Source organism: Protopterus annectens, chromosome 7.part0 (assembly GCF_019279795.1).
Source record: "Protopterus annectens isolate FY-2018-M chromosome 7.part0, PAN1.0, whole genome shotgun sequence".
Classification (NCBI taxonomy): Eukaryota; Metazoa; Chordata; order Ceratodontiformes; family Protopteridae; genus Protopterus; species Protopterus annectens.
The window spans coordinates 1,058,682,799-1,058,826,977 of record NC_056739.1 but is presented as its reverse complement, the minus strand read 5'-3'; the positions used below and the strand labels follow the sequence as shown (position 1 = coordinate 1,058,826,977).

General features: G+C 37.3%; 1 protein-coding gene across 1 annotated transcript; it reads left to right on the top strand.

The window, feature by feature from the left end:
- The first annotated feature begins 43,682 nt into the window (after positions 1 to 43,682).
- Positions 43,683 to 105,216, top strand: LOC122806133 (vomeronasal type-2 receptor 1-like). Its single transcript, XM_044076370.1, has 5 exons — positions 43,683 to 44,171; positions 74,930 to 75,772; positions 86,256 to 86,483; positions 93,463 to 93,586; positions 104,312 to 105,216. Exons 1-5 carry the CDS (start codon positions 43,683 to 43,685, stop codon positions 105,214 to 105,216), a joined length of 2,589 nt encoding a protein of 862 aa, XP_043932305.1.
- Positions 105,217 to 144,179: the final 38,963 nt, after the last annotated feature.

The window sequence follows — 144,179 nt, the reverse complement described above, 5'->3', positions numbered from 1 at the left end:
TGCTGTTATATGTTAGATTAGATCATGGAAAGTATTTGTTAGTTAGATTAGGAAAGCTTAGTTATTAAGACAGAGTTTTTCTAGAATAATGGACTCCTAGCCTACAGTTTGATTTTACATTTCTGGTGATTGAATTCTGGTGTTTACTGTAAGTTATTGATTTACATTTTTGTAATCATTTACTTATTATTAAATGTTTCTTATTACTTTATATTGTGGCTGGAAATTGTTTTTCTTTAGAGATTAAATCGTGCTCATACCTGCTTGATACTCCCCAGGTCCCCTTGAAGGCCTGCCTGCTCTGGAGATAGCTATCATCTTTTTAATATTTAATTTTCATAATTAGACACCCATTTAGAAGGACACAAAGACACTTTGATTGGTGGCAGCATTACCATATTATTTTGTGGAAGAGACACAGCTGGAAATCTGTGTCAGGCTTTCCCAGAAGTGTTTGGATGTGTGAGATTTAAATTTACTTTGAGTGTGAGTGTATCAGAGGTCTTAAACTGGGACACATTGCTCTGAAATGTGTAATAAGAAAATACATTTGAGGTGGACAGAGGCATATAGTCCAGTCCCAGAAAAAATAGAGTGTGCTCCTTTTGTGCTCTTAGGGGAAAATTGTGAAATATTATTTCTGTTTAAGTGACAGTCTCACATTGGAGTCAGTAGTGTGGATTGAAGCTCCTTAGTTACTGACCCAAGATAGTAAGGGATGTCATTTAATTTTTGGCAGGTCAGTGGGTATTGGCCAGATGTCACATTATTCTTGCTAGCGGTAGGATTTTTAATTGGATTCCAGTATCCTGCGGGTAGTTGTCATTAAGGTGTACACTCTTGATGGCCAAGACATAAACATTCAGAATTTCAATCCACCACAGTTTTACTTATTTTTTAGTTAGATAGTCAGGGATAGCAGGCAAGGATGTCAGCAGAAGATTTTAGAAAACTAACAAAAATCCAGTTGGCTAAGGAGTGTGACGTCATAGGATTGGTGCATGCCAACCTGACCAAGGAAGCAATGATTTCAGCCTTGGTTGCAGCCATAGCTCAGACCAGAATTTCAGAGGATATACAGTTGGATGTCAGTGATGTATAGCCTGCTGAGAAGGGACAGTCCAGATTTTCTTTGGAGGACCTGGGAATCTATCAGGAGTTGAAGAGATTGCGCCTGGAAGCCCGACATCTGGAGGTTGAGGAGTGAATGCACATCTAGAGACTGAGGAGAAACTGCACCTGGAAGCCCAACAACAGGAGCCCAAGGAGTAAATGCGACATCTAGAGTGTGAGAAAAACAGTGTCAATGTGAACTGGAGGCCAAACCTCTAGAGACTGAGGAGAGACTATACCTGGAAGCCCAGCAACATGAACTGGCGGTCAGACATTTAGAAGCCAAGAAAAACAAGAGACAGTGTGAGGAGAATAAGAGACAGGACCAGCAATGAAGTGAAGCTTCTTACCCTTCAAGAGGGTCATGCAGGTAATGGGGAAGGGAATAACTAGCCCCCAGAAGCTGTACAGGTCAGTAAACTTTTCCTCAGTACAGAGATGGGGACAACTCTTATTTGTATCTTTGAGATGGTATGTAGGCAATATGATGCTGACTGTGAGCTCTGGGTTTGGCTCCTGACTCCCTTACTCCATGATAAAGCTGTTCAAGCTGTAGAAAAGTTAAATGAGCAAAGTTAAATGATGTAGATTGTTTGAATTATAAAACAAAATGTCACTTACTTGACTGTTTCAGTGTTTGAATTATGATAAAAAGAAATGTTGCTTGTTTGACTGTTTCAAGCTTACACCAGAAGCTTATAGAAAAAAGTTTTGTGAACACAGATGCAAGCTAGATGAAACTGTATGTGATTATATTGCTGACTTAAATACTTACTTTCACAGATACAAATATTTTAAGCACAGGCTTAAATGCCCATCTAGCTTGCTAATATACCAAAGCACTTGTTCCCATAATAAGTGTCCAGGCTGTTCTTAAAAAAATATCTAAACTAGTACTTGCTTTAATGTAATTTGGTAGTCTGTTCCAAGCATCAGCTACTCTGTCAGAGAACCAATTAGTGCACTTCTCATTCCTATAGAATATTCTACGTAGGTTATCTGATGATTCTCTAGTACTTTTTGATAACCCCACACATTTCCAGAGGTAGTTGTCTGTCTCTAAATGCTATATATATATATATATATATATATATATATATATATATATATACATGAATAAGATCTCCTCTTAGATATCTTTAAGAGACACTGTACAACTTCAGATATTTTAGTCTTTTATAATAACGTAAATTTTCACATCCATGGATGCCCTTGGTATATTTCTGCTGTACTCTTTCCAGTTTACTCATGCTTGTTTTCTTATAGGGTATCCGTATTGTCATTCCTTACTCAGGTTTGGGTCTAATGTAACTAACAAGCAATAACTTCATAATTTTCATTTCTTAGACTTTATAAATCTTTTTATCCAACCTATAGTTTTATAAGTATCATTAAAGAATTGGTTGACATGATTAGAAAAACTTATAGCTGGATCTACCCATATACCCAGGTCCTTAAATGAGTCTATAGTTTCAATCATTGTGTGCCATATTAAATATTCACCTTTCAATTTATGTCTTCCAAATCTCATATGTTTAGTTTTTGATGTATTTATCAGCATATTATTCTCCTGTCCCCAAATGGTCAAGTTAGTCAAGTTATTTTGCAGACATGGCTTATTTGTAACACTTGTAATCAGTTTACCCAATTTCAGGTCGTCTGCATATACACTGTAGAATATCTCAGATGAAAAAGTTAGGTCTGAAAGATGCAATCTAAATAAGTAAGAGCCTAGGACAGAGCCCTGTGGGATACCCCGACTGTAACCAAGGATTTCACCTGTTCATTTGCTGTATGATACCTGCCATGTCCTATTTGTAAGCCATGCAGCTATCCATCTTATCAGCAGTACATCAATACCTAGTTGGTCTAATTTATTGATCAGTATTTTGTGTATGACACTGTCAAATGCTGATGTTAAATTACATCACAGCACAATTTTGCATTCATAGCTGTTATTATATTGTTATAGAACATCATGTTACAGGTGGTAATAGATCTATTTTCAACATACGCATGCTGGTGCAGCAGTAGCATTGTCGCCTCACAGCAAGAGGGTCTCCGGTTTGATTCTCGGCTGGAGTACCTTCTGTGTGGAGTCTGCATGTCTTCCCGACGTTCGTGTAGGTTTTCTCCGGGTACTCCAGTTTTCTCCCATATTACAAAGACATGCATCTGGAGCATTTCTCCCTTGGCCTCCGTTGAAAATTGGCTTTGTTTCAAGTCGGACTTTCCCAGTAAACAAATGTTAAATAAATATATGGGTTCATGTCCCAACTTATACATTTCTGACAATAACTTATCCAATATTACCATCTCCATTATTTTTCTACAACAAGTAGACTTAAGGGTCTATATGATTCTGGGTTTGTCCTACTCCCCTTTTCCTCAAAGACAGGTTTAATAAGCATATGTCTCCAATCTTGAGAAATCTCACCATATTTATATGACCTAGTGAATAACAGTATAATGGTACTGTAAGTTCTTGCTGAAGTGTTCTCACGTCATTGTTACTAATTCTGTCTCCTCCCTGTGCTTTGTTTGGATCCAGTTTGCACAGTTCTTGTTCAATATAATCTAATTTGACTCCAGTATCTGAGGTTATCTGGATGTCACTAGGACAACTTATCACCCTTTTTGTGGAGCCAAACTATTTTGCATAAGATTTTGTAAATATATTTATAATCTGTTCTGCCTGGGAATAAATTTTAGAATCTGCACACAGTGTATCAGTCTGTATGTCTTTACTCCTTCCACACCATGTATCTGTAAAAAGGTTTCCTTCAATGCTCAATATCTTTATATAAATTTTCTTCAAATTTATCTTGATCTTGTCTCACACTATGCTTAATCTATTTGTCCAGTTTGTTTATTTCAGTTTTCAAAGATGTAGTTCAATCTCTTTTCCATTTCTTATATTTTTGTCTCTCACCTTAATCAGCTATCTTGTTCTTATGGAAATATATCCCCCTGACATAGTGTACCTAGATTCTGATGAAAATATTTTTTTGATTTTTTGCACTCAAACAATTTCTCACTCAGACAATTTCTCTTTCAAAATTTTACATTCCATCTGCAGTTTTTCCACGAAACACCTCACTCCAGTTAGTTTTACGTAGTGACTGTTTTGCTTCCATATAATCTGTAAGATTTCAGTTTTGCAGAATTATCTAGCAACAAATTAACCTTTATAACCCCATGATCACTGCACATCGATGGTGGTAAAACTTGACTTGCAATAACAGTAATTTCTTTAGGAACACAAATGATGTCTAGTATGTTCCGTTCCCTGGTAGGTTTTTTAACAATCTGGAGCAATTGTTCCTGAATATACGTTGTGAATAATTTCCTTACTAATGTTGTTGAATCAGTATTATTCTAGTCTGTTTCTAGTAAATTTAAGTTCCCAGCTAATATTATTCTTCTCTCCTGTGTTTCATTCCAGAAATGTATGAATTCCTTTAGGTCATCTGCACTTGACTTTGGTGGTCTTTACATTTCAACAATTGTTATATGTTCCAGGGTTGTCTTTATTGTCACAGTTATACAGTCTATAGAATTGGTGTTATCACTGAACATGTAATAACCACAGGTCTCTTAACTATCTTTAATCCCTACCATAACACAGCCACCTGATTTTTTGTTAGAATATCTGTTACAGTAAAAATATTTATTCCCTGACAGAAATGGTTTCCAGTCATTGTTCTTTAACCATTTTCATAAATAATAACAACATCAGTCTTGTGGGAACATAGCAAATTTTCCAATAAAAAAACTTTATTATTAATGCTCCTAGCATTAACAACCATCAGAGATGCATCAAATGTAGCTGTTTGTGAAGGTTTACATTTTCAACCTGCTAAAAATCCTGCCTAGTGTTTGTCAAATATTCCAAAATATCTGCTGCAAAAATTCTCTTCCCTGATCTTGACAAATGCAGGCCATCCTGTCTGAACACGTCTGCCTAAAACTAGGCTTGAATGCTTTACACATTTCAACTTTTTAAAACAGGACATTTTTTCATTGTAGGTATTTACCCCAAAAATCTTTTTATTGACAGTGACCTGACTATCCTTTCTATAGGTGATTTGTGACAAATATGTCCTAATACCAGTACAAGCTATACTATGAAAGAGGGCTGTCAGTTCCCTACTAACAGTCAGAGAATCCTTGTGGATGAGATCATTTGTACCAACATGAATAAAAACAGATCCGTACTTCCTTACATCGAGGCATTCCAAGGATTGTCTCACATTGTCTGTTTTTGCTCCTGGCAAGTATAACACTATTTGATGTTCATTATCGTCTCTGCAAATATAAGTATCAGTTCCTCTAATAACCGAATCTCCAATTACAAGAATATCTTTGCTGACCAGCTGTGAAGAATCTTTAACTTTTAATACAATAATATCTGCTCTATCAATTGTTACAAAGGATAGATCTTCATCAACATTAGTTTTATTAATTCCACTGTTTTCATGGTTGAGTGGGTGTCAGGTCACCACTTTTAAGGGACAGGCAGACCTTTTGTCGAGGGAACAAGTCCTCAGTGTTTTGCCTGATGACATGAGAGTCTGGCTAGCAGACTGTGAGTGCAACTCTGCTGAGGAGTTGGGGAGAAAAAGGATCTCTACTTGGCAAACAGAGCACTACTGCATAGGAGAGTGATACCCAGTGCTGCACATGAACGTAAGGCAACCAATGGGGTGCAGACTAAACCACTCCAACAGAGTACACCAGTAACAGGGGGAACTACTAATCCGAGTGCACGGGTAGGGATTAGAGGTTTCAAGTGTAACCAGAGGAGCCGCATAGCAGTCAAATGTCCACTGAGGTGAGGTGAGAAACAAAAGGTGAGGGAGCCAGCAAGTGGTGATGACAAACTGCCAGTGGTAAGTTGTTTAGAAACAACTGGGGTGCCAAATGTTCACCAAAATATATATCCTATCTTAGTAGATGGTAAACAGGTAACTGCTAAAAGGGATACAGGTTCTGATATAACCATTGTGAGGCCTGCAGTGTTTAGAGAAGAGCAGTACTTGGTGGGCAGTCCACTCCAGTCAGAGCGTTGGGAAGGACCCTGTTCCAAATACCATTGGCAAGGGTTCATGTTGATTGGGGGGGTGAAAGAGGAAGCAAGCAAGTAGGTGTGTTTGAGGATATTCCTGCAGATGTCCTGATAGGGAACGACTTTGATGATGCAGCATCGTTTGTACATGCAGTGACATACAGTCAGGCTTGGAGAAAGGCATGTAGGTCCGGTAATCTGGGAGGAACCCAGAAAGATCTCATACCTGAAGCTGGGACTGGCATGGTGGCTGTTTCAGAGAAGGTGCTGTCTGATAGCAGTAAGTCTGAATGTGAGCCACAGCTGCTGGTGAGTGCTGATGTTCCCTTGGACATGGTGACTACAAGGATGGAGGTGAGTGGTGGTACCCAGAGTGACAGCGAGGTGCAGCTGTTGGCATTTACTAGGCTTCCTGTGGAAGGGGAGCTTATGTTTGAGGATATTCCTGTAGATGTCCTGATAGGGAATGACTGTGATGATGCAGTGCCTTGTGTGCATACAGTGACGCATAGTCAGGATGGGAGACAGGCACATAGGTCCAGTAGTCTGGGTGGGACCCAGAAAGATCTCATACCTAAAGCTGGGACTGGCAAGGTGGCTGTTTCAGAGAAGGTCCTATCTGATAACAGCAAGTCTGAATGTGAGCCACAGCTGCTGGAAGGTACTGATGTTCCCTTGGACATGGTGACTGCAAGGATGGAGGTGAGTGATAGCACTCAGACTGACAGTGAGGTACAGATGTTAGAAGTTACTAGGCTTCCTGCAGAAGAGGAGCTTGGGAGGATAGCAAATGTGAAGTTGAGACAGGCTCAACTTATGAACCCTACAATACAAAGCCTGAGGGAGATAGTTAAGGAAGCACCTGTGGTTCAAGAAAGAGGGGAGTCTGTATACAGGAACAAAGGTTTGTTGTATAAAAAGTGGACTCCTAAGGGAGGGTTGAAAGGTTAGGTAGTACGGCAGTTGGTAGAGCCTAGAGCTTACCATGTGCCACTTCTAGCTAAAGACAATAATATTCCTTTTGCAGGTGATGTTCATGTAGTGAAGGTGGCAAATGCTTTGTTAGGAATCTTCATCAGAGTAGGTTTTCCATGGGAAATACTGACTGACCAAGGTGCCAACTTCATGTCAGACCTGATGACTTGTATATGGAAGTGTTGTGGGGTGAAACATTTAAAGAACACAGCCTACTATCCCCAGACTTACAGTCTTGTGGAGAGGTTACATTCTACATTGAAGACTATGCTACAGGCATTTCCAGACCAACATTTGAGGGAGGTCTTGGATAGATTAAGCAGGGCAGGACTTACCATTAAACTCAATAAGTGTCAAGTGGGTATGGCAGAGGTCACTTACATAGGACACAGAGTGGGGAGTGTTAAAATTAGGCCAGAACCTGTTAAGGTGGAAGCTATTCAAGTGTGGCCAGTTCCTGTTACTAAGAAACAAGTGAGAGCATTTTTAAGGACAGTGGGATACTATACAAAATTTGTGCCCAATTACAGTACCATACCTGCACCCCATATGGAACTAACTTGGAAGTATAAACCGGACAAGGTAGTATGGACCACAGATTGTGAACAAGCATTCCAAAAACTAAAAGAGATTTTATGAGACCCCCTGTGTTAGCCAGCCCATAATAAAGAATTTACTGTACAGGTAGATGTTTCAAATTATGAAGTAGGGGGGCTGTACTCAGCCACGTTTCCTAGAAGGAGAGGAGCGGGTTGATATTCCCAGACAAACCCATTTTTCTCAAGCCTCGGTTTTCAAGGGTCACCTGAAAAACCATGCTTGAGTCATAAGAGGGGGAGAAATGTGAAGAAAATCAAAACACTGTCAACTGTGTTAGCATGTCTGGCAGGAAATTTGTGTATATTTTCAGATTAACTTGCATTGTATACCAGCATGTCTAATTGTGAAATGTAGATAAGATTTTTAAAATGTTGAGTGTTTCCCTGTGCATACAGAATGTTTAAAGAATATGTCACTGTTTTGATACATTTCTAATTGCACACATCTGAGAGGCACATTCTAAAGTACCGGGGAGAATTAGTTGAACAGTAAGTGATATCAGAATGTTCCTGATTGCTAAGTGATTATTTAAACAGCTGATTGACAGGAAAATAACTTTTCAAACATCTGACTGTTATTTTTAAAATTAGATAGTTGAGACTGCTGAAGACAGTTGAGCCTGCAGTTTCATCAAGTACTGTGCAGCCAGTGGACACCCATGAAAGAGAACTCACCAAAAAAACTGTAAGCCTGCCTTTTGCCTTGTTGTTATATGTTAGATTAGATCAGGGACAGTATTCTTTAGTTAGATTAAGAAATCTTAGTTATTAAGATAGCGTTTTTCTAGAATAACGGACTCCTATCCTACAGTTTGATTTTACATTTCTGGTGATTGAATTCTGATTTTTATTGAAAGTTATTGATTTACATTCTTGTAATCATTTTACTTATTATTAAATGTATTCCATTACTTTACAATGTGGCTGGAAATCAGTGTTTTTCTTTAGAAATTAGAGAGTGCTTATACCTGTTTGATATTCCCCAGGTCCCCTTGAAAGCCTGCTCTGGACATACAGTGGATATAAAAAGTGTACACACCCCTGCTAAAATGCCAGGTTTTTGTGATATAAAAAAATGAGACCACAATAAATCATTTCAAAACTTTTCCCACTTTTAATGTAACCTATAACCTGTACAATTCAATTGAAAAACAGAGAAATCTGTTAGGGGAAAAATATAAAAAATAAAAAATGTACAATAAGCTGGTTGCATAAATGTGCACACCCTTAAACTAATACTTTGTTGAAGCACCTTTTGATTTTTTGCATCCATCAGCAGGGGAGCCTGCAGGATTTTTTGCAGGGGAGTGCAAACCCAGATCCCCCCGATGCAGCACCCCCCCCCCCAGCCTTTCCAGTGTCCCATTACTTAACTATTTCTCTCCAGTTGCCATAACCACTGTTCAAAACTTTGTGTGCATACTGTTGTATGCTTTACTTCTACAATGATTACAGATATTTGGATTTAATTTACAACTTTTATTTCAAATTTTATAGCACAAACACTGATAGACATTTGCTAAACCTAAAGAAAGCAATAGTCTTACAATGAAAACAGACTTAGCATTAAAACTTCTCTACCTTTGAATCTCACATTCACTGAAACAGCATTGAAACCCACATTCAAAGAAAATGTATCTGGCCAGTGACAGGTTAAGTTTACCTTTGGGCAGTTTTCAAATCATAGGCCCCTTGCACACATTTTCAGAACCATGCAAAAATGCTTTGATTCACCTTCCTGATTGTATTAATTATAATACAGTAAACTCGCAGTTAACCAGAACATAAGCAACCAGCAAAAAAAGATCGAAGAAATACAATCCAATTTTCATGTGTTACACTTTCTGTTTTCCCCTCGCAGAAACATACCTTATGTTTTTAGAGTATGAGTTTTAAAAAGGAAGATAGGAATAAATTCCCTCTCTCCCCAACCTGAGAACAAGTCAAACCAAACAAATAGTATAGGGTACACTGTTAGTCAGACTTATTTTTAATAGTAACTTTCAAGCAACCAAAAACTACAGTTATCTGGAATCTACAATTCCCCATGAGTGCTGGTTAACTGAGAGTTTACCGTATATAATAACTGCATTATATCCCTTGTATAATACAGCACCACTTGTTAGAGTGTGTTTTATAGTTTAAAACATTTTCCCAGTAAGCAATGAAACAAAGCATATGAACCAATAATGACAAACTCCCCAATTCAGAACATTTCAACCATAAAAAGCCACTCAAGCTTCTGTCTATGTCCAACACATAGTAACATCTAATGAGAGGTATATCATCCAGGTCAAAAGAAGTTATCATTCCTTTACACCAAGCTCTGATCAAACCAATTATAGAATATAATACACCTATTAGTATGCAGCTATCCAGACATATCAAACAGCTAAAAAGACCTCAGAGGTTCCAAACTATAAAGATCACCAGAGTAAAGATGTTCAGGTACCAAGACAGGCTTGAAGCTATATCCCTGAACTCTTGTCAGTTACAGACTCCTATACAGTGATTTATGTATAGCATTCTATGCTGTTAAGGACCCACTCTCTTTGATATCCTACACCTCCACAGTAAATAAATAAATAAAAATAAAAATAAAAAAACAAATGGACTTACAAGATGGCTGCGCATTGAGTAACAGCTTAATTTATTATTTATTATTATTTTATTTTATATTTGTTGACCGGGCTAGTCTAGCTGGATACATGTCCATTTTCAGTAGAGGCCCGGGGAGATAAGCTCCAATACAGATAAATGAAAAACTTAGTACTCAATATACAAAATAAGACTAAATGAAATATTCATATTAAACAAGCAGATTACAGGTACATCAAGAGAAAAATAAAAGAAAAAAAATGACTAAATTGCAGCATTAGTTGTAAACAATGAATGTTACAGGTTACAACATAAAATACTGTGAGGAAAAAAAAACGTGTAGCGCAAGAATGCTTATACTATACAATATGCAGGTCTAAAATATAGATAAACAGAAAGACTAAGGTCAAAAGAGGAGACAGGTTAATTATATACAAGTATAATGTAAAGAAAAAAATATTCTTCAGTAGGAAGTGTATAGAGTGACTGGGCACAGTGTAGTTTAGGAGGAAATCTATATTTATAGGTAAAATAATATGTATTGGTTTATGAGTAGTGAGGGATAGGCAGAGCTAAGTTTAATTAGGTGGATAGAAGCCTAGTCAGGTTTAGTACAGGGGCACAACCAGTGTGTTGTAAGGTAGGGTTTCAGTCTATTTTTGAAGAGTGATAGAGAGGGAAGAGAGGAAAGGTCGCTGGGGAGAAGATTCCAGGTTTTTCCAACAGCATTAGAGAAGAGAGATTCACCAGCCTTGTTGTTAGGTTTAGAGGTATATAGGAGATTTTTGTGTGAGGAACGTAGTGATTTTAGATTTGTGTATGGAGTGATGAGGGTAGATAGAATAGGAGTACAGGAAGGTTTATAAAGAGTTTTATGGGAAATGGTTAGTTGATGGAATTTAATCACGTTTTGTAGTTCAAGCCATCCAAGCTGCTTTATATTTATGCAGTGGTGGGTTCTGTAAGGGTTTCTTGTTGCAAATCTAGCGATGTTATTGTAGGAAGTTTCCAGTTTGCTGAGGTTATTTTTAGAAAGGTTAGTAAAAATAGGTGAGGCATAGAGGAGGGTAGAGATTAGACGAGTATGAGCTATGGTTGTTCTAGCTGTGGGAGAAAGATAAGATTTAATTCTATAGAGGGAGCCAAGTTTTTTGTTGACAGTTTTTATTGTATTGTTGATATGGATGTCAAAGTTCAAATTGTTATCAATGGTGATACCCAATAGTTTGGTGGTTGTGTCGGGTGATATAATGGTGCCATTAGTGGATAAAATTGAGAAATCAAGTGGAGAGGACTTGTGAATTGGATTAAAGAGGAGGAGTTTAGCTTTTTTTAGGGTTCAAAAGAAGGCAACGCTGTGTAAACCATTGTTCAGCTGTGTTAAATGCCTTCTGGGTAAGAGAGAGAAGTTCAGTTGTGGATTTGGCTGAGCATATAAGTGTGGAGTCATCGGCATATTGTATGCATGTGGCTTGGGGGATGGCTAAACGAAGGTCATTAATAAATATTGAGAAGAGGAGAGGTCCTAGTATGGACCCTTGAGGGACATCTAGGGCAACTGGTTGGAGGGTAGAAATAGTCTTATTCCAAATTACTGCCTGTTGTCTTTTATCTAGGTAGGACTGGAACCATTTTATAGAAGGTGCATCTAATGATAGGGATTCTAGTATGTTGATGAGAATCTGATGATTGACCATGTCAAATGCTTTGGACAGGTCAATGAATAGTGCTGAAGAAAGGTTATTAAGGTTACGAGTTTTGTTTATGCAATCTGTAAAGGAAAGGAGGGCAGTGGTAGTGCTGTGTGAAGGTCTGAAACCATGTTGACAGCTGGAAAGTAAGTTATTTTGGGTTAAGTGGTCAAGTAATTGCCTATGGATACATTTCTCCATGATCTTTGCTAGGGGCGAGAGAAGGGCAATAGGGCGGTAGTTGGAGAGCTCATTTGAGTGTCCGCCTTTATGGAGGGGGATAATATGAGAGACTTTCCATAGGCTAGGTATGTGACCTTCGGTAATAGTCCTATTGAACAGAATGGAAATAGGATAAGCTATAGTTTTGCCTGATAGCTGTAGAAAATCAGCAGGTAGTTGATCTGCTGAGGGAGAGCATGGTTTTAGTTTTTGTATGAGGCTTATAATGCATGTAGTTGGGACAGGTTGTAAATGAAAAGGAGGGGGTGAGGTGGAGTTATAGGAAGGTATAGTGAAGTCATTAGGTGATAGCTGACTAGCCAGTGTTTGGATAGTATTAGTAAAGAAGGTATTGAATGTATTGGCTGCATTCATGGGATTAGTATGGTCAGTATTTTGAGGGTTAGGTGTGGTGGATTGATCTGGGTGGAGTAATTGGTTAATGCTAGACCAGAATTTTTGAGGGTTGTTTTGATTAGTTTGTTGAAGTTGTAGCTAGTAATTTCTTTTATCAGAGAGTATAGCTTTCTTAGTGTCATTTCTTAACTGTCTAAAGGTTTGTTGGTCAACAGGATTTTTAGTCATTCTCCATTTGGCCCAGTGTTTATTTCTAAGGTGCATTTTGCGTCTGGTTGCTTTTGAAAGCCATGGGACAGACTTGGTTTTAACTCTAATTAATCTGGTTGGAGCGTGCTGGTTGAGAATGGCAAGAGAGTTAGAGTTAAAGTAATTGATGGCTTCTTCTAAAGGGAGGTGTTTTAAGGGAGACCAATTGCAAGCTCTTAGTTCTTTTTCAAATAGTTCAGGGTTACAGTTCTTTTTGGATCTGATATTTTTGACAGATGTTGGATTAGGAGTATGGGTTTTGCGCCTGATAATATAGGTCAGGGAGTGGTCACTTATATCATCAGGGAGGGTTCCTGAATCATAGCTGTGAGGGAGATGGTTTATGAGAATCCAGTATAATATTCTAGCTTTGTGGTTAGTTTTATTGATCCTGGTGGGGGATGTAATAGTTTGAGTAAAACCATATAGGTTAATGTGGGTTGTAGGGAGGCTGCTGCAATAGCAGTTCCAGTCAATGTTTATATCTCCTAGGATTATGGTTTCTTGAGGCAAGTGTTGGGATAGCCAGCAAATAATATTTTCCATGGTGGTAATGTTATTACCAGGAGGAAGATACATACAGATGATATATATGGATTTGGCATTGTTAATATGAAGTTTGGAGATGAGAATTTCTGCATTAGAATCAAGAGGTAGTTTACAGTTGTAGGTGGTTAACTGTAAGCCTGATTTAAATAGAATAGCTACCCCTCCTCCTTTCTTGGCTACTTGGTCGAGTCTTAGTATGTTATATCCAGGTGGAAGGAATTCATTGTCTTTGATATCAGGTTTTAACCATGTTTCTGTTAAGCAGAGGATATCAAAGGAATATACTTCTACTAGAGCTTGGAGATGAGGTACTTTATTGTTTATGCTATGTATATTAAGATGGGCTACTTGGAGGGAGTTAGATGTATTACTAAGGGAATTGATAGGGTAGGGATTTTGGCTGTGGAGAGTACTAGGAATATTTGTTGGGCCTGGGTTAGGGTGGATATCTCTATCTTTAATTGAGAGTAGTAATACTATATAGCTTGGGTTAGGGAATGTGTTGTATAGAAATAGAGTTTTCCTGAGATTAAGGGTGTAATATTTAATATGTAGTATTCTATGATACTTTGCAAGTAGGTATTTGGGTGAAGTTGTTATATTAGCATGGTTAAAGAGGAGTGGAAGAGATAGAGCATTGGTTTCCTTGTTATGATAGAGATGGCCTAGATGTAATGGATATTCATAGGAAGTAAGTAAGTAGGCAAAGATTAGAGTAAGAAGTAGTATTAGTGTGAATAAAAGTAGGATAAGTAATGGGGTGGGAGGTTTATACATTGTGCAGATTTACTATTGGATATATATAGGTAAAATTTGGAAGTAAAAAGGGTGAGGTTGGAGAAATGTGAAGGTGGTGGTAAGATGGAAGAGAGTGGTAAGAGAAGGCAGATGTAAGAGAAGATGAAAAGTGGTAGAGTGTTCTGGGAGTACTAGGAGAAGGAAGATGTGTGGCTAGTAATTCCCAGAAGTAATTGGAGGAGGAAGAGGTGTGGTTAAGTAAGTATAAGAGTAGGACCCCTGGGGGTGGGTGAGATTTGGGGGTAGGGAGCGGGTTGAGACCGATACAAATGCAGTTGTAAAAAACAATCAGCAAGACTGACTCCAGAAGGTAAGTTAGAAAAGACAGGTGTGGGAGAAGGATAGTGAGAAGTAAGTCTAGAAGAGGTGGGTGTAGATAGTAGAAATAGAGGGTAAAGTGAGTGGACTAAATAGTAGTTAAGAAACAGCAGGAGAAAATAAATGTAAGTTCAGGGCATAAGAGACAAGAAAGAGGGAATAGCTGAGGTAAGGGAGCCCCCTAGTGGGCAGTTCTGATAATTACAAGGCTGATAAGAGAGGAAGTTAGAGTACAAACAAGGAAAAGGTTGCTGGACAAAGGGAGTTTTTTAAAAAGGGGATGGGAAGAGAGTGTATGAGATACAGGGGGGGGGGGGGTAGAGGCTGCTGGCTCTCCTAGCTCAGTACTTTCTCTAACCATGTAGTATAGGTACAATAGTGGACAGTCTTTCGGGCAGGAATTATTCCACAAACATACTTTGCTGGTGTCCTTTGGAGAGGGATTGCATGGTGGATTATTCAGTGAGGTGAGCCTCCGATAAGTTGGAGAGGGTCTTTTATGCTCCTAAAGACTAGTGCAGGTAACACAAGATGAGCAGGTAACTTGAGGAGGCAAGAGAGAGAAGGTAGCGATGAGAAACAGTAGATTTCACATAGCAAGGTAAGCTTACTCATACATTACACTAATCAATCAGCGACACATCCATTAATAACAAATTTCATTTGAAAAGTCCAAACTCTATAGAAAATGGGCTAAACATTCACAAAAATAGCATCAGTAGATAGCAAGTATGTCTATCCAAACACTTGTTGGCAACAATGTATTACTTTATATTGCTATAGCTCAGTACCCATTTTGAAGTAGCACTGAATTAAACAAAGCAATTAGACATTTTTAATTATTAAACTGCAGTATTAGTAAGTCATGTTAAACCATATCTATAGGTACTATGCTAGAACTGCAGTAGTAGTACATCATGTAAACATTTTCTTCAAATGCTGTGCTAACACTTACTCAGTACAAGGTTGGTCTGTGGGGAGGATTCGTACATCAGGGTAAAAAAACTATTTAGTGTTATACAAAAGCCTTTTACAGGCTTCGGGGAACCATATATTAGCAAATACACTCAGAAAAAGGTCCGCTTGAGTGGGAGTGAAGAAATATAGTTTAAATCAGTTTTTGTCGTACGCCAAAGCTTAATGTCGGCTTTCAGCTGCACAGAGGCAGTCAAAGCTTAATGCCGGCTTTCAGCTGCACAGAGTCAGTGCTGCAGGCTATTCAGGCCCACTGTGCAAGCAAGCACAACTAAACAAATATAGTGTAAAATTATACAAGTAATACACTCATACCCCAAAAAAAAAAAAAAAAAAAACACTATACTAATACACTAAATAAATTATTAGTGTAGGTCAAAAATGCCTTATACATGCTTCGGGGACTCATGTAAAAGCTTGTACATTCAGAGAAAGATCCAGTTGCAAGGGAGATTACCAAAATTAGTTAAAATTAGTCTCTGTAGTACACCGAAGCCAAATATCGGCTTTCAGCTGCACGGGCGGCAGCGCTAGTAACTGATCGGACCCACTGAGCGAGCAAACAAAACTAAGCAGTTTAGTGTAGGGATATACAATATTAGACCTTTCATTACATAAGTAAAAATACTTAAACTAAATAAACTAATTAGTGTAGCTCAAATCACAGTGTAAACTAAATAAACTAAATTAGTGTAGCTCAAATCACAGTATATAGGCTTCGAAGGTCTGTATGTAGGAAGGGACATTCAGTGAAAGGTCCGCTTAGGTAGAAGTTAAGGGAATTAGTTAAAACAGGTGTTGTTGTACACCAGAACCCAATGTCAGCTTTTAGCTACACGAGAAGCAGTGCTACGAACTATTTAGACCCAACTGTGCGAGCAATTACAGATGAACAGGACAAGTAGTAATTAAACACTTTCAAGAACTCCACGTGGAAGCCGGAGTTCAGGAAGCCGAGTCAGGGAAAACAGTCAAACACTTCCAGACAGCGTTCTTAGCTCTAGATAGAAAAGGAAGGGGAGATCGCTACTAATCCACTAATCTCAGCTAATAATAACATTTGCAAAGCCTTCACAAGCAGTCTCGTAGGGCTACAACAATAGGCGCAAAAAAGGTGCCAGCAGTGTAAATTCACAAGCACTCCACAATTTGAATATAACAAGTTAAAGATACACACTTTCAGTAATTCCTTTACAGCAGCTAGTGCAAACTGGTTATTTGGCACAAAAACATTACAAGCATTTAGCATGAACAGCGGCAACAATTTCATTACTTACATAATGCATGGGTTAGATGCTGGGAGCGGAGCAGACAGCAGCCAGGTGTTATCCTAATTCCTAAAGATGGTGCCCCCCTAGGCCCAGGGTATTTATGGGAGTTCAAGGATAAAGGTGGAGAGGGGAGGGTAGTAGGGGGAAAGAGTAGTTGTAGGTGGGAGGGGCAAGGGAGAGACAATTACAGAGAGGAAGAGAGAGACAACTTTAGAGAGGAGCATGGGATACTTTGTAGTGCAAGGTAGAGGTATAATCTGATAGAGGGGTAGAAATGGTATGGACTGAGAGAAAAAGTGGGTAGAAAGAGTAAGAGTCAATGGAGAGGTAAATCAGAAACTAAGGATTAGTACAGGAGACAGATACAAATGCAGTTGTAAAAAACAATCAGCAAGACTGACTCCAGAAGGTAAGTTAGAAAAGACAGGTGTGGGAAAAGGATAGTGAGAAGTAAGTCTAGAAGAGGTGGGTGTGGATAGTAGAAATAATGGGTAAAGTGAGTGGACTAAATAGTAGTTAAGGAACAGCAGGAAAAAATAAATGTAAGTTCAGGACATAAGAGACAAGAAAGAGAGAATAGCTGGGGTAAGGGAGCCCCCCTAGTGGACAGGTCTGATAATTACAAGGCTGATAAGAGAGGGAGCTAGAGTACAAACAAGGAAAAGGTTGCTGGACAAAGGGAGTTTTTTAAAAAGGGGATGGGAAGAGAGTGTATGAAGTACAGGGGGGGGAGGGGTAGAGGCTGCTGGCTGTCCTAGCTCAGATCTTTCTCTAACCGTGTAGTATAGGTACAATAGTGGAAAGTCTTTCAGGCAGGAATTATTCCACAAACATACTTTGCTGGTGTCCTTTGGAGAGGGATTGTAGGGTGGATTATTCAGTGAGGTGAGCCTCCGATAAGTTGGAGAGGGTCCTTTATGCTCCTAAAGACTAGTGCAGGTAGCACAAGATGAGCAGGTAATTTGCTGGTGTCCTTTGGAGAGGGAATGTCAGATGGATTATTCAGTGAGGTGAGCCTCCGATAAGTTGGAGAGGGTCCTTTATGCTCCTAAAGACTAGTGCAGGTAGCACAAGATGAGCAGGTAATTTGCTGGTGTCCTTTGGAGAGGGATTGTAGGGTGGATTATTCAGTGAGGTGAGCCTCCGATAAGTTGGAGAGGGTCCTTTATGCTCCTAAAGACTAGTGCAGGTAGCACAAGATGAGCAGGTAATTTGCTGGTGTCCTTTGGAGAGGGAATGTCAGATGGATTATTCAGTGAGGTGAGCCTCCGATAAGTTGGAGAGGGTCCTTTATGCTCCTAAAGACTAGTGCAGGTAGCACAAGATGAGCAGGTAATTTGCTGGTGTCCTTTGGAGAGGGATTGTAGGGTGGATTATTCAGTGAGGTGAGCCTCCGATAAGTTGGAGAGGGTCCTTTATGCTCCTAAAGACTAGTACAGGTAGCACAAGATGAGCAGGTAACGCATGGGTTAGATGCTGGGAGCGGAGCAGCCAGCAGCCAGGTGTTATCCTAATTCCCACTGTGTAAACAGAAGCTCAAAAGAGAGAGGCAATAGTAAACTCATATTTTGGGGTACATTTTAGCAACTGGCTAGTAAGCACACTGCCTGGACACCAGCAAAAAAGAAATTCAGAGAACTTGAAAGAAAATCAATCATAAAAGTTGAGGAAAAAACACTGACTGGGAGGAATTTTGCAGTTCAGCAAAAAGCAGTGCAAGCTTCAGCTTTGGTGCAAGACATGACTTCCAATAACCTAGAGGAAAAAAATAAGTCAAATGTACTCAGACCTGATTAAAATAAATGAAACATTGATAGAATGTATCAACTCAAATAAAAAAAGGCTGGAAAATGGAAAAAAGCTTTAAGCAGATATTCAGATGGGATGATAAAACTGCAAAAATCAGAGATCAAAATGAAGAAAAGGCTGGCTGACTTTGAGACTGCTTAAAAAGAGCTGTTCCAAAAATAATAGAATTAGAGGTCAGAGCATGTAGGGAAAACCTAAGATTTTCTGTTGTACCAGAGAAGCTGGAAGGAACAGACTATATTAATTTTATGGAAGCACAAATAAGCAACTGGACTGGTATTCCACAGCAGGAGTTGTTAATTGAAACAGCACATTGTGTGCATGCTCCAAACCTGGCCATGAGGCAGCAACCTAAACCTTTAATTGTAAAGATGGAATCCTACTGGTAGAAGGGGTTGATTCTGACAAAACTGTGGTAGAAGGAAAAATTATTAAAAGTGGGAGACAGTAGAATGTTCATGAAAAATGATTACTCACTGTACACAAGGCAAAAGAGGAGTACATTTATTCCATTAATCAGGTATTGTCGAGAAGCAGGCATGAGAGTCGAACTGCTGTACCCAGCTATCTTCAGAATAGTCTTTCCTAGAGGGACAAAATCATTTTTGATGTAGAACATGCAAAGGAGGGAATACAAAAGTTTGTCCAACAAAAGTGCGTCTGGATCTGGGAGATGGAGATAAACAGGAATGTGGGATTGCAAAGCATTATTTATAAAGAGACAGAAATAGGGGGATCCTAAGCAAAAGACCAGTGCTGGTATAGTTTTTAGTAGAATCTAGAATAGAAGCTACTGTAAAAAATGAATAATTAGTAAAACATACAAAATATTGTATGACAATTATGAGTCATCAGAGGATGTTAAAAAGGATTGGGAAGAGAGACTGGATAAGCAATTCACAAAGAAACAATGGGACAATATATGTATGTCTCCCAAATATACAACAAAGTCTGGAAGATTTAGGATTTTGGAAGAGTTTGCATAGGAATTTTATACCCAAAAGAATTTTTCCTCAGGTAGAAAGCAAATGCTGGAGGTGTGATGGGGAAGAAAGTGGTAATTGGAACATATTTTTGGGAGTGTAATAAGCTGGAAGACTTTAAAGATTCCCTGCAGACTATTCTGTCAGAGATACTGGGTGAGCAAATTGATGGAACTAAGGAAATTATTTCTTTGAGCTATGATACAGAATTGGAACTGCGTAGACATAGTAAGGCCTTGCTGAGACTAATTATGGTGACGGCCAATAAAGCAGTTACTAGAAAATGAAAATCAAAGTCTAAACCAACTGTACTAGAAGTAGTGAACATAACAAAGATAAAACAACTGGAACTGGGATCTTTAGAAAAGGCTAGGAGTAAATTACATAGAAAACAATGGGAATTGTGGTAACAATACTCACAGAGAAGGAATGAGGTTTAAAAGAATGCAGGATTTGAATGAGCTATGTAATGTTTGGGCTGACAATGACTGGATAGATTTTTAGTGATGTGTAATGCTTACAACTAAAATTATGTCAATATGGTTTGTTTTCATTTATATAAATGTATGATTGCCTACGTTGCACTTTAATAAAAGTGTTTATTGTTAAAAAAATAAAAAACACAAATGCCTTCTCAAATACTCAGCTTAAGGACTTGAAACTTCATCAACAAATAAATAACACGCCTTAGAGGGACAGATGTATTGCTCAGTTCTTCCCCTTATTTCTGGAATAATCTCTATGGAATAATCTTCCATTGCAAACAAAACAGTGTGATGCCCTCACTTCCTTTAAAGCAAACCTCAGCTGTCAAACTAGCTGTCAGACAAGGGGTGGGCATGTCTAGAAATGTAGTACTGTCAACATGCAGTGGAATTACACAACTGGAGACACACACACACACACACACACACACACACACACACACACACACACACACACACACACACACACACACACATGAATGCATGAGCACCTGAAAAGTTTGCATTGTTATCTAATGAGCTAGATTTTAAAATACATTTTTTTTCTATTACATTCCCAACACAAACCATGAAACACATACTTCACAAAACCAGTGTGCCATGCAATCACAGCCCTTAAGACAAAATAACATACCCAACATACTAGTAATAGGTGACTCTATAGTCAGGCACACTGACGTCCCACTCACTAAGCTGAATAAGGAGAAGATTACTGATAGCTGCCTGTCAGGCGCCAGGATCCGCCACATAACACAAGTACTCAGGTCACTACAGAACAAGTACAAATATGACTCTGTCATTGTCCATGTTGGTGTGAATGACCTGAGCCATACCTCTCTGGACTACATGAAAAGAGACATGAAAGAGCTCTCTGATCACGTAGCCCAGGCCGGTATGACCCTGACCCTGAGTAGCATCCTGCCCTCACCAAGAATGATACCACGATATAAAGAAAAAATTCTCAATTTCAAGAATTGGATAAGTTTCTGGTGTCATTCAAAGGGGATCCAGTGTCTGTCTGCCTGGGACAACATGCTCGACAAGCCACGCTGCTTCGCCAGAGACGGCTTGCACCTGTCACCCTTAGGCTTTCGAATACTGGCCAAGGCTCTTGCCCCCCCCCCCCCCCCATAGTGCCTTTTTTAGGCAAGGCTCAAAAGACAAACTCACCGCCGTAAATAGCACAAGTAACAAAAAACTGAGGGTAATGCTACTGAATGCCAGAAGTCTGAACCTCAAAATGCACGCACTCGAGGCACTCCTCAGTATGGAGAAAATCGATATATGTGCAGTAACAGAAACCTGGTTTAAGGCTCCAGAGAGCACCCCAGCACTACCAGGCTACAACTTATACCATACATTTCAGCCACAGAATCCAAACCGAAATACAAAAGGTGGGGGCGTATCCATATTCATCAAGGATACCCACACCTCCAGGTTAGTGGCACAGCACGATGCTTCAGAGATCATCCACGTGCAACTAACAATGGGCAAAAACTGCAATTCAAATTGTAGCTTGCTACAGATCACCCACCATGTCCCAGGACCCCCATTCCACATTTCTGGAAACACTGGGAAACATAAAGGTCCTACCAAACACCCTAATATTGGGTGATTTCAATTACCCAAACATTAACTGGGAGAACTACTCAAGTACTTACTTCCTTGCCCAACATTTCCTAGAATTTATAAACTCAAACACCCTGGTTCAACTGGTCAACACACCCACCAGAGGTGACAACATATTGGACCTGGTCATCACCAACATCGGCGACCGGTGTTCCACACCGGAGGTCAACCCCTTGCTGGTTAGATCTGACCATAAACAAATCACTTTGGATATCCACATTCTGCCCCCACCCCCGGACAAAAAAAACACTGTGAAAATTTTTCAAAAGCAAACTTCACGTTACTTAAGACCGAGGTGGAAAGTTTTAAAGCCCCCATGCTGAAGGATAACAATGTCCAAGCTGCAAAATCCTTCACTAATGCAGTCTACGGGCACCTACAAGAATGCATGAATCATGCCATCCCAAGCAAAACCAAGACTCACTCCTCCAAGAAAAGGAAACCAGTCTGGTGGACTCCTGCCATAAATAATCTACACAATAAAAGGAGGAAACTAGTACAGAAAAGAGTAAAATCCCAAGAAGGGAAGACATCCCTGATCAGTATCAGCAAGAAACTTCGATCCCTCATAAAATCATCCAAGGCGAGCTTTGAAAGAAAAATTGCCAAGGACTCCAAAGATAACCACAAGGCATTCTTTAGCTATGTCAAGAATCTAAGTGGCAATGCTCAGATCTGCTCAGAGTTAGTGCAGAATGGCATAAAATACACTGAACCGACCAATATCACCAATATCCTGGCAGACAGGTTCAGCGCAAACTTTACCCCCCTCTCACCCCCAAGAGGGCCCATAACCATACCAGAAGAATGTAGAGTCCCTGAAATCACAGACACTCAGATTAAAATAGCCCTCTCCAAAGTCAAAAACACAGCATCAATGGGACCGGACGGTGTCCCAGGCTGCATCCTACACGAGCTCAAAGACGACCTAACCCCTCACCTAAACACACTGTTCAAACTCAGCCTCTCCACAGGCTACGTACCCATAGAGTGGTGCACAGCAGCGGTTATTCTGCTTCACAAAGGTGGAGCCACAACAGACCCTGGGAACTATCGCCCTATAAGCCTGACTAGCTTAGTCTGCAAGGCTATGGAGCGCATCATCATGGAACTCATTAACAGAGACATTGGGAACCTCCAAACACTGGACCCTACCCAGTTCAGCTTTGTTAAGGGCAGAGCATGCCTCCTAAACCTGGTGGACTTCTTTGAGACAGTTACCAAGGCTATAGATGAGGGAAAAGTGGTACACACAGCCTACCTTGACCTCGCAAAGGCCTTCGACACCATTCCCCATTCTGGTATTATAGACAAGCTCAACAGCCTGAACATAAATCCCTACGTCACAAGATGGGTTGCCAACTGCCTCATGGACAGAACCCACATGGTGAGAGTTGCGGGAGATAGGTCCGACTCTAAATCAATTACAAGTGGAAGTTTCCCAGGGCTCAGTCCTAGGACCACTCCTGTTCGACATATACTTCTTAGAGGTACAGGCAAGCACAGGAGGACTATGGCTGACCAAGTTTGCAGACAACTGCAAACTAGGGGCTATAATTGACTCTCCGGCTGACACAGACATCCTCCAAAAGGGTCTCACGGAGATGGATACCTGGTGTCAAAATCATGGCCTCAAGCTAAATGCCAAAAAGTGCATAGTCATCCCCTTTGGAAAAAACAAAATACCCACAAACTACTACATAGGTGGTAGTCCCCTAAATATGGAAGACGTGATAAGGAATCTGGGGACCCAAGTAGACAGTAATCTCATCTTTGATCATCACATTGCCAAAGTGGTTAGAAAATCCTTCTATGTGGCCCACCTAATCACAAAAGGGTTCGCATCCAGATCAAAAGAGATCATTGTGCCCCTCTACTCATCACTCATCAGACCCATCATAGAGTACAATGCCCCATTTGGGATGTACCTTACAAGACACCTGCAACAGCTGAAAAGACCTCAGAAGTACCTCACCAAGAAGATCACTGGCCTCAAACAGATGCCCTATGCAGCTCGAATGAAGATATTACAGCTGTACTCAGTTGAATACCGCCTACTCAGAGGTGATCTCTGCCTGACATATAAGGCCATGTCCAACCCAGAATTAATGGACATGCTCCACCTAAAGAAAACCTTATCCCCATGAGCCACATGCTCTAGGGATCTCGACCTCACCACAACAATAAATAGGACGTGCTGGAGGGATAGATTCCTGTCCCAGAGACTTCCCATGCTTTGGAACAAGATCCCAATCTACATTAGGCAGAGCACCTCGCTAACACTCTTCAAAAGAAATCTTGACGAGTGGATGGGAAACAGAAAGTTTATCTCGGGGATCAATTCAGTGGCCCTGCTGGACAGAGGCACAGAGAACTAATCTAAGGGGGTGACGAAAGCCAACACATTCTGGCTAGGCTTATAAATACATTCGGGCAGATAGCCTAGTACCTACCTATGAACCTATGAACCTATTTATAAATAAATTATAACACTGCTTTCTACTCAACCTCTTCTCCTGGCATTCAAATAGTTAGTGAATAATAAATACCAGAAAACATATTACACTCACATAAATGCTACAAGGCTTTCCACAAAAGCAGTATGTTTTTATTATAAAAGCTGAGTCAAATTTCAAATTACTGATGAACTATAACAATAGAACCAGACAAAAATATCAATTTATAATAACTTTTGGTTTAATGAAATTAATTTCATGATGATGGAGCAACCTTTAATTTTCTCAGCTTTCACCAGGAAACTGTTATTCAGTTTTGGTTAATAGGTAAGCATGGCATTTCTCCTTATTTCCTGCCATGATAATTGTAGGTTTGTGCATGTAAAACATGAGCCTGGCTTGCCATCTAGTGGTATACATCTATGCATTACTTAATACTTCATAGTTGGAAAAAATCGATTCATATCCAGTCATTCATCCTCATTTATTTTACAGTTTAATAACTGGGTAAGTGAGCTGCATGGTCTACAAACCTTTTACAGTCACAACCTGAGTACAAAGTTACAGAATTTTTTTTCAAGTATCTAATATGTGGAGCTTTTCTCCCCGGGCCTCCACTGAAAATGGACATATATCCAGCTGGACTAGCCTGGTCAGCAGATGTTAAATAAATAAAAATAAATAATAATCATTTGTACAGTGCATAGAGAATATTATGTACATGCATATATTGCAAGTTTATTTACATTGATGTAGATAGAGAGAAATGCATATGTAGCAATATAATAAAGCAGTGTATTTACCAATGATTAGGAATTACATTATGTACAAGTATGTACAAGAGAACTATGCTTGAAGTACTTAAAAGCTTAAAGCACATATTATCAACAATCATCAGTATCAAAATCAACTAAGAGCAGGATTCGCTAGAAAATAAACAACAGCAATTACATCAGTTGGTATTTTAGATAACACAGTTCTAGTTTATTTGTAGCAGTAGGTGTGATGAAATTTATAACAGAACTTGTTATCCTGCTGACTTAAAATTCCATCAATACCATCTGCAGTAACATATTATCTTAGTAAAAATCTTAGTTGCCATGTAGTTTTATGTCAGATCTAAATGGAGTAATAGTATTTTAATTTACTGACGTCATAATTACAGTTCTGTGATTTCATTCTTTTTTATCCCATCAATTTCAGCATTCCATGCCCAAAAGCATGAGTAAATACTTTTAGTGCTATCCCATAAAATATTCCATTTGGAATTTTGCGTCACTAGGCCCAGATGTTTTGAATGCATAGCAAATCTGCACACTGAGCGCAAACTAAATTTAAAGCCTGAGCACGTTGATACAGAGACTCATACACAAAGCCACACTGATAATCTATTACATAAATATATTTAGCTGACATTTTACAAGGTAAGAACAGTAGGTAAATATCTTAACAGAGTGTATAGACTATTGTGGTTGATAAAGCAACTGTCTCCTTTACACTTCTCAACTGTCCAGAGTTTTGCTCATATTTTTGGTCTGTTTCTCATAAAATTTGTTGTTTTCTGGCAAACTACTGATGACTGAAGACATTAAATAATGACAGACATTTGAGTTTCAGACGTCATATCATTCAAAAATATATATTCTAGCAACTTTTGGAGTTTATAAGAACAATATTTAAAATCTGTCTCTATTTTCGGGCCTTTATTCCCCCATTATTTTTGGCCTAGTCTATATTTTTTTGCAGCGACAGGTTGAGAGGTATGATTCCATTTGGTAAAGCAACTGTAATCAGTAATTCAGTGATCAGAAGCAGAGACATTAGTCTCACCAGCTTAAATAAAGAATGAGTCAGACTGTCCTCTTAGGACAAAAATTAAGGATGTGTCAAGTAAAATAAACAGGTTGTAAGGAAATGGGAATGATTCTGAACTCACTATGATTCATATAGTGATGAACAACATAAGCCATTTCAATCTGAGTGAGATGAAATGCATAATGGTTCTACTCCCATCTGGAAGTTTTCCTATCTCTGGAAGATAGTGATGGTTTTCTTTATTTGTAGAACATGGCTTAAAGATCTAATGAAGTGCTCACTCCCCATATTCCAGAATTTAACACCTATTACTGAAATCAGGTAGAACTGGTGTAAAATTAACCATTTTCACTTATTAAAATATAAAAGCTAGAAAATGCTGAGGTGAGATGTGCTAGCTATTCTAGTGACAATAAATAATAATAATAATAATAATAATAATAATGAATGTCATGTAACTGCGTGTTACAGAACCCCTCTCATGACTCCAAAGGATCATGGAGATTGGCTTGTGAAATCTGACAAACCTAATAACCATATCTGGCACACAACACATTAATTGTGGAGCCCTTAATTGTTTAGAGCAATTATAATCCACACTAAGTAAATAGCATATTTATCTATTTATTTTAATGTGTTTGCTGGGGGTAGAGCACTGATCCATCTGGAGCCATTTCAGATTCAGCCCAGGTGTGACACACAAGCGTCTGTTGTAAATGGACATTATAAAAACAAGGCTGAACACAGCCTAACTAGCTATAGATAATAGAAGTGGCACACCAACAACTTTAATACAGCACCATGATGCAGTAAATATAATGTAAAGGAAGAGTCAAAATTATGTAAAAATTATACTCGACTACAGCAGTTGCTATTGCGATATTTGAGGTTATTAACGTAGGAAAGGTTCGCTGTTAGAGATGTTCAATTTATTCCACTATTTCTAAACCAGTGGTATTTTTTTTGGTGCTTACATGTTTTTTTAAGTCTTTTCCTAAATTCAGGATATTATTAGAGAATGGGAAAACTTTACATCAGCACCCTGACCAGAGAACGAACGTTCTCCGGCAGGGTATTAATATAGAAGTAATGCCCACTGAAAAATGAGTCTGCTGCTTCACAGCAGCATATTAAGCAGGCATAGAGCTCAGACTGAATAAACTAACGGCTGTCATTTTCTGCTTGCTAAGCAGCGCTTCTGCTGTTTCACAAGTGTAAAATATAAAAAAAAAGAAAATTGAAAAAAGTGTGTGTGTTTATGTCTGTATGTGTTTAAGTGTATACGTGCATGTTAGTGAAAGCCTGTGGTATCATAACACCCATGGGCAGACATTAATTACTCATTAACACACATCCTGTCGGGCATTATTGCTTGCATGTCTCTGATGGAAATGGTTGTCAACATGCCATTTGTTTTACCTTAATCATTTTGTCCTCTTTAGTCAAATCAGACCATAAGACACTCACATTAACCAACATAACCAGGATCAGCATTGTAAACAATGCATCCATATGCAGAGCTTCACAAATAGTAACTATCCAAAACTAAATTAAGTCCTTGTAAACACAGACTGGAATTAAATTACAATTCAATCAAGACTTAACCAGCAACAAGTAGCAGTTTTGAATTATCTCATGACACTGTTAATGGCTGCATTATAATTTTGTCTCCATATGATACAAATATGGGGTGAATTCAAGAAAACAAATGATGAAACTATGAAAAAAAGAATACACACACACACACACACACACACACACACACACACACACACACACACACACAAGCTACATTCCAAGTATAAAACATTTCCCTCAGCCACTAAAAACACAGTTTTAAATTAGCCAAAAGGGAAAGCTTTGAAAAACTGTCTGTGAAGCTAAGGCCTTCTACAAACTCCAAATTGCTAAAGACCAAAGGTAACTATAAAGCTTTTTATTTATTGTATGAATGTATGTATGTATGCATGCAGGTTTGCTGACCAGAAAAGAGCATTGATCCAAATGGACCATTTTCAGGCTCAGCCCAAGGTTTCAGAAAGATAATAGAAAAAGTTAGTTACACAGTAATTTATATTAAGAAAACAGTAATACAATGAAACATACAAAAGCTTTTCACAACCACGTATGAAAAATTAAGGGTAATTTCTAGAGGTATAGCGCCCTCAAGATCAGTCGGGCAGAACAGTCATCAAGACATCACGTATATTCTTGCAAATAAATTTAAATCAGTATCCCTGCTAGAACACCCAAATTTAGAGCTTCCACGTATCACAAATTGTGGCAGACCTATCAAAGGTTAAAAACACAAATTCCCAGGGTTGAAACAATGTAATTGGTTGTTTTCTTGTTGATACTAAACAAAACCACATAGAAACACTGTACATCTTATATCACAAATGTCTTACCCCTGATTTCATCCCTGTACCATAGCAACAGACCCCTGAGGTTCCTATACACAAGGCTAGATCCATAGCTGATGCAGAAAACAACAAGCCCATTAGCTTTAACAGCATCATCTGCAAGGTTATGGAAAAAATACTCCTGGAACTAATTCATAACAGTACCGGTAATTTACTACTCTTAGACATGTATGATTTGTTAAGTTGTTAAGGAAAGATCATAGGAATGTAAGAGCAGTTGCAGGAAAGTGATCACATGCAGAGTAAATGGACTAGCCATATACATCTTTAAATAGACACACTTAAATGTTCTTGACACCTTTTATGAGCATTTAGCACGCACCTCCATAATCAAGCAAAGCTGTACATGAACTCTGCTTAAATGATTCTCCATCACCTGTGCCTTACATTTTAAGCCATAAAGGACCCCTTCAACTTTGAAAGATTTTGTCCAGAGCATATTGTATACAAGGCCAACCCTAGAGCAAATACAATCAACTTTTAAATGCTATTAATCATACTAACAATTGGGACAGATGTGTTACTCAATGCCTTCCTTAACTTTTAGAATAAAATTATTTCTCCATGAAAAATTGTTAGTCACTGTCCAGTTTTAAGAAAGAAAGAGATAAATATATAGCCTATATATAAAGTTCTAAAGACCACTTTGATGTAAAATTGTTATGAATCTATAATGGAGTTCTTTGTATAAAAAATGAAATAAGTATTGACATTTTTGCAAGGTTCTTCCGAGGTAAATTTTGTTTAAACTTCTTGTTTAGATTTTACATTTGTAATATGAAGTCAAATTTCCAACCAGTATAATAATTATTCACAAAGTTTTAGTTTTTTAATCATCTTCCCTATCTATTTCCTTTTCTTCCAAATTTAGAATATTTAATAAAAGTATTTATCTGTTTACCAACATCATATTTAACAAAGTTATTTCTAAGGCATATTGGGCTTTACCTACATTAAATGAGGAAAAAGATAGGCATTGGACACAATAAAAAAGTCAATGAAAATGAGATGAAAAAAATTGGATAAACAGATTTGTGTGCTAAAGGAAGAAGCTTTTAAAGATCTGCAATTCCTAGAATATAAGGTATCTTTTCAGTGTGTATTTACCAATGTGGATAAGCACTGCAAGGTTGTTTTAATAGAAAGGAGAGGAAATTGAAAAGGGATGAGAAGGATTACAAAGCTAAAACAGCGAATCCAACTCTGGGTACAAGAAGGGTGAGTTATCATTGAACTGGAGTAGGTATTAACAATGATGGTGGTGAAGAAGTTGAGGCACCTGAAGAAAAGGAAGGAGTTTTTATAGATGCATAGATTCTACTCAGGTGATCCTCCAGACTGCAAGATGGAAATGTAAGAATTTCAGGAGACAACAACTATCTACCCATGAGTCATGTGACAGTGGCAAAGAAAGGGGGAAGGACAAGCGTAAGAATCACAACTACATACTTTTCTTATTGTTCCACCAAATATTTCAGGAACTGTACATGACTTTTTTTGATTTTAAGCTCTTTAACTATAGCTACCTTGACCTTACACCAGCATTTGGACAGTCATTTTCAAAAGGGTTTTAGTTTTGTTCCCACCAACAAAATCAATCTAGTGGATACTTTAAAAGAATTAAAAATCTATACTCAGGAATTAAAGCTGGCCTTATGGTTTAAAAGTAATGTTATGGCTATTGATGTCACATCTGAACATTTAAAGAGATCTAGTATCAATAATCACTCCCACTTGACACATCCCATTGCCCTCTATGAATGGCTGTGTGAGAGAGATTTGTGACCTCTCACAACTAGTAGAAAGGAGGTGCTTTTAATTTGTCTAAAGATTAACTCTCAGTGTTGAGAACCAGACAGAGTAGCAGGAGTATTAGGGTGATGAAGCCAGACAAGGAAAGAGGGGCTGTCCTTATACATGCATATATTTGTTTTCAAAAAATGCTAGAGTACTTAAATGGTGGTGTTTTCTTTATGATTGCTTCTGTTAATGAAATTAATGTAGCATATCAGTGTATGGATATGTTATTACAGGACTTAATAACTGAACACCATTTGAGTAACAAACTGGCTTATTCTTTGACAATTGATAAAGCAGTGATCCCTAGCATTTTTGGGATTCTAAAGACACATAAATCTGTATTGGACTTGCTCTGCAGGGAGTCTAAAACAGAACTTTTGGTCAAGTTCATTGACATCAAACTAAAAAGTTTTTTTATGATAAACCACATGTGCTGAAAGGCTCGTGACACTTTTTAAGTGTCCTGCCCAGGGTTGATTCTGTTGAAACCTCTTTGCTTGTGGTGGATGTGAAAGAACTATTTTTAGAGATCCCACACCAAATAGGGGTTGAGTGGTTCTATGAGGTACTTCTTGAAGGTAAATGACTTTAACAAAATGGCATTAATTTGTTAGTGTTTTTTGAGAATGAATATTATAAACAATTTATGGGGGTTGCTATGGGGGCAGCAGGACCTGTATTATTTTGTGTTAGTAGGAAAAAGCTTTGATATGTAATTCATGTTATTATGAATGTATAATCACCTATTTTGCATTTTTGGATGACATTATTCTAATTTGACAAGGTACAGACTGTTTTGGGAGAATTTTTGGAGCATATTAATACGACTACCTACTCCTTGTGATTCAAAATTAACCACTTCACTATTAATTTTGCCTTCTCTTTTTTCTCCTGTACCTACCTCCAACATAAAAAAACTCTTAACTAAACTTAAACCCACCAAATTAGCAGCAGACAACCTCCCAAGTGAATACCTACAAATCGCAGCTGATGCTCTGGCCTACCTAGTATCCATCTTGATTAACCGATCTCTGTCAGAAAGTTACGTTCCCACATTGTGGAAAGTCTCACATATAATTCCCCTCCACAAAGGCGGACCCTCTGCAGAACTAACCAATAGCTATTCTCTCTCCACTCTCCAAAATACTAGTGAGATGCATACACTCTCAGGTCTCAGACTACCTCCTTACTAACAACCTCCTTTCCAGTACTCAGCATGGTTTCTGACCAAACCATAGCACCACCACTGCCTTACTCTCCTTTACTAACACTATCCTTCAGCATAAAAACAATTGCTATCTCTCCTCTGCTACTTTCCTAGACCTATCTAAAGCATTTGACATGGTCCCACACAAACAACTTATCTCTGTCCTCACTAACCTATCCTTCTCACAATCAGTCACCAACTGGTTTCAGAGTTACCTGTCTGACCGCCAACAATCCGTTGTATGGCAGAATGACATATCTCCCCAACTACCTGTCTCCATAGGGGTTCCCAAGGATCCATCCTTGGACCCCTACTTTTCTCTGTTTACACCAGTAATCTAGCCTCTGCCACCAAACATGGCACACTCATCCAATACGCAGATGACTCAACCATCATCTGCTCAGCCCAGTCCCTACCCAAACTGCAAAAAGTCACACAGGAAGCCTTTTCCTCTGCTGAAACATGGTTATCCGATGCCCAATTAATACTCAACCCAAACAAAACTAAACTACTCATCTTCCAACCCACCAAACATACTCAAAACAACTCTCACTTTAACATCACAGCAAAAGACAACACCACTATATACCCAACTGAACACACCAAATTGCTAGGAGTGGAAATAAACTAAAATTTGACATTCACATATCCATGACCATAAAAAAGTCCACAAAAAACTAGGAGCATTATACAGAAATAAACAATTTCTCACCAAAGCAGCAAAGATTTCAATAGCAAATTCCCACCTTATCTCCACCCTACTTTATGCCTCTCCAGTATATACCAACCTAAGGCAATGTAATCTAAACAAGCTTGAGACCTACAACAAAGCCACAGGGGCATCCTACCGTAGTCACCACTGTCTCTCACTTGCTGAACTGGGCTGGCTTGAACTCCCTCACCTCCTTCAATGGTATCAACTCTCACTCGCCCACAAACTAGTAAACCATCCACTAAATGTCCCATCCCTCCAGAATCTACTCCAACCCTATCGCACAACCAGACCACTAAGATCCAGCAACAAAAATCACTTGCAGATCACTAAAGCCAATAACTCTGCTGGTAAAGCACTATTCTCTGCCATAGCCAAATTATGGAACTCTCTCCCACCCACAATTACCTCCACCATCATGCACCAACTTCAAAACTTTATTAAAAGCGCACCTAAAAACATGCTGGCTATGCCCTTGCAACTCCAACTCTAATATCATCCACCCCATCCAACTACTACTTTTCTTTCACCTCCACTAACTACCTTGATGATAGCAAGCTCAGATGCTCATAAGCCTAGTACTTATTATACAGCAGGAACTTCTCATTGTTACATTTGTTAATGCCTGTTATGTACTTCACAGATAAAGATTCTAGTTGTCTACTGATGTACTATGTTCTTCTGTAAATATGTTGTAAGTAATTTCTATGTTAAATTGTTAATCGCTATGTAATCCAATGTAACTACTGTCTGTTTATTTTACTGTGGAGCTTTTCTCCCCGGGCCTCCGCTGAAAATGGACCCACGTCCAGTCGGACACTCCCGGTCAACAAATTTAAATAAATAAATAAAAATAAATAAATACATTTTCTTCATGTTAATATAAGTAAAAACAGTGATGAATCAAGATATGTTTTAAACATTTATAGAAAGGAGGCCTACTCCAGTAGCATATTGCATTACAGGAGTTTCCACAAAACTAAGGCAAAAGAAAGAATGTTAAAGGGACAGATTATTCATTTATCTTGATTGGTTTCTGATTATAAAACATTTCTTGAAGAGTTAAATTTTCTTAGTAATATTATAAATACAATAACAGTTTGCACCACCAAGAAGTTAGTGTTCCTTAGCCAAATGCAAGCAAATAAATAAATCAAATAACCAGAAAGGCTTAGGAACAGCCCTGTGCAGATAGGAGTTTTCAGCATTCAAAGCGTCTATTCAGACCAAACACAATAGTTGTTTCCAGTTCAAAAATTCAGTTTACAAGCCACAGATTCTTAAGCAAGTCCATACTTTTATTTGAACACAAATAGCAGGTAAGCGCTTTTGCCAAAGAGGCTTCCTCAGTCCATATACAAACAATTAGTTCAACACACTCCATATATATATATATATATATATATATATATATATATATATATATATGTATGCAGCTTCAATTAAATGATGACATCATAATTAATAAATATATGTATAAATTAATAATCTAAGATGCTACATAGCTTAATAAAGAACATTTCTGAATAAATGCTTTGAATGCTGAAAACTACTATCTGCACAGGCTGTTCCTAAGCCTTTCTGGTTATTTGATTTATTTATGTTCTTAGTAATATATTGCTGTACAAAAGATATCCTGAAGATATGGTTACTAGATTTAAGGAAGAATTATTACAGATAGGGTGATAAGATTTAAAACCCTCAATAGATTCCCTGACAGTTTAGTTAAAAGTTGGGGGAGGAGAAAGGAACATTCTAAAGCCATGGTGTGTTATTTTAATTGTATGACACAAGACATTAGGGATGCTCTAAATAAAAGTTAAGAGAATGTTTTTGAGCCCATGGGCTTAAAGAGGTCTTTGGGTAATAAGCCCCCAGTTGTGTACCATATGGATAGAAACCTAAAACAAGATTTTTGAAAAACATATGGTTAACTATAACAATGGAAGAAATAGGGGAATGACTAAGTGAGGTAGTTTTGTCCAATGCAGATTTATTTATGAGGGTGCAAATATAACCGTTGCCAATCAGCCCAGGTCAATAAACCCCAATGACAAGTCTGATTATAACATAAAAGAGGTGGTTTATTGCGCTCAATGCCCATCTTGTTTATCATTTTATGTAGGTAAAACTGGAAACACTCTTAGAAAAGGGTACATCAACATAATTATGCCATGAAGAAGTGTGATACCACCAAAGCTCTGTATGGCCATATGGCCATTCCATCAAGTGCAAGAATTGTAAAATGTTTTTCTTCCTTATTTTGGAGATGTTAAATCCTTTACTGGGGGAGGTGGGTAACTGGGAAGCCTACCTGGTAGTTCGAAGACGGCACTGGCAATTATTTTTGGATGCACCTAACCTACCAGGAATAAATGACAAGACCTCTTTTAATAGTTTGTTATGACTGAAGAGTGCTAAATTGTAAGTTAGAACTTTTAGAGTAATGTAAGTAAAATAAATGGTTTAATTTTTTTTAACTACTAGATTAAGTATTCTAATTTTATAAACAGGATTTTTATACATGACATTTAATAAAAAATATATTTATTGGTAAGATGGTATGGAAGTGAATGTAAATACATTTTATTGGTTGGCTGATTATATGATTTATTTGTAATGCTATTTTTTTAAGTATGATTGGAGCACTTTTGTTCATCACATTACATTCTAGATAACACAAGGAATGAAAATGCTTAACTTTTAATAAACATATGTACCCATGACGTGCCTGGAATTGGAAAGCTTTTTTTGTATGTTTTTCTGGTTATCACTGTTTGTAGAGTTTGAAAAATTATTTTTTTGTATTTATTATCCCCAGACTTTTCTTATTTCTTAATAACACATTCTATTAACCCTATCACTTGTGTTACCTTTCTGAGTGATGGTTTTCATCTTTGTAAGATCTCTTCAACAACTTACTGCCAAAAAATCTAACTTGTTTGATATTTTTTCCATGACTTTGCCGGATGAAACAAAACAAAACAAAACAAAAAAAGCACTGTACAGTAAAATAGATTGATTTTCTAGAAAAAAATGTACAGATGAAGGCTATCTGACTTGCATTGCATTTCTGACATAGTACTCCCATCATGGCAATGTCTGGCAATTTAATGCAAATAGTTATTTCTTTTAGCTGTTAATGAGCATCATCCTGTTGTCCTGGGTTTGATTTTCTCAGCCTCCATTTGCTTATTGTGTGACTCTTAGCAAACCGCTTAACTAAACATTACCCTAGATTGCCTTGAAAAATAGACATTTCTGTCTTGTGGGTTTAGCCAGTTAACAAATAAAATGAAAGGGTTTATTTGAAAATTTGACATCCAGTTAAACAACTGATATTACAATATTTCACAAGGTATAGACAAAAAAATGTGTTAGAATTTAGCCAAACAAAAGTTACATTACAACATCACCGCTTGCCTTTCAAATTATTGCATCATTAATAAAGACCCAAAAAGTGCTTTATTCTTAGTGAAACCTTATACTTTGTCCCTACAGTGCTGTTATCTTTTAACTGCCATCTATCAGATTTAAAGACGTAGGTGGCAATATGATCTGCCTGGACTTCTCCCAGTTTTGAAAGAGCAAGCCATTCTCTAAAATAACGGAACTCTGGCAGCTGTGGTTATCAAGGAATTATTTAGCATCTTAACTGCCTATATATTATTTTGCAGAAAAAATGAGCAGCATCCAGTCAGGCATCAGTTTAAATTATTCTGTTATAGTAAGAAGATAAAGCTAATAGCTGGAGCTATAGAGCAATTTGCAGAATTGGGTACTAAAAGGTATGCAGGTTCTGCATGGAGCATACCAACAGAGGGATTAAGTAAAACTTAAACTGCCAGCTGTTTTAGGGTTTATAAGGAGCAAAAGAATGAATGACTATGTGTAGAATGAATATGTGAGTGTGTGAATTCAAAGAATGCATAAATTAATGAATTTAGAGACAAGACTTAAAGACATCTGAGGCTCCTTTGGATGACCAGGACATACTGGATAGTTTACTTTGTCAGTCATTATAGCCAGTAACTGTGGTATTTGTGTAACTTTGTACTAACATACACCAGCATACTGGTATTGTGCAAGAGAAAAGGAATAAATTAACAACTGTGCCACTAGTAAGAGGGAAGTGTTCAGTGAAGAAATGTAAAGAAGATCTTTCTTCACAGAACACTCCCCTCTCACTAGTACAGCAGCATGATTAACTTACTCCTTTCCTCCTGAACCATGGTGGCATACTAGTCTGTGTGTTTGGGGGATTGTTCCATGAAGAAACATAAAGAAGACAAGGGGAATAAGTGGGTTACATAACAGGTACAGCATGAGGTGGTTGGGCATTTTTATGTCATAGGAACAGAATGACACAAGCACTATGAAATGAATGACTTCACAGAGGGAAGGTATGGTGAGGGTGTGGCATGTGGAAGAAGTATAACAGGCGATACCCAAGTGATAACAGTTCAGAGAGTGATGAAGGAACAAAAAATGTGCTAGATCAGTGAGTTGGTGATAAAATCTTGCTGCTGCTCAATGGGATAATTAAATAATAGCACGAATGAGCACAGGTTACATTCAAAGCAAGCCTGTCTCCACAGTAGTGGGATGTATACTGCACCCCTAGAAATCATTATAAAAAATAATAACAAAGATCTAAAATACATCTGACACCCCTGCAATGACCCAGTAATCAAGGAGCCGCAATTCTCACCCTAACACCAATGAGGGACGTGAACATTGGGAGGATGACAAGTACACACATAGTAAAGGACAATTTCCCTTTAGAGCACACAGAGATCACAATTAGTCTGGGGCTGGTTTCTCTCTCTCTCTCTCCAGATCCCCAGTAAGACTCCCCACTGGCACAGCTATAGGGTTAAATCTCAGCCAAGTGGTTAAGCCAAACCCTCCAGCACCCTCTCTGTCCAACCAGTGCTTCATGTCCCTGCCCAAGTAGCTGACACACACACACACACACACACACACACAAACACACACACACACACACACACACACACACACACACACACACACACACACACACACACACACACACACACACACACACACACACACACACACTTTGAGATTTGATTTTCTTTGTTCCCACTGAAGAAAGCCTGCTGGCTGAAACAGGTCTGGGATGTACACTACTTCATGAATTAAATTAAATTAATGCATTAACCTCATTGATTTTTGTGCTTTTTCACTGTGTTTGATGCTGGTGTTTTTTGTTTATACTTATACAATACTTATACCAGAAGGAAATTACTGGAAATTAAACAGATTACTAGAACAAGCTGCTGGCTTGAATCTCTGTTGTCTGTGGAGTACTCAGGGCTTACTTCACTTTGAGAAATCCTGAATCTCTGCATTTTAAACAGGAATGCCATCAGAGCTCTGAAACTTCACAGGGATGGTTCTGGAATGCCCTGGAGCAGCTACAAAAGAAAAAGATGTGAAAGAACTAGAAAGAGAGGCTGCTGAGGCAGAGCTGCTGCTAAACTGAAGAGAACCCCCACTGGCCTGCATTACCTTCAGTATTACTTGCAAAAGTTTGCTCACTGGATAATAATATGGACTATCTGAGAATGGAACTCACAAAAAATAAGGTGAGGGACACTTGTTTGTTCATTTTCTCTGAAACTTGGCTGCATAGTAACATTAGTGACAATGCTGTGAAACTAGATGTGCTAACTCTCTTCAGAGCAGATAGATGTAAAGCACAGAGTGGTAAAACTAAAGGTGGTGGTGTATGCATCTATGTTAATAACATATGATGCAAAGACTGTAAGCTGGTTCAATCATACTTCTCCTAAGATGTGAAAATATTGACACTAAAATGCAGACCTTTCCATGTACCAAGGGAAATCAGTGGGATATATGTCACAGCAGTGTACATCCCAACAAGTGCTAACAGCACTGAAGCTCAAAATAAATGCCATGATATTATCTGTCGGCTACAAAGCAGAAACACAGAATTTGCACATGTGATAGTGGGTGATTTCAACAGAGCTGAGCTTAAGGAGGTGCTACCCCATTTTTATCAGTATGTAGATTTCCCCACCAGAGGGGAGAATACCTTAGACAAAGCTTACAGCAATACTAAAGGAACTTTTAAAGTGTTGAAACACCCCAACATAGGCAACTCTGATCACACTGTCATCCTACTTCTGCCTACCTATAAGATGGCTATGATCAGAGAAAAAATGACAACTAAACAGATCAGTGTCTGGCAGGAGGGTTCCATGGATTGTCTTCAGGACTGTTTCAATACCACCAGCTGGGAGGTCTTCAAAGAAACGGCTATGCACAACCTCCAGTTAGACATAGACATCTATACCGAATCAATTCTTGCCTATATAAATAAATGTGTGGAGTATGCAACCACCACTAAAGCCATTACTATAAGAGCTAATCAAAAGCCCTGGCTCACCAGGAATGTCTATGAGCTACTGAGGGAAGAAACATAGCCTTCAAGGCAAATGGCAAAGAAAGGTTGAAGGCGGCCAGGTCAAATCTGACAAAGGGCATCAAAGAGGCAAGGAGGGAGTATGGGAGGAAAATTCAGATCCACTTCCAAGACATGAGGGACACTAGAAGCCTATGGCAGGGGGATACTGTAGCTCACTGACTATAAGATCAAAACACCCCAATGTAATGACAGCTTGGAATTCCTAAATGAACTGAACTCCTTCTTTGGCAAATTTGAGGTGAAGAATGCCTCCATACCTTCTAAAACAAACACTGACAAAGAGGAGATAGTGCTCACCTTAAACTCCAAGGAGGTGAGACTTCAACTTAAGAAGGTGAATCCTAGGAAGGCTGCTGGACCAGATAACATACTTGGCAAGGTGTTGAAGGGGTGTGCTGATCAGTTATGTCTGGTACTGACAGATATCTTCAACTCATCCCTTGCTATGGAGAAAGTACCCTTGCATTTCAAGGAAACAAGTGTTGTCCCACTTCCAAAGAAACTCAACCATACCTGCCTCAATGACTTCAGACCGGTCGCCTTAACATCAAACATCATGAAGCACTTTGAGAGGATTTTGAAGAAACATCTATCTGCAGGTCTGCCTAAGTCCTTTGATCTGCTCCAGTTTGCATACCAGGCAAACAGATTGACTGTGGATGCGATATCAGTCACACTTCATTTTGCACTAGAAGGGAAGAACAACTAAGTAAGGCTGCTGTACACTCACTTCAGTTCTGTGTTCAACACTGTGATACCAATGCAACTGGTGGATAAGCTCATGAAACTTGGGATAAACAAGCACCTATTTAATTAGACTCTTGACTTTCTGATTGGTAGACCCCATTGGACATGCGCTGGAAACAACACCTCTCAACGCATAGTCCTGAATACAGGCATTCCCCAAGGCTGTGTGCTCAGCCCCTTGCTCTTCACCATCCTCACCCATGACTGTACGCAAAACACAACTCAAACCATATTATAAAATTTGCTGATGATACCACAGTCGTGGGTCTTATTGTGGTGGAGATGAAAATAACTACAGGGATGAGGTGAACACTTTGATTGCCTGGTGTGACAGGAACAATCTGGACCTGAATGTTAATAAGATGAAAGAAATTATTATGGACTTCAGGAGAAAGGCAATAGTTCACCAACCACTCACTATCAAAAGGGAGGCAGTAGAGAAAATCAAAACAACCAAGTTCATGGGCCTTAACATCTCAGAGGACCTCTCCTGGACCATTAATACCAACCATATAGTCAAGAAGACTGAACAGAGGCTTTGCCTCCTCAGAAAGCTCAAAAAGGCCAGGCTCTCACTGTCTACTCTTACCACTTTTTACAGGGGCACTATCAAGAGCATCCTCATTACCAGCTTCATAACATGGCTCAGTAACTGCACAGTTGCTGAGAAGAAGAAATTACAGAGGGTGGTAAAGTTGGCTGAGAAAATCTTGGGCAGAAACCTCCCTTCTATTCAGGAGCTTTTCTTTATAAGAGCAAGCAAGAGAACGTATACAATACTTGCTGATTCGACCCATCCGGCCCACAACTGGTTCTCACAACTTGTGTCTGGAAGGAGGTACCACATCTTCCGCTGTAGGACTGCCAGATTCAGGAACAGTTTGTATCCTGCAGCTGTGAGGCTTATTAACTCAGATACCAACCATAATACCTGATACATTGAAGCGACTTTTTTTCATTTAATTCTGCTGCACTGTGCATTTACCGCCAGTATTACTATTATGCAATATGATGACTATACTGAGTCACACCTAAGGTTAACAAGTGCAATACAGCAACTAAAAGCTGCTATTCACTAGCCTCTATTTATTCTCTAACTTAATGGCGAAGGGGTATTTATTTATTATTTATCATTGGATAATGGGTGAGTGTATTTTTGTAATGTGAGCTACCTCTTGCATGTCATATGTGCAGTTATTTTCTTTCTTATGTTATTCTCTGATACCTCTGTATCTATGTTATTTGCACTGCATTTCTCTCGTGAGCTGACATTTGTAATTTCATTTAGGTTGCAGTTATGTGGTCCTAAATGACAATAAAGTTTATTTGAAATCTTTGAAATCTAACCCCCCAATATATCTACAATTGACTATGACTTTAAGCCAACTACTGACTTGACAACACACTTTGAGAATGTAAAGATCAAGGCATAGAGAGCTTAGCCAACCTTCATCACTCCTCCATTAGTGTCTACAACTCCATTCAACCCTAATATTCTGTTAAGCATTCTCCTGTTTCACTCGTCCCTACAAATAAGTGGCTCAAAAACAGTAAGCCCAGGATGGATCTGGCTTCACTCAATTCTACCATAAATTCATGTATGTAAATAATGCATTTATCACTATTCCCACTGTACATATTGGTAACACTTCCCTACTATAGACACAGTCCCTGGCTTTCAAAAGGTTGGCAAGCACAAATTTTATAACCATTAATGTCCCATTTCCACTGTTTCTATCCTGTCCAAAATAGCATTTTCAATTAATTAAAAATCTACCCAGAAGAAATAATCTGCTTTGCCTTAAGCAGCACAGTTCCTGCAAAGGGCATATTACAACTTCCTTTCTTCTCACCTTTACCAACAAAATATATTAAAACATGGAGTAAAGCAACCTTACAGGACTGATGTTTGTTGACCTGGCTACAGCCTCATACTCAGAGCTAATTAACATCCTTGTACGATATGAACCCAGTGACTTCTTGACTGAGTGGTTTGGCAATGCTGCTATAAACATTCCAGAAGGTTTATTTAAAACACTTATATCCCCTCATACTACTGTCCCATGGGGTCCAACAGGGTTCCATATCAGAAACCCTGCTTTTATACCCCTTCGTAAATAATAGAGTCAAAATACTAACAGCAACAAACTTTGTATTGTATCAAATTCAGATGACACATGTTAATCTGCACACCAAAATCATAAAGAAATTATTAAATATGTACGCATATAGATAGCTCTCATCCTCACCTTCATGACACATGTAAACCAAAGAACCTATACATTCACTGGATAGATGAAAATACTAAACTAACCTCAACACAAACTACCTAAACTTCAATAAATGACTACTAAACTCAGATCTACCCAAGTCATTAATATGTCCTAGATATATAATCAGAAACTCCCCATCTAAGATTGCAGAACTGCAGACCTAGTGTACTTTCTTATACATTTGTGCCGCTCCTACAAATCAACACCAAAGTTGCTAAGGTAACAATCCCACCTGTTATAGTTCAGCATCAGTATCCCTTAGTAATGCTATTGTATAAATACTTAACAACTGTTTCCCCAGTAGTTACTTACCACAACTGATACTTTATTCATAGTTAGCCCATTGCTATTGAATAGAATCCCCTTCCACAAGATATAACAACTAAATCCACTGGGTCTTTCTTCAGTATGAGCTTCAAACATCATCTGTTTACACAAACAGATTGCATTTGCTTTTAATCAATTAACATTATTTTCTCTTCAACCAACCCAGCGCAATTTAACTTAAACAAAACTAGACTAGAACATACATTAGCTTAGTGAGTACACAAAACAACTTATACAGAGTCTCTAGTAATCAACAGCTTGTAATAGTATTCAAATAATCATTAAAACATCCAAACTGTATTCAGATTATACCTTGTACTCCTTAAAAATGGAAAAAAAGAAAACAGCTATAGAATGAACACCACCCTCTGTATAGTGTAGTACTATTTTGCAATTACTTTACTGGTGTTTTATTTCTTGCTCTTATTCTTTTTAATACAAACTTTCTAACTATCTTTGTTGTAGTTGGTAAGCTTGTGGTTTAAAATGGTCCCCTGTGAACCATTCCATTCAAATAATAACACAATTAAGCAAAGATATTCATGTTTACAGAATGTACTGCACAGGTTGTGGATGTACAGGTATGCATCTGCAGGATGTAATTTATTCCATCGTTGATATACACATCGTGTATCTCTTTCTGATGGCCACTTTTTCATGTTAGTATTTTAAGAATCAATTGTTGGATGTCTTGTTGCATAGAAAGTACTCTCACTGTTTGATCAGCAGTCTGTTGATGTGAGTACACTGTATGCTTCTGCCTGTTTATTTCTGACTGTTGATGTGAGTACACTATATGCTTCTGCCTGTTTATTTCTGACTGTTGATGTGAGTACACTGTATGCTTCTGCCTGTTTATTTCTGACTGTTGATGTGAGTACACTGTATGCTTCTGCCTGTTTATTTCTGACTGTTGATGTGAGTTCACTGTATGCTTCTGCCTGTTTATTTCTGACTGTTGATGTGAGTTCACTGTATGCTTCTGCCTGTTTATTTCTGACTGTTGATGTGAGTTCACTGTATGCTTCTGCCTGTTTATTTCTGACTGTTGATGTGAGTTCACTGCATGCTTTTATTTGATCATTACTGGCTGTTGATGTGATTGCACCACATGTCTTTGCCTATTTATTACTAGCTGCTGATGTGATTACACTGCATGGCTTTGCTTATTTATTATTGGGTCTATATTAGAAGACCGAAGATCCGTTTGAGCGAATCGGAATTGAGCGACACCTATAGCGTGAACTACGGTAACAGTGAATGTCCAAAACCGTGAAAAACGAAATGTTGAACTGTCATGTTTGGCCCGTCTGCAGTATAGCTCCGTAAGGTAAGTGTGCGATAGTTATGGACCTTAGGGTTAGGGTGCAGGTTAAGGTAAGTGCATAGATAGGTAATGTATGCAAGGTTTAGTGTAGGGTTAGAAGTAAGGTTTTGTTAAGTGTATGTGTGTGGATTATTTATTTTGTTTGGGTATATGTTTGTAGGGTAAGTGTGTGATAGTTATGAACCTTAGGGTTAGGGTGTGAGTTAAGGTAAGTGCACAGATATTAATGTATGTAAGGTTTAGTGTAGGGTCAGAAGTAGGGTTTGGTTAGTGTATGTATGTGTTTTATTTATTATGTTTGGGTACGTAGTATGTAGCGCATGGTGGTGTTGGCTGACTATGATGATTCGAGATTTTAAATTTCACGGTTTAGGGGGTTTGGCGTATTTGCGGTTCAGGCTATGTGTGTCAGTGTTGTGGTATTCGCTGTAATGGGTTTTCAGTTTCGTAATATATTGCCATTACTGGGTATTGGTGTGAGTACACATTATCCCCTTGCCTGGTCATTACTGGCTGTTGGTGTGATTGTATCTCATGTCTTTGTCTGTTCATTATTGCCTGTTGATGTACTTCATGCCTTTATTTCTTCATTAGTGGCTGTTGGTGTGATTGCACCTCATGCATCTGTCTGTTCATTATTTGCTATTGATGTGAGTTCATTGCATGCTTTTATCGGTTCATTACTAGCTGTTGATGTGAGTGCACAGCATGACTTTATCTGTGCATTACTGGTTGTTGATGTGAGTGCACAGCATGACTTTATCTGTGCATTACTAGCTGTTGATGTGAGTGCACAGCATGACTTTATCTGTGCATTACTGGTTGTTGATGTGAGTGCACAGCATGACTTTATCTGTGCATTACTAGCTGTTGATGTGAGTGCACAGCATGACTTTATCTGTGCATTACTGGTTGTTGATGTGAGTACACTGTATGCCTCTGCCTGTTCATTTCTGACTGTTGATGTGAGTGCACGACATGCTTTTGGGTGTTCATTTCTGACTGTTGATGAGAGTTCACTGCATGCCTTTGTCTGTTCATTACTAGCTGCTGATGTGATTGCACCACATGCCCTTGTCTGTTCATTATTGTCTATTGATGTACCTCATGTTTTTATCTGTTCATTAATGTTTGTTGATGTGAATGCACCACGTGCCCTTGTCTGTTCATTATTGTCTATTGATGTACCTCATGTTTTTATCTGTTCATTAATGTTTGTTGATGTGATTGCACAGCATGACTTTATCTGTTCATTATTGTCTATTGATGTACCTCATGTTTTATCTGTTCATTAATGTTTGTTGATGTGAGTGCACAGCATGACTTTATCTGTTCATTATTGTCTGTTGATGTGAGTGCACAGCATGTTTTTATCTGTTCATTAATGTTTGTTGATGTGAACGCACCACGTGCCCTTGTCTGTTCATTATTGTCTATTGATGTACCTCATGTTTTTATCTGTTCATTAATGTTTGTTGATGTGAGTACACTGTATGCCCTTGTCTGTTCATTATTGTCTATTGATGTACCTCATGTTTTTATCTGTTCATTAATGTTTGTTGATGAGAGTTCACTGCATGCCTTTGTCTGTTCATTATTGTCTATTGATGTACCTCATGTTTTTATCTGTTCATTAATGTTTGTTGATGTGATTGCACCACATGCCCTTGTCTGTTCGTTATTGCCATTCCTGACAACACTTCTTAAGAAGAAATATTTTACATGATGTCAGAATAAAACATAATCAAACGACACCAGCAGCTGCCTGACTTGAGCATTCATTCTATAATCTTCACAACTACACAGAGGATAAATAATTGATCATTTCCACTGTGAAATATTTCTGTTGTTTGTAAATCATTATGAGAAGCTCAGCAAGCATTTCATTTTTCACATTTTAATGCAAAAATGGCAAAAAGCTCTCATTTCTGTATTTCAGCTTAGAAGAGCCAAAATGGCTATTATCTACAGAATTACACAACGTCTTATAAATTATTTGTCTTACATTTCTTATCTCATGCACTGTATTCACATTTTCAGATTTTGCATAAGGAAAGACATTGATTCGACAAGCTGTTTCCTATTTTTGCCATCCTGCAATCTATATTTATATTTCCAAATTACCAAACTTTAACTACCAATGCCTCTGAAAGTACAAGCCAGCTTTAACAAAAAACTGCAAGTTTTGGACCCAGAATTTGAGGTATACATCAGTACAAGACAAATTGCACATAAACTAGGAAAAGTCCAATGTGTAACATTTCTACATTGTACAGGTGAGTAAACTATATAGTTATTTAACACTTTAGCCTCAAAGAAGAGGACAATGCAATTTAGTATTAATCATACAGAAATTTTAATTATATTTTAAGACAAAGAAAAATCATCCAGATGTAAGGTATTTATTTTTTTATCAGAGATAAATGGGGAAAAGAAATAGTAGACACTGATGCAACCGAGCTCAAAAACAGAGCTGGAGACAATGATGTGAGTTTGGTAACTTGCGTGATTCGTTGTCAAAAGACAGAAATATGTGTTTTATGGAAATGACCAAGTCAGAGGTAGACAGTTGAGAGAATCATGTCCAACATTAAACAAGAAACTGGATCTATGTAGAGAAAGTGAGATGGCAAAACATTCAATTAAAAGATTTCCCTGAAGAACTGGAAATATGCAAAACTAGGAGTGTCACTTAACATTGAGGAGAAACAAAACAGAGCATAAAAATGAAAAAAAAAACATGATGGGGATGCCTCATGACAGTCCAAGATTTTACATGGAAGCAGCTGTGCAGTTAGAAATAAAGCTGCTTGTACACTTACAGTTACATGTATACAAAAAGGAAATGTACAGTTTATTATTAAATGTAAATTCTGGGAGGTTAGAATCATTTCCCAAAGGTATATAGGTGACAAAACAAGCCCATTCACAGCATTTTCTTGTTACTGAATCTAAAGAGGAAACAGAAACTGAAATGTTTGGATGTAGAGTACAAATGGATTATTTAAAGTTCAGTGTAAGGGGTCTACCTGAAAACACCGACACGCAAAAACACCGACAATGAAATCACTGACACCACAAAACCGAAAGTTCAAAAACACGAAACTTCACATGCCCGACAAACCACAATTCCGACAGTCAACAAACAAATCAAATCCCCTGTCCAAAAAGCACAAGCACACCAAAAACCTTACAAACCTACACTAAACCTTACATACACAACTATCTATGCACTAACCTTAACCCAAACCCTAACCCTAAGGTCTGTCACTATCACACACTCACCTAACCCGCACCCTAACCTTAACTCACTTAACCCACCCCTAACCCTAAAGTCTGTCACTATCGCACACTCACCTGACCCGCTCCCTAACCCTAACTCACTTAATCTGCCCCTAACCCTACAGTCAGTCATTATCGCACACTTACCTTAACATGTTGGTGTTCTCAGAATCGTGATTTTCAACTGTCGATCATCTCCGTTGTCGATCTTCTGGTGTCGGTGTTCTCATCATTGGCGTTTAGGACTTTCAGTGTTTTCAGGTAGACCCAGTGTAAGACACAAGTAATGAGAGCACTGCATAGGCATAAAAGGTTAAAGGATTTTTAAGTGTATAATATATTAAGTATTGGAATCTATATTTAAAACACTGACATTGCTAGCTATATTGTATAAATCATTATTCATTCTGCTAACATGTTCTTTTCATTAACAGAAGCCAGTAGGGTCAGATTTAGTTTATGTGTGAATAATAGCACATGAAGTATAAACTGACATATCAAGCAATGTGTTGGAAAATAAAGAAAATGAAATATACTAGGTTGCACAGCTTACAATAAGCTACAATTACAGAAGCAGAGAGCAGTTCACATTTGTGAAGTAAGCATTCCAAATGCTTCCTCAATACAGATGCATAACGTGCCTGCTAGCAGTCTCAGGAATATCATTATCAGTATACCACTGAGAGTTAAATAGGCAAGAAATAATTGAAAAGAAGCTGAAAAGACTGATGAGTCCTGGTGGCAGAAGATTGAGGGGAGCTAACCATGTACTACCACAATATCAAAGAGTAGGAAATGTGGTGTTCCAAAGGATCTGCTTATGGTCAAGTGCTACGCTCACCTAGCCACCATCTGCTGGTGGCATTTGAAATGGATATACAAAAGTGTGCACTCACATGGGGAGGCATTGCCTATACTTCTGCAGTGGCATGGATCACACTTCATCCAGAGGGATGAGATCAACCTTTTTCAAACACCCCAACCTTAATGCCAGGATGCCAGCAAGGGGATAAAGCACCCTTGTCGCTAACTGAATGACAGCCCCCTCTAAACAGCTGTTGCTCTGATTTCAGGTGAAATTTCCAACCAAAGGGAATGAATGAGTCATGTCCAACTGAGGGTGGAGTGATAGCTAGCAGACATGGGAGTAAAAATCAAATAGAGAAAAAAAAGATCATGAATGCTCATTTATCACCTCTTGTGCTATTGTACCTAAGCATTATATCATTTATTAGGAAAATAATAATAATAACATCTTTTTTAGTATTAACTGGATACATTTTGGAAAAAGTAACTTGAAAAAACACTATGGCATTCCTGAAAAAAACAGGTGAAACTCAGGTAAACATTTTAATGATCTTGCTTAAACTGTTCATTGCTTTTTAATTGTAACTATAATAGCTGATTGTGGGTTTTATACTGTTATTAACAAAAATGGTTATTGACAAAATAATCACTGGTAGGGAGACAGTAAATCCATACTGAAAACTCTGGTAAACATGTTAATGATCTTACTACATCTGTTTTTTTTTTCTGAATAGAGGTATAGTTGGGGACTTTGAATTTTATACTGCTATTATCAAAAAATGGGTTATTAACAAGATAAACAATGGTTGGAAGGACAGCAAATCCAGATTCCTGTGCTTTGTATAGTTCTATTTCTCACTTTCATATATCATTTAGGTATAAAACTGCTCCTCTGGTTAACGGAAAATGAACTCCCTCTTCTCTTATGAACAAACTGCATTACATAATCTCCTCCCATATTAGAGGAAAATAAGCAGAATATGCTATAAAACAGTTTAGAAACTTTCTGTGTTCGGTGAAATCATTCCTTCTGAAGACTGCAGCCATTTAGGTCTTTTGCCAGTATAACTAAGTTGACCTTTCATGGAATCTATATCTCCAGAAAAAGCAACGTTTACTTTGAAATTGGTATTTTTTAATTTTCTTAATCTTGTAAACCCACTAGGCACAAATATCTCTTTTCAGGGAATGACCTAGAAACATTGATTGGTGAAGTAACTCACAAACTGTGTAAGCGTATACTGAGGGAGTTGAACCCATGACTAGAAAATGAAATTTGGTAGGGACTCTTTGCCTTAACTTTATATAGTGAACTATAAGGCACTGAAGTCTTGGACTTAACAGAAATTGGAGATGCCTGTTCCACATTTTCTTATTAGAGATGTAATTTAAGCTTTTTTATAGCTATTATTTTATAGTAATTAAATTATAACTGTAAGGGAATACACCAATGTGTCACACTGAGAAAATATGTTGACATACTTGGTATAAAAATCAAAACCATATCTAAACTGTTCTTTGATTTGAAGACAAATCCTCCTGACCAAGATTTCATCTACAGTCTCCCAGTCTGGCTTTCTCTTGCTTGTACTGACAGAGATGATGCTAAAAGTGATGATAGTTAAGTTTAGAACCCTACTGATCCTTATACTAAGTGTAGCTACCCACAATATTGCCAAACCAGGATGCCAGTTACAGAATCCAGCCATCCAAGGTTTTACAAGAGAGGGAGACCTGACTTTTGGAGCAATCATTCCTGTTCATTACAAAACTGTTTACAATGATTATACCTTTACAAGACCACCAGAGATGATACACTGTGAAAGGTAAGGCTATAATGTTCTGTCATCCTTTGTGCTGTCAGTATATTGAGTGTGAAAGAATGTAGAACACCTGCAGGCACTAATTACTTTAATACAGCAGTGATAGGCAGTGTGTATGATATACATGACAACCACTGTAGTATAAATGCAAAAGGTTTGCTTTGTGCACACAATTGCACACGCATACACACTGCTTTCAATGGTCTGCTAATGACTACATAAAAACGTGACATTTTTACTTTCCTAACTGAAAAGGTATGGACACAGTTTATAACTGTACAGAAGAAATATGAGAACTGTGGAATAACTTGGCACACAATTAGCAGAAAATGCCAATAATTGGAGCTGCACTACAGGAAATGTATTTATAAAACAGATACATGCCTTTGCTATTCCCTTAATATCATGTTGTGACATTAATGCACATAACAGATTGGGAGACAATATTGGGTTGCTCCAGACCAGCAGAATTACAAAACATTTTATAAACAAATTAGATGTGAAGGGGAAAAGGGATATGGCATGAGAAGGCAGTACAGGGAGTCCAAAAAGTCAGATGTAGATTATTTGTTAGGCATTATTTTGAAAGCTGGGGTAATTTATCTAGTCACACATCCATAAAACCATACACAGGACAGGAACACAGAGAAGGAATAAGTGTTAATACATGAGCAGAAAATTATATTTTATGAGTAGAGACTTATTTAATCAAAAATATAGTCTGGAGGAAGGAACAGGCAGAGCATGTTCGAAAGAAAAGACAATGGATTATGCTAAAAGTTATCAACCATATAAAATACTTAAGAAGAGCATATATAGTAGTGTAGTTCAGCAAAGGAAATGTTTGGAACCCCTGGTCACAGAATAAGGATGGAAAAGAGCACTGCAAGGGATGATGTCAGGAAACATATCTTCACACAAACAGTGATGGCTGCATAAGATAGACTAGCTTTAGAAATAATTGAGCAGTTACAGTTGTTGTTGAATATAAGAAGGCATAGCAGAGGAAGAGAAGGCCCCTAGGAATAAAAAAGAAACTGGGAACAGATTGAATGGGATCTGTGTTTTGCATTATGAAAAAATAATTATATGGACATAGTTTGTCTTATGAGATCTCTTGCTGTGGCTGCATTGAGAGATAGCTGTGAGGTATCAGCAAATCTAATTTAAAGACTAAGTTCTTTTTTTGGGTATTTCAAAATGAAATCCAAGGGAAGAGAGAGAGAGAGAGAGGAAGGTGCACAGAGAAATAACTGCAAATATGAATTGCTAAATGCATGCTGATGTGCTACAAGGTGGAATGCATCTGGAAATAAATGCAGAGAAAAGTGTGTGTGTGTGTGTGTGTGTGTGTGTGTGTGTGTGTGTGTGTGTGTGTGTGTGTGTGTGTGTGTGTGTGTGTGTGTGTGTGTGTGTGTGTGTGTGTGTGTGTGTGTGTGTGTGCGTGTGTGTATGCATGTGCATGTGTGCGTGTATGCCAGTGAGTGGATTTTTGTAGGGGGGGGCACACCTAATTAAAACACCTGTGCCTCAGGGAAATGTGAACTTCCCATTCACTTGCAGCCCAGGCTCAAGTAGCAGTAGTTTTTATCCTTAACATCCTATAACCTCTATAAAAATTTGCAAGTCGTTCAGGCATCTAAAAAATAAAAATTGTTAGCACATGAAGTCATCATTCATAATGTAACAAGGATGCATGATTAGTATTCACTGTTATTCAAAGAGATTTTTACAAACCTGTGACAGTTGTTTGAAACTTTACATTTGGATGCCCTTCTGGAAAAAGATACACTAAATAGTTAAATCATTTTGAATCTTATGTTACATTACAATAGGAGATGCATCTTGGACACTATAATGAATCTTTCAGTTCTCTCATCTTTTACAAATTTACAGTAGTTTTAGGCTATAGGCATGGCAATGGATTTTGCTTTTGGTAGTCAACAAACCACAAAAAGCATCAGCTGTACCAAGAGATTTAACATACATTAGCCTTAAAGGATAATCCTGGGGGGAATGCAGAGATGTGTCTTCTTTTTTTTAACACCTTTATTACAATATTACTTAAGACATAGGCACACATACATTAATAGGAAAGAAAACAAAACCATACTAACATTTTTTCATTTATGCACATTATGCCTTACATAGTTTCTTTCTTTATAACAACAACATCACATAAATCACTCAACTACTGCCTTCTCTTACACAACACTCTTCCTTCTGAGCATTAAACTACATGTATTGGTACCACAAATTCCATTTTTTTCTATATAATTTGCTCTTTCCTTTTTCTAAAGATCCCTCTTCCAGTACTTTTATCTCTTTTAAGATATTCAATAATTCAAATACCGTTGGTATAGGTTTTGACTTCCATTTTCTAGTAATTGCTTTTTTTGGCAGCCAATGGAATTAAACTTAATAAGGTCTTACTATGACTAGGGAATTCATATCATGTGTCCCAGCTCAAAAGAATAATTTCCTTTGTTACAGCCCCCCCCCAATATTTCTGACAGAGTACTCTGTAGGGATTTTTAAATCAGCCATCTCTTTGCACTCCCAAAAATACTTTCCCAGTTACCTCTTTCTTCCCCATTGTACCTCCAATATTTACTATCTATCCAAGGAAACATTTTCAAGCAAAATCCTAAACTTTTTACACTTTCTTGCATACATGGGAGCCATATGTATGTCTTCCCATTGTACTCTTGTAAATTCCTTTTCCAGTCTTTTTTCCCAATCTTTTCTAACCTCCCCTGACTGATTCTTGTGATAACCCTGGTATGAATTTATATCTACCCATCCATTCATCAAAACTAATCTTAAAGTTAGACAATGTAGTACTGTAGTGGTAACTTATTCCATAGGCAGGGAACATGTTGGGTTAGGGACGTATCATGCTAGTGAATCTTGTTTATTAGTTGGTATAAATTTATGTCCCACTATGAGTGTCTGTAGAGCCAACGGTTTTGTGAAAAAATGGGAAGTCAATTAGGACTGGGTCTTTCAAGGCTCAAAAAAAAACACGTAGGTCACTTTGGAGCAACTTGCAGACTGCTGAGTAAAAGTTGTGGTAATCTACTAGGCTAATTGAAGGATTTAAGATATTTTTTGTTAAAAATCACTGTGGACTTTCCAGTTGAGTGATATGTTTGGATTTGAAAATACCAAAGAGGGAGCTGTATTTGATGAGGAAGAGTATGGCAGGAAAATGACATTTAGATTTTAAAGATGTTTCTTTGGAAATTAACTGAGCCAGATAGAAGACAATGGTGGAAATATGATGATTGAATTAGAGAGAGAGGGAGACTGAGAGAGTTATCAACATAAGTAAACAGGTCTCCTATGACTGTATCTGTTTGTAGAGGAGTACCACTTAGAACATATGAGGTGGGAACAGCTTTTTTACTGAAGGCTATTAAAGTGCACTTTTGTGCACTTAGCTTGAGATAATTATCAGTACACTTTATGTGCATAACTTAGTCAGCCACAATTAAGGGATATTGGTTTGAATATCTGCAAAATAAATGCCAAATAAAATAAGGCCCAACTGTACACTACTATTTACAACTGTTTTACATTGAGAAGGTACCAGCTATTTTCACTAACTGAAATCTGTTGAATAGCCAGTTTGCAATCCAACAGACATTGCAGATGCTTTTATTATGTTCATTTGGCTTTTCAGTAATATCTTTATGAGAGAGTGTCAACAGCCCTAGTGAGGTCAAGAAAAGTAACATACACATATTGACCACTATCCACAGCCTCTGTAAACTTTTCAGAGACATTTGTTAAGTTCAGGAGTCTGGACCTGTCTTTCAAAATACCAAACAAGGGGGTCCAGATGAGATAAATTGCCTATGTCTGTCTAAATGAGTTCTGCTATAATACATTCCATGTCTGGTGAGGCTATTAGGCCTACCATGATGTGGCTATGTAGTGGAACCACTCTTTTGTAGAGTAGTCACAGTGGCTGTTCTCCAAATATCAGAGACAAACCCTATGGATAGCTTTGAGGTTGAAGATCTGAAGTAGAGGCATGGATTATGCAAATCCTGCACTGATGAGAATACAGCCTGTTATGCTATTTGGTCCAAAAGAAACATAATTTCTAGCTATTGACAGGGATTTCATGACTTTTTGGAAGGTTACTGTAGTGAAAAATAAACTGTCAGGGATAATGGGTGTAACAATGTGGATGGGGTAAAGTAAACACTAAATCTTCCTGCTAATGCATTAGCTGTATTCTTGGGACTGGAATGTTTGATATTGTTATGAAAGAGTTCAGTGCACTCATGAACACTATTCCTTAATTTCCTGACATAACGGAAGAAAGATTTATAGTTTCCTTCAGTATCTGTAGTGACCTTAAGTTCTCACTCTACTTTACATTTTCTAATTGGGCTCATTAATTCATTAATGACATGTTTTAGTGTGTGAGGTAGGTGGACAGGACTTTTTATAACTTTTCAGTACGTTTTATCTTTTGTTATATACCTTATTAATATGGGAGCGCCACCAAAGACGTTTATTCCTAAATTTACCATTACATTTAGGGTAGACAGGTACAGACTTTTCTATGCAGCTGTTTAGAGGTTGGTAATAATTGGTGATGAATGTGGCAGCCCACTTAGTTGGGTCTATTTGTGATGGCGTACCATTAAGCTTGACAGAGAAGGTAACTGAATAAGGGTCAGATTTAACAAGTGATGAGGGGATATGTGTGGTGGGGTACAGGCTGGGACTAGTTTGGTGACCACCAGGTCAAGGATATTAAATCATAAGAGGACAGTTCCACAATCTGCTCCAGTGTATTACTATTACCAGAGTCCTAGATACTCTGAACATTTCAAAGTGTCAGCATTTAAAGGAATGTATCCATTTTTAGAGGTGCCTGGGTAATTGAAGTCCCCTAGCAAGAAGGTATTTGGTTTGCTTTTTATCCCTTCAGTGGTATTAAGGTAATTTACATGATCATTAAGGAACATTGATGGGGTCTGTAGCTAGCAATGAAGTAATAGTTGGATTTGTTAAGAGTGATATGGAACTCCAGAGTCTCCAAGTTAGGGTTGTGGGTAATTTGACATGAGGTGATGGGGCTTCTGACAAATGCAGATACTCCTTAAACACATTCAAATAAAAGATGTTGGATCGGTCAAATTCAATATGCAGCTGTTAACTCATCTCTAGAACAAAGTGTCTCAGCATATTAAGCAGAGTAACACCCTTGTCTACATCAAGACTAACACTGACATATGGATGGGTACTGTATGTTGATTCCCATCCTGACATGGCACTAGCAGATAAATCTTGAGGGTGGTATTTGACAGCAACATGGCCTTTAGACTTGCTTGCATTATAGATCCTGTGATTCTAAGATCCACAACTATTTATCTTGGGAACATTATTTATAAATGTCCATTCTAAGAACACGTCTAAATCAATGGTTATTACGGTCTATGCTTTAAACAGCTTAGTTAAATGTATTTAATAGACACAAACATGTTCATGAATATTCTCAGAATTATAGCTAATTATGGGAAGAGTTTGCTTAAACTGATTGACAGCTCCAATCAAAATTCAGTCTTAATTTGTTTTGACAACTCAGAACTAAAGATATGTTCATAATTGCACATTATCAAGTTGTACTACACTGGAGAATTAATCTGCAATAGTCTCATATCTGTACATCTTATTTTATATATGGTACCCTGTTCCTGGTTTTACTGACTCTTATTTAAGGTATATTTACTTGTTTTTCATTTTAAGCAGAATTTTAATGCTAACAACAAATTAAAATGTTGGCTAAAATACTTCATTTATAGAAAAAAGTTAGGAAATAAACAATATTATTTGGTTAGTACTTCCGTTATTTCGAGGAATTGTACTTTGTCGACAGAGACATTTAATCATTTTTTTATGAAAGCATTATTCTGGCATGCTTAGTAGGACTTCTAAGGTAGACATTGTCAGACAATGAGCACCTGAAATATCACTGACCACTTATGAATTTTACAGTGCAATATTTCCAGTTTTGGAGACATGAGATGTTCTTGCCAATGTTACACCTATAATCTGATTTTGCTAACTTCAGCTATTTAGCAGAGTAGATGGCTAGAAGTATAAAAAAATCTAAATTAAAGTTTTAAAGTGCAGTTACTCGTAAGGGCTTCATTATTATTACAAATAAACACATATTTATTTTAAAAAATGTTTTCTGCTTACAATATTTTATATGTATTTGTATACATATATTATCTCTAAATGTTAGAGATGTTAAGAAAACACCCTTCAGTAATTATTTTTTTTCTCCTTTATAAGCCGTTAACTTTACATAATTGTTTCTAGTTGTATTACTTCATGTAATGTATTGGTTATAGATTACATTTTTTATTAAAGAGGAAATATGATATCTTTATAGGTTCACAATTGAAAATTACCAGCAAGTTCTAACAACAATTTTTGCAGTCAATGAAATTAACCAAACTCCTCATTTCTTATGTAATAAGACACTGGGATTTCAAATCTATGACTCTTGTTATTCTGAAACTAGAGCCATCCAAGGAGCTTTGTGGTTTCTGACTGGACAACAGTATCTTGTGCCCAATTATCAATGTCAATCTCATTTTCAACATTCAGGGATTATAGGAGATGAAGCCTCAGCCTCTTCTATTCCAGTGGCCAGAATATTAGGACTCTACAAGTACCCACAGGTATGACAATGATTATTTGTTATCATTGGGGGAAATGGATTGCTACACTAAAGACAAGGATATTATAAAACATAATCTGAACTACTTAGAACAGAGCAGCCAACAAACTGCAGTGCATTATAACAATCAATATATGTCAAAGTACAATTTAAATGATGTGAAACAATTTCATTACCTGACATTCATTCATTTAAGCCTTTACTAAAATAATTCCACTCCAACTATTGACTCTTTTCTTTGACCACACCAGGCTAATACCCAAAATTCTCTTTTTTCCATGTCCTCATATTCTTTTGATAACTCCTTTATTTTATCTGTCTCAAATTAATATTTCTGATTCCCCTGTTGGCCTGCAACTCTCTACTTCTTCAATATGCTACTGTTTAACATGCTCAGTGTGACATATCTTCGCTTTTGTGACTCCACAGAGGGACACCTTCATTTTCTGCCACCAATACTACTATTTTTTATTATTTTCTTTTCATAGTCGTTTTGCAGTTATCTTGATATTTTTTCACACATACTTATCTCAAATGCATTTATCTTGTATATTTTCCATAGATGTTTGATGTTGATATTCTTCTCTTAATCTTCTATATTTTATTGCGATTGATATTGATCTCGTTGTAATTTGTACTGTGTGGAGCTTTTCTCCCTGGGTTCTTGCCAAGTCAGACTTTCCCCATAAACAAGTGCCAGCAACTAAATAAATTAGTTTTACCTTTATGACCCTATCTTCCAGCATATGCTTGACTAGTTATTACTAGTTTTCATTGTACTGCATAATACTAGCTTTATCTGCACAATCAAGTATTTTCCTTTAAAATCTGTTAAGTACCCATCTAGTCATGTTTTTAAATCTATTTTTTGTCAATTAATCTTGTTTGTGGTGTTTATAAAACTAAAGAAGCATGTTTTCTAATGTGCTTAAATCCCTCTGATCATGGTGCAAAATACAAAAAGTATCCTAAGAGACAAAGTCAGTTTTAAAAAGTTGTCGAGATCATTTGTACAATCCCACAAATGAAACAGCCTCATTATTGGTGTTGTCATTAACATGCATGAATATATAACCTGCTGCAGCACAGATGCATTAATAAAAATAGCAATGTTGGCTTTAGATGTCTAAATTACAAGCTCATCCAATTCTCTTATACCTCACAGTGTAACAAGCAATGTGTTTGTCTAAAACTGTATACCAAAGCCACAAAGTTTTGTAATAATGTTGTTTTAGTCTGTGTGTGTGTGTGTGTGTGTGTGTGTGTGTGTGTGTGTGTGTGTGTGTGTGTGTGTGTGTGTGAGAGAGAGAGAGAGAGACATGTTAGAATTTCATGTTTACAGTGACTCTTTCCTCTATCTTATAAAATCCACTTTCAAAATAATTCATTTTACTGTATTGTAATCTGTTTTTTTAATAATATTGTACCATATTCGGTGTATTTACACAACGTAAAATGTAGACATTGTTTCTGTCTTGAGATTTAGAATCAGTGCAGTTTATAAACTAATACATTATAGCAACATGTTCAGCTTTTACACTTATATGATGTATACTTACAGAAATATGATTTTTGTTGGTAGCACGTAATGAAGTCTGTATATAAAATACAAAAAAATAAATCTTCTAGAAAGTTCATGATTTAGTCGATGCACAAATTATTTTTTAATCTTGAATTTCATATGTAATATTTGTATAGGATTGAATAACATCAATATTTGAAGACATCAATATGATTATGTTTGTCTTCTTAAACATGATTAGGTTAGTCACCTAGCAGGTCTCAATCTAGTCAAACTCATTTAGAAATCTACCGCACCAAATTTTCACTATAACAATCATTCCCTTCTAGACCTGCTTATCACCAAAAGGCTAAAAATGTTAATTCCCATTTAGTTTTTCTCAATAATCTTAGTGACCACTGTCCTGTTACTTTTAATTCATCAGAAAAAAAAACTTTGCCTAATTTCTCATACTTAGGGAATAATCTGCGGAAAACATATAATAATAATAATAATAATAATAATAAAAAACTATATTATAATTATTATTTGTTTACTAATGAGCTACTTGCCATCAAGTGACTTCTTTCTGTCAGTCTCCTAATACTGATGTTGCCTGCCTCAAATTTACAAACTTACTGCTAAACTTACAAAATAAATACTTTACTTAAAATATAGACAAATTAAACCTGGAACTCTAGATTGACTAGACTTGACTATTTCATTCGATCAAAAAAATGAATAGGCCCTGTCATTATGGCAACAAGATTCAGGACGTAACAGTAGATTGCACAATCTTGCTCTAAGAAACCATACTAAAATAGTTATGAGAAGACAAGCAAGCCAAACTTTTTACTATCCCTCCAAAAATATTGTTTGAAGCCAAAAAGGGGTTCCTATTAGATGACCGAAGAGCGTTCTTGCATTCTTTTGAATGCGTTTTGGTCGAACTTGAAAAGACGAAAAGGCAAAATGACAAAGCAGCATATAAGTGAATTCTTTCCCTGGGAAAGAATTTGCTTGGCTGCGTCCATTACTTTGCTGTTTTTGTCACTGTAGTGCGATCTCGGAGTTGGTATATTTAAGCAGGGGGTGAAGCCCCCACTTTGTTATGTTTTAAGTGTTTTTTTTTTTTGGAACAGTGATTTTTTTCCTTGTTCTAAGCATTTGAATTTGTAAGCTTTTGCTTACATGGGGTTGATAAATCATTGTTCGCTTTTCTAAGCGTTCGGTGATTTAATATAGACCCCAAAAAAGTAATGACAAAGACAGAATTCCCAGAAGACTTCAAATACAAAATTTTCAAATAGCACTGTTAATCCCAATGCCCTTGTCTCTAAAAGCCTAGACCACTCCTTGATCTGTACTTTCTACCAATTCATCTAAATAAAATTTGTTGCAAATAAAAACAGCTGTTAGACAATCCACCTGATCATTGTAGTACTCTTTGTGATGGTCTGTATTCATTGTTCCTAAACCTGTGCAGGGCCTTTATTTGTCACCTTCTATGTAACCTCTCTTTGTGTCATGGTACATTTTTTACATTATGGAGCAAGTCCTTTATCATCCTGTCTCCCAAAGTTTAATTTAACCTGATCCCAACATCTGCTTCTTCCAGATCCTTTTCTTGGTCCTCTTTTTTTCAATCTTCTCTCTTCCCTCTGATTTTTACCTTTCAGCTTTTTTAACCTAAAAACACATTTTGCATTATTTCCAGTGGCTGTTTAACTAATTTGAATAACAAACATCCAAATTAATCTAGAAAGAAAGAATAGTATGCTTTATACATTCCAATGAGGTATTAAATACTTACAAAATCCAGTCAATGTTTCTTCTGTCACAATTGTAACATAGAATTTATTTCCTCATTTAAATATCTAGGAATTTTTCTTTACCCTTTCCTCTAGGATAGCCCAGATAAGTTTCTGTCACCAAATATATTATTATTTCATATACTCCATAAAGAAGAGAAAACACTGATAAAAGTATATTTAAGTTAATTCAGAGCATTCAATATGAGCCACTCAAGAAATGGTACTCAGGATTCTTATGTTAAAAAAGACATTTAGTCACTAATATGTAGTATGTAGGCTGTATTACTTAAAATCAACAAAGTGGGTACCGAAATAGAAAGTTTCAAAGAAGTGACCAGAAAGAAGATGGAACATTTAGAAATTCTAACAAAACATCAAAGTGCACAAATCAGCAGTATGGAAGAAGCAGTAAATGATAATGAAGGGAGAATAACTGAAGGTGAGTCTCAGACCAAATTTCTTTTAAAACTAAATAACTGGCTCACAGATAAAGTTGATGATTTAGAAAATAGACTGAGATGAAATAACGTTGGAATTTATGGTATTACTGAAATATATGATGGAGACAATATAATAAACTTCTTAATAACCTGGCTACATAAAACATTAAATCTTTCTGAAATTTTATCTTTTGGAATTGAAAGGATGCATAGATCACTGATAGCACCTTCAAAGAAAGAAAACTCACCAACATGTTCAATTATAGTTAAGTTTATGTCCAGCTTAAAAAAAATCAAATATTAAAAACAGCATGGTCCAGCCCACCTATTAAAATAGTTGAACATGTAGTCAGATTTGACAATGATTATTCCAGTAAAGTAATGAGTAAAATACATGAATACATAACACTACATAAAAAATTAAAGCCACTTTGGTGTTGCCTACAAAGATCAAATTATTTCTTTATGAAGGAATTAGAATGTTTGACATACTGGATAAGGTATCCACTTTTGCAATCAAAAATAAAACCCTTAATAATACTAAAGAAATGGATTGGAACAGTATATCCTTCAAGAGAAAGAGTGAGTTGAATTCCTGGAAAACTACTTCTAAAGTTAAAAATCTTAAAGGCAAGCAACTTTTATTTTCTGAAACAACAGATTTACCCTTTAGGTAAAGCATTTTATTGGACTTTAAGCTTCAAAACATATGTAAGTATTTACATTTTAAGCTAAAACATTTTTCATGATAAAGAAAATAAATGGTTAGTTTTACTGTTTTACTATATATACAGTGAAAGATTTAATATATATTCATTGAACTAAACTTAAAAATGCATTAATAAATGTTAAATACTTCTTGTAAGAGAATGTCATTAAATTACAAGCAATAGAATTGGTAGCTTTTACTATATTTGTTTAACTTTACTTAGTATGTGCATTGCTGGGTTAACAGAATGCCAGATCTAAGTAATATGCTAATTAGAAGTGATAAAGTTCTGGTCATTTTATTTTCTTTGTTCTGTGTAACACATTCCTTTCACAGGTCAAATATGAAGCAATTAAATCTTTTAAATGTTTGAGAACAAAAGAAGGTTCCAGTTGAGTGAGAATGCTGGATTCTTGCTTGCTTTACTTCCCTTCTGATTCTTGAGCTGTGTTGAAGAAAATATAAGTCAACGTTTATCACTGGTGTCTGTTTAAACAGAAAGGAAATATCTTTTTCTTTCATTTTTTCAAGTGTACTTGTGAAAAATCTATTCAAAATAACATTTTTTTATTTTCTTGGAATTGAATAATTGGCAAAACAAAGCTATAGTAATATTTATATTGAACTATTTCTAGACATATAGTTTCCTTACATTTTACTGAATGTTGATAGCTTATGCTGTAGTGTTATTAACTCTAACTATACATATTAATGGAACGTAGTAAAGTTAGATGTTTGTTACTGATTAGAACAGTTAAACGTTAAAAAGAATAAAAACCTTACAGAGGACATTAGCATCTACTGTGTGCTGTGAGTTGTCATTTTCACATGCTGTAATTAAATTCTAATGTCAGGATATGAGACTTTGATCTGAACAGCAGTTCACAATAGCTAAAACACCCATTCAAAATTAAATAAGCAAATCTTTTAAATATAGTCAAGACTGTTTGTAAAACTAGAATTAATAAAAAAAGTAAACATCTTATGAATAACATGCATATGTACAAGGAACATGCATATGTACAAGGAATCAAATACCTGTATAATGTTAATAAAAGAACAGTATCAGTAAGTTAAGAAATATATACACATACTGTAATCTCTAATAGAGAGCTGATGATTAAGTAGCTCTTTGATGGGAGATTTTAGAAATAAAAGTTTTATAGAATAACGTAGAATGTTAGTGGGCAAATAAGACAGAAAAATATATTTAAATAACAAACTACTTATAAGAAAGATATGTATTACATATATCTGCATATGACAGAAATGTGAATGCACAAGATCTCATATAATTTACATAGAAAATCATATAAAAATATCTCAAAATATCCTGAAAGCTGAAATTTGAAGCTTGGTCATGTGAGCTTTGCATAGTATATGTTGTTAGGTTCACTACTACTACCTGAAATATCTTTGTTCATAAGTTCATAGGTTCATATAGGTTCATAGGAGATTACTAAGCTAATGGCTTACAGGTTCTTACAAGCCTAACCAATATAACCCAATTTTATCCAATATATAGCCCCTAAGGCAACAAGATGTAATTGATTTGTGCCTGTGCATTGAGTATCTTACAGATTGCCCCTGTTCTTAATGGACATAGGCACTATCCCAGGTGAGAATTTGCAATTCTCCATCCATTGATCCAAACTGCATTTGAAAAGGGCCAGAGAAGGGCTCTGCTTAATGTAAATTGGAAGCCTGTTTCAAAGAAAGGGAACATCTGTGACGCACATATCTCTCTCTCCAGCATGTTTTATTTGAGTCACTAAATTTAGATCCCTAGCTTGGGTGACCCTCATGCTGTTTGACTTGTGGATGTGTAGCAACTCCATCAGGGCTAGATTGTGAGTGCCTTATAGGTCAAGCATAGGTCATACCTTGATAGTCTATAGGAGACAGAGTAAATGGATAGGGCTTTTAGTCTATCCACATAGTTCATGTTGTTTACACCCTGTATTTTCTTTGTGAGAAACCTCCGAGGTCACTCCAACTGCTGTAAGTACATAGTCAAGTACATGCCAAATGGCAGACTGCACTTGATTATTGGTCTAATCAGGTCTGGGTACAGCAGGATGATAATTTCCTTGGATCTAGATACCATACCTTTACTTATAAGTTGTGCCACATAAAAGGATTACCTCACCACTGTGGACACATGGCAGTCCAAGTTCAGGCTACTATCTATCTTTGTGCCTAGATCTCTCACCTCTGAGTCTACTCTAAGGGGTATGCTATACTGATGTTGTAATTTACAGAGGTATTTGACTTCCCAAAGGGTATAATAATGCATTTTTGCATTTAGTTTTAGGACATGATTCTGGCACCAATCATTTGTCCAATGTAGACTCTACTGAACAATATCTACATTGTTGGGGATTCAATTATTGCTCCCAGCTTGCAGTTGCTGGCAAACTTTGTCATCCAGAGGCATTCCACATTTACCTTGACCTTAGAGAAGTATATTCTGAACAGAAGTGTTCTCAGTACTGACCCCTGTGGCACACCACTAGTACTTGGCCTCTTGCTGGATATAGATTCACCCATTTTAACCAGTGTCCTGTCTGTGAGCCAATTGGCTATCCATCTGGTGAGATAAGGATTTATGCCCAGTTTTGTGAGTTTATTTATAATACTTGAGTGGGGAATTGTGTCAAATGTTGAAATTTGAGTGCTATGTTACTGAATTACTACATCCATTTTGATAAAAAGTACAGCAGATTTTTCTATATGTTTGAACCAGGGAAGAGAGAATGGGATTATAATTAAGCACATTGTATCCTTTGAGTACAATATAGACTGCATTTTTTTTACTTCATAGAAATATCAAGACATTCTCGCTTTGAACTCAGTAATGTACATATGTTTATGAATTAGTTTAATAATCTAAACTTTTTTTAAATATTTTGATATTTATCATATTGAGTGTGACACAATTTTGAGATATAGACACTTGTATTTTTAAAATTAATTCAGAGCTTTTGTAGAGCTACAAAATATATGTATATCTTTTAGTAAGATGCATATATATGTGCATTGATTTTTTTCCTTTTTTATTTATTTATTTATTTATTTATTTATCTGTCTATCTATATATCTGTCTATTTATTTATTTGACATTTGTTTACCAGGGTGATCCAACTAGGTCTACAGAATTAATTTTTAGTGGAGGCATGGGAAGAAAAGCTCCACATATATTATAATACAAATACAGTATAGTTCATAAACAATACAAGTGACATGAGGAACAGCGTACAAAAATAAATTGACTGAACGTAAATTAGGTTACAGGATATACTACACATCTAGACAATTCTATAGAGATATCATTATAGACAATTTTAGTCATTATAACAACATATACATAGCCTATGAGTAGATAAAGTGTATAAATAGTATGTAGGTAGTACAATGTATGACATTGGCTGTTATAGTACATGAAAAATAAAATGTTGGTTTAATTTAGGAAAATATTAGCTGAACAGTTAGTGATGCAGAAAGATAGTGAGAGAGTTAAGAATAAAGGCATTACCAACTGAACAGTACCTTAACGATATGGTATAGAAACAGAGAAAGAGTTAGGAGAGACGTAGGATCTTAGGTTCATAGGTTGGTACTAGGCTATCAGCCCTAGGGCCTATACAAGCCTAGCCATAACAATTCCCTGGCTATTTCTTCCCACATTATTTACTTTCCTGGACCCCTGTCTAGCAGGGCGACTGACATGATCCCTGGGGTGAATTTCCTTTCTCCCATCCAATCATCAAGGTTCCTCTTGAAGAGGTCCAAAGAGGCACTCTGCTTGACATGTATGGCAATCTATTCCAGAGTCTGGGGAGTCTCTGGGTCAGGAACCTATCCCTCCAGCATGTTTTGTTTATTGTGATGACAAGGTTTAGATCCCTGGAGCATGTAGCTCTGAGGGATTGGGATTTCTTTAAGTGTAGCATGCCCAACAGCTCTGGGTTTGACATGGCCTTGTATGTTAAGCAGAGATCACCTCTGAGTAGACGATATGCGACAGAGTATAGCTGGAGTTTTTTAACGCGGTCAGCATAGGGCATCTGCTTTAGGCCTGTGATTCTTTTAGTGAGGTATTTCTGAGGCCTTTCCAGTTGTTGCAGATGTCTTGAGAGGTACATACCAAATGGGGCATTGTATTCTATAATGGGTCTAATAAGGGATGAGTACAGTGGGACAATGACCTCCTTTTTTCTGGATGAAAAGCCCTTCGTGATAAGGTGTGCCACATAGAAAGATTTCCTGACTGTTGTGGCGATGTGGTTATCGAATGTGAGACCACTGTCCACCTGTGTCCCTAAGTCTCTTATCACACTTTCTGTGTTTAGTGTACTGCCACCTATATGGTAATTCATGGATACATGTTTTTCCCAAAGGGGATAACAATACATTTTTTGGCATTGAGCTTGAGCCCATGACTCTGGCACCAAGCATCTGTTTCTGTAAGTCCCTTTTGTAGAGTATCCACATCATTTGTGGATTCAATAATGGCTCCCAGTTTGCAGTCATCTGCAAACTTTGTTAGCCAGAGTCCCTTAGTGTTGATCTGTACTTCAGAGAAGTAGATGCCAAACAAGAGCGGCCCCAGGACTGAACCCTGAGGTACTCCACTTGTCACTTGTCTGGAGCTGGATTTGGAGTCGGCTACTTTTACAGTGTGGGTTCTATCAGTAAGCCATTTAGCAACCCATTGGGTGACATAGGGATTAATGCCCAACTTAGTAAGTTTATCTATGATTCCAGAGTGGGGATGGTGTCAAAGGCCTTGGCAAGGTCTAGATAGGCTGTGTGGACCACCTTACCCTTGTCCATGGCTCTGGAGACTGATTCAAAGAAGTCAATCAGGTTCAGGAGACAAGATCGGCCCTTCACAAACCCAAACTGGGTGGGGTCCAGTGTTTGAAGGTTGCCAATGTCTTTGTTTATAAGTTCCATGATAATACGCTCCATGGCTTTGCAGATAAGGCTTGTCAGACTGATGGGACGGTAGTTTCTGGGATCCAAGGTGGATCCCCCCTTGTGGATTGGGATAACTGTAGCTCTGTGCCACTCAGTGGGCATGAAACCTGAGGTGAGGCTATGATTAAACATGACACTTAGGTGAGGTGCCAGTTCATATTGTAGTTCATGTAGTACACAGCCCGGGATGTCATCTGGTCCCATGGATGCTGTATTCTTGGCTTTAGAGAGTGCGTTTTGTACCTGTGTGGCTGTTATTACTGGAATTTGGCAATCTTCCGGTATTGAGATGGGCCATTTAGGGGGTGAGAGGGGGTGACGTTGGCACTGAATCGATCTGCCAGGATATTGGCAATATCCTTCGGATCAGTATATTTAATGCCATTCTGTTTTAGCTCAGAGCAGATCTGAGCATTGCCATTTAGATTCTTGACATAGTTATAGAATGCTTTGTGGTTGTCTTTGGAATCTTTGGCAATTTTATTTTCGTAACTAGCTTTGGAGGATTTTATGAGGCATCTCATTTTCTTACTGAGGCTAGTAAGGGAGTTTTTTGCATCGTGGGATTTTCCTCTTTTCTGCAAAAGTTTCTTCCTTTTGTTGTAAAGTTTGTTTATGGCAGGGGAACATTGCCTTAAGATTCCCAGATTCACCAGCTGGACTGGAGAGGAGATTGGCAACTGACCTTTAGATGTGCTAGAATAGTATTGGGAATTCCTTTATAATTGAAAAAAAGGGCCAATGGGGAACAAAGTACTTAAGGGGAGTTTGTGAGGGTGTAGTGCTTTTAATTTTTTAGTGCTGACTTATATAATTGCTTTAGTGAGCAAGTGCCAGGCTTTAGAGTGGGAATAGGGTGTTTATTATGAGAACTAGATCAGTTGTAAGGGAAAAAGTGAAGAGCAGACTTTGTGGAGCCAAGAATGGTTTAAACCCAATGATGCTGCACTATGCGCAAAAAAGCGCGCTAAAACAGGTTTTATACAGGGGGACTTGAAAGAGCTGGAAAATGGCCCAAAACGGCCAATAGACTACCAGATTCTTATACTGGGAACACTCCTCCAGGGATAGATAGGCTGCTCCAAGCTCCCCACTGCCATTGATGAACAAAGAAGCCTCCCTTTATCCAAGAAAGGAAATGGGCAACACAGGAACTTTCCAAAAGTCCAGAATACAGCAAAGCCTGTATTTGGGCTACTCTAGGTCAGGAAAGATGGGAAACAAGGATATATATATATATATATATATATATATATATATATATATATATATATATATTGCAATAAACAGCAGGTAAGTGCAATAAATATGTAACACAGGCTAGCGCACTTGAGTGTGTAGCCTCAACAGGTAAATGCAACAAACAGGGCAAACTTTAAAAGTGCAGGTGCAAAAACAACTTTAAACAGTTTAAAACAGTTCAAGAAGCAGAATTACTTGCAGTTTACCTAGATCGGACAGTCGCCCAGGTAGTAGCAGGAAAAAAAAACACTTTTATCAGGTTAGCAGTCGCTCTTTTAGCCTCTCTGCTGCTAGAACCACTCTGCAGGACCACAAGGAGCTTGGCTGAGTAGTAACAAGCACAAAAACTGCGCCAAAGTGGGTTTTATACAGGGGGACCTGAAAGAGCTAGAAACTGGCCCAAAACGGCCAATAGACTACCAGATTCTTGTGCTGGAAACACTCCTCCAGGGATAGATAGGCTGCTCTAAGCTCCCCACTGCCACTGGTGAACAAAGAAGCCTCCCTTTATCCAAGAAAGGAAATGGGCAACACAGGAACTTTCCAAAAGTCCAGAATACAGCAAACCCTGTATTTGCACTACTCTAGGTCAGGAAAGATGGGAAACAAGGATAATTTTTTTTTGCAACAAACAGCAGGAAAGTGCAATAAATATGTAACACAGGCTAGCGCACTTGAGTGTGTAGCCTCAACAGGTAAATGCAACAAACAGGGAAAACTTTAAAAGTGCAGAGTACTATTAAGAGATATCAATAAATATGACCTTCACCTAAGTAGTACAGTTAATATTATAGCAGGATTAATCAGATACCGTGTCAGTAAACAGAGATATAAGATAGCTCTTTCTATAGGCAGAGAAATACAGCAGAATTCAACCATCCAGCAGTGCTAATAGTGTATAAGCTAACAAAGTTGTGATAAGACACTGTCTATAGGCAGAGAAATGCAACAAACTTCAACCATTAGCCAGCTAAGTTTACAGTGTCCTTCCAATCAATACAGAGATGTATAATAGTTTAGTATGATAAGATTACCTCTCATCTGTACATTTACAGATATCTTTAACTCTGCAGGTCCCACTTTGTTCTACTTATTTATTTAGAGATTAAGTCATAATAATGTTGAATGAGTGAATAATTTAGGAAAATTTAATGGATAATTTATACTACTATTACATAAATAGTTATATATTACAATATTTGTTGCATTATTTAATATTTGTGATTAATAGAAGATGATTATTAAACTTTTATGTAGTAATGGGGGAATGGCTTTAATGGCAAAATATATCACTAAATTAATAGTTTCTTATCATTTTAACTTATGTATACTATTATATTAATCATTTGTAAGTCACAGTAGTAGATTTTGTCTAGTTTTTGAATATTTTTTAGGTATTGGTAGGTAGAGAGATAGTACAGTAGTTTGTCTATTTGATAGGCAAACTAGGAACCTTGGTATCCATGGTAGGTTGTGTTTTATTAGTAATATATATAATTTCAGTTGTAAACTTATTTTTTTATTTATGAGTTTTAGTAGTTTTGATGTAGAAAGGAAGAATTAAAAACTGTGGACTGTTAAGATAGTGTTGGAAGAATGTATTATAGTCTTATATACAAATAAATTAATATACTGGGTAAAAGTGTCATATTATCTTTTAAAAGAAATCTTTTTACATACATAGTATGGATAGTTTTAATCTATAATCTGTTACTATAAATGGATTAAATAATGTCAACAAAAGGAAATCATTAATGAGATATTTAAAATTAAATACAGGAGACATTATATTATTGCAAGAGACTCAGATAAAGATACACAATATTTAAATAATGTGTTATGAAATATTAACATCTGTTTATTTTAACAAAAAGAGGTGAGGAAGTCCTATACTTTGAAGAAAATGTACTGTAATGCCTAAGGACATAGAAAACATTAATGATCCCAAAGGAATGAATACATTTGTTATAATTAAATATGACAACAAACTCCATACACTAGCTATCTTTTACTGGATCCCTGGAATAGGTGCGAGACTGGCTAAAGATCACTTAAACTTACTACAGTCATTGGAAGGGCAGTTTAATTTTAGCAGGGCATTTAACTGCATATCTAGTGTAGAAAATACAACTGAACCGAAAAAAGCTAAAATTCTGGCATCAGTTAAAGCATAAACAGATGGATTAATAATAATAATTTAGCTGATTTGACAGTAAAAGCAGAAGATAACTCATTGCTCTTCACTCATTATTCTTATGTGCATGGGACACAAACTAGAACTGATAGGATTTATGCCTCTACAGATTTACTTAATAAAGTGAATTATTTTAAAACTATTCATTGTCCTTTACCTGATTATAATGCACTAAGTATAGTAAATGTATTAATGGATATAAAGAAATTTCAGATTATTTATAGAATCCCAGTATATGCAATGAAATTAAAAGAATTTAAGAGTTATCTTAAGACTGAAATTGAGAATTGTTCTTATCTTTGAATGAAAATTGTTAAGATTAGTAAAGTCATACTGTAGGACTTTGTAAAAATGCATATTAAAGATAGAAAGGGAAGATGGGCTAGTTAAAAATGAAAGAGTGGGATAAAGAGTTGCTAGATATACAAGATGACATACACAAAACAAGGTCTGCACAACAAATAAAGAAATGAGATAATGCCGAATTCATTAAAAACAATGAAAATATCAGTTTTAATACATAAAGTGGAGATAGCTTTAGAAAAAATAAAATTGCACAGTTATGTGATGACTTCAAAAAATCTATATAGATTAGCTAATAGAAGTCAGCTATTAAGCAAAAAGTCCATATCCATAATATCCCAAATCCTCATATTAATAAGCTTATTTCAGACATAGAGGAAATGCTTAATATTTTAAAAAAACTTCCGTGAGGATCTTAAAATAAAAATAATAACCCTGATGATTACAAAACTGACAAGTATTTAAATAAAAATGTTACTATGACCTCAAAGACCAAGAAATATCTCTGTTGAATAAGCCTTTTACCCTAATAGATGTTAAAGAAGCTTTAAAAAGGGGGAAACAGTAAAGCTCAAGGGTTAGATGGTTTAAGTATGGAATTATATAGTCTGCTTCCATTAAATATTTTAGAATTACTGAGTGATATTTTCAGGATAATTCAGAGTGACAAAATAATTCCTCCCATATGGAAATTTTCTGTAATCTCACCTATACTTAAAAAAGGAAAGGATAATAAGTTAGTTTCCTCATATAGCTCTATTTCATTATTAAATGTAGACTATAAAATATTTACTTCCATCTTTGCTACGAGATTAAAATATATAGTAGATAAATTAATTAAAAAAGATCAAACAGGGTTTATAGTCAATAAATTAATGCTTGATAATATAAAAAGAGTAGAAACTATTTTAGGATTAGCAAAAGGAATGATCGAGAAATTGGCTCTAATTAGCTTAGATATTGAGAGAGCTCATGATTCTATAGATTTGAACTACTTGTTTAAAACTTTAGAAGTGCTTGCATTTCCAGAACATTTTATTGGAATATTAAACAAAAACCTGTATAAAGGCTCCAAAGCATATGTTAAAAATTGGATCTTACATTTCTCAAGGATTTACTTTGAAAAAAGGCAAAAAAAAAAACCAGGGGTGTCCCTTGTCCCCTCTACTATTTGCATAAGTTATCGAACCCTTAGCTAATATTATAAGAAGCAATGAAAAAATCCATGGATTCTCAATTAACAAGGATTGTCAATCCAAAATACAGCTTTTTGCAGATATGTTACTAACTATAGGAGATTTAAATCATTCAATTGAAGAAATAGATGAGGAAATTTTAACTTTCAAGCAGTATTGCTGCTGAAATTTAATAATAATAAAACTGAAACTTTTGTGTTAAATTAACTACTAGATAGTATGTTTAAAGATACATATAAATATAATTGGGAAGGAAAAGAACTAAAATATTTAGGAATAAAAATCTATCAAGATGCAAGTAAGATTATTAATAATACTTTTGAACAAATAATTAAAGAAATGTTACTTTTATTAAAAATGTTTTTTTTTTTACTTTCAATGATAGGTTAGTATATATTAAAATAATTATATTACCCAAGATTATATATGTATTGCATTCAATCCTTTAATACCTGACAAAAAAAACTTTTAAAGAAAATGGAAAAAAATCCTAACTTCATTCTTCTGGTGTCATAAAAAGCCATGAATTGCTTATAGAAATCACATAAGATTATGGGATTATGGTAATATTAACTTCCCAGATGTAGTATCTTATTCTATTGCTGCAGATTTTAACTCTATTATACTCTGGACAGACTCATCCTATACTACTCAATGGGAAACCATTCAGGAGCAGATTGTACTAAATTCTCAGAAGTTTATCAAATATGATAAATTAGAAATATGTAACAATCCTTTCATCTGGTTAATAAAATATACCTTAGAGGAAAATTTATTTCAATCTTTAGACTCCGCATATATGAAATCAATTCTTAAAACAACCAAGAAATATGTTTTTAAAACTCCATTAATATCAAAACTGATTTCTTTTATCATTTCCCATTGCATACACTACTAGATTTCAGGAAACTGAGAACAATGTTAAAATGAATTTGCTAAAAATGGACTAGATTAGTGTTACGGTCTGATTGCTTTGAAAAAGGAAAAACTAAGTTGCCAGAATATTTAATGAAAGACTAAAAGTTGGATGAATCTGTTAACCAGTTAATATTATCCATCAGTAAGAAAGTAAATTAATTTGTAGATAATATGAGTGAAGAGGAACATGACGCTATTCCCCCATTATGCTATCACCAAAGGTAAATTGACTTACAAAGGAAGCTTGTCCAAGTTATATAAGTTAATTATAAATAATAATAATTTTGATGCAAAACATTCACACTTTTAGACAGTAGTCAATTGAGTGACTCAATAGAAGGTAAGACTATTTCTTTGGTACTTAAATCAGTTAATCAAACTTCTTCAAGATTATACTGGAAGTTTTTTTATAGAGAAGTATATACATAACATGTTTGTTACTCCCTATAAAAGCTCTACGTTTAGTAAAATTATGTATTCAGTCTGTTGGAAATATAATAAATATGTAAAAGCTGATTAAATACACATGTTTATGTTTTGTAAAAATTTAAACGTATGTTGAGAAGAGATGAGTATGTTTTAAGGGGTTATGGTCTGATAATTGCTCTTTAATTAGATCAATTGTTGTTGTGTCTTTCGGCTTTTTCCCGGTTAGGACTCGCCACAGCGGAACTCCAGTCCACTAATGATTGGCAGTAGATTTTTACATACGAAGTTGCCATCTCTGACGCACAACCTTCAACGAAGGTACGCCGATTCACGCATGTCTCCACACAGAAGACGCTTTAGCTAAGAATCAAACAGGACAACATCTTACTGTGAGGCGACAATGATACCGCAGCACCACCACCGCAGATATCATTCTTTAATTAGATCAATAATACTAATAAATGTTCCACTTCATGTATCTGTAAAAGCCAAACAACAAAAAATGTTCTGGTGTCTCCTGAAAGTAGCTAGAAAAGTTATTAAAAAATATTAGAAATTGCATTCAGTTCCTACATTCAAAGATTTTTAAATTTAACAACAAAACTATCTAAACCTGAAAAAAGAGGTGATCAGAATAAGAACTATAAATCATACTAAGACTTTTAGTGCTTGAGATATCCTTGAAATGTTGCTACTGAAATACCAAGACTCTTAATGTTTTAATTGCATCAGATTACATTGATGATTCAATGTATCCCTAACACTCTATAGCACTATGCAATGTTGAATTTCTTCCCTACTGCATACATATTGTAAACAAGTTAAATGAATAAAAATGTTCTTAGAAAAATAAAAAAAACATTGTTAAAAACCTCCAAATTTTATCTTCTAGAATCTGTAATGTTTCACCTTTCACGTGTTAAATGACTTCCCATACAAAAATGTACCAACCCTCTACCATGAACCTCATTTTCAAAACTCTTAAATTTGACTTTTTTTTGCCATAGCTTTCTGCCACACTCTTTGACTGTTTGCTTCAAATCTTCTAGATATGAGTAAACACAGAATTCAACAATTTGACTACAATACGTTGAGTAAGTATATATTTTTAAAATATACCTGAAAATACTCTCATTATGGATAAAATATAGTTGCATTTTGTTTTAACACATATACAAAAGATATTTCTCTTGTCATAGAAAGTAAATTTGCTCTGACTTGCATAATGTTCTGAGTTCCTATGCACAGCAATTTCTTTTTTTCAAAAGTATGTCTAATATTTGTTCATATACCCAAGCATATCACGTGTATAAATATCTGTGTGACTCTCAGCCAGTCTCCAGAGCTTCTTACACAATTTTAGAAATAATTTTTATGCTCATTTTGATTTAAAAATTAATTTCTCCATATGAGTTATTAAGTTGTGTTTTATTACACCAAACTTTGCTTCTAATAACCCCTGATGTTAAATGTAAACAGTACTCACACCACCACCTTCCAGATTTGTCAGAAGAATATTTCTTTGACTCTAGTGAGTCACTATTTTTTTTTTCTTTCTTCTCATTCTGTCCAGTAAATTTTGTTTGGAGCTGCTGAAATTCAACAGCACATGGTTTACAAATGTCGCCAATGTATTCTGTTTGAAATAAGCAGTTCTTGCAGAATATATATTTGGATAAAATGTACCTTAGACTATGGTGAAATTTCACATTTGTGCACATGTGCTAAAATATTGGGTGGCTCAGTATCACACAGAGTAGCCTTGTTGTCCCACAGCAGGAGGTCTCTAGCTCAGTTCCTGACTGGGGTATATTCTATGTCGAAGCTTATACCCTGCCTGAGTTCACATGATTTTTTTTCCAGCTACACCGCTTCCTCCCAGATTTCAAAGATATGTGGTAGGTTGATTGACAACTTCTAAACTGTCCACAGGTATGTGCACATGCATGTGTAGTACAGATGAAGGCCTGGCAATCTGCTTTCATTCCACTAGTTGCTTTGCAAACTCTGTGGACAGTGGTGGCTGTTTGTGGGATCATTCTAGGAGTCAGCTGAGACTTATAAGTGTGGATGGATGGTCTAGCACCTTTATATACCACAATGCCAACCCATATCATGGTGATAAAAGTAAGCCTTAGTCATTCTTCCCAAATAAAGCACTGATTCCCTTGTACTTTAGATAACTGATTAGTTGCATGAAGCTAGTAGTCTTAAATACACTGTATAAAGTGGAAGAACACTGTTGATTTACAGAGTGGCTATAATGAACAGCATACAGCTGAATGTCAGTTAGCAGTAACAGACTATCATGAGATTTGTAGGACTCTTGTGCACCTTCCGTCTAACTGGCTATGAGCTACCAACTGTAAATAGCAGCAGAGCATTGAAGGAGCAGACTTGTATCCCAGCAATGTATACTTTAAATGGAGAAGCTGAAATAAAACTACAAGTTTAGAACATCATTTGGAAAAAGCTGTTTCACATTAAAAGTTCTCTCAAGGTAATCAGCAACAATTAAATGCATTCTAGCACACAGCTGACCCAGATAGCTGTGATTAGTACATACCCCAGCAACTCAGCAATGAATCAATAAATGGTTAGACTGGGAAGGTGCCTGCACTGACAGATTTTACTACTGAGAGAAAACTTTTAGCACTCACAGAAGAGTCAGAGGTTCTGTGATGTTTTATATATGTCTCTTTCTATGAATCAGTATTCAGCTACGAGTCGCATGCTTATGTCATAGCTCACACAGTACTTAGATTTACTGTACTCTTCTTCATAGCCATTTGTAACTTGCATCTCCAATGCCTGCACTTCATTTTTAGCCAATTGCTGAAGAATGTATGCCTTTTCAGTTTATTTAGCTATTTTCTTCCATGTCAGAAAATGTTACCAAACCAGCCAGTCAAGTTAATGTATAATTTGTAAAGCAGGTGAACAGAAAGTGAAGTTTAGAATCCCTACTCCCAGCAGATTTACATGCTTACACATAATCATACAACCACATCCAATCACAAATACGTTACTTCAATTTTTTTCATCTAATTTTTGCTTTAATTGCAATTTTAATTCATTTTTTTAAATTTCGTATATGATTTCTCAACTGCTCTGAGACATAACCCAGAAATACTGAATAGTTAACTAGCTAAGAGTTGTACAATATGCAAGCAGAGGTTGTGAAAAGCAACATCTAGTCTTCTGAATACATGGCAGTTTCATCATTACATGAACATATGAACACCTCTGACTCTCTAGCTACCTGATGGTAATTACAAAAGGTAATTTCATATTAAAAATTCTTCATAATGTATTGTGTTGACAGATAAGTCAAGGAGCAGTAGTTTCCTTCCTGAGCGACAAGTGCCAGTTTCCTTCCTTTCTACGGACAATTCCAAGTGACAGCATGTATTCCCTTGGTTTGGTACGGCTGCTGCTACACTTTGAGTGGACATGGATTGGAATAATCGCATCTGCTGATGATTATGGACAAGCAGGTAGCCAAAAACTGAAGACAGAAATCACTGCTGCTGGATCTTGCGTTGCCTTCTTAGAAACAGTACCTAAAACAAATTTGAAGGCAAAAGTTTCACAGATAATGGGGCAGATTCAAACATTATCTGTAAATGTAATTGTGGTCTATGTGTCCAAGGGAAACTGGCTGTCAGTGGCAGATGAGATATCATTATACAATACAACCAGGCTGTCATGGATTTTCACAGGACCAGACTGCACCATTTCCAACCAGTACAGTAGAAAGGAGACATGGAATGTCATGAATTCCACTATTAGCCTTGCACGCCGTTCAAGGCACCTCACAGGGTACAGAGAGTTCCTTTACAATATTCATCCCACTCGGTCACCAGGAGATATATTTGTAGTAAGTTTTTGGGAGAAGGCCTTTGGCTGCACATGGCAACAGAATGAAATTAACAAAACAACAACTCAGAGTGCAGTTGATCAGGGTTCTGTACTTTGTACAGGAAAAGAAAAGCTGCAAATGCTTGGCAAATCCTTGTTTGATGAATTAAACTTCATTTCATATCGTGTCTATAATTCTGTGAATGCTCTGGCCCAGGCATTAAATCTTCTGTTGTCATGTGAAAATGAAGGAGGACCATTTCTCAACACAACATGTGCTGATATCAATTACTTTAAACCATGGCAGGTACATCATTTTTTATCAAACATTTTCTTAAGCTTTTGCTTAATACTAAACTGACCACAACAATCTTTATACGATAAAAACATCTAAGAGATAAACCACAAAGGAATTTTATTGACATTTACTAATGTCAAGTCATGATTATGTATAAGATATTCAAAAACAGTTTAACTCATTCATTTCATGTAAGCATCCCCTTTGTTTTGCTCCTTTTTGAGATAGTCAAATCCACAATGTAGGAATTGAATTTATTCAGACAATAGAAACAGCTTTATGTTACCAGGGCCTCACCAACTCCACCCTTTTTGACTACATTTCCTTTCACTGCACAACCTGGCCTTCTTTTGTTTTGTACCCACCTTCCTCACCATTCTTTTAGCTTATACTTTTTTTCCATTGCATATGACATTTTTCCTAATAATACCTCCTATTTTTCTACACAACATTTAGGCTGCTTTCTCTCACATGTATGAAGTGTCATATGTTTTGATTTTTTCCAAATCAGCTACATCTAGTACATCAACTTCACCATGTCTTCTATGCCCAGATTTATGAACAATACCAACAATGCATCTCTCACCAATTTATTTCTGCTGCCACTAATAAGATGCCCCATTTCCTAATCTAATCAGCTCCACTTATCGGGGGATAAGCATCTTTTTGCACATATTCTCTTTACTTCCATTAAAGCAGGTAGCTTGTTTGTCATTTTCTTTAAATGAAACAACTTAATTTTGCATGTACCCACACACACACACACACACGCACACACACACACACACACACACACACACACACACACACATGCACACGCACACGCACACACGCACACACACATACAAACACACACACACACACACACATATATATATATATATATATATATATATATATATATATATATATATATATACATGCATGTTTGTGCACGCCCGCACCCCCGCACATATATATGCACATGCAGGCACACACTTGTGTCTTCAAAAATGACAGTGCAGAGGCATGGCACATTTTTTAAGAGTTTGGGTCTGCTGCAAGGTACTTGGGTGAGACAACTCAATGAACAGAGGTATAGCTGAACATATTATATTGCTGGGTGATTGCCAGATACTCAGCATAGCTGGATACAGAGAACTGTACATGCCTGGAAATGAGCCTGAGTGTATTCCACAGCTACTTGGTGATGTTTTCTATTTCTTTGGGTAGAGTAGAATGCAATATGTTGCATGAGTGATTCACGAAACGAGTATCTTTAAATAAAACAATTTCTGCAACACATAAGGGAAGTGTGCCCATTATAATAAGTTTGAAATGTATACACCATGATTTGCTTTAGAGTCCAAATTAATGTGATGCTTCCCAGACATGACTGGTGATTTATTCATTTTTATTTATTAGGCAGGTAAAAAAAGCTGGTACAAGGACCCTTTACAACCACAATGCAAGGCATAAACAATGAAATGGGTTCTGTTGGTTTGGTTGATAGGGAGTTTGGCCAACATCTGTTTAATCGACTGCATTTGGTTGACTATACAGATAACTGACAGGTATGTGAGATTAGCAATCGTCGGGTTGGGAATGTTCACTTTCCTTGGGGTTTGTGCAGTCTTGGAGTTAGTATATATACAGGAGGATGGGGATGGTTATGTTTTAAGTAATATTTACTAGAAAGTCGACATTTCCAATTACAATATAGAGTGGTTTACTTTCAGGATGTTGATAACCACCTGAAGGTAAATCACGGAAACAGATATGTAAATAAGCATGAAGTCACAATCAGCGAGAGACAAACGTAAATAACATTTCACAATAGCAAGTAACACTTTAACAAACTTGTTAAGAAATGTATACAATAAAGGTTCAAGCAGCGAGCAATAAAGCAAAAATAATTTCTAACCCATATGACAACAAATTGATTTAGACTTTAGGAAACCAGACTGAAAGGAGTTAAATATTCTGTGTTGGCATAGAAAGTTTGAAGTATTATGAATAGGAAGGATTTTAGCTATTGTTACGAAACATTTACATTGTGAAAAGTCAGTGAGCCAGATTCAGTAAAGTGTACACTAAGTGTACATGATATGTATTCAAGAACATTCTTATCACACATTTTGTGCTTTCTAGTCACTCAGAAAGATTACACTGTGTGCATGTAGTCTACACCTTGTGGTAACCTTTATGAATCCCTGTCAATATTTAAAGCTGCAAGGATATTAGTAGGAAAACCAAAATTAGGAGGAAGAAGGTGTGAGTTGTCTGTTCACTCCGAACAGTGTACACTTAGTGCAAGCATTACTGAATCCCGGGGAGTGAAGTGACAGGGGAGCATAGATCTAAAGGCATTCATGGCTGTCTGTTGTTTAATTCATGAGGGTATAACATTCCACATTAATGGATTTGTTTAGGAGAAAGCCCTGTCTGCTGTGTTAACATTGTAGTTTGTTCTTTGTGATATAATAACACTTCTGTCTTCAGACTGTAGTACATAATACATATCTAGGACTATCAGTATAAGAGTGATGGGTGAGCAGCGACTAGCAAACAGAAGTTTATGTAATAGGAAACTTAATTAACAAAAAGTTAGATTAATCTATTATTCAGAAGCATTGAACGTCAGATGAACAGCTTCATGGATGCTAAGTTGAATATCTGCAGGATATATTCAAGTTTTAGGATATGTGTGTTTTTAATAATTGCCAGTTTTAATTTTGGGTTAGAAATCAAGTAATTTTTGTAGATCAGACTTAGTTTAGAAGGAATGATTTTATAGGCAAGGTCAGTGTGGTATGTCAAGTTGACAGTAGGATCTAATCCTTAACCTAGCTAACAGTAGTTAAGCACACTGGAGATAAAGTTGTTTGTAGATTTGTTACAGTGAGGAGACTAAAGTTTGAGATTTTTTTTTTATTTTGTGGAGAGCCAGATATGATAGTGTATTTGTGAGGCACATATTCAGAAGTGCATTAGAATGCAACAGTTCCAGAGCCTGCTAAAATCCTTTTGGGCAGAATTCTTGAATAGTAATGACATTTTGCCATGGATAAATACAAATCAGATGGTGTGTTTAAATAGTTAGGTTTAAATGGTGGAGGTGGGTAAACAAGGTGTTTTTTTTTTAAACTGAGAAAAGCAAACAACTCAGTACAGAACATTGTGGTAGTTAGATTTAAGCTGGGTGGTTTCTAAGGGGCTACTGTTCAATTATATGTGTCAGTTCTACCTTCCTATGATAAGTAGAATGACTGTAAGGGTTATTTTCTTAATTCTACAGTGTAAACTTTGTGATGAGATCATTAGTGTCAAATGCCTTAAGACCACTAGTGTGCTTGGGCTGTGTGACCTCTACATCCCCTGCATCCACCTTGCATACCTTTAAAGACTTATTCCAGCTTAGGGCAGGTGTATTCTTTTATGCTCCCGTCCCACTCCCAGCTTCCCAGCCACCCCTAAGATCTTCCGTTTATACATCAACATCTCCACCATTTACCCACCCACTTCTGTCCACCCATTAAAGGTACACACAACTTCACTTAGCCTACATCCCACTTCCTCAACCACCTTAATGTGATATATTCCTACAATAAGCTTCCATCCAGTTTCATCACCATCCCCACTTAAATAACTCCACTAACAAACAAGACATCATTTTCAACCTTGTCACCTTCCCATATTGACTCTCTGGTATTTTTCCATCATCAAAGACTCATGCTGCTTACTTTTAGAACTCGTTTTCTACAGTACCTACCACAATGCTCCACCTCACCATCTTCTCCTAATTCCTTTAACTCAATACCACAACATCAGTAACCCCATCTCTTAACCTACTCTTCACTAACCTACTGCAAAGCCCCACAATCACTCACTTGAACCCCAAGACCTACCCCACTTGTTTATACTCTCCATTCTCCACCTACCACTCACTGAGAAATCCAACTTCACACTCCCTTTACCATACCTCCTCCAAACCTACCAACCCCCAGTGACCCCATCTCTAACTTCCTAAACACCTCTATAAATTCACCCCTATTCTGCTCATACTCCTCCTCAGAGCCAGCACTGAATCCATTTCAGGTGCCTTCCACCATATAACACCCATAACTCTTTGCCCGTGTTGATAGGCCTGAAAGTAAAATTTTTTTGTTACTAGAGCTATTACTGCATGTTTTCAACTTGGTAGGACAATTTCAGTACAAAGTGAGATACTGAAAATGTGGGTTAATAGTTATGGTCTAAATGGGCATATTAACTTTATAAACAATGGATGAAAAGGATTTTTTGCACTTATTTTGTCAACAAGCTTTCGCAGTACTTTTTTAAACTTCTTTTCTGCTAATTTGCTCACTGACCTCACCATTGCCAAGCCTTAAAGTAGCTAAACTGGCTAGTGCTTAACAACTACATAACATACTCTCAGCTAGTTATGGCATACAAACTGATATACTATCCTGAACAATGCCCTACATTAAAAACTTACTTCATTATATCTCTTGAACATTTTAGAAAGTCGTGCAATACTATAATCTCCCTTCCTACATAATTTTATGACTTACTTCATTGCATATCTTGAAGTCCTTGCAAGCCTTTATTGACTGAAATGTAAGAACACTAAACTTTTTTACAATAATGTTTTACTTCTGCAGTATCAATCCTTTTACATCATGCAAGATTTTACAGCTGAAACAACTGTATAGACTTACAATTGTTGATGTGAATGCTTTACTGTATATAACTTCTTGTAATCATGTTTATTTTTTCATGAAAAATGCAACTTCTGTTTTTCTGAGAACTGTCTGAAATTCACTCGTTAATATAAATGTACTGTGATGGAATTTTTCTCTCTGGGCCTCTGCTGAAAATGGGCTCAGCTGGACTTTCTGACTCAACAAAGACAAATAAATAAATAAATAAAAATGATCTGGAAATGAAACTGAGGTGAATAGTGTGAGTGACTTATGGTGTCCATTACAGTGTTAGTGGTTATTTGGCTTTGGTTGGGGTATGAAGTCTGGGTTTTAAGAAAGTGATTACAAATGCCATTTCAACTTGGATGATCTTTTATGCCTAGTTGATAGGCTGTATTAATGCTAATCTTCATTTTTTTAGACTGACTGAACCATTTCTTCTGCTGTGTATGGAAATATTCAGCCTTTGATATATTTATCTGCAATTTGCAGGTGTGTGCCATCTACTTATGGTGGATGGGGGGTAACTGGTCTTCTTCACTTTTGCCATACACTGAACTTAACACAGAGTAGTGATTTTATGTCTGTGTTTAGCCAGGGTGAATCTATTAATATGACTCTGTAGTTAGTGGCTGAGTATATTGTTTATTGTATGCTCGGCAGAGCCATAGAACATATTTTACAGGAACAGCTGGGTTTGTGAAAACAAATATCGAAGACCAGGCTATAAGAAAATTATATAGTACAATTTCCTTGTTTATGGGAAATCGGTATCTGGTGATGAAAGCGGGTAGCTGTATATGTTTGAAGGCCTAAAGGACTTTACTAGGCAGCAATCACTGAATGAGTTTGGTTGGAATTGCACTTCATATCTAAGTAAGCTTGTAGTAACTATCCAATCCAACTGTATGTGCTGGTTAGAAGCATTGTTAGATACCGTGGCTGCTGTGATTTGAAGGTGTTTGTATGTGTGTCAGTTGTCACATTTTGGTCAGTTGAGATTTGTCCCAATGCAGGATGAAATTAGATTTTGGTAATCATTGTTTCTGTTGATCAGAAATAAAGACTACATTACATTTGGATGATGGCAGACGGACACAATGCACCTATCTTGTCTGACATTTTTCAGTGCATTTAATGTTCAATCTTTACTCCATCTGCACCTTTGTCCTTACCTTTTCTTTATGTGTCCCATATTCTGTTGAACACCTCTGTGTATTTTCTCTCTCTTTTTCTCCGTGCACCTCTGATTCCAGTAGTCTGTTCTATGGATGAATAGCCTTCTACGCAAAGAAGTACTTTTATGGATCAAAACAGTAGTCAGCCCTTACAGTCTCCTGTCTACATCCTGTCCTCCCCTCCCACTTGTCCTATTCAGGATGACCCTTTCCTATTTGTACACCAATATCATATTACCATGTTTCTTCCTGTCTGAAATGACAACAGCTATAGCTCTTCTGGTGTCTACTAATCTCCGGTGATATGTTCTCTTCTCTATCCCATAGAACTTTCCCGTAGCATTCCTCTGCATTTTTTTCATCAGCTTATAGGTTCGTAGGTATCTACCAGGCTAACAACCACAAGGGCCTTTCTAAGCCTAGCCATGCATCCCAAATCTCTGACATGTTCTGGTATGATTGGTAAGTGTAAGCAGGGGCTTGTAAGATGAAATATTTACAAGCAGAACCTGGAAGATGAACAATTTACTGACTGCCTTTGTCTATTAGAGACATATATTCCAAACCAGGGATGAATTTCATGTTCTCTTCCAGTTGTCCACGTTACACTTAAACTGAGTTAGGGAGGAACTCTGATTCAATGGATGGGGAGCCTGTTCCAAAGAAGTGGTAGTCTCTGGGATATATATACCTGTCTCACCTGCAGGTCCTATTTATATCACAACCAAGGTTTAAGTCTTAATGGGTAATTCTGGTGCTGTTTGTTTTGTGGATATGCAGGAGCTCCATCAGAGTGGGGTCTGACAATGCCTTATATGCCAGGCATAGATCTCCCCTCAACAACATATAGGAGACAGAATACAGGGATAGGACCTTTAGGTAATCTGCAAAGGACATGTTACTTACACCCTCTATTCTTTTAGTGAGGAACCTCTGTGGACATTCCAATTGTTGGATATGTCTGGTTAGGTACAAAAGGGGTATTGTACTCAATGATAGATATAATGAATGCAAAATAAAGTGGAATAATGACTTCCTTGGACTTGGATGCCATACCTTTGTTTATAAGTTGCACAATATAGAATGATTTCCTCACTACTGCAGACACATGATGGTCAAAGGCTAGATTACTGTCTATGTGTGTCCCCAAGTCCCTGACTACTGGGTCAACTCTTAGGGGTGTGTTGTTTCCAGGGGTGGATGACTTCCCAAAGGATACTATTCTGCATTTCTTGGCATTTAGTTTTAGTCCATGGCTCTGACACCAGCTGTTTGTCTATGTCAGCCCTTCCTGGAGAACATTTGTGTCAGCGGTGGATGCAATGATAGCTCCTAATTTGCAATCATCTGCAACTTTAGTCAGCCTGAAGTCACTGACATTGGCCTTGACCTCAGAGAAGTAAATGCCAGAAAGGAGCAGTCCAGGACTGATCCCTGAGGGATTCCACTTGTGACTGCCCTCTTTGTAGAGGTGGACTCCCCAGTTCTAACTTCCTGGGTCCTGTCTGTGAGCCAGCTGACTATCCACCAAGTGACATGCACCTAACCTCTTGAGTTTGTCAACAATGCCTGAATGGGGTACTGTGCCAAATACCTTGGCCAGGTAAAGGTAGGCAGTGTGAACCATCCTGCATTCATCCATTGCTTTGGTGACCTTCTCAAAGAAGTCCACCTGGTTGAGTAGGAAGGACCAACCCTTAACAAAACCAAATTGGGTTGGGTGCAGTGTCTGGAGGTTTCCAATGTCATCATTGATTGCCCTTTTCCTTATATAGCCTCTGAAATTACATACAGCCCTTACCTCAAGGTGTCACCTGACCAAGGACATGTATTGTAGAACCATAAATTCTTTGATTCTAGAATCTAACCCCTGATTATACATCTCATCATTCTGTTTACTGCTGCCGCTGCCTTCTCTCTTTACTCTTGGTGGTTCGGTCTAGTTGTGATCAACAACCCAAATCTTTTTGTACTTGTTATCATCAGACTAGATTTATGTGAGAATATGGAAGGGAATATAAAGAGAGCAACTATGTGCAGTGTAATGTCTATGTTTATGAGGAAATGTTAGATATTATTTTAAAATAACATTTTTTTATTTTTTGAGGGTAAGCATTACCTCCAAGCAAGTGGGGTTGCTATGGGTTCCAGCTATGGCTCACTCTTTGCCAGCTTAACTATGGTTCATTGGGAGAAGCATTTTGTTTTGAATAATTCATTTAACAAGGCATTAAGAATGTATATCAGATACCAGGGTGATATTTTTATAGTGTGGAATGATTCTAAGGATTATTTAAGTGAGTTCATTGATTATATTAACAATAATACTGACATTTTTGTTTTTACTTGTGACCTTAGTGAAATAACCATCCCATTTTTACAAGTGTACTTGGAAAAAGATTTTGAAAATAGGGCATACAAAGCCACTATTTATAGAAAACCAACTTATTCTAATACTAGGCTTCATTTTTCCAGTACACATCCCTTTTACCAAAAGAGGGCTATAGTAAAAGGGCAGTTCATAAGGGCTGCCCATATGGTCATTAATGAGTTACATTTTGGCAAAGAATGTCAGTTTATGGAAGTTATGTTTTTACAGACAGGTTATCATAAGAAGTTGGTTAAAAAAAGTTAAATAGAAGTTATTTTAAAGAGGAGGTCTGGGCATTTTTCACCAATTCTGTCTGCATCACATGCTGATGTTAATGAATCATTTATACACAAAAAGGCATCTAAAATTTCATATCCTAATTTATTAATTACTAGATACAATGATGACACTTACATGGTAAAATGGATTATGCAGAAAAACTGGATGTTGTTTAAGGACAACATGGACTTAAACCTTAAATTGGGGGAGGGTCCTTCTATTGTGTATCGAAGGGGTAGAAGTCTCAAAAACTTGGCTGAGAGATTGGAAAGGAAGAAAGGTAGTGCTAAGCTAAAGGGAATGACAAAATGTGGATTTTGTAATTATTGTAAATATGTTATGGTTGGTACTCAATTTGAGTGGTATGATGATAAAAATAGTAAAACACTATAATTGTCTTTCAAAACATGTGGCTTACCTTTCTCTATATGTCAGATATGTGGGGAATACTATGTTGGCAAAATTTAGTGGGCTTTCAAGCAACATATGTATGAACACATATGTCGCATAAGAAACAACAAAAACACTAATGCATTAGCAAAACATATCATAAGCAGCCCTGGCCACCATTTTAAGTTTTTTATTCTTGAGCAAGTGCCATCTAATAGCAGGCATGGAAATCACAACCTTTGGTTGGAAGTGAGAGAATTACATTGGCAGTTGCACCTGCCTTGGTTTAGGGCTGAATGCGCAATGTCCAATAAGATGTTTATTAAAATTAAAAGCACTTGAAAGGTAGACATCACTTTATTTTATTGTAGATTTTATGATTTACAAAAGTTATAATATACATACGTTTAGTATTTCAATTGTGGAAAAGAGAAAAAAATCAGTTCTTTACAAGAACTTAAATAATGTACATATGTCTTTAAATTTTATGGAGACGATGTCATGTGACTATTATGGCAGAATATTTAAACTTGTAATGGGTATCATTCTATACTTTTGAAGACGTCCTTTAATTTTATGATGAAAGTGCTTCAGTTTTAAAAGTTTTATATTAAACAGTTTATTTTATAACAAGTGTTATTGTTCTGTTGGACCGTGCCTGCTATAACTCTTGGCCTGCGCCGTGGATTTTTTTTTGTTGGTGGTTGTTTACTGGTTTTGGGCTTTGCTTTGCCTCAACATTTAATGATATATGTATGCTATAACAGATATGTTCTGTTATGGGAGAGGCATATTTCTGTCAAGGAACTGCAGCAGAGATTTGGGAGTACTAGCAGGAGGTTTACAGCTAATGAGTGTGGTACATGTGTAGGTTTCTTTATATTAGTGATATTTTTTATGCACTGACGCATGTGGAAGTTTTTTAATCTTTTGACAGTAGCTGCAGCTGAAGCTTTTAATTAATTAGTAGTTATTGCTTATGTGTTTGAAATTTTTGGTTGTGTTTATACGTTTTAAACCTGCAGGGAGTTGAACAGTGTGGAAGTGTCAACACAAACTAGCTTGATGTTCATGCTGGGTGTTTTGATAACATAGGGACTGTACTGTAGATATTTTTAACTACCAGTGTCAATCCCCATACATAGATATGCACTGGACAGATGTAGTGAAAAGCATATGTAAAAGTAAATGACTGGGGAAGGAAGAATGAATATGGGAGGTATTAAAGGCTTATGCTGATGCGTAAGCATCTCCCAAAATTATAGGGGTGAACCACAAAACATAGCCAGCTATACACAATAAATACTTACAGATATAATTAAGTCAATCGATCATTGAGAAAATAATGACCTGTGTACTATTTAAAAACAAATTAAATAGTGTAACGTGTGTGTGTGTGTGTGTGTGTGTGTGTGTGTGTGTGTGTGTGTGTGTGTGTGTGTGTGTGTGTGTGTTTTCGCAAGTGTCTTTGTGGTTGTTTGTTTGAGTGTGCACATATGGATATCTGTTTTTTGTGCTATTCTATCTCATCCTGTGTCCTACTGGTCTCTAATATGTTTTACAATTGTTAAATTTTATATTTTTAGCTATTACATTATTTGAAATATATACGAATCAAAAATAAGGCTGATGATGAAATTTTTTTTGATGAGAATGGTGACCCACCACCATTATTTGATATAGTAAACCAGAGGATCACACAGGATGGAACCATACAGTGTGTCAAAGTTGGTGAATTTGACCTCCGCATCCTAAAAGATGGATGGATTAAAATTAATGACAGTGCTATCATCTGGAAAGAAAGGTATAATCAGGTTAGTCTTGATTTTTATCTTTTTTTTTTAACGGTATGATTTTACAATTTCTGATGCAAAGCCAGGATCTTTCTGAGCCATGATGGCTGTGTTGCCAAATCCCTACAGACACAGCACTGCATACATATATTAGCTTCCCACTGACTTACGATACCACATAGGTATCATACAAGTCATATCTGGTGTAGAATGGAACTTTGAATCAGATCAGAGGTTGGTTTTGCAATGTCAAAGCAAGTGTTACATTTCCTCCTTGTTTAATATTTATGTGAAAATGGCTATGAAAATTAAAACATTACACATCTTGCACATCCGACACTTGGCATACCTTTCACATACCTACACAGCCGAATAAAATGCTGAGTGAGTAGCACCCAGTTTTCCAATATTTACATTCTCATTTTAAACCACCCCAGATAGTTTCACAGCCTGCAATGTACAGAATTGTAAGTTTCAAAGATAGTTAACTAGGAAACCTACTTAAAAACCATTTCCATAAAGAGGACATCATGTCAAAAAGATGGTTAGATGGGATCTTCTGAACATGCCTTTCTTTTCACCGTGGTGCAAGAAGCCGGTAGTTAATTATATTAAAAAAGTAATAATCTACAGGACATCAAAGGCAAATGAAGGGATGCTTTCTGCAGCTTCTGAATGAAGAAAATCCCACAGAAGCTGCATTGCCCCGGACACAGCATACGATGAAAGAAGAGGAGGAGCCCACCATAGAAGAAGTAAGCACAGCACTAAGGAAAATGATGTCAGGGAAAGCAGAGCAGGTTCATTGAGGTCACAGCAGATATGATCAAGAAGATGTTGGGTAAGTTAGGGGAGAAATGGCTCCTGAGGGTACTCAAAGCAGTATGGAGAGAAACAGAGGCATACCATAGCTAATTGGAGAATTTGCATACTAGTGCCAGTGTACAAGAACAAAGGGAATCCACAGCTGTGGGCAGTATAAAGGTATCAAACTCCTTCCATACTGAAATAAAGTTCTGCAGACGGTGACTGATAAAAGAAAATGCAGAAGACTAGAAATTAGTTTGGGAGATAAGTAGTTTGGATTCACATCAGGATGTAGCACAACTGCCCTGATGTTTGCAGTGAGACAGATCGTTAAGAAAATGCTAGAGATGAAGAAGGCTGCATTCCTAAGCTTGGAGAAAGCATATAGCAAAGTCCCAAAAATTGGGCAGTGATGCAGTGGTTTGAAGTCCCCAAAAACATTGCTAGAGTTGGTGCAGGCTATGTACAAAGACCCAAAACAGAAGTATAAACAGTGTTTGGATTCACAGTGGGGTTCCCAGTGGGAGTGGGCATGCACCAGGGTTCAGCTCTTAAAACCTGCTGGTGGTGGACTACATTAGCAAACAAGTAGGAGGGGAAAGATTAACAAATTTGCTGTATGCAGACAATATGGCATTACAGACAGACTCTAAGCAAGACCCTCAGCAAAAGATACAGGAAAGGAATGCAAAACTAAAAGCACATGGGATGAAACTGAGTACAGATAAGAAAATTGTAATGTCAGCAAATGGGAGAAATCAGAAGAAGCTGAGAACTGAGATAGAAGGGAAAACAGTAGAATAGGTTTACAGCTTCAAGTACCTGGGATAAGTGGTTGAGGAGAAAGGAAGTCTGAATGAGGAGGTCAAAGCAAGAATTAGAGGGGCTCCAGCCAGCTTGCACAGAGTGTCAGGGGTTGTATATGCCAGAAGAGGAATGCCAAAGAAATTGAAAAGTAAGATGTACAAAACAGTGTGCATCCAAAACTACTGGTGCAGAAACCTGAGCAGTGAAGGCAGAGCAATTGTGGAAGCTAGAGGTGATGGAGATAAAGTGCCTGAAATGGGTGGTAGGATGCATACTGTGGGACAGATAAAAGAGATTAGAATATCAGAGCAGAAGCCCAAGTAGCTCCATTTGCAGAGAAGGTCACAGGGGACAGATTACAGTCATTTGGGTACATGTGCAAGAAAGCAGAAGACAATGGGGTGAAGAAGATTTGGGACAGGCAAGAAGAAGGTAAGAGGAACAAAGGGCATCCAGCAAAGCGATGGATTGTCTGATAGAATACCTGATGCAGTAAGGCATGACTGTTGAAAGTAGGAGAGTGCTACTGAATTGAGGGATGGAGACAGTAGACATGATACCTCAACCCCATCTAGGTAAATGAGAAAAAGGGGGTTGATGATGATGACAAGATCATAGTCCCCTGCTTGTGGGGTGTGGGGGCTTTCCACACAGAAAAAAAAATCTGTGTTTCTGTTTCAGGCACCTTGCTTTGGCTGTGTGATTGTGGGATATTATTTTTAAAGGAATGTCCTAGACCATTCTAGCTCAGCTGATCTTCTGTTGACCAAGGCTTTTCCCTAATCTCTGGTTAAAGGCAGCATGGACTAATGAGATAACTTGGGTCACATACATGTATATAAGCCAGAAGTCAAGTTTTCCAGAAATGAAGGCATACAATATACAATTAAATATCAAATCACATTTTTAAAATGATATTATTTATTTAACAAAAATGCAATTGCCTTTACTAAATAGCCAAGTCTTTAATTTAAAGGATATTTACAAGGATATATATGTATAATATACAAAAATGTATATTATACGTGTGTGTGTGTGTGTGTGTGTGCGTGTGTGTGTGTGTGTGTGTGTGTGTGTGTGTGTGTGTGTGTGTGTGTGTGTGTGTGTGTGTGTGTGTGTGTGTGTGTGTGTGTTGATGCAGCAGGTAACTCTCCAGAAAGTAGTGCCTCTGGTCCCTAATAAATTAATAAGTCATATAATATGGTGCCATGAATGTCTAGAGAAAGGGTACAAGACCAAAAGGATTTTGAAAGACAAGAGTGGGATGTTAATCATGGAGAATTTTTTTCCATCAAAAACCGTCATTAAAAAAATCTAAATGTTGCTTTTTTTATAGGCTGTAGTATTTTCTTCAAGTAATGGTTTTACGTATGAAAAAATGTTGCAAGTATATTGTTGGAGATGAATGTCTTAGTATAATATTTCCAAAGATATATCAGTGTCTTATATGAGAGGAGAAAAATTTACGGATTATTTAGTACATAGCCACTTTATCAAGAGAAGTATATTTAGATTGTATATAAAGCAGCACCTTTTGTGTGGTGCCTGCTATATTTGTTTTTGTATACCAACAGACTCTGGGGCAAGAAATAGAAAAAGGTACAAGTGACTCATAGATTTGACTGTAATACTAACAGCGTAATTTTTGTCCTAAGACATTCTTGTAATCTGGTCTATATTGGTCCAAATGGAAGACGTTTTAAGGAAAGACTACAGGAACATGTTAGAGATATAAAAAATGTGATGGAAAGTAGTCCTGTAGCCATGTATGTCTTCCAAAAACAGGGGTGGGGTGGCATAATAGTTAAGGCGTTTACCTCACAGACATACCTTTCAAGGGGAAATCGGCTAGGCTTAAAATGGCCAACAATGGCAATTATCCTAGTACTTACCTGTGAACCCTATGACAGCAAATGTGATTTTTTTTGTAAGCTATTTTCCTTGAATGAAAGAGAGGAACACAAATTTTAAAAATCATCTGTTGTATAAAGGGGCATTTTCAGATTAAAATTCAATATTTTGCAACCAAAGGATTAAACAATGAAAGGTCTTGAAGAAGTATTCACTGATTAATTGCTTAATTATTTCTGTTCTGTCATTGGATGTACTGTACTAAACTGTTCTTTTAATGTTATGCAGTGTTTGGTCTAATTTATGTCTTTTGAAGGCATTAGTCATTAGGTTGTAATAAATATTCATTTTTATACTCCGTTTGTTTATCATGTTAAAACTGTTAGAAGTGTACCTAATAAGTCACTGATATTAACAATATGGACATCCTGGTGACAAATGAGTTGAAGACTAATGCACTAAACCGAAATGGTGGTATAGGCATTGTATAGCTATGTTTTCAGTTTACTGTCCAGCCCTTTGAACTTTTAGCATCTTAGGATGACCATCACCAGTCTAATTCTTTTAGTGCCTCTGTGCCTGGGACTCTAATAACCGTAATAACTTTAATCATTCTGTAAAGCAAACATATATTAGCTCCACAACTGTCTAATATATGGAGATTAGTAAAAGTTTATTCGCTGTGATTTCTCACTCATTGATCACCATAAATAACTACCTCCTTCTTTACTAGCTTGAGAATTCAAATACAGATTACAGTTCAAAAATATCTATACAGAATTTTGTCTCCAGCCAATACCTCTCAGCTGTCCCTGATTTTTCAGAACTTCTCTAATTTTGCCACATATTTTTCCTTGTTCCTCATAAATGTTTTGCTTTTGATCAGACTACTCCTACTATGAAGGAATTTGTACACTTGGCAACTGAAGTGTGTGTCATCTTGAACGTATAACGATCAAGATAAGAACATCTAGAATCACCTCTTCATATAATATATGATTGAAATTCAAAGAACTGCCGGATAAACAGACTTAAATAATTCCTCAAATTGTAAACCAAAACAGTTAAAAAAACAGTTAAAAAACAGAAAAACAGCAGCAGCAGAACCACAGCAACACTGTTTTTATTGTAGATAGAGTAAGCGCTTTCGTCGGTGTACTCCATTAACTTCATCAGACAAATAATATAACATATAGTTGTAGTTTAAATACTTTCAAACTGCCATATCAATTACACAATTAAAACCATTTTTTTTTTAAATTAAAGAGATATTCCCAGAAAACACATTGCAACAAAGAACGCCAAAGTGGGAATAAAAACACTTAAATAATTAACTGACAACTACTTTTATCACATTTCTTCTGTTTAAAAAGTTTTGTTTTATAGTAAACACCATTGTAAATAGTTATTTTGTTTTTATTATTGTTCCTTTAGATATGTATATTTGTTTTATAATATTTCTATTATCATATATTCATGTTTTGCTGTTAAAATTTTCAATAAAACAACTGAGAAAAAATAAAATGCTTTAAACGTATAAATGTTTTAATTTTGCAGTAAATTAATTAGTACTACAGAAGTCAAAAATGACAGAGTATCATACTTTGTATTGTTCAGAAAATGTATGTCAATGCTAAACATGTTGTTTTATTAACTTATTAAGTGAATTAGAGTAATATTTGGCTGTTGCCCTCCTGCTGTTTACGGTCTTGTGTAGAATTCATGAGCACAGAAGTTGAGAGGTATATACTAGTCATCGATTTGAATAGTAAGAAAGATTAAATGGCATGGTCAAAATATCTTTCCTCCAAACACAATAAGACAATATAAAAATTTGTTAGGCTTAAAAAATAAAATACTTTTATATTTTCTTTATGAAAATTCTTTAAAAGTTGCTGGAAATTGCAAATATTTATGAACTATTGTTTGTTCAAATCTAGAAATTTTGTTGAATGTTTTTTTATTTACCAAAAAGGGCACATGACATTATTCATCTGCTTTTTAGAACTATTTCATTTTGGACTAATAAAGTCCTTGTCCTTTTATACATTTATATGGAATAGCCTGTTCCTGAATATAATAACTCTTATTTTTTCTATACTGAATCAGATATCAAATATTTGGAAAGGTTTTTAGATATTTTATATGTCATGTTGTTGAGGATTTTTCAGATTATTCTAAAAGGCTTCAAATGCTTTTGTGGATTCAACACACTATTATTTTAAGCAGGATGGAGTGTGTGAATGTTTTCATGCAGTCAATGAGGAGGTTAAGAAGGCATTTTGTATTTTGAGTTGTAAATTTTGTCAAGATAAAATAAGAAACATGAGACAGCTTTTATTGCTTCAGGTGAGGTCCTTGTTTCCCCATTTGATTTGGAAAATGCAGAAGGGATTGCCTGATATAAATCAGGCTTTCCTGTAGTTTGAATATACTTAAATTATTGCTAGATGAATTAATGACTTATAAAAACAATGCGGGTCGTAGTATCCAATGACTTCAACCACGAGACCACTTCTCATAAAGTATGAAATTATGTGAAGAATCACAATTACAATTCTAAACAGATCCCATGAGTAATTGACAGCTGTCTTTACATGTATTTTAGTCATGGGTAATGCTTTATGTGTGATGAAGCTTAGGTCAAAAAAGAGCTAGCCACAGAGAAAACATGACAAATGATAGAGGATTCATTGAGCAGAATGGACCTTCTCATGTGTTTATTAACAGTGACTCCTGGCACTGAAGTTGCATCTGAAGGATCCATATCTGTGTCTGTTTTAAAACACAGATGTAACTGTTTTTATTCCACTGAGACTTCAAATCCTACTCACCTGAAGAGCTATGTTGGATAGTACCGAAACCCTTTATTTGGAAAAAAAAAAGAATGTACTTGGTGTCAAAAAGTCTTTCATAGTTTAAACAGTTATTCTTAGTGTAGAAAAAAATTAGAAGCTTGATGGTAAACTAGTACATTTTAATAACAAACAAGTGAAATATATAAAGCTCTTAATGTTTCAAAATCTAAGTTAAAGTACGCCAACTATTCCTGTTTTAAAGTAAAAGTTAAACAGTGAGTTTTAGCATGGAGTAGTACCTCACATACTGTATGTTTATCCTTTCTACATTTTTTTGCTTCCAGTACTTAGAAGCTCACATTAGATGAAGGATATGTGTCAGACAGTAAGGTTTCTTTGCAATGCATGTGCATAACAAAGCCTGTTCAAACAAGATTGATCTTGTCGATGTTGCTGAAACTGATCATATTGTTACTCCTATGGAGTCTAAAGCTCTTATTATATTAAACATTTTAAACATGATGCTGAAAATAACAGCTGGGAACATATTGCATTCACACTGGAACTCTCATATTCCAGTCACATAGCCGTGTTTAAGATGGAGGAGCCTAAACTGTACAGCAAGTCTGTAATCTTGTGGTACTCTGGCCTACCGTACATTAAGAGAGGCTGGAAATATAAACTGAAGGCTTGCATAACCAACACATTATTTCTCTGCTTTTCTTTCTACTCACTAGATACCTCGGTCCCTTTGCTGTGACCATTGTACTGTTGGATTTCGAAAAGCTGCACAACCTGGACAGCCAGTCTGTTGTTATGACTGTGTTCCATGTTCCAAGGGAGACATTAGCAATCAGACTGGTAGGCAAATCCTTTTAAAGTTATATAAATTTTAGGAGGGACTAAAAATAACATAAATTGTGTCTAGGCTTCTAACGCTGGTTTATTATGCTGTAGTCACAGAATCATTATTTTAATGTAAAAGGTAAGTAAACACAGGTAGCACTGTGCCACAAAGAGTAACACTGTCACCTAATAGCAAGAATTTCTATGGTATGATTCTCAGTGGGGGTATCCTCTGTGTGTAGTCTGCATGTCCTCCCCATATTTGTGTGAGTTTTTGGTACTCTGGTGTCTCCCCATATCGTAAAGATTTGATAGCTGGATCGTTGACACTAAATTGTCCATAGGTGTGTGTGTGTGTGTGTGTGTGTGTGTGTGTGTGTGTGTGTGTGTGTGTGTGTGTGTGTGTGGTGTGTAATATGAGTCTGGCTATCTACCTCCATTCTCTATTTGCCTAGTAAACACTGTGGATAGTGGCAGTTGTTCTTGGGGTCACTGTAGGAGTTGGCTACAACTCAACAGCATTGGATGGAAGTGTAAAATATGGAAAACATCCCAATAAAGGTGAACATTTGCTTACAATACTGAAAATTTCTACTAGACACTGGATAGCTGTATTTAGGATGAGGTGCATACATCAAGAAATTAACAGTGAAAGATGTGTATGAATAGACATGGGAAACTGTACTTGGGATATGGTACATACATTGAGACATTAATCAGTGATGTCCCTTTTGAGTGAAAGTAACAACTAAGACAAGTAAAACTAAACTGCTAGATGATGTATGGACAAGCCCCATACATCCTGAAGACCTCTTTACTTAATATAACAATGCAAACATGCTTGACCTGATGGTGGGTTATAAAAATGTGACCTCATTGAAGTGTCTCAATGTATCTTCTCAAAATGTTGCAGTTATATCACTTTTTACAGATATCAGAAATAACATATGTTTCCAAGTGGAGTTATATTTTCATGATTGACACATACATTTAACTTTTTTATTTAAATAATTAACCTATTCTGGAATTTAACCATTCTTTTTGGAGTCGTTTGGTAAGCTATAAAGAAATATGCATAGAAATTTACTTAATTTTCTTAGCCAGGTTAATCCAGTCATGCCAAAGGCTTCTTTTCAGGGGTAACTTTTGGAAAAGTTCCACAATGCAAACCTATTGACATGTTTATGAGAAAATTACTTAATATTTATTTAATAGTACTGTCATTTTAAAGCATCCCAAAATTATTGTTTCTCAATCAAAATTTGTGTTCCTTTTCTGAAAAAAAAACATCAAACATGCCTCTTTCTTATGCAGCTGGCCTAATTTTTTGTTGTTTCTAGATGCAGGACTGTTAGTATCCGAGACAGACAGATCATAAATAATCTAAGCCTATAGTATAAGGGGCAAAGCACTAGGAATTATATTTTGTTGGCTAGTTTTGAGCCTACCTGGGTTTTACCATTACTCAGCACTTTATGCCTAAAACATGTTGTCATTAATTATAGTTTTTCTTTGCTAAAATTGTTAGAAGTAGATTTTAGGTACCCATTAATTATTTTGTGAAGTAATATGTCACATATTTCCAGTGTTTTCAGACTTCAGTTTTCATTTTTCATTTAATGATCATATCATCCTTTTTTCACAAACAAATTCAGGGATAATCTCCCAAATCTTACTAATACCCATGAAATACTATTTTAAGCTGAAATGTTTCTCTTCTTTTTTTTCTGATGATCATTGGATCATAGGAGATTACTAGGATATCAACCCAGAGGTCATTTTAAGCCTAGCCATTTCATCCCAATGTAATACCATAGCGGTACTAGTCACTACCAAGATTGCATTTTATGATGACTGCCCATGTCCAGGAGGGTTAGAGTGCTATCCCTGGTAGGAATTTATGGTGCCCTATCCACTCATCCATGTTTCTCTTGAACAGTGAAGTAGAGATGCTCTGTTTCACATGAATGATAGCCTGTTCCAAAGATGTCGCAGTCACTGGGAGATAAATCTGTCCCTCCAGCATGTCCTATTTAAGTTGCAGGCCATATTTAAGTTCCTGGAATGGGTAGCCCTTGACCCATTTAATTTACAGATATGCAGTAAGTTCATTAGGTCTGAGTCTTGTTGCTCTGCAGGTCAGGCATATGTCTCCCCTAAGAAGTCTATACGATACCGAGTATAGTGACAGGGATTTTAGTCAGTACATGCAAGGCACATGCTGGAGGCCCTTGATCTTCTTTGTTAGAAACTTCTGAGGTCTCTCTAATTGCTGTAGATATGGTACATACTGAATGGGGCATTATACTTAATTATGGGCTGGATAAGTGCTGAATATAGGGGTTATAACTTCTTTTACTCTCGAGGTGATGCCTTTTCTAATCTAGTGAGCTACATGGAAAACTTTCCTTACAATGGTAGATGTTAAACACGTGGTGGTCGAAGTTAAGGTTACGGTCAATCTGTGATCCTGGGTCCCTTACCACTTCATGGGTACTTAGGGTATTGTTATTGATTTGATAGTGTGAAGGAGCATTGTTTGTGCTGAAGGGAATGGTGATGCATTTCTTTGCATTCAGATTGAGACCGTGACTACTACATCAGTCATTGCTCTGTATGAGACCATCCTGGGGTATACTGACATAATTTGGGGATTCAATGATTGCACCTATTTTGCAGTTGTCTACAAACTTGGTCAGCCAGGTCAGTTTTGACCTGAACTTCTGAGAAGTATATACCAAACAATAGGGGGGCCAGCACTGATCCCTGTGGCACTCCACTGGTAGCAGGTCTGCTGGTTACTGTGGAGTCAACCATTTTGATAGTGTGTGTCCAGTTTGTGAGCCAGTTGGCAACCCATCTTACAACAAAGGGGTTTACATTCAGTTTTCTAAGTTTATCAGTAATGCCTGAATGTGGGATTGTGTCGACAGCCTTTGCCAAATCGAGGTATGCTGTGTGCACAGATTTGCCCTCATCGATGGCCTTGGTCACACTTTCAAAGAAATCCACCAGATTTAACAGACAGGATCTGCCCTTCATGAAGTCGAATTAGGTGGAATCTAAGGTTTGGAGGTTACCTATGTCTTAATTTATGAGGTCCATAATGACACGATCCATGGGCTTACAGATGAGGCTGGTCAGACTTATGGGTCTGTAATTCCCTGGGTCTGTTGCTAGGCCACCTTTGTGGAGGGGAATAACTGTAGCTGTTCTCCATTCCACAGGAACAAAGCCTGTGGTTAGGCTATGATTGAAAAGGGTACTTAGTGGTGGTTAGTTCATGTTTTAGCCTGTTTAGAAGACAGCCTGAGATGTCATCTGGTCCCATACAGGCTGTGTTCTTTGCCTTGGACAGGGCTTTGAGGACCTGCCCTTCAGATATGTAGGGTGGGGGTTGGGGGAGGATTTCTCATAGGTTAGGAGGGGATAAGAAAGTGAAATTTTCACCAAACCTATCCGCTAGCGGATTCGCTATCTCTGTGGGGGGTCAGTCTGTGTGATACCACTGGCCACCAGTTCTGCACATGCTTGGGTCCTACCCTTTAGGTTACGTATGTAGCTGTAAAAGTCCTTATGGTTATCCTTGGCAGTACTTCCTAGGTTTCTCTCAAAGGAGATCTTGGAGGATTTGACAAGTCTTATTTGCCTCTTAAGGCTGAGGAGGGTGCTTTTCCATTGTTGGGTCCTTGTATTTGGTTTCTTGGACAGCAACTTTTTGTGTTGATTGTAGAGTTAGTTGATGCTAGAAGTCCACCATGGCAGCTTGAGTTTGCCTGGGGCTCTGGCTTTGATTCTATCTGGTACAGCTGAGTGTATACACTTATGCAAGTGATTGTACAGGGCTTTAGTGTAATATTCGGCGTAGTTACCTCTTTCAGCTTGGGGTGGGGCTTGGAATGCATTTATACCTTCACCTAGGAAGGTATAGTTTGCCTTGGTGAAGTTTTTTAGTCTGATTTCACTTTTTGTGAGTTCTGGTGTTAGTGTCAGTTTGAAGGGGACTGATTTCTGGTCAGTTTTAACTAATGAGGGTCCAACAGTTGCAGCAGTGCACCTGTTTGACATATTGGTGAATCTAGAATATTTCTTCCTCTTGTCAGGGTATAAACAATTTGCTTCAGGATATTTGAATTCAGAAAGTCAAGGAACTTTTGTGTTAGCGAGCTTGGGCTAGAGTAGGTTTTCCAGTTGATGGTGGGATAATTGAAATTCCCCCATAACCAGTGTGATCTGTAGAATTTCGATTGTCTTCAATTTGGTTAAGTAGGCTTCATGGATGTTGTGACACATGGAGGGGGATCTATAACTGGCTAGGACTTGAATGGGGGTCTTACCCACCATAACCTGTACCTGGAGTAACTCCATGGAGTTGTCCAGTCTAACTAGATGTGAGATAAATTTATCTCTAATATAGATTGAACCACTGCCTACTTTAGTTTTCACATGTTGATTTTGCGGTCTAAAGGTGTGGAAGACATTGTAGCCTTAGAGGGCCAGGGTATTCTCTTTGGCCTTAAATCAGCTTTCTGTGACTGAACAGACATCTACATTTTCTAGTGCTAGAAGTGCTTCCAGGGAATGCAGTTTTTGGTTTAAAATCCTAGCATTTAGCAGCATGACCCTTATTTTGTTCTGATTGGTTAATTTCACATTGGTAATGTTGTTTTCGAGACTTTGTTTAAAAAGGCACTATGGGAGAGGCAAGAGTCTTTACCAATAGCTGAAAGCCTAGGGGTGCCAGGTGCAAACCGTCTCTGGCAAAGCAGCGAGGTTTGTCAACCATGGCTTACCAGGCAGACAGGAACTGGATCCCCCTTGGAATGACACGAAAAACTAAGCCAATTATTGAAATCAATAATTTTTTTATGCTGTAGCTATCATTCTAGGTGAGGGTAGTATGCTGCTCAAGGCTAGGGACATACCTGCATGGGACACATACTCTGAGAGCTTGACCATGTCTCTCTTCATATAGTCCAAGGAGGTACATCTCAGGTCATTCACACCAACATGAACTATGACAGAGTCATAATGGTACTTGTTGCTGAGAGACCTGAATGCATGCATGATTTGGTGAATCCTGGCACCAGACAGGCAGGTGACCGTGACTTTCTCCTTGTCCAACCTGGTGAGTGGGACATCCGTGTGTCTCACTAATGAGTCTCCAATGACAAGAAAACTTGTTTTTTGAGTGTTACACCTTACAGGCTTGGTGGGTGAGACACTGGTGTTACTATGTGTCATGGGTGCTGTGGAGACAGTGTTAGCTGTAGCAGACTTGTGTTTTGGTGGTCTCTGGTGTTTTCATAAGTTTTTTGGGGGAACCTCCACATATGTGGATTTACGTGTTTGATACATACTATGTGTATGGGTAGTGGTACGTGTATGAGTAGTGGTACTATGTGAATATGTAGTGGTGGGTGAGTTGACACCCTTCTCCATGTTACTGTTTTGAATGAGAGAGATCATGGATTCTTGGTATAAATACATCTCTCACACTCTGTACTAGACTGGGTTATTAGTACAGGGTTGTCTGTGTACATGAGGCAATTGCTACACTGTCTGAAGAGACCTAAGTCAACAAAGTTGACAGGAGAAACAAGGGTAATCCAACTGTCCATAATGCCAGGTTAAAGACTGTTGTCATTAGGGGTGGCTTTTCTGAAATGATCATGAAGGAGCTCGGCGAATGGATATTTCTGCCTGGGTTTTAAGGGAAATTTTGTTGAATTTAACTGTCATGACATGACTTAAAAAAAAATAAAACTAAACCATGAAAAAGATATTAAAATCTAAATAAAAAATAAACAAGTAAATATTGTATATGTTGTTGTGTTTCGGCTTTTCCTGGTTAGTGGTCGCCATAGAAGAACTCTGGTTCGCTAATGATTGGCAGTAGATTTTGACAAACGCCGAGGTGCCAGCTCGACGTTCAACCTTCAACGAAGGCATGACAATTTAATTGTATATAAAAAACAATAATAAAAATGCCACTGGTTTACAGTACAACACAAACTGAAAGCAGCGTTATTTTACATCATGGTGCACTATATAAAGGTGAGACAGATAACATAATGGGTGCAAGTTATTTCCATGCTTTTGCTTTGTATAACTCCCCTGCTGGAGGTAAAAGGGCAGGAGAGAATTAGAAGTGTGATGGCTGGAAAAACAGTGATAGGTGACCTCAGTTAATATCAGTTCTGAAGTAAGATACGGCACTATAAGTTGTCAGGGTCGTGGGAAGGACATTCCGTTTCACTGGCCTATTAATGAAGAATGCTTTGGTAAAAGAATGTCACTTATGGGCTGATACTGAATGGTAATTTTGAAAAGCTCTAGGAATTTAAGGGAATTAAGTTGTGACCACAGAAACAGCATTTGAAAGGTTTGGGGACAGGTAAAGAGTCTGAAGATCAGTTACATATATGACATATATATAACTCTTCCTTTACACAGCAACCAGCTTAGCACTTAGTAAAAAAAAAAAAAACAAGTAGGAATACAGTGACTCAATAAAATGAGTGGGGACAGAAGAAGTGGTATTTAATAAACTGGCCAACAGCAATTGTTAAAATATGAAAGCTGATATCAGTTTTTCATATGGCACGAGACGGTTAAATCATTAAGAATATAACATCTGATCAAAACCCTCTCATAAACACCACTTCCCACTAGCTCAAAAAATCTCACCTGAAGACCACAATCTACATGCTTGCAGAAATTTCCAAACATGGGCCAAAATGAGGAGTCTTTATGAAACTGGAGTGTGTACTCTTTTAACCTGCAAAAACGTAACACCTGATTTCTTCTTTATACTCAAATATGGTTTTGTCCTGTCAGCTTTACCCATAATTCAAAATCCAAAAGGTTATCCTAGAATGAATAATTTCACTAGCAAATTCCCATGTGGTTATATGTAAATCTTGTACAGATTGTTAAAATCTTCCACAGCTGCCTTATGAATTGAAAATAAATCATCAGTATACTTCACAGAAAACTCTACCTTCAAAAAAAAAAAGAATCTATAATGGAATGTACATAATTTGTGGCAGAAACAGCCCCCAGTAATGCATAGTTGTTCTGTAAAAAAATAGACAAACTCCATGAGGGAAGTGGGGCATCCTCCCCCTACTACTTACAAATTATAACTTCAAGGCTGTACATTCTCAGGGAAGCAGGAATAGTTTCTCCCTTCACTGAGGTTGTGAGATCTCAGATTAGTAATATATAACCAGTGTGTTGGGGGGGGGGGGGTCACAGTCCCCCTACTGAATGGGTAGAGAGTACATTGCCCCATGCAGAAATAAAGTTCCTCAGTGTCCAAGGGGGAATGTTCAGCTACCATGTGCAGCTATCAAGTGTAAGAATATTTTCTTCCTTTTTTGAAAATCACAAAAATATTTCATACTTTAACAGAATCAAGGTTTTTCTTGACCTGTTCCTCCATTTAGTCTCAGAGTGAAAGCAGGCAAAACCTCGCATTTTCTTTCTGCCTTACTTTTAATTTCCTAATCATTTGTCATATAATATGAAACCTTTCTTACAGGAGTCAAACAGGTCTGTTTTATTTTAATAGCAAAAAAATGAACCAGCACTCCGGAGAAAAAGGCTGTATAAGAATTTAATGTGGCAAATTAAACATTGAAAAACTTATCAAGCAGCAAACTGGTTTCGGCTAAAATCTGATAGCCTTCCTCAGTGCAACTAAGACAAACAGATGGTACATCCTGGTACTCTCTTATATAGTGTAAATTTAAGGTAATAGACACTTTACACTATATAAGAGAGTACCAGTGTTGATAACAGTAACCAGTTCAGAGTTAAATCAAGTTGGACTGGAAACATCTGTAATATCAAAGCATTCTGCTGGTCATTGGCAATACTTTTAGCATTTACAATCTGCATCAGCTATCCTTGCATTATTTCCTTATAACCTTCTCTGGGATGGGAATATTTATTTATTTTATTTATTTATTTATTAGCATTTGTTTACTGTGAAAGTCTGACTGGGGAGTGACAGGCCCCTTTTTAGCCTGGGGAGAAAAGCTTCACAGTTAACAAATTTTACAGGATGTCATACACCTCAATACAATAGAAGACAAAACAGCAAATGTTAACTATCAAATACAAAATACAAATAGTATTAAAAAAAGAGAGATATCCTGGAAATCATTATTTTCCACAGCTCTGTAGTTTCCTGGCTGTTCCTTAGACTCACACTTGTACATGAGGATTACTAATGCCAACTTTCCATCCAGAAGCAACACTTTGGAATTGGAAGACAAACTGTAGAGTCACTTCTTTACCAGCACTACTACAAGTGCTCTTAGCATTCAGATATGCAGGTCATCCCATCCTTGCACCTTAGTCTCCATGAGGTCTCAGGAGTTTCTTCTATACATCCTCCCTGACCACTTCCTCATATGCCAATTTGATCCATTTTGTCCATTCTAATCTTCCATGCTGACACTTTGCCGCCCCACCTAACTTATAAAAGTCAAGATGAAGAACTCTAGCTGATCTACACCCATGTCATGCACTTCCCTTAATTAGCTGAACATCTGACAGAAGCAGCTTACAAAATGTATATATTTCACTTCTCCCTTAATCCTCTAGGTATCTTCTTCTCTATGACTGTCACAGACCTTGACTGCTTTATTGTACTTTTTAAAACCCTTATTTGCCTGAACCTGCTTTTCATGCTTCAATAGAAAGTCATTGAGGTCCCCCTCATTGCTCGATACGTTTACTGCACCCCTGTGCTTCCTTATTTTTAGGCTTAGCCCTTTCATTAGTCATTTCCTGACACAAAAAGCATGTCCCTTGTTATTAACTACTTCCAGACTTCTCAAGGTACTTCCTAGAAGACTGGCATTTTCTTTAGTAATCCCATTCCTCTTCTGTTTAGTTTTGCCCTTATAATTCCCTAACCTTGGCAGACTGGACCACACTGAGGCATGGTTACTGTTGTATAGTGATGTTATTATATCTAGCACTCCCACACCAGTAGTACTACTGAGGAACAAGTTAATAACGCTTACATTTCCTATTGTCAGTTTATGCTTTCTGCATGAATTAATCATTTCATACTCCTTCTTGTCATGCAGGAAGACACAAATTGTAGGTTTCTGATGGATTATTATTATTATTATTATTATCACCCTTTCTATCTGGTGTCTATATTTTACTAATCTGAGAATTTATGAGCATCCAGAATTGTCTTTTCATCTGTGCACAGATGATGGCCAGTTCTCTTTCATTTGTAGCTTGGAAGCTAGGATTCTGTACTGTGAATCAGTAGATGCTTCCACGAGACACTGTATTGGATGGATATCTTTGGCTTGTGCATTAAACCAGAAACGACTTGTATTACTGGATGTTTAACATCAGAATGTGTCACAATAACCTAAGCTATTTTTGTCCCATCCTCCACCAACCAGCTAGCTTTTCAAAGCTTAAGGTCACCCTCCATGCACTATAACTGTCAGGGTCTTGGGCAGAGCTCTGTATGTAAAGACATAGCACCAAAATCTTTTGAGCATTAGATCTTTCTTGTCACCGAATTATGCTCCTTTGGTGGGCTAATGGTTAGCTAATAATCTACAAGGCTGGGTGGATAACCTTCCACAAAATTATTTTTCAGAAGAAACCTTGTGTTTTTTTTCTTTGAAATTATTGGTCTTTTGGCCAGAAAACTTATATGTAAAGACTGTCACAATAGTCAAACGATTATTTACTGTGTAAATGCTTTTGTTAACAAAAGGTGTAAAAATATACCTTTGACAGTGTTTCCTAGATGTTTATGTAGGTTTTATATACTATAGGCAGGAAATTGAGCTTTTGAATAGTGTCAATAATTTCCTTAAGTCAGAACCACATTTTTGCTGCGATAAAGTACACTCTTTCAGGTTCCGTTATCTGTCTTCTTGGATGAACCTATGGAGAAATTGTTGGCCTCCTTGGTTCTTCTTTTCCCATCTGCAAGAAAATGAAGTTTGTTATGGAGTCTTTGGGTGTGAGACTGGCAACAGATGTGGAGTCTTTGGGTGTGAGACTGGCTCCAGATGTGCCTCAGCTGTCGATGGGTGACTCTGCTGCGGCCAGTATGTGTGTAGCTTGAGTGGTTACAGAGATATTGTACGTTTGTGTTACTTTTTTATAAAATATTATACATTTAATATTTACTGTGTTTATTATGACTTTTAGAATCTAGTTGAAGACCTATAGTCTAATGAACAGTATCACTGTAAATGCTGAACAGTTTGCTATTTACATTTCTTTAGTATCCCCCATAGCTCCAGAAATATAACCATGTGTTTGAAATGTGAGGTCATAACTTAATTTCATCAATAAACTCAGGATGCAGTCATTAGGAGTTAAGAGTATAGATTTCCAGTACTCTCCTGGAGTGAATGAGTTAAACAGTACCTTAATGTGTTCTTATGATGCTGCTGATATTATCCCCAGGGCTGCTGCTTCTGGGTCGGTATTGAAAAGATTTGCTTGGCTTCATTCTCAAAATCTTTCTGAAGATGTTAAAACTGAGATTTTACATTATCTTCTTGACAAGGAATCTCTGTTTGGTCCTTCTGCCATCTCCTTGTATTTTAAGTTGTGAATGGTGAAAATATGGAGCATTAACAACAAGGGAGAGTGAGACGAATATTTTGCTTTGTACTGACTCAAAGTGCTCTTCATATGTTCAGTACAGAATTTTAAGACATTTTGTTTACTTTTTAGATGCAAGTGGCTGCCTTACATGTGAAGCAGATCAGTGGCCTAATGAAAAGAAAGATAAATGCATTCCAAAGTTTGTTGAGTTTCTCTCCTATGAAGAACCACTGGGAGCAACATTAGCTGCAGTAGCAGTTTGTGGTTTCATGGTCACTGCCTTAATTTTATGCATCTTCATTAAGAACAAACAGACACCAATTGTCAAGGCCAATAACTGCAACATGAGCTACCTTCTCCTTTTGGCCCTTATGCTGTGTTTTCTGTCATCTTTAATATTCCTTGGTTATCCCACAAAAGTGAACTGTATGCTTCGACAGGTTACATTTGGGATAATATTTTCTCTTTGTGTCTCTTGTATTTTGGCAAAAACAATGATTGTGGTTATAGCATTTAATGCCAAAAAGCCTGGCAGTAAACTACATAAGTGGCTGGGAAGTGGTCTCCCTAATGCTACCATAATTATGAGCACAATAATTCAGATAATGATATGTGTTGTTTGGTTGATACAATCACCACCGTTTGCAGAATCTGTCATGAACTTAGAAAGTGGAAAAATTGTAGCTGAATGCAATGAAGGTACATCATTTGCTTTTTGGTGCATGCTGGGATACCTAGGTTTCCTTTCAATTGTTAGTTTCACTGTAGCATTTCTAGCTAGGAACTTACCAGATGCCTTTAATGAAGCCAAATTGATCACCTTTAGTATGCTGGTGTTTGTCAGTGTCTGGCTCACTTTCATTCCTGCTTACCTTAGCACCAAAGGTAAGTACATGGTTGCTGTTGAAATATTTGGGATTATATCTTCCAGTACTGGAATTCTTGGCTGTATATTTTTCCCAAAGTGCTACATTATTTTAGTAAGACCAGAGAGGAACACAAGGGAGCATTTAGTTGAAAAAAGGAAATGTTAATGAATCTATTGCAAACTACAACTGCACGATATTGACGCTCAAGGAGCAACATCTTCATTAATGCTAATTCTTACGCAGATGTGTTACATCTGCTCCTTTATATTATCAGCTTATGCATGTTCACACAGCTCTGCTGCTATTTCCAATGCAGGTATCTCTTCTACCAGCAAGTCAAGGCATTTAGGGTGCAAAACATGTCATTTGTACAGCTATATTTGTGCTATTTTATGTCACATTCCTCCTAAATTGAATCACAATTAGGAATAATTTAGTAAAAATGTTAACAGACTGAACAGATATCCTATTAACTATTATTGTGAGCTTATCTAAGAGGTCTTGTGGCTCATCTTATTTGCACAGCATCTGTATTAACAGTCATTATTATTATTATCTTTTTTTCTGTATACTTTTTATGACCCTCTTGCCCCTTGATTATCAAAACCCCTGCCACTGCTCATTTGCTCCCATTCACCAGGGTGAAAACAATTCATGGCATGGCTGTTCTTCAATGGGATCCCAACAATGAGAGCATGTTTAAATCCTAACCCCCACCCTTGGGTAGGGGATGTGCAAACTGTGCTGCTGCAGGAACCATTATATCTTTTCCATGGGAGTGCATGCTTCTGTGTACCAATAGTGAGGGGTACCACAGAGCAGCCTGGTGGCCAGATGTCCACACCTGGAGCATCCTTGTACTGTTATCTCTCCCCCAAGGGATTGTGACATTGAATAGCTCACTGCACACCTCCCATTCCAGAGTAGGTACATCCATACTACTCATATCATCTCCAGCACATGCCTAAACTGCTAACATGGATAGGTTATGTTGTAGTCAGCACTTTATTCTTCTATATCAACAGAGCTGGCTGTATTAAGGCATATATTTTAAAGGCAATTTCTACTAATATTCAAGGCTAGAGGACAAAACTATTGGTTTGATCTCAGAGCGAGGTATGACCCACTATGAGCATAAAACAATTAATAATTATATAATTTAATTATACCCGAGTCTCCACCCATCACATAAATAGACAATCAAGTATCTTTGCAGAAAAAAATCACACAAAAGTACTGAAAATATGCAACTTATTTTTACTTTTAAAAATGTAATGTAGTGAACTCATTTGTTTTAATGAAATATACAAAGATGCTCATACTCCCTGGTCTGATAGTCTTCTGACTGTTTGGTCATAAAACTGTATACTGGGACAAGTGCTCAGCACTGTTTGCTATGTGCTGCAAGGTTAAATCATGGAAGGGAAATTCAGCTAAATTGTGGGGAAACTCTTTGCTGTTTACCAGTACTGGACAGCATTGCTAATATGGTTTAGCAAACTGCATGCCTATACTTTTAGTTAACAAACGTCTCCCAGTTAACACGTGTTAGGGGTTAATTGCTTAGAAGCATAGCAGATTTATAATCAGGAACTGCAGCAATGACTGTCTAGCTTCAAGTAATCTGTACATTAGCCTTGTGCATGCAGTTTATTCTGGTCAGAATTTAATGCAATGTATATGATGCATTACATGACATTTAAATCATTTAGTTAATCTCATTGTCATGGTGTAATTTCATGAATGCTGTAAAATTTGTGTAGCCTGTGATTTTATTACAGACTTCCTGTGAATACCATTCAAACAATCAGTAGTGGCTTTCCTTTATAACAGCTGTGGTTACCCAATAAAGCATGTCAAGCAGTAGTCTGGTCTGCATCATTTATCTTGGTTTGCGAAATGAGACTCTAAGTCATTTTATTATTTTTTTGCTGCCATAAAGATGTAGTTGTTGCAGCAAATTTGCAAAGATTTGTCAGTGATTTACTCCTACTACATTTAAATGAGAATGCATCTTCTCAAACAAAATCTCACTGTTATGAAACCTTTTTAGTAGGTTATCATACTCTGAAGGTCAGTGTGCAATTAACTAATCATAGTGGGTGTTTAGGGTGACAGTAGACGATAATACAGATGAAGATAGACAATGATGATTTACCTATAATATCGGGTTTTAGATTTTTTCACAGTGACCACCCCCCCAGATAAGAAAACCGCCTTGAGTCTCAATTACAGAAAAGCATAATCTGTACTGTACAGCTGTAGATCATCCCCAACACACAAACCCTTTACAAAACTAGAATTGTTTTACTGTATTCTGCTTTTACCATTAAAATGTAATCAAATGCAATTTGCATTAAACTATAGCCTTTACTTTGCCTGATTCTGCATAAAACAGTATGAAACAGTTAAATATTTCAAGTACTCAGCATTTTCACATTTGCATGGGCATTTCCAAGGAAGACGGGCTCACTGTTTGAGAAAGCCTGATCTACAAGACTCAAACTGATGACTTTTGTTACAGGTGTATCTTGCTCTTTAATAAAACATACTTTACACGTTCACAACTTTGACATCAGATACTCCTTACTGCAGTAACAGAGAGGGTGCGACACAGGGTTCACGCAAAGAGGATTTGTCTTCTGTAAAATAATAGCTTCTTTATTATCAAACATATAATTTGAAAATTTCTTTTAACTAGGAAAGGAAATGCCTACTCAGAGTGTGCAACCATGAATTTTAGGCTTTTTCCTTCCACTACATTAATGACACCTTTTTAGTTTTATGACCTGAAACACATAAGTAATGATAGTGACAGGCTGAACAAAAGTCAGCACTGGAAGAAAGAACCACTGCTGGTGAACATTAGGGTATACAGTCATCAGTCCAGCATATGGTACAGAAAGCACAGACGTTTTGGACTATCTAATAATGACAACTTCTAAACAATCACTGGCATTTAAACATCAGTGTTTTTTAAGCAGTGGTTTGTTACAAGTGAAAGGTGTGCAACAGTAATGTGTCAACATGGGACAGCATCTCTGATATTTCTTAACAGGGACATGTTGGGAATAACCAGAGATCCTAAAGAGGTATTTAGAGATATTTCAGAAATTTTATGAAAATTTTTATAAAGCAGAGAAGTGGGAAAATCAAGAAAAAGCACAAATAGAAGTATTTATGGAAGACTTAAATATGCCAAAGTTAAAGGTAGATGAGGCTCAAGAACTAGTTATTAATAGTTAAGACAGGAGGAGATGAGACAAAAATGGTGATGTATAATCAGTCTACAGGAAGGTCTCCAGGAACAGATGGTATTCTGGTGGAAGTTATGAAGGGAAGAAAGTGATAAAATCTTAAAGTATTTAAAAGGAGGGGAGGCACCAACATCATGGAAAAAAGCTGCGGTGGCTGTAATACCTAAAGATGGTAAAGACCCATCTGATCCAGCTTCATATAGGCTCATCTCAATTCTAAACCATGATTAGACAGTGTTTGTATCTATAATGGCTAAAAGAATGGCAAAGGTGTTGCCAAAATTGTTAGATATGAACCAATGAAGTTTTACGAGGGGAGGCAAACATTTTTCAACATCTGGTGAGTCTTAATGCAGAGAAAGCATTTGACAGAGTAAGCTGGGATTTTATGAGTAGGGCAATGGAAGCATTTGCATTCCCTGATATAATAATAGAGTGAATTAGAAGGATATATGAGGGATCAGAGGCAAAAATCAAAATGGAAGGGTTTCACTCTAAGTTGTGTCTGAACAGAGAAACTAGACAGTGTTGTCCTTGCTCCCCTTTGTTATTTGTGTTATATTTAGAACCACTGACAAAAGAAAACAAGGGACTCATAAATTCAAGGATATAATTGGTATGGTGTTCTAGAAAAGTTGGCAGTATTTGCAGTTGATATTATTTTGTACCTGATGGTACCAGAAAAGGATATCTCAGTTTTGTGGAGTATTCTGTAACAGTTCCAGTTTTTTTCAATATATACAATTAATGAAGATAAAACTAAGGTTATACCTATAAACTATGCACCCACACATGAACTGGTCCAGCAATATCCATATTTATGGGAATATGACAAAATGAAGTATTTAGGAGTACGGATTAAAAAAGATTCAGTTATGACAGCTAAGGATGTGTGGGAACAGACCAAACAAAAGATAATACAAAAACGTAAGAAACTGGAAGCTAATGCCTATGGATGGCAATATATAAGTAGTAAAAATGTTTCAGTACATTTAGTTTTATACACAGGACAGGCATAGTTTTATCAACCAGAGATGTTGTGGGTGGTAATTAATAAAGAGCTGAAGGATTTTATTTGGGAGGGGAACAGGGAAAGAGTCGACTAAGATAACATGATCCTCCCAACAAAACATGATTAACGATTACTTGATTTGAAGGGAAATTTCACAGTTGCACAGTTAAGGCCCTTATACATAACACAAGCAGAAAGCTACAATTCAAAGTGGAAATGGATAATGATGATAAAGTAGGGAGGAATTCAAGAAATAAGGAAAGAATGGGATTTTTGACACAGATCTGTAAGGAGAATAACAAAAACTAAGCCAACACTGAAATGAAAAAAAGAGATTCTGCCAATAGGTATGACTGCAATTATGGGTACAGAGAATAGACAAGAGGGAACTGGAATTTATTGGAGGAAGCTAGCAAAGCAACCTATGTATTGGGAACAAATAATTAAAGAAGGAAAAATAATAGAATGGGAAGAGGCCAAGAAGACATTTGGACTGCAGGCTAGTGACTGCCTTTCCTATCAGGGACTGATATCAGATTATGGACAGAGAGAAAGGGATAGGGGAATCCTAAATTAAAGACCTGCACTGGTTGAGTTTTTAATTGAATTTACAACAGAAGCTGCTGTTAAAAAGGGATAATTAGTACAGCATATAAAATATTGTAGGGTAATTATAGGAATCAATTAGTAAAGGTCAGAAAAGATTAGGAAGAGTTATTAGATATGCCATTCACAAAGAAACAATGGGAGTATATATGTATGTCTCCCAAATATGCAACAAAGTCTAGAAGATGTAGGAATTTTGACTGGAAGTGTTTGTATAGATATTTTTATACCGCAAGCAGACTCCAAAGGATTTTTCTTCAGATAGACAGCAAATGTTGGAGGTGTGATACAGAAGAAAGAGGTAACTGGGAACATATGTTTTGAAAGTGTAATGAGTTGGCAGACTTTAAAATTTCTCTACAGAGTATCTGTCAGGAATACTGGGTGAACAAATGGCTGCAACTAAAAAAATTATTTTTTGAGCTGGGATACAGGATCTAAATTGCCTTGAAATAGTAAGGCTTTGTCAAATTTAATTCTGGTATCTGTCCAAAAGCAATTACTAGAAAATGGAAATCAAAATCTAAATCAACTATACTTGTAACATTAGGAAGAAAATATACGCCTGCCAAGTCTCAAACCCAGGACCCTCTAAACTACAGTTCAGAGCAAGACAGCACTAGTCCAACTCAGCTCTGAAGTAATGAACATTGTAACAGAGATAAAAGACCAGGAAGTGGGATCTATAGAAAAGGGTAGGAGTACATTACATAGAAAAATGGAAATTGTTGGAAATATACATGCAGAAAAATGTTTTGGAGGAGGAATGAGGTTTAAGAGAAGGCAGAACTGTATAATTTACGTAATGTCACTTAGCTTATATATCACATACATAGTTATATATCCTATAATGTTTGTAAATGCAAATTTGTTAATATGGTTTGATTACTTTTATAGAAATGTAAGTTTACCTGTGTCACATGTGGGAATTCAATTAAGATGTTAAAAAAACATGTACATGTTGTGATCAGGGACCAGCATTCTAAAGCTTGTTCAGTCACCCTCAGCTAACTGAACAAAGCTTTTAGATTTCAATGAGGTCTGTGAATGCTTTGCCCCCTAGCACCTCTATACACAGTGAGTACCCCTACAACCTCCACTTAATTATAACTTAATTTCAGGCTCACAAAACCTCATGGACAGTTATAAGTTTTAAAGTTTGAAAGCACCATTTGATTAAACAGACCTTGTTGAAATGCCTGTTGACCACATGACTGGATGTTTCTTGACTGCCAACCTGCCAGCAACATTTTTTAACTTTCACTGGCTGGGAAGTCTGCTGAAAGTTACTTACTTACTGGCTTCTGTGCTTCACTAAATGCATTCAAAGAAAAATGTTTATTTCTAAGACTCTAAAACAGTAAAATCAAAGTGCTGGCTTGTTCCTTTGCAATAAAAACTTGGAGAACATGACAGATGATAGTTGGACAACTGAGGTGGACATCACTTCTGTATGATAGCATTGTGCTACTATTCAAGTAATGTACATAGTACAGTATCGTTAAAGCTAAGATGTAAAGTGTACACACTAATCATCAGGTTACTGACCATGCTAAGCTATAATAACCAACTACAATTACAAGCTACAAAGTAAAGTTGCATAAAATGCAAAGAAACAATGCAATGGCTAACTCTTGTCTATAATTTAAGAAATTTCATCTTTAGTAAGGGCTTTAAAGATCTGAAAAGGGTCTGCTATAATAGAAGTGCATTTTAAATGACAAAACTGATTTGTAAAACTCAACTATAAGTGATAAAAGTTAGCAGAAGTAAAATTTTCAGGATGTATCAGCCACTGTAACAAGTAAAGCCCAAAAGAACTACGAAAAAAGCCAACGTTCAAAACACTTTAATAAAAGGAAAAATAATCCACACAAACACCAACACTCTCTCTCTAGCATCTCAGCATTAAGCCTTTCACAGAGTATGCCTTGTCACAACTCCATTTCTTATTTATACATAATTGTCTAACCTATTAACACTTTACATACATCATTTAAAACACTTTTGTTAAAAAGGCATTTCATAAAAATACTTCCAGTTACATTCTTTATTCATACCACTCAGTATTAATGTATTAAATTTTAAAATAAAAATTGATTCCTTCTTTTGCAACTCTTTCTTAACATTATTAGATTTTTTTTATTACTATGTAACTGTTCCAGGACTGTTGCTTGCAGTCCAGTGGTATCGCCAGTATAAACCTGGTGAAAATGTGTAGCCACTGGACTTGCTTCACTTTTCTTTCTAACATCTCTCAGATGTTCCTTTAATCTCACTGAGAAACTTCTTTTAGTCTCCCCTATATAATATTTTTTTGCAGGGCATTTTATTGCATATATAACCTCTTCACTATTGCAATTAAAGCAACCCTGCACCTGAAATTTTCTTCCATTAACGAGTGAAAAACTATTTACCACATATTGACATATTGAGCACCTTTCACAAGGGAAAGTGCCTACAGCTGTTACTTCTTGCTGTCTAACTATTGAGGGAAGATCAAATTTGCCATGAACTAAAAAGTCTTTAATATTTCTTCCTCTGATGTAAGACATCCCTAATTTTTTGTCCTTCAAAAAAATCCAGCCATTCATCCTTCCTTAACATATTCCAATATTTTACTATTTCCGCCAATTGTTTAGAAAATAATGTGTACTTAGTAACAAAATACATAAAATTCTGACTATCTTCCCCGTCTCTTCCATTATTTTCCCTCTTTTGTTTTTCATAAATCCCTCCAATCTCTTCTCTATTTTTTTATTTTTATCTTATTCTTTACTTCATTGATCAAATTTACACTATATCCTGTATTAATCAACAGCTGAGCTGTTTTCTCCATTTCTTCCCTATATTCGTTTTTTCACTACATAATCTTTTCAACCTTATAAACTATATGACAACTACTAGCATGTAAAATATAATCAAAATTATTAAACTTTCTGTGTATCTTTGCTTTAATGTTATCATTATTTACTCTCCAATCCTATATCCAAATAATTGACTTTATTTCCTAACTGTAACCCATCAAATCCTACTTTGAACATATTTTCATGTAAACGTTGTACAATGTTCAAAATCTTGGCCCTTCCTCCTTTACAAATAACAATTAAATTGTCTATATATCTAAAATATTTTATCACATATCTGATAAAAAACTCATTACTGTACATATAAATATTTTCAAAATAACCCATAAATAAATTTGCATACATTGGAGCAACATTTGCTCCCATTGCTGTACCCCTTAACTGTCTGTTTGTGTAATTCCCCATTAAATACAAAAATATTGCTTTGGAAACAAAATCAAATCTAATATATAACGTGTACTGGGGCTATCATCTAAAAATATAAAACTGCCTCTAATCCATGTATATGCTCTATACTTGTGTATAAACTTATTATGTTTATAACTGCAAAGTATCTATCTTCCTGCCATTTTATCTCTCTAACTTTATTAATACATTCAAAAACATTTTGTATATATGATGATAACTTAATAACTTTTGGCAACAAGTAGTGATGGAGGAAAACAAGAAATATTATGGGTAAAATACCCACATGCTGACACTATAGGATGTCCTGGTGGGTTACTTAAACTCTTATGTATTTTTGGTACACAAAAGAAATGAGCCATAGTACATTCCTTGCTATCAAACACATGCTGTACATCACAGAGGGAAAAATAATTCACCCTGAAACCTTTGTTTAATAGCTCTTTATATTCTTCCATTGCTTTATTCACTCTTTCATACACTTCTATATTATTGAAATGCTTATAGCACATTTACAAATACTGGGAATAATGTAATACCACTAATTTTCCCCCTTTCTCTGCAGGCTTGAAAATAAATTATTTTCCACGGCTTAAATATTTCAAGCTCAGACGCTCTTCTTTAGTAAGATTGTATTCTATTTCATTTTTCTTACCATTGAAGTTGTTATATTCCTTTTCCATACTATATTTTAATGAAGCTGAACAATGTTGAATGATATCATTCCTAAAAGAGGGGAATAAAAGTGCTTTTATATATCACATCTTTTGTATTAAATTTATTATATGTGTTAACTTCCACATCTGATTCACATGAGTAAAAGCTTTCATCATTACTATCTCTATCTGTATCATCACAACAGTCCTAAAAACACGTTATTCTCTTTAAAATGATACATCAAATGTAACTTGCATACAAGTTTAAATACCTCTATTTTTAATTCATACGGACGGCCCCGGTGGTGCAGCAGTTAGCGTTGTCGCCTCAAAGCACAAGGCTCTCTGGTTCAATCTTTGGCTGGGGTGTCTTCTGTGTGGAGTCTGCATGTCCTCCCTGTGGTTGTGTGGGTTTCCTCCGGGTGCTCTGGTTTCCTCCCACATCCTCACAGACATGCTGCAAGTGGATTGGACATGCTAAAAATTGGCCCTAGGTATGAGTGTGTCCATGTGTTTGCCTTCTGTGGAAGGTTGGGCACCGGGCTGGCAACTTGACACCATAAAAACTCTACTGCCAATCATGAGCGGACAAGGTAATCCGCTGTGGCAACCCCTAACTGTGAAAAGCCGAACGTGAGAGAGAGCGATAATCTCGGCAATGATGTAGGAACAAATTTTAAGCCTTTACATAAAAAATTCATTTCAGGGTCAGTAAACTCATACCCTGATAAATTCACTACAAAAAATGTTCATTTACACCAACAAAAAGCCTTGATTCAACTAAATTCAGTTTCATTTACCTAGTTTATAGGAAACATAGCTTTCCCTGTATGTCTCTGGTCCATTCCACAACCTTTTGTGATTACCTCATTGCCCTTATTGGTTCTGAAAATTTCTATTCATATAATTTTCATTTTGGGCCTTAGGTAGTTGGGGAAATTCCCGATAATCCTCACTGTCATAGTCCGTGGATGACACTGTGCTCTCCATCTGTGATGCATATTGACGTTCTCTCACTTCCTGATTTCTTTGGAAACTCATCTTCCGCTATTGGTTTCATTGCTTGGATACCAACTGGAACACCTGATTCCATTCATAATCCCCCACATCACGAACCAATTTACGCTTTTTTCTTTCAGTTATTTCCTTTTCATGAACGGAAAGTTTTTCATTAACATTTTTGAGAAATTGTTCCAAACTATCCAGACTGGTACATTGCAAAATTTATTTACATAACACCTTGGTCTATTCCTTAAGTTTATGTCTTTTGAATGCATCTCTCTCCACCAATATAGCTAACCATGCTGTGCTGCCGCTACTGACCGTGCATGAAATTGCTTATCTTCTGAAGAAAAGTCAAATGGTGCAGAGGGATTTTTTACTGCACTTAACCCTCTAGGTGTAATGTTTAATTCAAGGTATCTTTGGAGACTTTGCAAGTTTAAATAAACTGCTGTCTCTTTAAACATTAATTTTTCCATTTTTTCAAGTGATACCTGCGCTTCTTGGGTAGCAGCTATTCTGGTTACCTTCCCAACTTCTGCAAATGGGTTGAAACCTTGGTTCCTTCATTCCGTCTCCCATTTGGTCAGCACACTGTCTCTTCTGTTGGTCAATTTGCTATCTCAACCCTCTAATTGACCCAACATTCCTCCTCAATCACAGGTCTGTACCAGGAACCTCTTTATCAACCTTTGTGAAGATTCAGAGCCCATTTCCCTGAACAAACATGGCAGGGAAGAAAAAGAATTGTTGGCCATGAAGATTGTATCAACCACTGTAACAAGTAAATCAGAAAAGAACCACAAAAAAGCCAATGTTCAAAACACTTTAATAAAAGGAAAAATAATCCACACAAACACCAACACACTCTCTCTCTAGTGCCTCAGCAATAAGCCTTTAACAGGGTATGCCATCCCAACCCCATTTCTTATTTATAAATTATTGTCTAATTAACCTATTAACACTTTATACATACATTTAAAACACTTTTTTAAAAAAGGCATTTCATAAAAAATACTTCCAGTTACATTCTTTATTCATACCACTCTGTATTAATGTATTAAAGTTTAAAATAAAAATTGATTCCTTCCTTCTCAACTCTTTCTTAACATCATTAAATTTTCTTTTGTTACTATGTAACTTTTCCAGGACTGTTGCTTGCAGTCCAGTGGTATCACCATTATGTACCTTGTAAAAATGTGTAGCCTCTGGACTTGCTTCACTTCTCTTTCTAACATCTCTCAGATGTTCCTGTAATCTTGCTGAGAAACTTCTTTTAGTCTCCCCTATATAATATTTTTCATAGGGCATTTTATTGCATATATAACCTCTTCACTACTACAATTAAAGCAACCCTGCACCTGAAATTTTCTTCCGTTAACTAGTGAAAAACAATTTACCACATATTGACATACTGAGCACCTTTCACAAGGGAAAGTGCCTACGGCTGTTACTTGGGTTCATAGGTTCATAGGTTCATACTAGGCTATCTGCCCTAGGGCATTTATAAGCTTAGCCAGAGTGTGTTTGGCTTTCGCCACCCATTTTAAATTAATTTTGCTATGCCTTTTTTTGAGGTTAGTATACTGTGCCTCTGTCTAACAGTGACACAGAAGTGATAGCTGGGGTAAACCTACGATCTCCCATCCACTCATCAAGATTCCTCTTGAAGAGAGTCAATGTGGGACTCTGCCTAACCTGGACTGGGATTTTATTCCAGAGTGAAGGGAGCCTCTGGGTTATGAATCTGTCCCTCCAGCATGTCCTGTTTATTTCAGTGCTGAGGTTCAAGTCTCTCGAGTGCATAGCTCGATGGGATTTGGATTTTCTGAGGTGCAGCATGTCCATTAATTCCGGGTTGGACATGGCTTTATACGTCAGGCACAGATCGCCTCTGAGCAGGCGGTATGCCACTGAGTAGAGCTGGAGTTTCTTTAACCGGGCAGCATATGGCATCTGTTTGAGCCCTTTGATCCTCTTGGTGAGGTACTTTTGGGGTCTTTCCAGTTGCTGCAGGTGTCTGGTAAGGTACATCCCAAAAGGGCATTATACTCAATTATGGGCCTGATGAGGGATGAGTAAAGAGGCATGATGCCCTCCTCTGATCTAGATGTGAATCCCTTCATGATTAGGTGGGCTATATAAAATGTTTTTCTAACCACTTTGGCCACGTGGTTGTCAAATGAGAGGTTGCTATCAACTTGGGTCCCCAGGTCCCTAATGACTTCTTCTGTACTTAATGGATTACCACCTATGTGGTAATTTGTGGGCACTTTGTTTTTGCCAAAGGGGATGACTATACACTTTTTGGCGTTTAGCATGAGGCCATGGCTCTGGCACCAGTTGTCTGTTTCTATGAGGCCCTTTTGGAGGATGCTTGTGTCGGCTGGAGAGTTGATTATGGCGCCCAGTTTGCAGTCATCTGCGAACTTGGTCAGCCACAGTCCTTCCATGTTGGCCTGTATCGCCGAGGAAATATATACCGAACAAGAGAGGTCCCAGGACTGAGCCTTGTGGGATGCCACTTGTAACTGGTTTGGAGTCTGACATGGCTCCAGCAATTCTAACCATGTGGGTTTTGTCCTTGAGCCAGTTTGCAACCCATCTAGTGACATAGGGGTTTATATTTAAGCTGGTGACCTTATCTATAATGCCCGAGTGGGGTATTGTATCGAAGGCTTTTGCGAGGTCCAGGTAGGCTGTGTGGACCACCTTTCCCTCGTCAATGGCCTTGGTGACTGTTTCAAAGAAATTGACCAGGTTTAAGAGGCAGGATATGCCCTTAACAAAGCCAAACTGGGTAGGATCCAGTGTCTGTAGGTCCCCAATATCTTTATTTATGAGGTCCATGATGATCCTTTCCATAGCTTTGCAGACCAAGCTAGTCAGGCTTATGGGGCGATAGTTTCCAGGATCCGTTGAGGCACCACCTTTGTGGAGAGGGACCACTGTTGCTGTACGCCACTCTTTGGGTACATATCCTGTAGTAAGGCTAAGATTGAACAGTAGTTTTATGTTTGGGTTTAGCTCTTCTTGGAGTTCATGTAGGGCGAGCCGGGACACCATCTGGTCCCATTGATGCTGTGTTTTTGCTTTGGAGAGAGTGGCTCTTACCTGAGCATCTGAGATGTCAGGGGGGCAGCACTCTGTTGGGATAGATATTTGCCCTTTTGGTGGGGGGGGAGAAGTTTGCACTGAACCTGTCAGCTAGGATGTTGGCAATGTCTGTGGGCTCGGTGTATTTTTTGTCATTTTGGACTAATTCTGAGCATATCTGGGAATTCCCACCCAGGTTCCTAACATAACTAAAGAAAGCCTTGTGATTATCCTTAGTGTCCTGTGCAATTTTTCTCTCGAAGCTGGCCTTAGACGATTTTATGAGTGCCCGTAGTTTTTTGCTAATACTGATCAGAGATGCCTTCCCTTTTTGGATTTTGCTCTATCATGTAGTAGCTTCCTCCTTCTATTGTATAGTTTGTTTATGGCTGGGGTCCACCAGACAGGATGTCTGCCTTTGGAGGATTGGGTCTTGGTTTTATTTGGGATTGCATGATCCATACATTCCTGAAGGTGTTCATAGAATGCGTTTATAAAGGATTCTGCGGTCTGGGCCGTATTTTCCACAGGCCCGGGGGCTTTGAAGGATTTCGCCTCAGTTTTGAGGCGTGTGAAATTTGCTTTAGAGAAGTTTTTCTCTGTGGTTTTCTGGGCAGGGGGTGGGGTCAGGATGTGACTATCCAGTGAGATTAGTTTATGGTCTGATCTTACCAGTGAGGGATACACTTCTGGTCTGGAGCATAGTGTCCCCATGTTGGTGATGATCAGGTCCAGTATGTTTTCCCCTCTTGTGGGAGTGGTAACAAGTTGTTCCATAGCATTTGAGTTTATAAATTCTAGGAACCTTTGGGCTAGGGTGTTGGAGCTAGAGTAATGCTCCCAGTCTATGTTTGGGTAGTTGAAGTCGCCCAGTATAATGGTGTTTGGAGAGACCTTCATATTTTCCAGTATTCTCAGGAAGGCCGAGTGGGGTTCCTGTGTTTGGGAGGGTGGTCTGTAGCAGGCTATAAACTGGAAGGCAGTTTTACCCACAGTTAGTTGCACATGGATAGTCTCTGATGCTTCGTGCTGTGCCACCACTTCTTTGCTGTCTTACTATTGTGGGAAGATCAAATTTGCCATGAACTAAAAAGTCTTTAATATTTCTTCTCATGTAAGATATCCTTAATTTTTTGTTCTTCAAAAACTCCAACCATTCATCCTTCCTTAACATATCCCAATAATATATTACTATTTCCATCAACTGTGTACTTAGTAACACAATACATAAATTTTTGACTATCTTCTCCGTCCATTATTTTCCCTCTTTTGTTTTTCATAAATCCCTCCAATCTCTTCTCTTTTTTTATTTTTATCTTGTTCTTTACTTTATTGATCAAATTTACGCTATATCCTCTATTAAGCAACACCGGAGCTGTTTTCTCCATTTCTCCCCATATTCATTTTTTTCACTACATAATCTTTCCAACCTTATAAACTCCCCAGACGATTTGCAGGTTGTTTGATGTAGTTTTGATTAAGGATAACATAAGGAGTGAATTTACACACTAGAGGTTAATCACATAGTTATGGGCTCAAATGGTAGCTATCTAATTTTAATTAACTGTCAACCATGGAAGATAAGTGTTGTTATTCTTAACACTGTACAGACTAAAGTACAGGAAAAAAAGATAAGATGTCTTTGGGAGAAGATTCCTATGAGACAGCATTAAGCATTTTGCCAGTTCGTTTCACTGTTTATATACCGCTAAATACAGTCATGACATAAATACAAGCTATTAATTACTTTGCATGATGTGTACACTTCAGTCCAACTACACAAGAAGAGAAGTAGATTCTGCCTCGAACAATGTGCATCCTAGCACTATTTGTGTGTTAGTTACAGTAAGAAAATTCGGTATAAAATGTTGTTTGTTGCCTACTTAATAGACACTGATGTGTAAGCTTTTTTTATATTTATGAATTATCCTGCTCTAGAGTCATAAAAGTTGCTACATGTAGATATGCAGATAAATGCTAGTCTTAATTTCATTAATGTTTAAAAATACTTCTCATGAGCTCTGAAAATCAAGCTGCAAACTGTGTGTAAGAGCTCCTAAATAAAATTAAAAACTCTTAGAGACCAGGCAGTGGTCAAATTGGCAGTTACAAGCCTCCAAATATGTCAAAACTGCAGATGTAATCCATCATATTGAAATTTTACCAATAGTCATTACATTAAGCATATAATACTGTATTATGACAGCATTAACTTTTGCTGTCTAGTTATTATGTGTTAATATCTAAGTTGTTTATGGCACAGCCTTCAGATGGGTACGTAAAGTTTCATTAGGCCATTAGCATCTTTGTGTAACCCTGCTTCCCAACTTCTTTTGGGCAAACAATTAATACTTATCTGTCTGACAGCCACATACTGAGAGACTAGTTGGCATATTGGTTAAGGTCTTTGCCTCCCATGTATAATGTACAAAGTTTGATCCTGACCTCCGGCCAATGACTGTTTGGTGTTTGCATGTTCTCATTGTGTCTCTGTGGATCCCTCCCACCACTAAAAGACATGGTGAGTGGTTCAATCTCAAACTCCCCAGTGAATGGAGCTATGGGCAGCAGCATCTACATGATATTCTATACAGGGAAGAGTTGCACAGACCAACTGCTTTGGGCATCTACTGTGGTGAGCAGTATCCTCATGATAGGAGAACATGGATCACAGACTGCACGCCGTGGCAGGGCTAGCCACTCAATGGTGTCAAATATGGATCTAGGTGATTCGATCATGTTGACTAATTTCGCCAAACTGGGCATGTGTAGTTACCGGTGATAAGTGGGTTGAGGACCTGCCTACTCCATCCAATACCAGGGACCCATGCTAACAGTGGGAGGGGTACATGCACACCTATTGGCCAGATTGTGCCCACCATAAAGCTAGCAACACTGAGTCAATAAGCTACTGGCCAGCTGGTGTCCAGTTGTTGCCCAAATTAGGTTATCTGGGATAATTCTGTTGAGCGAAAGCTGGATGTAAAACCAATCAACCCGCTAAAAATGAACTGAGCATTACTACACTTAATGTAGGTTCACTGACAGAATGCAGCTTGCAAGTGGATGACATGATGATACGGAGGAAACTGGACATCCTATGTATTCAAGAGACAAGATGGAAGGTTAGTGCACCAAAGCCACTTGGCTTGGGATCCAGAATCTGTACTGAGTAGGAGGACAGGCTAGAAATGCTGTCAGAACTGTGCTGAGAGACAGGTTTCAGAAGGCAGTGAGGAATGCTATCAGAATTAGTGACAGACTCATGGCAATCAGATTCCACTGTAATGATAGGGCAGGATTCATAATCTCAGTCTATGTAAGAATAAAGACACGGAAGCCATTTTAGACTTCTGTCTGGCAAATGGCTTGATAGTAGCCAACACATGGTTCAGAAAAGGAGACAAGTCACAAGATCACATACAATATTCAACTCGGGTAGACTTCCTCCTAATAAGGAAAGGGCACTGGGTGAGAATCAGTGATTGCAAAGTCATTCCCAGTGAAACAGTTGGCCCACAGCATAAATCACTGCTTGTTACACTCAGAGAAAGCTCTAAGGTCAACAGAGACCAGGCTGAAGACCTGGAAGTTGACTGGAGAGAAAGTATAACAATTCAAGAAGTTAATCAGGGCTCTAGCACCCCAGGAAGAGGAGAAAATAGGTGGAGTTGAAGAAGAATGGTAGCGCCTAAAAACAGCATGTGTTAGAACTACAGAAAAGATATGTGGCTGAGCCGGGTATGCAAATAAGTTACATAAGGAAAGCTGGTGGTGGAATGCAGAAGTCTAGGAAGCCATCAAAAGAAAGAAGGAGTGCAGGAAAAAGTGGGAGATAGAAAAAATGGACAATGCTACGAAGGAATACTGGATGGCTAACAAAAAAGCTAAGAAAGGAGTTGCAATAGCAAAGAATAGGGCACTGGAGGCACTCTAAAAGCTTCTGCAAAGTGACTCAGTAGGTGGCACAAAGAAACTATATCAGGTTGCAAGAAAAGAAAGATAAAGAAGATTGTCAGACACCCTTCATAAGGGATGCCAACAACAACCTGCTCAGCTGTCCACAGATATCAAAGGCAGATGGAAGGAGTACTTCCAGCAGCTTCTAAATGAAAAAAAAAACCCACAGAAGCTGTACTTGCCCCAGCACAGCCTACAATGAGAGAAGAAGAGGAGCCCCCCCAGAAGAAGTAAGGATAGCACTAAAGAAAACAAAGTATGTGAAAGCAGCAGGCTCAGATGAGGTCACAGCAGATAAGATAAAGATGTTGGGTGAAATAGGGGAGAGATGGCTCCTGAGGGTATTCATATCACTATGGAGAGAAAGGTGTATCGCAGATGGCTGGAGAATAGGCATACTACTGTCAGTTTACAAGAACAAAGGGGACATCCACAACTGCGCAGTACAGAGGTATCAAACTCCTGTCACACTGCATGAAAGTTCTGGAGAACGTGATTGATAAATGGATATGCAGAGTAGTAGAAAGTAAGAAGGGAGATAAGTGGTTCAGATTCAGATCAGGAAGTAGCACATTGATGTTTGCAGTGAGGCAGATAGTTGAAAAGAGGATAGAGATGAGGAAATATTCCAACTGGGCAAACTTGGAGAAAGCATATGGCAAGGTCCCAAGAAAGCTGATTTGGACAGTACTCTGGTGGTTAAAAATCCCAGAAACATTGATAGAATTAGAGTAGGCTATGAGCAAGGACCCAATGACAAGTGCAAACAGTGTTCGGTCTCACAGAGGGGTTCCTTGTGAGAGTGGGTGTACAGATCAACAAATTTGCTGTATGCAGATGATGTGGCATTACAGGCAGACTTTGAGCAAGAACTTCAGCAAAGGATAGGAGAATGGAATGCAAAACTGAAGGCACATGGGATGAGACTAAACACAGATAAGACAGTGGTAATGGCAGCAAATTGAAGAAATCAGAAGAAGCTAAGAATCAAGATAGATGGGAATACAGTAGAACAGGTTAAGAGCTTCAAGTATCTGTGAGGGGTGAGTGAGGATAAGGGTAGTCTGAATGAAGAGGTCAATGCAAGAATCAGGGGAGCTGCAGCCAAATGACATAGAGTGTCATGTGTTGTGTGTGACAGAAGAATGCCAAAGGAACTGAAAAGTAAGGAGTACAAAACAGTGGTGTGACCACTACTACTGCATAGTACAGAAACCTAGGCAGTAAAGACAGACCAGATAAGGAAGTTAGAGGTGATGGAAATGAAGTGCCTGTGATGGGTGATAGGATGCATGCTGTGGGACAGACAAAGAAATGAAGACACAAGAGCATAATCCAAAATAGCTCCAATTGCAGAAAAGATCGAAGAGAGCCGATTACGGTGGTTTAGGCACTTGTGCAGAAAAGCTGAAGAGAATCTGGAGAAGAAGATTTGGGACAGACAGGAAGAAGGTAAGTGGAAACGATGGCATCCAGCACAGAGGTGGATGGATTGTGTGAGAGAAGATCTGTGACAGTCAGGCATAAGTGTCGAAGAAGGCAGGAGTGTAGCACTGAATTGAGAGAGATGGCGACAGTTAACACAATACCCTGACCCGGTGTAAAAATGGGATAAGGGGGTTGATGATGATGATGTCTGACAGCACTTCTTTCTGTAGATCAAATATTTTCCTTCCCCATGACACCGTAAAAAATTCAAAGACATAACACACAGTTTGTGGGTCAAGTACATTGAAGAAATGCAAATCTTAGTCGAGAGCTCAGGGATAGTAACTGTGATCCTCAGGGTTACTAAAAACTGAATGCAAATAGGAAATATATGGTAACTGTCAAAGTGCACCATCTTTCTCTTTAGTGTGAGCTAACATATGAAACTAACAGGGTTGTAGGGAGCACAGGTCCTCATCTCAAGAGTACTGGGGAAATCTCTGCAAAAACACAAGTATAACAGTGAGTTTTGAAATTTTATGTTATTCTAATTAAATTGCTATTTATTTTTGGAAAGCTGGAATTCATATTACTAGGTTTCACACTTCTGATAGGGAGATGAAAATCCCAGTTTGTGCCTGAAATGGACTTGTGTAGTACTGTTAGTGAAGCAGTATGTCACAGACAGCCAGTTTCTAGTACACAGAGAAATGAGCTACACAGAGTGAATAATAATGCTAGTGCACCTCATAAACATACTGTATATGTGCACCAGGACTATCTAATGAACTGCATTAGATCACACTTAGAGATATGCAGTAACAAGACAAAACCCAATGCAGCTGGTTCCATTCCTTCCTCCTTTTGAAGCAGCAACTTGAATAAGATAGTGAGGACTTGGTACATGTAGGATCACACCTTGCTATAAGCATTGCTCTTTCTGAGGGTTTTACTGCCTTAGTCCTAATCACATCCATTACAAACTCTCTTGCTATTTATTCTTCTTATTTCAACAGACACCTACCAGTCTTTGCATCATCACCTGTCTTAGGCATATACTATCTTATCTTGCCTATATCTTTCACTGCATGTCTTATTAATAAGGCTACCTACCTCTACACTTTACTGTCTCCTCCCTTGCACTTACCTCCATCCTCTCTCTCTTACTAACAAAATCCCTTTCATGCTCACATTCTCTAAATTGATCCTACCTTGCTCTGGATATACAGCCTAACTGGCTGCTGCAGTTCCACAGATGGAAAAATCACCAGTGACCAGACAGTCTAATGCTCACTGCTTGACTAATACTCTATGAGGAGTAACAAAGGGATACTCTGCAGTACTGCTTCTCATTACTTCTTTGTCTTTGCCTCCTACCCTGCCATGCGTACTACCCCTGGGGCTGTCGATGCTTGTAAATGGCCACTTCAGACAGGAAGTTTTGTCAAATATCATCAAATCTATCTTTCAGACCTGCCTGAAGTGCTGAAAAACATGGCTCTTTCCCTCAGGAAAAAGCAACCGGCTGGTCTCACCCTCCATCTCAAAGCCCAACGTACAACAACCTATGATACCTACCATCAGTGACACAATAAATGTAGAACTGTAGAAATTGTGACACAATACTATTTTACCAGTTAACAAAATTCTACCCCCAGCTCAACCAAACAGTTCTACCAGTCTATCACTCAACTATTAAATGAACAGTAAAATCAAGAAGAAGATGAGAATATCCATTTTTAGAGGTGTATGTGTGCAGTCAATGCTTGCGTAATTGATTTATTCTAGGAAGAAGGTATTTAATTTGATATTTAACCCTTCAATAGTATTAAAGGTAATTTCCATGATCTCTGAAGGACATTGATTAAGATCTGTAGCTGGCAATGAAGTAATACTTGGTTTTAAGGATGCTTTGTATCTCCAGGTCAGGGTTGAGGGCAATTCGATGTGAAGTGATGGCATTTATGGCAAATGCAGATATTCCTTTTCAGTTACCCAAGGGCCTGAAGGCATGATAGGAGTGAACCCTGGTTTAGGGGGAGGGCTGTCATTGCACTGAATCCATATCTCAGCAATTACACAGAAACATGCCAGAACTTGACGCCCTCTTGCAACTTAAACACATTCACATTAGTTTAAAATCCTAGCACTGAGTAATTCCACCATGAAGTTGTCTAAATTTGGGTCTGAGTTTGCTATGCTGGAAGGTCCAGTAGGGAGACTCTGGAGAATACGGCATTACAGGGACAGAAAATGCTTTAGCCAGTATGTAAATGCCCTGGTATGAGAGGTGTAAAGCCATCCCTGGCAAAACAGGAAGTCTTATCTACCATCTCATCCCAGGCAGGCATAAAATGGATTCCTTTAGAAAAACACCAGCTGTTAAGCCAGTTGTTGTCATGGTACCAAGGCATCATTATTGATGAAGGCAAGATACCACTTAAGACTGGGGTCTTTCCTGCTTATAACCTATCCACAGTAAGTTCCATCATGTCTCTTTGCATGCCCTCTTGGTGTAGCGCCTCAGGTTATTCACACCTGCAATGAACACCACTAGGTTGTAGTCATACTTGTCTTGTTTAAGGGTCTAGTACTGTGCCCAAACTTAAAATTACATTACATTCTCAAACCCAGAAGACATAGCTAACATACTAGTTGATAAATTTACCTCTATTTCACCCCCTCGCCTGTCCTACATTCCCATATATCATAACTGCATCTACATCCAATCTTCCATGAACATGTCTTCAAGGTACTATCCACAGCCAAGAACACTACTTCTATGGGACCAGATATCATACCTGGCAACTTACTGGCTATTCAGAAACAGGATCTGTCAGTCCCCCTAAATAGACTATTTCAATGTCAGCTCCAAAGAGGCTTTGTGTCACATGAACAGAGACAGCAACGTTCATCCCCTTCCTCAAAGGTGGGGCATTAATGGACCAGGAAATTATAGACCCACAAGATTTACAAAAGTCATCTGTAAGGCTATGGAAAAGATCTTTATGGAATTCATAAATAAGGACATAGGTAGCCTACAAACACTTAACCCAAATCAGTTGAGATTTGTTAAGCCTACTTAACCAGGATAAATTCTTTCACAAGGTTACTGAAGCAATTGATGAGGGCAAATCAGTAGACACTGCATATCTAGACCTTCCAAAGGCATGCAACAAAATCCCACACTTGGGTATTGTACATAAACTATCCCAGATAAATGTTAGTCCCAATATATCTCATTGGATAGAAAATTGTCTCACAAATAGAACCCAGGGAATTAGGGTGGGCTGCTCAACCTCCTACAAAAGACCTGTCATTAGCAGTGCACCTCAGGGTTCAGTCCTTGGGTCACTCCTTTTTGGCATTTACTTCTTGGAGGTCAAAAATACCATTAAGGGTTTATGACTGACCAAGTTTGTAGATGACTGTAAACTTTGTGTCATCATAAGCTCCCCAGAGGACACTAAGGTACTCCAAGAGAGCCTTTCCCAAACCATTAGCTGGTGTCAAAACCATGGACTAAAACTAAATGCCAAGAAATGTATAATATTGTCCTTTGACAAGCATGAAGTGCATTGCAACTATTACACTGACAACACACCCACTGAAAACTGTAGTTAGGGACATGGGAATTTATATAGAAAATGAACATTACAAAGTATTCACTGTTGTAAGAAAGTGCTTTACATCACACAGCTAATTACTAAGGGGAATGGCTCCAGGTTCAGGGATATGACCATTCCCCTGTATTCCACACTCATCAGACTGATCATTGAATAAAATGCCCCTTTGATATGTGCCTCTTCAAACATCTGACACAAGATGAATGCTCACAACACTTTATTACTAAGAAAATCAAGGGACTAAAAAAATGTGCAAATTCTCAAAGCCTTGTCCTTTTTTTCTGTGTCACATAGGCTACTGAGGGGTGATCTCTGCCTCGTGTACACAGCCTCAAAAAACCCTGTCTTGTCAGACCTACTGCACATTTTCAAGTCCAAAAGAGACATAAACACTCGCTAAAGATATCTAAATCTCTTTTGCAACATAAACAGAATATGTTGGACAGACAGTTATTTATCAAAGAGAATACCACTTATTTGGGATCATCTTCCTCTTCACAGAAAGCAAAGTACATTTCTTACACCATTCAAAGGTAATCTGGATGAATGGATGGGTAGCCACAAATTCACCCCTGGTTTAACACCTTTGTCTTTCATAGAGAGGGGTAACACTTGTTTTGCTCATCTCTGGATTACTTTTACATATGATATAAAGGCTAAAAATTTTATGGGCATGTATGAGTTGGTTTCTAAAGATCCTGAAGGATCAATAGTACCTATAAACCTAAAAACGTATGACCTTAGAACCTTTGTGACATCATGGATCTTGGCACTGGACAAGCAGCTTACAGTCACTCTGTTCTCGCTCAAGCTGATTTGTGTGCAGTCTATATGTCTAACTATAGCGTCACGTATGACTAAAACATTCTCTTGTGTGGCAGCAGACTTAATGAGCCTTACAGGCTTTAGGCCTGCTTTCCTGGTGACTCTTGGGTGATCCATGTGGATTTGCAGTATTTGTGGGTGGAAAAGGAGTAGATATCGCCTGATGTGCTGAAGGCTGAGATCTTTTAAAGTATGTTCTAGGAGGCTTTGGCTAATTTTTCTTTACAGTCTCATCATAAGTTATAGTATTAGTGAAGTGTTGTGACTGGCATGCTGTTTTTAGTGCATGATGCTGACAAATAGTGACCTGATGTGAGAAGTTTTCTTCCATGTTTCTTAAATATCTGTATCTTTTGTAGGTTGTATTATTAATTGGTAGAAGCAGTGAAAAGATTGTAAGCATAAAGCAGTTGCTACACTGCCTTAGAACACCTAAAGTAATCAGACTGGCTACAGGTGGGGTGAGATCAGATTGATGCGTCATGTTGCCAGAGAGTGAAGGATAAGGACTGGTCATAGTACTCGGCGTTTTTTGAGAAACTACTTTAGGAGACCCAGAAGTGGTTTGCAAAGAATGATAAATAATAGTGATTCACATATTGGCTACTATCTGACTACTACTACTTCTTTTCTTACTGCAGTCACACAGCTAAAAATAAATGTCCCTTTCCTCCTTCTCTCACAACAAGCAAAACAGTAGAACTAATTCCAAGCTTGTTCCTAAGAATCATTGGTCTTGACCTAAATGTTGTATGGGTATGTAGGATTGTTGAAGTATTCTCCTGGTAGATGCCCTGGATAGCATGTACAGCAGTACAGGGCAAGAAAGCTAAGCTGCGCAATGATCCAGCACCAAACCCGTCATGCAAGCTCCATACACACTGGCCAATCAGGGGCACTCAGGAAACAATGCCCCAGTGTTCCTTCTGTTGTCAGGAGCAAAATAGCATTAATTTCAAGGAGGTTCTTAAGAAGCTGCTTTCAGGCTTTCTAGTGATTCGTAATCTCTAGGAAAATTTAAAAAATAATGTCCCTGTACTCCTTCTCTCATCAGAATCAAAACAGAAGCACTGATACCAAGCTGATTCCTGTGATGTGGGTTCTAGATTATCAATGATTGAGTGGTAGTCTTGTTCAGATGTTTGTAATTTTGAAAGTAGTATGGAAAAATGTGATTAATAAATACTCTGTGTATTGCTGTGTGCACTAAAAACTGGGAGGATATGAAAGAGAGGATAGTCAAACAGGAGGGCCTTCTTAGTTTGAATTTCTAGTGCTCACTATTGTGAGTAGTTAAGATGAGATTGGGTGGATCTTCCAAGGCCACTCAAGAGCCACTGATTTTAATACCAGAACAGCGAAACTAGTCCCCATATCATCCTCCACTTTTTCTAATCCTTTTCTCCCATCAATTATTGTTTCCCTCATTAACCGTGCCCCATTAACTGCCAATACAAATTGTTTGTACACTAAACAAAGCATAACCCACTCTTCACTTGGTGCAATTGGAAAGACGCTGATAACACCAACTATCCTATCACTAACAAACATCTGTAGCTGGATTTCCCTTACAGAGCTCTTCAAACCCTGTCTTACTCATCCAATATCTTCCTAAATTTCTTTTAGCAGATCATGGTATTTCTTCTTTGTGGCCTCTGTTGTACTCATCCCTGATGGGAAAGTTACAAAGTACTGTATGTAAAACTGAAGCACATACCCATACACAAATGTTTTTTATAGAATCACTAGCAGCACACCCATTAACCCAAGAACAACTTATACAGGTTTTCCAATTCTGCTATGTAACTTGCAAAGCTCATGTCTAATCCTCTTTGCCAGCAATAACCAACAGGAAAATAAATGGATAAAGGAGATATTCTTGCCTTATTTCCCAGTCCACAGTAACTGTGCCTAAAATAGCCTTTTTTACCATTTCCTTCAGAAAACAACTGCATTTTACATCCATCCTCTAAAACCTTTTTCTGAAGTTAATCTCTAGTAATACATTATGAAGGAGCCCTACCTAGTTAGCTCTGTGGAATTCTTCCATCATGAGCAAATGATTCTCATCCTCCTCATATGGGTACATCACAAATGATTGAAAACATGACTGAAAGGAGAACCGAGGCACACGTAAGTTATTCTATGATGAAGCTGAAAATAGTGCCTGAATCTAGGGATAAACTGACAGCAGTGAGTGAAATGGGTAAATACAATCACACAATAAAAAACATATGTTTTGTAAAGTGGCAAGCCCTCCTGCATTGTCCCTTGCTTATAAATAAATAAATAAATATATATATATATATATATATATATATATATATATATATATATAAAATATATAATATATAATGTGTATTCATGTTTTAATTGATTTTTTTTGTCTTTTCATTTATTCTTTGTAATATTGTTATATTAGCATAGTTTGGAGCTTATCACCCTGGGCCTCTACTGAAAATGGACATGTATCCAGTTAGACTAGGCCGGCCAACTAATGTAAAATAAAAATAAATAAAATAAATATATGTGTGTGTATATATATATATATATATATATATATATATATATATGTGTGTATATATATATATATATATATATATATATATATATATATATATATATATATATATTAAAGTCACATGACCTATGCAGGAAAGTGGAAAACAATATGAGGATGTGCACAGCTGCCACATGGACTGCAATCCTGCATTCACAGTCTGAAAGTCAGGAATAGCAGTTAAGGAAAAACAGAATTGGGAAATCATATCCAGGGAAACAACACATAAATAAATGACCACTGATCACTCATAAGGTAGCAGTATAAAACACTACCTTAATATCAAGCAGTGTTATTCCTACAATACTGCTCTCCTCTTCCAATGAGAGCTTGAAACAGACAACCATCATTTATTGCACAGCAGTCATAAACTCTATTACACCTTCTTTAATAAGTTAGTTTAGTACTGTGTCCTGTATGCTTGTCCAAATGCTAGTAACCATCAATTTGTCAGTAAAACAGTGGTTTGATTGTGTTTCTCCATTTACTGTCCCTTATCTTTTGGCAATACCATCACTTTGGCACTTTTTAAGGTAGACAATCCCTTTTATACCACAGCTCATTTACAGACCCTAATCAATATGGTTGTCATTTCCAACAACTTGTAAAAGTCAGCATAGATGCCATTCTGCTATATCACTTTATCCACCATTAGGTACAGTATTTCACAACTTCAATCACTGTTGTTTCTTCAATATCACTGTCCATCTCCCTGTTGTGATTATGTCAGCCACGTTCCTGCTCATATTACACTCCTGTCTTCTCATTGGCTCTTCTTGCCTCTTTTCAAATAACCTTTCATAAATCCAAGAAAACTTTTTTATTTACTTTTGTGTGATAATATTACCTTTGCCAACCACTCTTACTAATTCTTAACACCCCTTTATAATCCATGTTGATAGCCCCCCCAGCCCCAGTTCCCCTTAATTCCAACACAGGTTTGGCCTTTTCCTTAATTTGGCTAGAAACCTTCGAATGAATTACCTTTAAGACTCTAACTTTCTTTAGCAACATCTTTTCCATCTCCCTTTTACAGTACTCTTTTTATCCTTTCACTTCCATCTTCTGCTCCTTTATCTGCTCCAATACCAATCCCAAAGTTTTCCTTTCCAAACCTTCAGCCTACATAGAGATTGGCTACTCTTATTATTACAGACACCATCCCACTCATCCACTCTATCCTTTCTTCTCCACTTCTCCATAATTTCTTTCTACCAGATCAGTAGCCTGTGTAGTCTCTTCACTTTCTTGAATTTTGTCCCCCAAACATTTGTTGCCTATGATCCTAGTGCATTCATTTCTGGGCTTCCGTATTGACACCTTCATCTATCAGTTATACCAATCTGTCATCCTTTTAATATGATGTACTTCTTTCTTTCCAGGCATGGCTCTTTCTTCTATGACACACTGCTTTTTTTTTTTCTTTTTTTACCTTTAGATCACATGGTAACCAAAGACCCATGTCTCAGTTTAGCATTTTACTGCTTCTCCTTCACCTCAGAATGTATACTCTTACTCAGATTATCTCCTTCTGGAAGCACTGCTTTGTATTTTATATGTGGAATTCAAGATGTCATGCTTTATGCCTTGATTCTTATTTTGCAAAGCCCTTTTATTCTTTCAGTATCTTCTTGTCTATCAACCAGGATATGCAGCTTTGCAATATCAGCAAAAAACATGTTTCCTTACAGATGTTCTGCAATGTCACTGATATTGATACTAAAAAGATTATGTAATATTTAAATACCTTAAGAATCTTTCCAACTGAGAAATGTCTAGATAAAAATCTTGAACTCTCCTTGGGTCCAGAGTCAACAAAATAATTTTTGAACAGTGTTTTCCTTGACATACATCAATAAAGTAGGAAAAACACAGAAGAAAAGCTAGTAAAAAAGCAAGTAAATGGTCTAAAGGCTGCTTAAATCGGGAGTGTCTGTTGACCACATGGTGGATGGAGAGAAAGAAGCAGATGTCCTTAACAAAAGTTGGGGTGCACTTCTCACAAATAATGTTACAAAGTTGGGAGAAACAATAAGAAGTGCTATGTTGCTCCTCTAACAGAAATCACAAAGACACTGGAATACAGATATGATATAATACCTTTTATTGCACCCATATAACTTTTCAAATTACCAGAGCTTTTGAGCAGGCATGAGCCCTTCAGTGGGAGTTAATAAGTTACTGATGTTAATAACAGTTCTTAAGTATTCATTGTGCCTTGAAAGGGAAGTATATCATTTACTTCAAATTGACTAAAACAAGACACTTGAAAATGCCAGCGTGGTAAAAATTTGCATCTTGGTTGTTTCATATGACTCTGCACCTCAGAAACAGTGCATGAGTGAGTATATGCAGGTGGTTCCTTCTCTGGCATTCATTTCTTTCCTGAAACTGTGATATATAAACTTATTACTGTAGCCCATACCTCATTGTTTAGCCAGAAATTTAAGAAAGTCCTTTTTTATGTTTGGAAGATACTTTCAGAGAGAAGGAATATACTTTGTGAACATACAACACAACACAATTTTAATGTTGCGTTTTAACATCAGATATCAGGAATTTTTCAGTTTATAGCCCCTGTCTCTTACTTTAATTGTACTTGTTTGCTTCAATTTTTAAGAGACACAAAATGAAAAATAACTTTAATAAGATTTTAAAAACAGAAATTATTAAAATAACAAGCAATAAGCATTGAAATATACTTAGATGGGTTGGAGTCCAGTTCAGCAAGCACTAATTTTGTTAAATACTTCTATGAACTACTGTAGTGTAACAGACAATTAATTACCTTCCATTAGTATAATTTTGTATTCATGTCTTTACTTATGGTTCTTTCTTTAATACTTTATAGAATGTTGTGGTCATAATCATGATTGGGAACCATAGTATAGCTCAGTGATCAGAATGCCTCTAAAAACATAGAAGGTCACACAAAATACAATGGCTACACTATTGTACTTCTTTATTGTGGATTCTTTTATACCTGTCTCTTTGACAAAGGTGATATACTGAGACATGAAATAAATTTAGACAACATAATCAACATAATTTCCTCTCATAACATAAATAGATGAATTAATTAAATGTGAAATCAGCTTAGATAAACTAAACAATGTTTCACTGAGATACAAAGACTTTTGAGATCACATAACATAAAATGGGTCAATAAGAATAACAGATACTGCAAATATAACCTTATTTGGAAATATTTTTGACTTTGTTCCTAACAATTGATTAGGTACATATAATCTTGCTAGAAATATACTTAAGAACTAGAATAGACTGCATCCTATATTTTATCCTAAATTGAGCATTACCATAGATGAGAAAACATGGACCATATGGTTTTACATCTTTATGTAATCTGATGTCAAGTATTTCTTGTTTCTTTATGATTGTGCTGTTATGGGAAGTTGAGATGACAATAAACATTTCCTGAATTTAATTATGATTAGATCAAGCTAGAGATACTCATGCTATGGATGGAGAGGTATAGAATAATTGTGTTTTGTCTTTCCCTCGAATGTTACCTTTTACTCACATAAAAACAAATCAAGTGTAACACAGTTGAAAACTTTATTGACTGGAGCCAGGAATAAGAGCCTTTGTCTAAACCATAAAGATTTCATCCAATTCCTGTAGAAAATCCATTCATCCAAACTTAAATAACAAAATGTCACATGATTGTTCTTATACAAATTTAAAAGCATACACATCATTAGTCATGTTACACTTGGTTTGTTTTTATTTTTCCAGTGTGTGTGGCCACTACCATCTGTGTTTTTATTTTATCTTTCACTTAATAGTTAAGCTTGAGATTTTCTTGTTGGTCAGCCTATATGTTTCTAATGTTCAGTATGGATTTAACTGTGTGACAATGATATCTGCAACAAGATGTTTGAGATATAAGTTTAACAGACAAAGACAATGAGGTAATCTTGATATGATTGTGTTATGGTATAATAAACTTATATCAACATTACAATTTCTCTATTAACTTTATACTTCTAATGTTAAAATAACACAGACTAAACTCATTCATCACATTCAATTAAGTTACTATACACAGTATATTAGACTGAGATATGTTACAAAGAATCTACATTACAAATAATCCTATTCCTAGTTAATGTACAACTAAATGCTGTTGCTCTTATTTAAGGGATAATGTAGTAGAAAGTTCGTTCAGGATAAAATGACAAGCAAGCGAAGTTTGACTGGGTTAATTGAATCAAATTAGGAATCTTGCTTTGGTTCCATGGAAGTTTCCCCTCTCTCTCTTTTTAATGTTTAAAAATAGTTTTTAGCTTATTTTAATGATGTCTACAATCAGTAAAATTTTGCAATTCATTTTAATTGGTCATAAAAAAGTAACAGGAATAGTAAATGTTGAAACAACTATGAGATCCAACACAGTTTTATCAGTTACATATTTAAATTATTTATAAACAAAAATTAAAAATGCTATGGATTTAAATTTAGTCTGTGAATGTTAATGGCTAGAACAATAATAAAAAAAATCACAAGTTACATTTCTTGAAGAAACTCAAATAAATCAAACACATTTCAGACAATATGACGTTTTAAATCAGTCTTCATTCAGGAAGAAAAAGTATTTTTATCTTATGAAAAAATATATTATGTCTTAAGATAATTTTCAAAAAGGAAGACCAAGATGATTTTTCCCATGGTAATTATAAAATATAATAACAAACTATGGACATTAGTTAACCTTTTATTGGTTTCTGGGTATAGGAGTCAAAAAAGCATTAAAAATTGAAATTATCCTAACTGTATTTTTGATAAAGCTGAAATTAGTGCACCAAGACAGTCTAGGATATCTGCCTCTGTTAACTCATTGGGGCACTGAATGTAATTATTAAATATTAAAAAACATTTATCGACGGAATGATAAAAATCCTTAGATTCTTCACATTATTCCTATACTTTTGGTACCCAGTCTAGAATACACAAACTTCTGAATTCACACATTATGACATCAAAGATAAAAAAATTCAAATTATCCCTTGTCTTTTCTCTGATCATTGTGCCCTAACTTTCAAACTATCAGTTAATTTTAACAGACTAGCAATGACTACAAGGATCCCAGCTTACATTAAACAAGATGATTTTAAGAAATGGGTTCATACTGAAATTCTTGATTTTTAGGAAGATCAATAACAAAGTGGTTGTAAGTAAAATAATGATATGGGATTCAGTGAAAGTTTTTCTATACAGAAGATTATTGGCATGCTGTAAGAAGAAAATTAAGCAGTGGGATAAGAAACTACTCAGTATTCAAAGTAAACTTCATACTTTGAAATAGAAGTTTTTAAAAGGGGACACAATGCATTTTGACCAAGTAAATTAATTAAATAAGGAAGACCAAACAACACTTTCCAACAAACACCTCTTAGAAATTAAAACGTTTGTCATATTCAACAACACCTGGTGGATGCATTATTTTAAAAATTTGAAAATTGCTGCAAGAGCTAATCACATAAAAAAATAGAAGTCCAAAAGATAATTTAAAGACACAAATAGAAGAAATTATTTTAGAATTTAAAAATCATGATACTAGTCAAAGCAAGATAAAGGTTACCTAGTCTTTAATAATTCTCTACCCAATGATTTTTTTTCAATAATGTAAAAAATAGAAAAATCTTAGAAAAATTGAAGATAGTCTCATTAAAGCTATAAGTTTTTAAAAGGCTTTTTAAAAAGTTAAAGTTTTGCATCTGATGAAGTCTTATTTGGTAGATGAAAATGCAGTGATTCTGTTAAAGTGTTAATGTTTTCGAATAAAGGGTTGTGATCCTTGCCCAGTGTTGGTTTGCTCCTTCTCAAGTGCCCTTTTTTGAATTTATTTAATTTATTTTATATTGGTAAAACTGACTTAGGAAGAGAATATATGAACACTATTATGAAGCTAAGACCAAAAATGGAAAAAAAAATGCATTGTATATACATACACTAGTTTGTGATACAGCTAGGTTTCTATTTTTTGTATTGGAAGAGGTACCAGTAGATATCAGAGGGGGGCCTTGGGAGACAAAAATTGAATATAGGGAAGTTTACTGGCAGATTATTTTACAAGCTAACAAGTTCCCCGGGCATAACAAACATGTCTCCCTAGCTCCAGCTGCTAGATTACGATCTTTTGGTTTGCTTTATACTGTATGGCAAATGTTCCTTTTCATATTGTTTTTATAAATGGTTTTTACAAATGGTTGCTTTATATTGTCCATATAAATTACATTTTATATTTCATAATTCATAACATTTTATATATTCATAGAAGATTTGGTAAAGAAGTCATAATTTTTTATATCTTATAACATTTTTATATAAGTTTTACCACATCTTGGTGGGTTAATATTCATTTTTTTTTGCCTTGTATTATACATGCAATATGTGGTCTGAACACTAGATGGGTCTGGAACTGTTTAGGAATGCGCTTGTGCATTTTAATGACTAGAATTTTTTTTTTTTTTTTTGTATATTTGAATATAAAAGATTATACATTTATTAGTAGGCTAGTTTATTATTTATTTCTCATGGTTCAGCATAGTTAATGATGTTCATTTACATGAAGTTTGGAGTTGATCATTTTACAATTAATTGATAAACTAGAATTGTAATGTCATTGGTGGTTGGTATGTGATTTCCTGTATTTAAGTATTTCATCACAGTTCAAGTTTTGCATTTGGTGAATGCTTATTTGGTAGGCAAAAATGTGGTGATTTTGTTAAAGCGGTAATGTTTTTAAATAAAATGTGTACAGTGTTGGTTTGCTCCTTCTCAAGTGCCCTTTGTTGAATTTATGGTTGTTACATTTGTGTGGATCAGGCACTTTTCCTCCTTTTGAATTTGGTTTTGGTTGTACTTTTGGAGGATATGGAAGGGCATACTGTTTCACTGGGGGCTGAGATGGCAAGGAATAGAGAAGTTGGCAAGGTTTTAAAAGAACTTGTGGATTTGTTAACTCTGATTTGCCAATCTCTGGCTTTCTTTGTTTCTACAGCTCCCTTGCCTGGTAACCAGGATATGATGTCACAAAGGGTTAGTGCTGGGCAGTCCACACATGGTGATCACACAATGGGGGAGAAAAGAAGCATTTTTCAGCACTGGAGCTCAGAAAGAGCTGATATGGATTGCCAAGGACTAACTAACATTTTTTTCAGTAGCAGCAATGATCAAGGAAGAACCAGGGAATGAGATATGATGTCTGGAAGTCATGCAACTTGGAGACAAGGTAACATGCATAGTTCAAATGACCACAATGACTTAATAATGACTTACGTGCATGGCTTATTAAAAAATATTCATTTAATGGCCGTGAACAAGTTGCTCATGATAACTTGTATTCTGATACATATCATAATAACATACAGCAACTGTATGATTTTATGCTCAAATATAGATCTTACGTGCATGGCTTATTAAAAAATATTAATTTAATGGCCGTGAACAAGTTGCTCATGATAACTTGTATTCTGATACATATCATAATAACATACAGCAACTGTATGATTTTATGCTCAAATATAGATCTTCGGATTTGGGCACTAAATATTTAAAGGAGTGTATTAATATGGGTATTGTACTGAAAGGGTTGCTGGTACACAAATTCCCAAATAATGTAGAAGAAGATTTAGACTTTCCCAAAGAATTGATAACAATTTTTGACAGGTGTGGTATGGATATAATGAGAGCTGCTATTAAGCAAAACAAGAAGGACATGGTATCTTTGTATGTACGGATTGAATGTATTAATCACTGTATTTGAATGATCTTATATTCACAACTGACCATGAAAAGGATAAAAATGTTGATGTTAGAAATAAGATTGATGAGAAACGTAAGATTATTGTTAACAGGAAAATCAAGAAATTAGACAGGGATAGGTTAGAATATGATGAGCATCAAAGCTATCCAAGACCTAAAGCCAATACGACGTATCATGATAGGTGGGAAAGCTCTCATGAATATTTTTATAATAGGGGTAAACAACATGTAAGGGATGAGAGACAGTAGGATGATTATAGGGAACCTGACGTACCTAGCACTCATTTTGATGTTAATGACCTTTTAGAATTTATCCCTCTTTGGAGATTGGAGAGATTGCAAAAAGTACAGTTTTGTACCTACCATAAATCTAGATGTTCGAGTGTTCACCCTGCTGCAGTCATCACACTTGGGTTATCCTGTCGTCAGGCGGTGCCGCAGTCGGCCGGATTTCCAAAGTCTTGGTTTGACGTCGGTTGCTGTCGCCTCATCCCTGACGTCAGTGCGCCAGGGGTACATATATTGCAACCAACGCCATTTTCTTCAGTTTTTCTTGGCCCAGATGTCAGGTGCCCCCAAAAAGGTGATCCAAATGTGTACCAAAAGGTGTGAACACTGTACAAACACAAAATCCCTTCAGCTATAAGCAAATACATCAGTAAGGCATAGCAAAGATTTAGCCAGTAGATCAGAGGGGTTGGAGGTAGGGTAACCTGGACTGCAGCAGGGTGAACATTCGAACATCTACATTCATGGTAGGTACAAAACTGTACTATGTTCATCGTGTTACCCTGCTGCAGTCATCACACTTGGGTTGAGTCCCAAAACTAAGGTAGGGTGGAGGCATCATAGAGGGTTAGCGGAGGCAATGAGGCCCTGCAGAACTGCAGTGGCGAAGCCTGCCCTGGACTTAGAATAAAGAGGTAAGTGATAGTGTTTGGTGAAGGTGTGTACAGAACTCCAAGTTGCAGCTTCTAAAATTTCCTTGGTAGGAACCCCCCTGAGAAAGGCTGTAGAGGTAGCTATTGTCCTGGTAGAGTGGGATCTAATGGTAGGAGGAACTGATTTCCCATGATGGGTATAGCAGAATCGTATGCAATGGCCTATCCATTTAGAAATGGTTTGCTTGGATATGGCCCTCCCTTGAGAAGCTGTAGCATAGGAAACAAAGAGCTGGTCAGTTTTTCTGAAAGCCTTAGTTTTATCCAAGTAGTAACGAAGCTGCCTGTGAATGTCCAAGGCATGCAGGAGTCTCTCACCTTTGTTCTGTGGATTGGGGAAGAAAGTGGGTAGGTGGATGGTTTGATTTAAAGCTACACTGGAAACCACCTTAGGCATGAAGGAAGGATTAGTTCATAGAGGAACTCTGTCTTGATGAAAAATGAGGAAAGGTTCCACTGCCATAAGTGCCTGTAATTCTGAGACTCTCCTAGCAGAAGTTATTGCCAGGAGCAGGGCAGTCTTCCAAGATAGGAACTGAAGGTCTGCAGAAAAAGCTGGTTCAAAGGGAGGTAGTGTTAGTTTTTCCAGAACAAAGTTGAGGTCCCATGTTGGTGTAGGAGCTCTTCTAGGTGGTCTAATGTTTTTTGCCCCTCTGAGGAACTGCCTTAGAAGAGGATTTGAAAATAAAGGTGGATTTGTGTCGTAGTGAGCTGAAATAGCTGAAGCATGGATTTTAATTGAGGAGAAGGAAAGTCCTTTATGCAACATCTCAGCTAAATACTGCAGAATGTGAGGCATATGAGGCTGAGTTGTGTCTTGGCCTTTAGCTTGGTTCCAAGCAGAAAACCTTTTCCATTTGTCCGAGTAAGCCTTCCTGGTGCTTGGCCTCCTGGCTTCTAGAATAACATCCAGTAGTGCTTGTGAAAGAGGGGCTGGTTGGATGCTTAATGGATTTGCCATGCAGCCAGGTTTAAGGTTCTCCTTTTTGACCTTCAAAAGAACCTTTGTGAGAAGAGGTAATGGAGGAAAGGCATATACTGTCAGGTTTTTCCAACTGAAGGAGAGAGCGTCCACTTTCCAAGCTTGATGGTGGAGTGTCCTTGTACAAAATTTTTGTCAGCTGGTAGTTTTGAGGACTGGCAAAACAGGTCTATATTTGGTAGGCCCCATCTTTGTTATCATTGTAAATATTTGTGGGTCTAGCTTCCACTCATGGGGATCTTTGATGTTTCTGCTTAGGTCGTCTGCCAATGTGTTTTTCTGTCCTGGCAGGAATTGAGCTTGTAACTGGACTTGGTAGGCCAGAGCTGTGTTCCATAAGATTATTGCTTGCCTGCAAAGAGGGTAGGAATGTGTGCCCCCTTGTTTGTTTATGTACCACATTACTGTGGTGTTGTCCGTCTTTATTGCAAGTTGTCCTGGCTGTAGTAGATCCTTGAAGGCTGTCAGAGCTTTCTGTACAGCTAGCATCTCTTTTTGGTTTATGTGCAGTTTTCTTTGTTCTGCAGTCCATAGGCCTTGAATGCATTGCCCTGCCATGTGTGCCCCCCAGGCATAGTCTGAAGCATCTGTTGTAATAGTTTGCCTGGGTGGGGGCAAGGTGAAAGGCTGACCCTTGTTGAGGTGACATGCCTGTGCCCACCATAGAAATTCCTGTTGAAGGCAGGGAATGAGAGATATCACTGTGTCCAAGCTGTGGCTGTGTTGAGACCATACGCTTTTTAGGTACCACTGTAATTTCCTCATATGCAGTTTTGCAAATGGTATTATCAGAATGCAAGATGCCATGAAGCCCAAAGCCTGTAGAATTTTTCTTGCAGTTAATTGGGTCTTTGTTGCCATTGTCTTGAAATATTGAGTCAGTTGTAATTGCTTGTCTGGTGTAAGATAAGCCTTCTGGGCCGTTGTGTCCAAGCTGGCACCCAGGAATGTCATTTTTGTGAGGGTACTAGTTTTGACTTCTTTTCGCTTACTGTGTACCCCAGACAATTTAGTAGATGCCTCACAAAAGCCAGATGTTGTAAGAGAATGTCTTTTCTTTCTGCTTGGATGAGGCAGTCGTCCAGGTATGGATATATTTGAATTCCTCTTTGTCTGCAGTATGCAATTACTGGTACCAGGCATTTTGTGAATACTCTGGGTGCAGTAGATAAGCCAAAGGGCAGTGCAGAGAATTGATAATGGGTTGAACCTGCAATGAAACGGAGGTATCTTCTGCAACTTTGTCAGATAGGGACATGCAGGTATGCCTCCTTGAGGTCCAACGTTACCAGCCATGCTTCCTTGCCCAACATGGGAAGTAGCTGCTGTAGTGTTAGCATCTTGAATTTGGGAACTTGTAAGTAAGTGTTTAGAATTTAAAGGTCCAGAATTGGTCTCCAAGTATTTTCCTTTCTGGGTACTAGGAAGAGTCTTGAGTAAAATCCTTGGCCTTGCTCTTGAGTTGGTACCCTTTGAATGGCTCTCATGGCCATGAGAGCTGTAATTTGTTTTTGAGCCTCTGCCCTTTGATTTTGTGGCAGGTTTGGCATTCCTCTTTTTATTGGCAAGGTGTGAAAGTGGAATCTGTATCCTCGTAAAATTATGTCTAGGACCCATTTGTCCTTTGTGACCATGTGCCAGTTGTCTGCGAATAGTGCTAGTTTTCCCCCCAAGGGGGCTGACAAAAGAGCTTTGTTTGGCCAGCTGAGGTGCAAGTCATTGAGTTTGCCTTCTGGTGGGTTGAGACCTGTCTTCTCTTCCCTTCTGGGTTGGAGTGCCCCATTGGCGAGGCTTATACTGAGCTTGTGGTTGTCCTCTGCCCCTTGGGCGCCTGTATTTACCCCTCTGAGGCCTGTCAGTGGCTGGAAAGGACCAATTTTTTGTTGGCCAGTTTCTGCTGAAGCGAGGGGGTTGTACTTGTAGGAAATCTTTGACTGTCTGCATTGATTTCGCCTTATCTTCCATTTTCTTTCAAACTTCTTCTGCTTTAACACCAAAAAGAACATCCTGCTGTAAGGGAGCATCTAGTAGTTTTGCTTTAACATGATCAGGCAGACTTTGTTCCTTTAACCAGGCATGCCTACGGATAACTGATCCAGTGACAGCTGCTCTGCAGGAGGCCTCTAAAGAATCAAACCCACATTGTAAGGTGTGTTTGCCCACCTGCTCGGTGGCGTGCAATAAATCCTGTACTTCTTTCAATTCAGATTGTTGAGGGAGGGTGGTTATCTTTTGTTGTAACTGAGAGATCAGAAATTGCTGATACTTAAGCATATGAAATTGACAGTTTAGTGCTCTCATAGCTAAAGTGGCTGAGGTGTAAACCTTTTTCCCCCATCTGTCTAGTGCTCTTGAATCCCTTTCAGAAGGTACTGGATTTTTAGCCATGGAAGCCTTAGCCCCCTTGGGACCCTGGGAGATAGTCTTTGGGTCAGCTACTGGGCTTTTGTAAAGGAATTTGTGGGAATCAGGTACTCTGTAGTATCTGACAGGCTTGGCTGGGGCAGGAGGTAGAGAGTCAGGGTTGAAACTGGATTCTAAATAGACATCATCCACAATGTCCAAAACAGGAGGGATGGCTAGAGGTCTGTGTTAGGGGAGTAAAAGAAACTCTCTGAGCCTTTTCTTGGAATCAGAGTAATCCTGACCTTCCCAGTGAAAATGTTCCCTTATAGTGTGTAACGTTTCCCCAAAAGAGTAATCTTCTGGAGGGGAAGCTGAGGGAATAGAGTCCTCAGCATCAGAATCTTCATAAGGAGAGAAGGAATAGTCTTGGTCCTCAGAGGAATCCGAATAAATAGACAGTTGTTCAGAGGAAGCAGAATCTTCCTCTTGTCTTGGCCTTTTGTCAGGAGGAGGCTGAGAATCCCTGATAAGAGAAATCAAATATTCAGCCATTTTGAGCATCTGTTTCTTAGGCATAGGGCCTTGAACAGGAGACTGAAGTGAAGCCTTTTTCGATTTAGAAGGAGTCTTCGACTTGGAAAACGTTTTGACTGTAAGAATCATCGGTCTGAAAATGCCTTCAGAAACCGATGGCGTTTCAGAAGCACCGACGTCCTTGGAAGGTAAATCGTCGGAAGGGCCTGAAGTAAAAGGCTGTGTCAGCCTAGTACATTCCATCAAAATATCTGTAGCGGTCTCGGGTTCCAGAACTGCGGTAGTCAGAGGCTGCGTCGGAGCCTCACTGATAACCGGAGAACCGGAGACCGGATCAACCGAGGCCTCGGAATTGGGCTTAGGCCTGGGCTGTCGGTCCTTGTCCCTGCACTTTTTGTGCACGCCAGTAGTCGGTAGCTCCGACGGCATGTTATAGTTAAATTTTCTACCAAAAAAGTGTCGTGCGAAATCAAATCGTCTTTTAATAGTACGTTTATTAAATCTAGCACAAAAACGACAAGAAGTGACGTCGTGATCAGGGCCTAGACAAGGTATGCAATAAGAATGAAAATCCTTATGAGGTATTTGCTTCCCACAAGAAATACAATTGTTAACTTTTTCTGACATCGGTCTGAGGCAAGAAAAGTTTACCCAACGGGGTACTTAGCTTTATAGAAGACTTTGGTCTGAAATTCGAATTCGAAAATCTCAGGAGTCGGCCGACCGGCACTTGCAAACTGCTTCTGCTTCGGGCACCATGCGGCAAGAAAGACGGAAGAAAATGGTGTCAGTTGCAATATATGTACCCCTGGTGCACTGACATCAGGGATAAGGCGACAGCAACCGACGTCGGACCAAGACTTTGGAAATCTGGCCGACTGCAGGACCTCCTGACGACAGGATAACCCAAGTGTGATGACTGCAGCAGGGTAACACGATGAACATCAACCCCCCCCCCCAGCTACAATTACAACAGGGGGAGGGGAGGACAGAGTGGGAAAATATTGACTGAGGTTGTTACATCTACAAACCGGGACATCTTAAAGGATGGTTTCAAATATAGTTATAATAATTACAATATTTTCAATTATAGTAATGCTGATATTCATGAAGTTCATTTTAATTTATTTTCAAAAGATTTTAAGTTCATTCTGAAAAGGAAATGTGATATTAGTAGAGTCTTAATAGACATCAAACTATTTGTTCGTAAAAAGAATTTAGAAATTTTGTTTTCAGG

Bases quoted from the DNA above. Each gene is read 5' to 3' on its own strand.
- LOC122806133 (XM_044076370.1), top strand. From the start codon at position 43,683: ATGGGTTTTCAGTTTCGTAATATATTGCCATTACTGGGTATTGGTGTG. The intron at 44,172-74,929 runs GTGAGTACACTG...TTGTGTTGACAG, and splicing joins GTGCATTACTGGTTGTTGAT to ATAAGTCAAGGAGCAGTAGT. The intron at 86,484-93,462 runs GTTAGTCTTGAT...TCTACTCACTAG, and splicing joins GGAAAGAAAGGTATAATCAG to ATACCTCGGTCCCTTTGCTG.